Here is a 144,179-nt window from a genome sequence, read left to right as displayed (position 1 = left end):
TTATTGCCATGTATTCATTAATCGCACAAACATGCAAATAATATTTTTAGTACAATTTCAAATTTATGTTTTTACGAGTGTCAAATGTGATTAGATCATTGATGAAAAATATTTTGAGATGATAAAAACAAATCAGGGAGAATCTTTGAATGGTAGACTTTCTACAAACCTGATGATGTACTTGGTGTGTCGTCATTCTGCCTCTCCAGGACTCCTGATGAGGAGGTTGAAGAAGAGGAACCATCATGTTCTGCTGCTCCTCCTGCAGTCCTCCTCCTTTTTGGCTCCTGTGTCACCTGAAGTCAGAAAGATACAGCAATCAACAGTAATTAACGCAAACACAGATATTTGTGCTGATGTTTCCAAATGTGTGAGGGGAACCTGTTCCAGTTCAGGCCACTACGATTAAATGGAGCGAAGAGGTGAGTTAGTTCTGGAAGACTATTTGAGTCTATAAGTGTTTTGTGGGCTTTTAAAATGCGTACGACTGGGTTTCTCAAAGTGTCCTGTGGGGGTGATGGGAGAAGGTGGGGATGGGATGCAGGAATACAGGGTACCGGACCTACTGCAATGTATGATCTGGTCTTCATATGACCAAAGTAGGAGCTGGGTCTGCATTCTCAGCATCACATCGGACCTGTTTCATTTAATTTAACCGGGTTTGTCCCACTGAGATCGAGATCTCTTTTATAAGGGAGACCTGGACAATTATTTTAAAGTTTTCAATTCACCTAACCTGCATGTCTTTAGATGTGGGAGGAAGCCGGAGCACCCGGAGGAAACCCACGCATACATGGGAAAACATGCAAACTCCACACAGAAAGCCCACAGATGGGAATCGATCCCATGACCGTCTTGCTGTAAGGCAACAGTGTTAACCACTAATCCACTGTGCTGTTCCCTGTTTGTGTTGTACTCCACCAAGACTGCCACTTGTTACCAATCCTGTTCATGATGTTCATGGATGGGATTTCAAGGCTCAGTCAGGGAGCAGAGGGTGACCTATTTGGTGAATTCTGAGTTGCATCTCTACTTTTTGCAGATGATGTGGTTCTCTTGGCGTCAGACCCTGATGACGCCAAGAGAACCACATCATCTGCAAAAAGTAGACTGAGCAACTTTGAGGCAGAGTGTGAAGTGACTGGGATGAGAATCAGTGCTCCAAATGTGAGACCACGGTGATACTAGAAAATGGTGGATTGTTCCCTCTGGGACAGCAGAGAGTTATTGCCTCAAGTGGATGAGTTTAAGTATCTCAGGTCTTGCTCACGAATGGGGATAAGGTGGAGTGTGAGATTGACAGATTGGGGTGATGTCTGATGTTTTATGGATGCTGTATTGGACCATTGTGGTGAAGAAAGAGCTCAGCCAGAAGGTGAGACTCTCGTTGTATCCCTCGGGAGGTCTTTCAGTCACCTCCAACTGGAAGGAGGCCCCTGGGAAGACCCAGGACTCACTGAAGGGATTAGATGTAACCATCTTACTTCCGAATGCCTCGGGATTCCCTGGGAAGAGTTGGAGAACTTGGCTGTTGATAGGGAAGTGTGGACTGAGCTGCTTGGTCTACTGCCAGAGTGACCCAGATCCAGATAAGTGGCAGAACAAGAATGAATGAATGAATCGTGTGATTTTAAATGAATCATTGAAATAATGAACATACAGCAAATTGACTCACATTTGTGTTTTGTTCTTCCATTGGGAGCAGAAACTGAGGTACGTTCACTTGATCAGCGCCGGAGTTGACGGCTACTGGTGCTGCTTTGACAGAACAAATGAGAATTATTAAGAATTACAAAACAGTAAAACCAGCCTTGAATTTTTATAGCAAAAAACAAACAACCAAAACAAAAGCAAAACAAATCAATAAAGGAGTGTCTAAAAAATGCTATCCTTCCTTAATAGCATGAAAAGTGTAAATAACTTTAAGTATGATTTCAGTTTCACACATTCTCTCTTCTTTGTGTCAAATGCAATGGTGGGTACAGTGAACACATAGGTTTGCTTCAATAATCACTAATTCGCTCACTGAAAACTTAAATGTGATACTGTCAAACTTTTTTGAGCCAAAAACAGACCTAAACAGTTGAAAATTTAAAAATCATTCATTTTCCACTTGTGCCAATCAAGATATTTAATGTGATTGCAATATTCTTGATTAGTCAGTAAATTTGCATTGAATTTCCAATAATCTTTAACTTATTAGTTTTATGGCTTTTGGTTAGTTTGAGATTTACTATACAGTGATCACTTAGAGGCCCGATGGAGATAGAGCTTTCTGAAACATGTTTCAGGATTGAATCCAGAACATGCCAATAATCAATTCTAGATTTGGTTTTCCCATTCGGCTTAAACCATGTAAATTGTCTTTTATCCATATTTAACTTTCTCCATCCATCTATCAAGCAAAGTCTTATTTTTATGCTCATCATTATAGCCGTAGATATTTAACAAAATTATGATACTTAAGTGCATTCTGACTTTCTGGCTTTAAAAATTCATGCGGCCTTAAAAATCCTCTAAAAGTCAGAGATTCTGACCTCTTGCTCTGGAAAAATGCATTGAATGTTGTCTTCTGCCAAATGTTCACTCATAAACTCAACTATATTACTAATGTTGAATATGCATCTTTAAAATTTATTTTTAAGACGGCATTACTGCTGTATGTTAAACAGTTACATTCTATAATTTAATTTAGGCAAAAAGGAAGCCGGAATAAAGGGGTAACATCGCCCCCTGTCGACCGCGAGTGTGAAACGACACTGGTGGTTACTTACAGAAAGCAGTTTTCACAGATAATTGCAGAAATTTGTGACAAAAATTATCCACTAGACCCCAGTAGTTACACTGTTTTGCTCCAACTGTTTTGTTTGTTAATTCTGACAGACGTAAAGTTGGTACAAAGCCAACGGCTGTGCTCTTACGTCACTTAGTGCGTCCTAACTCTATTAATGGGTGATTTATGTTGAAACCGGAAGTCTTATTCTGGAGGAGACCGGAAGTAAAGATAGTTTCGACTGTCTCAGTGCGCATGTGCGGAGAGCTCCTAATACGGTTCACAGGTCAAAGCATATATGAGGTATCTTATAAAACTAACCGGCAGTTTTATTAAAAAAAAAAAAACTATATGGATTTGATTGACGTGCAATTACACCAATCATGCTTGAACCCTCGTGCGCATGCGTGAGTTTTTTCACGCGTGTCGGTGACGTCATTTCTCTGTGGGCAGGTCTTGAGTGAGATGTGGTCCCGCCCTCTCGGCTGAATTCCTTTGTTTCACACGCTGCTCGAGACGGCGCACGTTGCTTTATCAAAATTTTTCTGGACCTGTGAGGAATATCCGAGTGGACATTATTCGAGAAATTCAGCTGGTTTTCGGTGAAAAGTTTAATGGCTGATGAGAGATTATGGGGTGTTTCTGTCGCTGTAAGGACTTCCCACAGAGCGGGACGTCCTGCAGCGCTTCCAGGCGCCGTCGTCGGCCTGTTTCGACCTGAAAACATCCTAATTTAAGGCTTAATTCACCCAGGACATCGTGAGAGAACAGAGAAGATTCAGAAGAGGCCGGCATGAGGACTTTATGCGGACATTCCACTGTTTAAGGACATTTTGTAATGAAAGACGTGTGCGCAAATTCGCCGAGTCGTTTCCGTGATGACTTGGTGAACCTGTGTGCGCCGCGACAGGAAAAACACCTCCGTGTTGAAAACCATTTGTAAAATTCAGGCGGCTTTTGATGGCTTTCAACAAGTGAGTAACTGAGAAATTGTTTAACAGCTTGGGCATGTTCCAACTTGCCCGTTAAGATTTCCAACGGAGGTGTTTTTCCTGTGGCGACCCCCCGCGGTCGGGTCCGGCCCGACATGTGACTCTGCTCGCACGTTCTTTCATTACAAAATGTCCATTAACAATGGAATGTCCGAATAAACTCCTCATGCTGACTTCTTCTGAAAGTTCTCTGTTCTCTGACGACTTACTGGATCAACAGAGCCTGAAATGTGGAAGTTTTCAACTTGAAACGGCGAGACGCTGCCGCCTCAAAGGGCAGATCGCTGTCAGGCACCGTGGGCCGTCCTTACGGCGACACGACCAGACCAAAATCTCTCATCAGCCGTTAAAATTTTTACCGAAAACCAGCTGAATTTATCGAATGGTGTCCACTCAGTTGTGCCTTACAGTTTTTGAAATTTTTTTTATCAAACAAAGCAGCAGTCTCTGAGCCATTCATAAACAATGAAAAAACGACGAGAGGGTGGGCGACTCCTCACTCAAAGACTGCCCACAGGCGAATGACGTAACTGACAGGCGTGAAAAAACTCTCGCATGCCCACGAGGGTTCAAGCATGTCTGATGTAATCACACGTGATTCAAATCCATATGGTTTTTGAAAAAATAATAAGGTCGGATACTTTTCTAATAGACCTCGTAAACAGACTTCCGACGCCGTTCATGCTAATAAGAAGACAGTGTTTTAGAAGCAACATAACAGCTTAAAGAGCCGAAAGAAGTCACGGTGTGGACAGAAAACGGTATGTAAACATTTCTAAAGTCAGTAGTTGGGCCACGTTGGCTCCGTTCTGTGACGAGACACTTCCAGTGTTTGGAAACAAAGCAGCAAAATGATCAGGCTGTGAACACTTTACAGTGCAAGACCTGTTTTTGTTGTGAAAGTCTGTAGTTCTCACACCCTCCTTAGAACAACTAAACTGTATAACTGTTGCATATATTCATGTTTAACGTTAATTATGTCATAGTTATTTTTGTCTTTGTATGTATTGGCTTTTCACTTATGCAAACACCAAGTGAAGGTTATCATAAAGGTAGCTTTTTTGTTATTTTAATATATCTAAAAAACAGACAAGATAAATTAAAGTTTTATTGTCAATACATTGAGACACACATTTGTAACATTATGTCATTGAAATAAGAAGCTTCTTTCATCTTCAGACTAGAGGTCAAAACATTTTTACTATCCTGGTGTTTACTGTAGTTACATTGCAAAATGGTGGTTTTTTTGGGGGTGGGCAGGTCGACCACAAATGTAGGATTGATGTAAGAGGGTTAAGAAAAGTCTGATGTGAAGTTCTGATGTGCCGTGCCAAACTGCACATCCCTCCTCCCAGCTTAGGCATTGGTCAACAAACTGCTGCTGATGTTGCAAAGACGAGAAAAATTGCAAATGCCAGGATTCACGTTGAACGGGGTGTTGGGAGGATGAAATGGGCCAGTTCCTCTTGTTCCAGTCCTGGAAGACACTGTGTTATTCTGTGCAGCACTCTGCAATTTGCTGCCCCCACTTGTGTGCTGATAGTTTACACACTATAATAATTAACAAATGACAACATGTTACCAAAAAATATAGACATGTTTCTCATAAGACCGGGAGTGACATGTTTAGCCGCATGTTCTCCTTGAATTGCTGGCTGTCTGAGTGGTGTCCAAAAAATGAGGTGAGCTTCATAGATAATTGGCAAAGCTTCTGGGGAAAACCTGGTCTTGTTAGGAGAGACGGCATCCATCCCACTTTGGATGGAGCAGCTCTCATTTCTAGAAATCTGGCCAATTTTCTTAAATCCTCCAAACCGTGACTATCCAGGGTTGGGACCAGGAAGCAGAGTTGTAGTCTTACACACCTCTCTGCAGCTTCTCTCCCCCTGCCATCCCCTCATTACCCCATCCCCGTAGAGACGGTGCCTGCTCCCAGACTACCAATAACCAGCAAAAATCTATTTAAGCATAAAAATTCAAAAAGAAAAAATAATATAGCACCTTCAACTGCACCACAGACTAAAACAGTTAAATGTGGTCTATTAAACATTAGGTCTCTCTCTTCTAAGTCCCTGTTGGTAAATGATATAATAATTGATCAACATATTGATTTATTCTGCCTTACAGAAACCTGGTTACAGCAGGATGAATATGTTAGTTTAAATGAGTCAACACCCCCGAGTCACACTAACTGTCAGAATGCTCGTAGCATGGGCCGGGGCGGTGGATTAGCAGCAATCTTCCATTCCAGCTTATTAATTAATCAAAAACCCAGACAGAGCTTTAATTCATTTGAAAGCTTGACTCTTAGTCTTGTCCATCCAAATTGGAAGTCCCAAAAACCAGTTTTATTTGTTATTATCTATCGTCCACCTCGTCGTTACTGTGAGTTTCTCTGTGAATTTTCAGACCTTTTGTCTGACTTAGTGCTTAGCTCAGATAAGATAATTATAGTGGGCGATTTTAACATCCACACAGATGCTGAGAATGACAGCCTCAACACTGCATTTAATCTATTATTAGACTCTATTGGCTTTGCTCAAAAAGTAAATGAGTCCACCCACCACTTTAATCATATCTTAGATCTTGTTCTGACTTATGGTATGGAAAAAGAAGACTTAACAGTATTCTCTGAAAACTCCCTTCTGTCTGATCATTTCTTAATAACATTTACATTTACTCTGATGGACTACCCAGCAGTGGGGAATAAGTTTCATTACACTAGAAGTCTTTCAGAAAGCACTGTAACTAGGTTTAAGGATATGATTCCTTCTTTATGTTCTCTAATGCCATATACCAACACAGGGCAGAGTAGCTACCTAAACTCTGTAAGTGAGATAGAGTATCTCGTCAATAGTTTTACATCCTCATTGAAGACAACTTTGGATGCTGTAGCTCCTCTGAAAAAGAGAGCTTTAAATCAGAAGTGCCTGACTCCGTGGTATAACTCACAAACTCGTAGCTTAAAGCAGATAACCCGTAAGATGGAGAGGAAATGGCGTCTCACTAATTTAGAAGATCTTCACTTAGCCTGGAAAAAGAGTCTGTTGCTCTATAAAAAAAGCCCTCCGTAAAGCTAGGACATCTTTCTACTCATCACTAATTGAAGAAAATAAGAACAACCCCAAGTTTCTTTTCAGCACTGTAGCCAGGCTGACAAAGAGTCAGAGCTCTATTGAGCTGAGTATTCCATTAACTTTAACTAGTAATGACTTCATGACTTTCTTTGCTAACAAAATTTTAACTATTAGAGAAAAAATTACTCATAACCATCCCAAAGACGTATCGTTATCTTTGGCTGCTTTCAGTGATGCAGGTATTTGGTTAGACTCTTTCTCTCCGATTGTTCTGTCTGAGTTATTTTCATTAGTTACTTCATCCAAACCATCAACATGTTTATTAGACCCCATTCCTACCAGGCTGCTCAAGGAAGCCCTACCATTATTTAATGCTTCGATCTTAAATATGATCAATCTATCTTTGTTAGTTGGCTATGTACCACAGGCTTTTAAGGTGGCAGTAATTAAACCATTACTTAAAAAGCCATCACTTGACCCAGCTATCTTAGCTAATTATAGGCCAATCTCCAACCTTCCTTTTCTCTCAAAAATTCTTGAAAGGGTAGTTGTAAAACAGCTAACTGATCATCTGCAGAGGAATGGTCTATTTGAAGAGTTTCAGTCAGGTTTTAGAATTCATCATAGTACAGAAACAGCATTAGTGAAGGTTACAAATGATCTTCTTATGGCCTCGGACAGTGGACTCATCTCCGTGCTTGTTCTGTTAGACCTCAGTGCTGCTTTTGATACTGTTGACCATAAAATTTTATTACAGAGATTAGAGCATGCCATAGGTATTAAAGGCACTGCGCTGCGGTGGTTTGAATCATATTTGTCTAATAGATTACAATTTGTTCATGTAAATGGGGAATCTTCTTCACAGACTAAAGTTAATTATGGAGTTCCACAAGGTTCTGTGCTAGGACCAATTTTATTCACTTATACATGCTTCCCTTAGGCAGTATTATTAGACGGTATTGCTTAAATTTTCATTGTTACGCAGATGATACCCAGCTTTATCTTTCCATGAAGCCAGAGGACACACACCAATTAGCTAAACTGCAGGATTGTCTTACAGACATAAAGACATGGATGACCTCTAATTTCCTGCTTTTAAACTCAGATAAAACTGAAGTTATTGTACTTGGCCCCACAAATCTTAGAAACATGGTGTCTAACCAGATCCTTACTCTGGATGGCATTACCCTGACCTCTAGTAATACTGTGAGAAATCTTGGAGTCATTTTTGATCAGGATATGTCATTCAAAGCGCATATTAAACAAATATGTAGGACTGCTTTTTTGCATTTACGCAAAATCAGAAAGGTCTTGTCTCAGAGTGATGCTGAAAAACTAATTCATGCATTTATTTCCTCTAGGCTGGACTATTGTAATTCATTATTATCAGGTTGTCCTAAAAGTTCCCTAAAAAGCCTTCAGTTAATTCAAAATGCTGCAGCTAGAGTACTGACGGGGACTAGAAGGAGAGAGCATATCTCACCCATATTGGCCTCTCTTCATTGGCTTCCTGTTAATTCTAGAATAGAATTTAAAATTCTTCTTCTTACTTATAAGGTTTTGAATAATCAGGTCCCATCTTATCTTAGGGACCTCGTAGTACCATATCACCCCAATAGAGCGCTTCGCTCTCAGACTGCAGGCTTACTTGTAGTTCCTAGGGTTTGTAAGAGTAGAATGGGAGGCAGAGCCTTCAGCTTTCAGGCTCCTCTCCTGTGGAACCAGCTCCCAATTCAGATCAGGGAGACAGACACCCTCTCTACTTTTAAGATTAGGCTTAAAAGTTTCCTTTTTGCTAAAGCTTATAGTTAGGGCTGGATCAGGTGACCCTGAACCATCCCTTAGTTATGCTGCTATAGACATAGACTGCTGGGGGGTTCCCATGATGCACTGTTTCTTTCTCTTTTTGCTCTGTATGCACCACTCTGCATTTAATCATTAGTGATTGATCTCTGCTCCCCTCCACAGCATGTCTTTTTCCTGGTTCTCTCCCTCAGCCCCAACCAGTCCCAGCAGAAGACTGCCCCTCCCTGAGCCTGGTTCTGTTGGAGGTTTCTTCCTGTTAAAAGGGAGTTTTTCCTTTCCACTGTAGCCAAGTGCTTGCTCACAGGGGGTCGTTTTGACCGTTGGGGTTTTACATAATTATTGTATGGCCTTGCCTTACAATATAAAGCGCCTTGGGGCAACTGTTTGTTGTGATTTGGCGCTATATAAAAAAATTGATTGATTGATTGATTGATTGATTGATAAGAATAGTACAGGATGAGCAATGTTAATTTAAAAGACATTCAGCCTTGCAATTTTGAAATGGCCATGTTTTACTACATGGGTATTGGCCAGTTTACAGTAATGGAACAGAACATTTATTGTTGACTAAATGTGACTACAAGATACATTCATTAAAATGGTCTTATCCCACAAAGTTTTGCCTTTTTGATATATTTCATACTTACTTGGCACACTGAATGTGATAGGTAGTGGTTTCCAGTCCAAGAGATATTTTGGGGCCCCTTTTCAATGCAACTCTTGAGTTAGTACTTTCTTAATAGCACTGTACACAAAGTCAGAAACATTTTATTTTCAGAAGTTTGTTTTATTATTATTTATATGGAGGTTGGGGGGAGAGATCTGCATGAAGATTGAGCAGATGAGACCTTGGTCATCCAAACACCGTCATTGTAATGTGTAATGTTCATATTATTGGAATTCAATATTAAAGTTGTACATGAGCATCTTATCATACAGTTCTTAATCATTTGACTTTGAAATCAAGTGCAGCAGCCACTGACAGCCTTCTCTGTCTTCTTTATGAGACACACCCAAACTTTGTGTGGAAGCTTGTGTGTGTTCACAGAAGCGGTGCAGTCTGCTTTTAAAAAGCAAGAGATGGATGGTAATACACGTCCTTCAACCACTTTGAATCAAAGTATGAGTTGGCTTTTCCTTCTCTGTAGTCTGTAAGGAGTCTGTCTGCAGGTCCCTCTCCTCTCCACTGATGAGATGTTCTGATATGTCGCAGGACATACACAGTGGCCAGTGATGGATTCCTTTCTCCTCTCCTGAATAAAATAAAAGTATATACTATAAAAAAGACATGATTTGACTTTCATTCATTACATGTCAGACAGAAAGCGTGGCCAAATGTACGTAATGTGTAAATACATATGGAAATAGGAATAATGGGTAAAAACATAATTTATAATCAAATCAAATGTTATATAATATAATCAAAATATTGAGACAGATGAACATAAAGTTTATGCACTGCTGAGAACACTCATCACTTCTACATTTTTTAAGCATTGCACCAGCCAGCAAACTTTAACTTAAACTTGACTTGAACTGGTTTAACAGTGCCGCCTGTTTAGAGTTAAACTTCTCTTAATCACTTTGAATTAACTTCAACTGGAATGACGACTGTTCTAAGTGTGTCATAAACTTTAGTCATGATAATATTTTGATTTTTGCTGGCAAGTTGACGAGCTTCCTACTGGTGCGTACTTTTCTGGGTGAAACATGTGCAGAAGGAAAATAAAAAAAATATTAGAAGTGCCAGCCTGTGATAAGATTCATCTACATATATCTTATAAATGCACTAAGTTACTGAGCGAACCATTCGGGAGGTCATTGAGTGGACCAAGAAAGACAACGCCATCAACTGTCAGTAAACTGATCTGCTCAGAGCTGGTTCTCCTCTTTCTCTGTGGGTTTTACCGGCACACTGAAGCTCGAAGCTCCCTCACTCTCCCCATTGCTGAAAAACCCCTTGCACGAAGAAACTGCTGTAATTGTTCCCATTTTTACACATAGACTTGAGCGTACTTCGCCGCCATGATCCTGGGAATGCGCAATGTTTATATGCATTGACCAGGGGTGGAAAGTAACGAATTACATTTACTCACATTACTGTAATTGAGTACTTTTTATGAGTAATTTGTAATTTTCTGAGTAGTTTTTGAAATATGTAATTTTTACTTTTACTCGAGTACATTTTGACCCAAGTATTTAACTTCGCCACATTTGAACCCCCTCACATTACTGAGTACAATATTGATAGTGAAAAAATTTAATTTTGGTGGAAAACCCCTGTGTCCCGGAACTGAAAGTCAGTTGCGTGGCCTTGCCTTGCGCGCACCCATTGTCTCATAATCTGGATCTACGCGTTGGAAGATGGCTCTTGCTGACCAAGATATGGAGATCATGGAGGAGGAAGGGCCCAAAGAAGATACAAATTCTGGAGAGGAAAGTCACAAAAACCCTTGGCCAAACTTAGAAGACTTATTCGCGTTCAAACACACAAAAGGCAACAACGTTATAATGCAGTGCAAAATGTGCCTGCCCGGCAGAACAGAGCTTTCGGCATGTAAAACATCAACATCCAATTTATGAAAGCATGTGGTGGTAAGTTAGCGCATGTGTTTTTGTCTCTTACATGCCAAACGGTTTATTTATTGTTTGGTTTAAAAATCCCAGATAAAAACCTTCCCATGTAAGCACAATGTGCCTTCATGATATTATTTTCCACCCTGATCAAGCAAAGTAGACGAGGGAATAGTGATTCGCCTCACATTTTAAAAATCGGCTTTAGTGATCAGTCCAAAATTATAAGGATGCAGAACTTTAGTTTTCAAGTGGCCTCTTAATAAATCAGCTTGTATGTTTGCTATAAGCAAGCTCTTGGGTTGTTAGCTGTTGCCTAGAATTGGCTAGTCTGGAGTGGATAGCGATAGTTCATCAAAAGTATGGGTGAGCTGGGAATGCAAGCGTTGCTGGCATTGATGTTTGCTAAATGTGACGATAAATGAAATGGGGTGTTATGATGGTTTTGAATATGAGGAGTGAGGCAAAATAACTAGACTACATGTTGTGTGTTGGGGGGGTTTGGCTAGGCATTTTGGGTGTTCTTTTCTTTACTTTGCTCTCCAGGTGGTATGCAAACTCATTTATTGTCTGAGGTTCGATCAACAGATAAATTCTGTTGTCAAAGCTAGTTTTTTCCAACTTCGCCTCTTGGCTAAAATAAAGCACTTTCTCAGTAGACGTGATCTTGAGACGGCAATTCATGCTTTCATCAGCTCCAGACTTGATTATTATAATGCACTTTATGCGGGCATTAATCAGTCGTCTCTTGCGCGTCTCCAGTTGGTGCAGAATGCTGCTGCTCGTCTTTTGACAAACACTTCTAGACGTGAGCATATTGCGCCCATCCTATACTCACTCCACTGGCTTCCAGTTCGTTTTAGAATTGATTTTAAAATTTTAATGTTTGTTTTTAAAGCTATTTATGGCCTTGCACCTCCCTACTTGTCTGAAATTTTAACTTTGCGCACCTACAGTAGGACGTTAAGGGCGTCTGGCCAGCTTTACTTAGATGTTCCAAGGTCAAGATATAAACGCTGGGGTGATCATGCTTTCGCGGTAGCTGGCCCCAGACTGTGGAATGAGCTACCTCTTGAGTTACGTACTATTCCTGACCTAGCACTTTTTAAATCTAAGTTAAAGACTTATTTATTTAAACTGGCTTTTAACACTTAGTGGGGAGGTGACATGTTCTGTTATTTTTATGTTCTTTTTTTATGTGTTGTTTTAAAATTTTATTTTATATGTGTTTTATTTTGTAAATTTGTGTTTTTAATGTTAAGCACTTTGGACACCAGTCGGTGCTGTAAAGCGCTTTATAAATAAATGTTGATTGATTGATTGATTGAGAAGGTGCTGGCAGAAGAGTCCTTCACCCTCATCAACGTGATGTGCAGCACCTGTGGATGGTGCTCACGTGCAACCTTAAAGACTTTCAGCTGAAGCGGATAATGAGATGGCGTTCTGCATTTATGCCATGTGTGATTCAAGCAGAATTGCCGGGAACTCGACCTTGTGATGTTCATTTGTGAGACGCTGAGGACCGCGCCTGGGTTTGACACATCGTGCCTGTGAAGGAGGAGGGGTGAGGGACACATGATTGATTGATAGATTGTCTGAATAATTGTTAACAGTAACTTGGTATTTTGTTACGCAGTATATTTGAACATTGATGAGAATTGTGCAGCTCGCTTCTCACTGCCGTGGCGTGCGGACTGATGATCCTCCACCTGTTGTGAGAAGCTGCTCATTTACATAAAGCTTAAATTCAGACCTGAATGTGTTGCTGATAGTGTGTGCCTTTGAAGGATATTAGTTGTAGCTGCTGACTTACCTCACCTTTTCTATCCTTCGCAGAGTCGGTTTGTCGTGTCCACCTGGGGGGTGTTTGGAGGTAAACGTGGGTCCAGAAGCGCCGGGCTTCGATCCTTTTGGGCGCTGGAGAGCGTGCCGTCCTTCACTCCGCCAGACTGATGCAGTTTACGTTTGTACACTTTGTATTGCACAGAAGGGGGAAAAATAAAATTGTTTTGTTATTGGAACCGCTTTCTGGTTGTTTTAGCGCTGGGTTCCGTCAGACGCAGGTCCGCTCCTCAACCCGCGTCGACACATAACACTACATCACATCAAGTAATTTGATTTGTAGAGAATTCACAAGTTTTTTCGCTGTCCTGGCAGCCGAGCGATCACCACAGAGTAACACATTACTTTGCTTAGTTATTCTATACTCGTTTCCATTAGCTCACAGAACGTTAGCTCCCTCTAGAGGAATGAAATGGTAGCCCTGTCACATTCAGTTTACAGGAGTTTATCTTTTTACCCTGAGACTGCATTTATGTGCAGCAATACCCTTCTGAAACAGTGCAGTTTTGCTGTAGTTTTTTTTTAACTTTAACTTCTTTAACATCCACACAGATGCTGAGAATGACAGCCTCAACACTGCATTTAATCTATTATTAGACTCTATTGGCTTTGCTCAAAAAGTAAATGAGTCCACCCACCACTTTAATCATATCTTAGATCTTGTTCTGACTTATGGTATGGAAATAGAAGACTTAACAGTATTCCCTGAAAACTCCCTTCTGTCTGATCATTTCTTAATAACATTTACATTTACTCTGATGGACTACCCAGCAGTGGGGAATAAGTTTCATTACACTAGAAGTCTTTCAGAAAGCGCTGTAACTAGGTTTAAGGACATGATTCCTTCTTTATGTTCTCTAATGCCATATACCAACACAGTGCAGAGTAGCTACCTAAACTCTGTAAGTGAGATAGAGTATCTCGTCAATAGTTTTACATCCTCATTGAAGACAACTTTGGATGCTGTAGCTCCTCTAAAAAAGAGAGCTTTAAATCAGAAGTGCCTGACTCCGTGGTATAACTCACAAACTCGTAGCTTAAAGCAGATAACCCGTAAGTTGGAGAGGAAATGGCGTCTCACTAATTTAGAAGATCTTCACTTAGCCTGGAAAAAGAGTCTGTTGCTCTATAAAAAAGCCCTCCGTAAAGCTAGGACATCTTTCTACTCATCACTAATTGAAGAAAATAAGAACAACCCCAGGTTTCTTTTCAGCACTGTAGCCAGGCTGACAAAGAGTCAGAGCTCGATTGAGCTGAGCATTCCATTAACTTTAACTAGTAATGACTTCATGACTTTCTTTGCTAACAAAATTTTAACTATTAGAGAAAAAATTACTCATAACCATCCCAAAGATGTATCGTTATCTTTGGCTGCTTTCAGTGATGCCGGTATTTGGTTAGACTCTTTCTCTCCGATTGTTCTGTCTGAGTTATTTTCATTAGTTACTTCATCCAAACCATCAACATGTTTATTAGACCCCATTCCTACCAGGCTGCTCAAGGAAGCCCTACCATTATTTAATGCTTCGATCTTAAATATGATCAATCTATCTTTGTTAGTTGGCTATGTACCACAGGCTTTTAAGGTGGCAGTAATTAAACCATTACTTAAAAAGCCATCACTTGACCCAGCTATCTTAGCTAATTATAGGCCAATCTCCAACCTTCCTTTTCTCTCAAAAATTCTTGAAAGGGTAGTTGTAAAACAGCTAACTGATCATCTGCAGAGGAATGGTCTATTTGAAGAGTTTCAGTCAGGTTTTAGAATTCATCATAGTACAGAAACAGCATTAGTGAAGGTTACAAATGATCTTCTTATGGCCTCAGACAGTGGACTCATCTCTGTGCTTGTTCTGTTAGACCTCAGTGCTGCTTTTGATACTGTTGACCATAAAATTTTATTACAGAGATTAGAGCATGCCATAGGTATTAAAGGCACTGCGCTGCGATGGTTTGAATCATATTTGTCTAATAGATTACAATTTGTTCATGTAAATGGGGAATCTTCTTCACAGACTAAAGTTAATTATGGAGTTCCACAAGGTTCTGTGCTAGGACCAATTTTATTCACTTTATACATGCTTCCCTTAGGCAGTATTATTAGACAGTATTGCTTAAATTTTCATTGTTACGCAGATGATACCCAGCTTTATCTATCCATGAAGCCAGAGGACACACACCAATTAGCTAAACTGCAGGGTTGTCTTACAGACATAAAGACATGGATGACCTCTAATTTCCTGCTTTTAAACTCAGATAAAACTGAAGTTATTGTACTTGGCCCCACAAATCTTAGAAACATGGTGTCTAACCACATCCTTACTCTGGATGGCATTACCCTGACCTCTAGTAATACTGTGAGAAATCTTGGAGTCATTTTTGATCAGGATATGTCATTCAAAGCGCATATTAAACAAATATGTAGGACTGCTTTTTTGCATTTACGCAATATCTCTAAAATCAGAAAGGTCTTGTCTCAGAGTGATGCTGAAAAACTAATTCATGCATTTATTTCCTCTAGGCTGGACTATTGTAATTCATTATTATCAGGTTGTCCTAAAAGTTCCCTAAAAAGCCTTCAGTTAATTCAAAATGCTGCAGCTAGAGTACTGACGGGGACTAGAAGGAGAGAGCATATCTCACCCATATTGGCCTCTCTTCATTGGCTTCCTGTTAATTCTAGAATAGAATTTAAAATTCTTCTTCTTACTTATAAGGTTTTGAATAATCAGGTCCCATCTTATCTTAGGGACCTCGTAGTACCATATCACCCCAATAGAGCGCTTCGCTCTCAGACTGCAGGCTTACTTGTAGTTCCTAGGGTTTGTAAGAGTAGAATGGGAGGCAGAGCCTTCAGCTTTCAGGCTCCTCTCCTGTGGAACCAGCTCCCAATTCAGATCAGAGAGACAGACACCCTCTCTACTTTTAAGATTAGGCTTAAAACTTTCCTTTTTGCTAAAGCTTATAGTTAGGGCTGGATCAGGTGACCCTGAACCATCCCTTAGTTATGCTGCTATAGACGTAGACTGCTGGGCGGTTCCCATGATGCACTGTTTCTTTCTCTTTTTGCTCTATATGCACCACTCTGCATTTAATCATTAGTGATCGATCTCTGCTCCCCTCCACAGCATGTCTTTTTCCTGGTTCTCTCCCTCAGCCCCAACCAGTCCCAGCAGAAGACTGCCCCTCCCTGAGCCTGGTTCTGCTGGAGGTTTCTTCCTGTTAAAAGGGAGTTTTTCCTTCCCACTGTAGCCAAGTGCTTGCTCACAGGGGGTCGTTTTGACTGTTGGGGTTTTACATAATTATTGTATGGCCTTGCCTTACAATATAAAGCGCCTTGGGGCAACTGTTTGTTGTGATTTGGCGCTATATAAAAAAATTGATTGATTGATTGATTGATTAAGTAGAATTGCTGTATTTAATTTAATGATTGAATAATTTAATGAATTTAATGCCTAGCTAACTGCAGCAATCCGACAGTAGGCCTATTACAATCTGCATTTTTTAATATAACAGTGACAGTACAGCACATTTTTTTCATAAGGATGAGATTGTTCTAGCTTAAAAAAAAAACGTTCTAGCTCTTAAATAGTATTTTCTAAATATGAGTGTGCCTACAAATACATAATTATTCTGTACCCTCTTGTATTGTGTGTATTCACAGAGAAAGCATCCATCAAAGCTTGCTGTTTTTAGTGCATCTTCACGGACATCACCACAGGAACAAGGAGGCAAACGTAAGCAGAGCAAGCTCCCAGACAACCAGGCCAAACTTGCGGTGGGTGGTGCCATCTGTGTGTCTCAAGGGACAGTTGACCGGTTCCTCATCAGGCTCATTTGTGAAGGTCACCACCGCTTCTCTTTGGTGGAACAGCCAGCATTTAAAGAGTTTGCTGCTGCACTCAATCCTCAATACAAAATGCTCTCCAGACCCACAGTTAAGAGCAGAATTGCTGAAGATGCTGCTGAAATGAAGACAAAGTTGATATCACATGTTAGTAACATCAATCATGTCACTGCTACCACAGATCGTTGGTCTGCACACCAAAAAAGCTACATAGGTGTCACATGCCATTGGATTGATGGGGAGACTTTTGAGAGAAGATCTGTCATGTTGGCATGCAAGAGGTTAAAAGGGTCACACAACTTTGATGTGCTTGCAGGTGTCCTGGATGATATCCACTGCCAGTACAGAATAAGAGGGAAAGTGGTTAGAACCACCACAGATAGTGGCTCAAATTTTGTGAAGGCCTTCTCTATTTTTGGTGAGCAGAGCCAGATGGAGGATGAGGATGGTGGGTCAGACACAGACCAAGAAGGTTCAGAATTGGATGATGACGTTGAGTTCCAAGACACATTCAGCATCCTAGAGCAAGAGAACGGCCTGGAGTACCAACTCCCCAGACACCAGAGATGTGCATGCCACCTACTGAACTTAGATGCCATGACAGATGGTGACCTTGCTGAAAAGAGGCTTTCACATGCCACCTTTGGCAAATGCCAAGCTCTGTGGAATAAGTCAGGTCGCTCGCACACTGCAGCAGAAGCTGTGGAAGACAAATGTAGTCTTCAGCTCATTCGACCCAAAAAGACACGGTGGAATTCAACATCCATGGCTGTGGAGAGAATCCTACGCATCATAAAAGAAACAAGGGGAGGAAGCCATCAGGCGTGTCTGCGAAGAACTGAAACTGAAAATGTGAGTTTTTGTTTTTACATTTTAAAATATTTAATTAGCATATATTACTTAACATTTGTTGTAATTCATGATGAATAAACAGTGCTGATTCAAGAGTATAAAATACACAATATATAATATAATACAATATTATATGATGTAAATGTTATTTTGTTGTTTATGGTTACAAAGTCCAAATCCTTCTGTGTTAATAAACAAAACTTATTGTTTTTTTTGTTTTTTTTCCATTTATTTATCTTGTGCAGGTTGAGTCAGGCAGAAATTGCTTTTCTGGATGAGTTCTGTTGTGTGATGAGACCAGTGGTAAGGGCTTGAATATTCTTCAGTCAGAGAGCAGCACACACCTTGAGTGGCTGCTCCCAGTGATCTCTGAATTACAGTCCAAACTGACAAGGCAGGAAGTGTTGGTCAAGATGTGCCTCCCGCTCATCTCGGCACTACAGCAAGGGGTCCAAAGATGCTTCAGAGTCATGATGGAGGACCGAGAGCTTATCTCAGCAGCAGTCCTCCTATCCAAATGTAAGACAGGCTGGACTGACAAAGTTGAAGTCATTGAAGCAGATATAACTCCATTGTTCAATATCACAGCGATTAGTATTTATTTTAGTCTTGTTCATTTGTTTTCTATCAACAAATACATACAGTATTAACAACATTTCAATACAGAATACAAGGAGTTTTATTTGCCACATGCATAGAAATACTAAAAAGCATACATGAGGTGAAATTACAGTTAACCATCTGTACTGTGCAGGCGTGTTTGTTAGTGGGAGGTGGGGTATTAAAGTGTAATAGTGTCAAAGTGCACACTGCAATATGTTATCTGATTTAGCTATCCATAGTACTCTTTAAGAACAAATAACTCAGTACTTAATTTCCCTATGCTGTCTGTCATTAAACAGGACTACTGTATCTGAGGCATCACCTTAACCAGATGGCTGAGGCTGAGGTGGAGCAGGGTGCACTCAGGGAGGGTTCTGGGGAATTGGAGGGGTACCTTGCCTGTGTGTCAGAGAGCATGGACCTGCTGAACTCCTTCCCAAACATTAAGAAACTGTCTCTGAAACTCAACACAGGCCTTCCAGCCTCAGCCGCCTGTGAGAGACTTTTTAGTTCTGCCGGGTTGCTCTTCACAGCAAAGAGAGCAAGACTTACAGCAAAAAACATAGAAAATCAGCTGCTGCTGAAATTGAACAAGAGCTTTTCCGGTCTAAAGTTGTAGATTGTGGGCAGATTTGTGGGATCCTGTGGCATTTTATTGTGGTTTATTGTGACTAGTGGGATTCTGTTGGCATTTTAGTTTGAACTGTGAGATCCTGTGACGAAACACTGACTTTGGACTTTTTTTTTTTGTAAGAATTCATGCTGCCTTAAAAATTCTCTAAAGGTTGGAAATTCCGATCTCTTGTTCTGGAAAAAATGACTTGAACTATGTTACTGATGTTGAAAATGTGTCTTTAAAATGAATTTTTAAGATGGTATTACTGCTATATGTCATGCAGTCACATTCTATGTACAATTAGTTGTTTTCAGCACTACACATCAACAAACATGTCGATGATGTGTCGTTAAACTGCAGGATTGTCTTACAGACATAAAGACATGGATGACCTCTAATTTCCTGCTTTTAAACTCAGATAAAACTGAAGTTATTGTACTTGGCCCCACAAATCTTAGAAACATGGTGTCTAACCAGATCCTTACTCTGGATGGCATTACCCTGACCTCTAGTAATACTGTGAGAAATCTTGGAGTCATTTTTGATCAGGATATGTCATTCAATGCACATATTAAACAAATATGTAGAACTGCTTTTTTGCATTTACGCAATATCTCTAAAATTAGAAAGGTCTTGTCTGAAAAACTAATTCATGCATTTATTTCCTCTAGGCTGGACTATTGTAATTCATTATTATCAGGTTGTCCTAAAAGTTCCCTGAAAAGCCTTCAGTTAATTCAAAATGCTGCAGCTAGAGTACTGACGGGGACTAGAAGGAGAGAGCATATCTCACCCATATTGGCCTCTCTTCATTGGCTTCCTGTTAATTCTAGAATAGAATTTAAAATTCTTCTTCTTACTTATAAGGTTTTGAATAATCAGGTCCCATCTTATCTTAGGGACCTCGTAGTACCATATCACCCCAATAGAGCGCTTCGCCCTCAGACTGCAGGCTTACTTGTAGTTCCTAGGGTTTGTAAGAGTAGAATGGGAGGCAGAGCCTTCAGCTTTCAGGCTCCTCTCCTGTGGAACCAGCTCCCAATTCAGATCAGGGAGACAGACACCCTCTCTACTTTTAAGATTAGGCTTAAAACTTTCCTTTTTGCTAAAGCTTATAGTTAGGGCTGGATCAGGTGACCCTGAACCATCCCTTAGTTATGCTGCTATAGACTTAGACTGCTGGGGGGTTCCCATGATGCACTGAGTGTTTCTTTCTCTTTTTGCTCTGTATGCACCACTCTGCATTTAATCATTAGTGATTGATCTCTGCTCCCCTCCACAGCATGTCTTTTTCCTGGTTCTCTCCCTCAGCCCCAACCAGTCCCAGCAGAAGACTGCCCCTCCCTGAGCCTGGTTCTGCTGGAGGTTTCTTCCTGTTAAAAGTGAGTTTTTCCTTCCCACTGTCGTCAAGTGCTTGCTCACAGGGGGTCGTTTTGACCGTTGGGGTTTTTCTGTAATTATTGTATGGCTTTTGCCTTACAATATGAAGCGCCTTGGGGCAACTGTTTTTGTGATTTGGCGCTATATAAATAAAATTGATTTGATTTGATGATGCCCTGCGACAGACTGGCGTCCTGTCCTGGGTGTACCCCGCCTCACGCCCTATGACTGCTGGGATAGGCTCCGGCCCCCCGCGACCCTTAATTGGACAAAGCGCTAGAAGATGAATGAATGATTTGATGATTTAATTTAGCCTAAAAGGTAACGTTAGCCTAGCACTCCTGTGATACGGTAAATAGCTAATCTATATAACATTTTATCTCATGAATGCACTTTTTCTGTTTGAAGGGTGCTTTTTTATTTTATGTCTGCTTTTTCTGAATGCAGCAGCATCATTTACAAGGTGAGCCAATAAAATGTTACCACTTTTTTAATTTGTACAATTTCCAAAATAACAAAGATTTCTTTGTCATTTTCAGGAATATCATTTCCTGAAAATGAAAAAGAAATTTGGAGAATCCCTCTTGAGATGTGTGGCAATGTCATCACAAACGTCAATGTGCATGTTGCAGCTGTAATCCAAAGAAGAGGAGCGTGGATTGAACATGTCGGAAAACAAAAGGCAAAGTGAGAAACCTTTGGTGTCAAATGTTAATTTGATGTCTGTAAATAAAATTTTTTGAATAATTTATTTTATTTACATAGTGCCAAATCACAACAAAGCTGCCTCAGGCACAACACATAGGTAAGGTATAACCTTACCAACCCCTAGAGCAAGCACACAGGCAACAGTGGTAAGGAAAAACTTCCACTGATGATTTGAGGAAGAAACCTCAAGCAGACCAGACTCAAAGGGGTGACCCTGTGCTTCAGCCATGGTACCAAAAGACCACAAACAAGGAATCATTTGCCAGCATTAAGAACAGGAAAAACAAAAGAAATACTAAGATGAAACAGAGATGTAATCGCTCATTTAGGAAACGCCAGAGAAAAGAAATACATTTTTAAAGAGGCTTTAAAAGTCTCTAGGGACAGGGATGATCTAATATTAAAGGGGAGATTATTCAAGAGCCTGGGGGCCACCGCTGCAAAGGCTCTGTCATCTTTAATCTGGTTTTAGGCACCTCCAGCAACAGTTGGTCAGAAGACCTTAAGGCTCTGGATGAGGTGTAAGGAAAAAGAAGCTCCGAAAGATACACTGGAGCCAGGTCACTGAGGGCTTTAAAAACAATTAAAAGAAGTTTAAAATCAACCTGGTAATGGACTGGAAGCCAGTGAAGAGTAGCTGAGACCGGTGTAATGTGGTTGGACTTTTTCTTTCCTGAAAGAAGACGAGCAACGTTCTGAATAAGCTGGAGGTGGTTTAGAGAGGACGAGGTGCCACAGATTCATCATGAGCCTGAAGTCCTTCTACGCTTTAAAAGATGACCAAAATTCTGCACAGACAATGCATGTCTCTCTCTCTCTCACACACACACACACACGCGCGCACAGAGCAAGATGAGTGAGTTCTGAATTTTGTACTGAATGACTTGAGTGCGGAGCATGGACTGGGCCGCCGGGCCACCCGCCCTCGACCGCCACCCAATCCTCTCTGCACCCGACCCCCATGGCCCCCTCTGCAGGTGGTAAACCCACTCGGGAGGAGCTTGGAGTCGAGCCGCTGCTCCTCCACGTCGAAAGAAGTCAGTTGAGGTGGCTCGGGCATCTTTTCTGGATGCCCCCTGGACACCTCGCTGGAGAGGTGTTCCGGGCACGTCCCATTGGGAGGAGGCCCCGGGGAAGACCCAGGACACGCTGGAAGGACTACATCTCTGGGCTGGCTTGGGAACGCCTTGGGGTTCCCCCGGAGGAGCTGGAGGAGGTGTGTGTGGATCGGGAGGTCTGGGCGGCTTTGCTTGAGCTGCTGCCCCCGCGACCCGACTCCGGATAAAGCGGAAGAAAATGGATGGATGACTTGAGTGTCACTCATTAATACAGTTGTGTTCAAAATAATAGCATGTTTAAAAATGTGAGTAAAGCTCAAAACCTTGTAATAGCTTTTATTTCCATACATGCAAATGCATTGGGAAGACATTCTATTCCAAATCAAAACATGAAGAAGAATTTGTTAAATTTATTGTTACTACTTTACAGAAAGTGAAGAAAAAGAATATTAGGATATTCAAAAAAAAATAGCAGTGTCAGTATTTTTCTTTCTGTGACCGTTATTAAACCCTTGTAGGTGGCCCTTATTTAAAGACAAACACAAAGAACATAAAGTACAAAAACATAAGTCGCAGTAAATAACATTTACACAAGCACCTATAAAGTTGTATGTTGTTGGTATAAACTAACAACTACCATCAATATGACACTCAGAACTAGGAAATAGCAACATAAATTTGTAAACAGACAACAACATACAGATGAAGCTGTATTTGTGGACTTTAAGGCATGGATTGGACTGGGATGCTCACTCTATGAGCTCGTGGAGAAAAAAGGTTCGTAAACCAGCTGGTTCTGGCAGATAAAAGATTCAGGCATGAATCTGCAGGATTTTGAGAGTGGTATCACGTGCAGGAAGCGAGGACATTCATAATTTATTTATTTTGCTGTTCTGAATTAATTTTGCTAATTCTACTGCTTTCTACATCCATTGTGTACAAGGTGTGAGTGAAATAAAAGAGCGCACAATACAACGACACACTAGAGTCATTTAATAATACTAGTTGGCATTTTTTTTAAATCTAAAGCAACATAAAATCACTTTCGCAAACTAATACCTGTAGCCTTCATCATATTAGTATTACTGCTTTTATATTTGAGCATGAAACCCAGTCCTTTTGAACAACTGGGTTTTAGTGGATAAAGTTTGTCATAAATTTCTGTGAGTGTCTGTGGAAATTCCTTTCTGTAAGTAACCACCACTGTGATTTCACACTCCCGGTTGACAGAAGTCGATGATACACCTTTAGTCCATCTTCTCAGAGTGATATCTCCCATGTGCAAAAAGTTGAAGGGGGTCGTAGCGGGTGGGGGTCTGAAGGTTTTTAGCCATGCTAATGCTCTCCAGAAGCATTTACTGAATGTAAAGTGTGAAGGACCTAAATGAGATGGTGAGGACTTTCCAGGCATGTGAGATACAAATAAAGAAAAATGCTTAAAATGGCGGGGGGGTTAAGGGGGCCATAGTTGGGGGCAGGGGCACCGCCAGGGATTTTGGACCCCATGAAAATAAATCTTTGTGGGCCACCCTCCCCCACCCATATTATTTTGTCAGTATTACAGTTGTATTTGGGGCCTCTCTGGGCCCCTGTCAATCATGTGCTCAGAGAATCCTTCTTATTCTCCCCTTTTTGGCACCCCTGGTTGGGGGGTCTGGGGGCTGAATGGTTTTAGCCATGCTAATGCTCCCGAGAAGTATTTACTGAAAAAAGTCTGAAGGACCTAAATAACATGGTGAGATCCTGAAGAGCTTCGCTCATTCATTCACTTATACACATTAATAATAATAGTTTATTGCAGTTGTGCCCAAATTTGGTCCTTGAGCTCTACCTTCCTGACACTTGTTAGTTGTCTCCCTGCTCCAAACACACCTGAATCCAATGAAAGACTCGTCTGCAGGCTTTTAATGAGCCTCTCATTGGATTCAGGTGTGTTGGAGCAGAGAGACAACTAAGAGTGTCAGGGAGGTACCTCTCAAGGACCAAATTTGGGCACCTCTGGTTGCATAGAAACATAACTATAAAACACACCAAGGGGGTTAAGATGAAACATAAATGCTCCCCCTACCAATAATATTATTAATTGCATTGAGCTTTATTTTTAAAGTCTTTATATTTCTTGAATTGAATGTCATGTCTTAAGTTGTTTCCAAAAATATACAAGTCTGTTTATCCAGTAAAACTTACTTTTATCTGTTGTACTATAGAATGTAAATAAATGCCTATTATGACCTCTTAACCTATTTACAAATCTATATTAGTCATGTACATCAACAAACGTTAGACTTTTTATTAGTTCATAAAAGAATATCAGATCTGAACAAATTCTTCTACTTTCCAGTTTTAATTTTAAGAAAATCTAATGTATCTACGTATGACATATTTGGGCAAATTCGCCTGGTGAAATATTGCTGAACACTTTCTATTCTGTCAATATTTTTCTTTATGTTCAGTGTGACCAGACTTGACTTGCATATTCTAATATGAGTTGAACATAACTTGTATACAATTTGAGATAAAATGCAGAATCATGAGTTTTAAATGAAGTAAATATAGTACAGATTTTATAGTATGCATTCTTAACAACATTTGAACAGTGCATAGTAAATTTCAAGTTTGACTGGATAATCAGCAACATCTTTTATATAATTAACCTTTTCTATTTTAGTACCTTTCAAAATATAATCAACAGTTTTGTTGCCTATAGTTATCTCTTTTGTTTTTTCTGAGTTTAGATGCATTTATCATAAATCAAAATCAAATCAATTTCATTTATATAGCGCCAAATCACAACAAACAGTTGCCCCAAGGCGCTTCATATTACAAGGCAAAGCCATACAATAATTACAGAAAAACCCCAACAATCAAAACGACCCCCTGTGAGCAAGCACTTGGTGACAGTGGGAAGGACTCTGCCCATTTAGAAATGCAATCACAAACCTTTTTTACTGACTTGTAAACTTTAGTATCATGACTTTAGTAGTAACTGTATAAAATCCTACATGACAGTGCAATGAACATCTCAGTGTACAAATATAAGAGTATGTATGTATGTATGTATGTATGTATGTATGTATGTATAGATAGATAGATAGATAGATAGATAGATAGATAGATAGATAGATAGATAGATAGATAGATAGATAGATAGATAGATAGATAGATAGATAGATAGATAGATAGATAGATAGATAGATAGATAGATAGATAGATAGATAGATAGATAGATAGATAGATAGATAGATAGATAGATAGATAGATAGATAGATAGATTGATTGATTGATTGATTGATTGATTCATTCCTCTGTACCAGGCTAAAAAACGTTAGTCGGGTAACATGAAACCTTTAGTGGACTAAGCATGTTGTGCAACGACTAACGTCAAAAAAATAGTCAACTAAGTGAGTTTATTTGACTAAACAAGATTAGACTGCTTTATGAAACTGTGCCCAGGAGACCTCGACCGGCTCATTGTGCATTCAGACCAGGGCTGTGAAAACTTTGTGGATCTGTGAAATTCTGCGGATTTCATCATGGGAAGGAGGGGGAGGTGTTAGTATTTTACTCTGTAATCATGATCATCACTGAGTTTTTAAAATGTCTATTGCAAAGTGTTCTTTTTTTAATGACGTGCAAGTTTTATAAGTCCGCGGACACTGATCTGTGTGTTACAGATACAAATCAGTGTCCTCGGATCCACGGAGTTTCGAGGAGAAAAAGCCTGGCTGTTGTAAAGACAGTTGTAAAGCGGGGCTGGTTGGTTGCTGGAGCGACACTGTGTGTCTCCTGCGCAACGCTTAAGCTAAATGTAGCATGTGGACATTGCAAACCTTTAGAGCTCTAAAGGTTTTAAAAGACTTGTGCACTTGTGAATTGTCGCTGACTTCATCAACACACCTGAAAGATAAAAGAAAAGGAAAAGTGAACTGTGCCATCAGGAAACATGGTAAGAATTTCTCTCTGGAAAATAAACGTGCTGTTCAAACAGGATTTTAAACAAGATTATGTGACTTTTTTCAATAATCTAGACTTTCTTTCATTGGACAAAAAGACTGTGGCTTTGACTGGATTTACATGAATTTACACAAGAATATGTGGCTTTTTTACCATAAGGTATGTTATTGATATTTTACCCTGATTTTCTAAATATTCTCCAAGCTTCCGCTGTGGTTTTTGAAATGCTGTAACAGTCTTTTCAGTCTTCATGAATTTCATGTAGTTTAATTGTTCTGAGTTAATGCATAATTTGGTTTACAGTTAAAAGGAAAATCATTCCAGGTCCTATTTACATGTCATATTCTGTTATTTCAACGTGATCATTGACAGTTCAAATGAGAGGTTGAATACAGGGTCATTTAAATATGCATTCATTTTGAGACTTTTTGTTCCAGATGCTAAAAATGTATCATTAGATGAAAAATTAATTTGGTTTCTGGGATCCCACGGGGCCCCCTGCAAATTTTCCTCGGATTTCACAATTTTCATTTCACAGCCCTGGTTCAGACTGACCGTTACATGACTACTAGTGCCCTCATTTTGTCTCACCAGCTGAAAGAATGCCAACAGCGCAGGTTTGCTGAGCAGAATATTTCTCAGAGTGCTGTCAACATGAAGGCCATAAACTGGGAGAAGCGACCCCAGAAGTACACACCTCAGGGCCGTGACACGCTGCTTAAAGCAGCTGGTGTGGAGCACATCGACATGGAGGAGGAGACGCAGCTGCAGACCCCGAGGATCTTCAGGCAGAACTGTGGCTGTGACTGCAAGGGCATCTGCAATCCTGCAACCTGCAGATGCAGCCTGGCCGGCATCAAATGTCACGTAAGAAGAGGTTCTGCTCTGTTGGATTTAGTGATTCAGTACAAGCACCACCTGTTTTACATGTATTTGAGTAGTAATGTAAGTACTTCCTCACAGGTAAAACATTGATACAACCCCTGGCAAAAATTATGGAATCACCGGCCTCAGAGGATGTTCATTCAGATGTTTAATTTTGTAGAAAAAAAGCAGATCACAGACATGACACAAAACTAAAGTAATTTCAAATGGCAACTTTCTGGCTTTAAGAAACACTATAAGAAATCAGGAAAAAAATTGTGGCAGTCAGTAACGGTTACTTTTTTAGACCAAGCAGAGGGAAAAAAATATGGACTCACTCAATTCTGAGGAATAAATTATGGAATCACCCTGTAAATTTTCATCCCCAAAACTAACACCTGCATCAAATCAGATCTGCTCGTTAGTCTGCATCTAAAAAGGAGTGATCACACCTTGGAGAGCTGTTGCACCAAGTGGACTGACATGAATCATGGCTCCAACATGAGACATGTCAATTGAAACAAAGGAGAGGATTATCAAACTCTTAAAAGAGGGTAAATCATCACGCAGTGTTGCAAAAGATGTTGGTTGTTCACAGTCAGCTGTCTAAACTCTGGACCAAATACAAACAACATGGGAAAGTTGTTAAAGGCAAACATACTGGTAGACCAAGGAAGACATCAAAGCGTCAAGACAGAAAACTTAAAGCAATATGTCTCAAAAATCAAAAATGCACAACAAAACAAATGAGGAACGAATGGGAGGAAACTGGAGTCAACGTCTGTGACCGAACTGTAAGAAACCGCCTAAAGGAAATGGGATTTACATACAGAAAAGCTAAACGAAAGCCATCATTAACACCTAAACAGAAAAAAACAAGGTTACAATGGGCTAAGGAAAAGCAATCGTGGACTGTAGATGACTGGATGAAAGTCATATTCAGTGATGAATCTCGAATCTGCATTGGGCAAAGTGATGATGCTGGAACTTTTGTTTGGTGCCGTTCCAATGAGATTTATAAAGATGACTGCCTGAAGAGAACATGTAAATTTCCACAGTCATTGATGATATGGGGCTGCATGTCAGGTAAAGGCACTGGGGAGATGGCTGTCATTACATCATCAATAAATGCACAAGTTTACGTTGATATTTTGGACACTTTTCTTATCCCATCAATTGAAAGGATGTTTGGGGATGATGAAATCATTTTTCAAGATGATAATGCATCTTGCCATAGAGCAAAAACTGTGAAAACATTCCTTGCAAAAAGACACTTAGGGTCAATGTCATGGCTTGCAAATAGTCCGGATCTTAATCCAATTGAAAATCTTTGGTGGAAGTTGAAGAAAATGGTCCATGACAAGGCTCCAACCTGCAAACTGATCTGGCCACAGCAATCAGAGAAAGTTGGAGCCAGATTGATGAAGAGTACTGTTTGTCACTCATTAAGTCCATGCCTCAGAGACTGCAAGCTGTTATAAAAGCCAGAGGTGGTGCAACAAAATACTAGTGATGTGTTGGAGCGTTCTTTTGTTTTTCATGATTCCATAATTTTTTCCTCAGAATTGAGTGATTCCATATTTTTTTCCCTCTGCTTGGTCTAAAAAAGTAACCGTTACTGACTGCCACAATTTTTTTTCCTGATTTCTTATAGTGTTTCTTAAAGCCAGAAAGTTGCCATTTGAAATGACTTTAGTTTTGTGTCATGTCTGTGATCTGCTTTTTTTCTACAAAATTAATCATCTGAATGAACATCCTCCGAGGCCGGTGATTCCATAATTATTGCCAGGGGTTGTATGTGGCTGCACCGAAGACAGCTGCAGAAACTCCCAAGATCGCATCCAGTCCAATCCCAAGAGGGTGCTCGCCCATCGCTGGAGAACCCTGCTGAGACTGGAGTCTGAGAAAGAGCATCAGACAGAGGAAGAGGAGCAGCAGAGACTTTATTTTATTTTTTTTAATTATTTTTCAAATTCAAACATGTTAAAATCAGAACAAGAATAATAATCAGTGTCATTGTAAATATCAATCAACTTTTTTATACATCTTGTATAAGTCTAAATCTTATGGAGTCCCACCCCTTTAAAAAAAATCTATATACATAAAGGGCTACGTCTCTGTCTGTCCAGGATAAACTCCCAAACTTGTAGTCCTAAAAACTATATATATTCTGAATCCTCGTGACATGGGGAACAAACTGGTACCATTTTTTTAAAGTTGAACTGAAAATTACCCCCAAAACAGCCATTTATGTAAGACCATACAGACCATACAACAAATAAGAACTCAGGCAAAACAAAAGCATTTTGATCATAATTTCAGAATCTTCACTGTGTTGTGTTTCTTCGGCATCTTTTTGAATTAATTTCTTGAGGTGGACGTTTTCTGGTTCCTATTTTAATTATTCCATGAACCGATGCCTTTGACTGTCATGCTGTGTTTTGCTGGACATCATGGATGTGAGTCTCGCTTCACAGTCCACAGACCTGGAATTCTTCCATGGATTTCCATGTGTGGGCCCAAACTCACTCAAGGTGTCCTAACACATGGACAACTGCTTTCAGGTTCAGCTGCTGAGCCCAGCATCCCATCAGATGGTGTCCTCCTGTTAAAAGGGAGTTTTTCCCTGTTAAAAGGGAGTTTTTCCTTCCCACTGTAGCCAAGTGCTTGCTCACAGGGGGTCGTTTTGACCGTTGGGGTTTTACATAATTATTGTATGGCCTTGCCTTACAATATAAAGCGCCTTGGGGCAACTGTTTGTTGTGATTTGGCGCTATATAAAAAAAATTGATTGATTGATTGATTGATGTGCTTCTTGGAGTTGTTAATTCTCACTTTCAGAATCCGTCCCAGAACCTCCTGCTGCTTTTACAGACAGTCGGTTGTTGGAAGAAGCCATGAAATTGTCTTTGATGGAATCAATGGAATGTTTGACAAAATGTCTGACAAAAAAAAATGGTTCAAAGTGGGACGGAGGTGGACTGCATGTGCATGTAAGATATCAAGGTCCACATATTGGATTTGGAGGAAGCTGTGATTATTTTTTTTTTCCCAGGTTTGCAGGGGATTTATTTCTTTTCTATACTGGCTCACTCTGATCCAGGGTCACAGGGAGGCTGGAGCTCATCCCTGTAGTTACAGGGCCTGAGGTCTGGGACGTCCTGGACCCGTCTACTGCAAGGACACATACAGACATAAACATATTCACCCACCTGTGGTCAGTTTAGAGTAACCAGTCTAACTACTGATGAATCAAACTATTTTATTAAGAAAGCTAAATTAATCATTTTCAATCTGGGGCAATGTTGTAAAGAAATGTATAGTTATGAAGTCTCATTCCAAAAGCAGGTTGTCTTATGGTTAGATATTTTAGCAAAATGTCACCAAAACTAAGAGTGCAATAATCAAATTTTGGGTAGCACCTTATAATAACTACACCATATTTAGCCTTAATTAAACATGAATAAATACATAATTAGTAACAATTAATAATGACTCATACAGAAGTAATTAACATCCTGTCATAAGCTTTCTCTGAATCCACAAACACACAATGCAACTCCTTCTGGCCTTCTCATTGGTATTCTTAGAGCAAACATCTGTAGTGCTCTTTCTCTGCATGAAACCATATTGCCGTTCACAGGTCTTTGACTACTCTTTCCCACAACTTCATGCTGTTACTGATCAATGTTATGCCTCTGTAGTTACTGCAGCTCTGCACATCACCTTGACGATTCAGCCAGCATATGCTGACCACATTAAAAACGTTGGCATATGCCAGCGTACATCTGTGCCTTGCCACGAACCATGTCATGTCATACATGCTGGGGGGCCCCATCCTGTCAGCCGAGGAGGAGGAGACGATGTCCACCTGAATTTGGTACTTTTAACTACTACTGGCATATTTGTTGCACAGTTGGGAGCGTCGGAGACTGCTACTGCTGATTTGCAAATCCTCTTCAACCTATATTCAATTGTATACACCACAAAGACATATTTAATGTTCAAACTGAAAAGCTGGGACAGTGGTATGTTTACCACTGTGTTACATCACCTTTCCTTCTAACAACACTCAATAAGCGTTTGGGAACTGAGGACACTAATTGTTGAAGCTTTGTAGGTGGAATTCTTTCCCATTCTTGCTTGATGTACGACTTCAGTTGTTCAACAGTCCGAGGTCTCCGTTGTCATATTTTGTGCTTCATAATGTACCACACATTTTCAATGGGCAACAGGTCTGGATGACAGGCAGGCCAGTCTAGTACCCGCACTCTTTTACTACGAAGCCACGCTGTTATAACACGTGCAGAATGTGGCTTGGCATTGTCTCACTGAAATAAGCAGGGACGTCCCTGAAAAAGACGTTCCTTGGATGGCAGCATGTGTTGCTCCAAAACCTGGATGTACCTTTCAGCATTGATGGTGCCATCACAGATGTGTAAGTTGCCCATGCCATGGGCACTAACACACCCCCATACCATCACAGATGCTGGCTTTTGAACTTTGCGCTGGTAACAATCTGGATGTTTTTTTTTCTCTTTTGTCCGGAGGACACGACATCCATGATTTCTGGATGTTGTTGTTGCATGGCTTTTGCTTTGCATGGTAGTTTTAACTTGCACTTGTAGATGTAGCGACAAACTGTGTTAACGGACAATGGTTTTCTGAAGTGTTCCTGAGCCCACGTGGTAAGATCCTTTACACAATAATGTCGGTTAATGTAGTGCCGCCTGAGGGACCGAAGGTCACGGGCATTCAATGTTGGTTTTTGGCCTTGTCGCTTACGTGTAGAAAGTTCTCCAGATTCTCTGAATCTTCTGATTATATTATGGACTGTAGATGATGGAATCCCAAAATTCCTTGCAATTGAACGTTGAGAAACATTGTTCTTAAACTGTTGGACTATTTTTTTCACGCAGTTGCTCACAAAGTGGTGATCCTCGCCCCATCTTTGCTCGTGAAAGGCTGAGCCTTTTAGGGATGCTCCTTTTATACCCAATCATGACACTCGCCTATTTCCAATTAACCTGTTCACCTGTGGAATGTTGCAAACAGGTGTTCTTTGAGCATTCATCAGCTTTCTCAGTCTTTTGTTGCCACTGTCCCAGCTTTTGTGTTGCAGGCACATTGTTGTGATTTGGCAGCACCAAATCACAATAAAGTTGCCTCGAGGTGCTTCACACAAGTAAGGTCTAACCTTACTAACCGCCAGAGCAAGCACACAGGCGACAGTGGTAAGGAAAAAGTCCCTGTGCTGCTTTGTGGAAGAAACCTCAAGCAGACCAGACTCTAAGGGGTGACCCTCTGCTTGGGCCATGCTACTGACACAAATGACAAAACGAATATACAGGGAATTTGTTGAGCTCTCTCTTCTTCTCTAAATTCATCCTATTCACCACTATGCTATACTGTCTAATTACACTCCCTCCTGCCACCACCGTACAAGTTCCAATTTCTTTTCGCTTGCATCTCCTACAAAGAATGTAGTCCATCTGTGTGCACCTTCCTCCACTCTTATATGTTACCCTGTGCTCCTCCCTTTTCTTAAAGTGGGTATTCACCACAGCCATTTCCATCATTTTTGCTAAATCAACAACTATGTGCCCTGGCACATTCCTGTCCTTGATCCATATCTACCCATTACTTCATTACCTCTGTTCCCTTCGCCAACATGCCCATTGAAGTCTGCTCCTATCACCACTTTTTCATGCTTGGGTTCACTCTCCACCACCTCATGGAACACACTCCAAAAATCTTCTTTGTCCTTCATCTCAAATCCTGCCTGTGGGGCATATGCACTGATGATATTCATCATCACCCCTTCGATTTCCAAATTCACACTCATCACCCTGTCAGACACTCGCTTAACCTCCAACACACTCTTAACATACACTTCCTTTAAAATGATCCCAACACCATTTCTCTTTCTATTCTCATCATGATACAACTTAAACCCATCACCTATGCTCCTGCTCTTACTTCCCTTCCACTTGGTCTCTTGCACACGCAATATGTCGATCTTTCTCCTCTCCATCATATCAGTTAGCTCTCTCCCTTTACCCGTGATACGGCCAACATTCAAAGTGTTAGGTTCTTTTATCATGGTGAGACCTCCATTAAGAATTGGACAGGAAACGGACTTCAAAGTTTAAATGTTGTATTGAAAAGAGTTGTTGCACTGGTACAGTTATCTCAGCGCTGGGATCTTGACCTGGCCGCATGCAAACACCAGAAACAAAGAACCCAGACTTTCTTTGTTCTCTAACTTTTAGAACCAGCCTAAGCCACCCCCATGTGGGTGGTCCTGAACCTGGCTTGAATCAGTATCTATGTGAGCTGGCTGCAGGGTGGTGAAAGTGGGCGGTGTCTTCATGGTTATGTAAAAATCTTATAGTGTGTGTTTACGTATGTAGTGTAGTTTCACGCAATAAAAACAGAGTGTTCCATCATGCAGATTCTTTTTCCAAATAGACATGAATGCTTTATCAATTAAACATATATAAAAAGATCAAATTGTTACAAGGACATTTTTGGATGTGTGTCAGCCATTTTGTGTTATGCATCTTGGAACACTTACAAAGGCCACTTTCATCCTTTTAGTTTTCCTCTTTTCCCGCTGTCTGTGGACATCTCTTTTTCTTCGCCCAGTAGTCGCCCAATTTACACCGGCACCCTGTTGGGCAATGGCACCAGTGGTGTTCGTTCTCAATCCGATCCGCCATGCCTCCTCTGTGCATGCATCATTTGGGACCACAGCAGCACGTCTGAAAAGGAGCCTCGTCACCCAACATGATCAAATGGATTAATTGGATTATTAACCATCAGATGACAAGGTAAAACCGCATAAATCATTCTAAAGTCAGTTTTAAGCAGAAAAAAAGGCAAAATTCTGTGACGCTTTGAAATGACGGACAGTTAGTGAATGCAACAGCTAACAGCTCGTGCAGCTGGCACTCTGATCGCTTCCTCCGCCTTTTCTGATGAAATAATGCTGAATTTATGTGGAAATGATTGTTGTAAAAAAGCTTCATCTATCTGTCGCTGAGTCAGATGATGACTGGAGTGCAGTGTTAAGCAGAAACAAGGTGATAATCAGTAAACCGTGGTTGACGCATGTGCAGTGAAGGCAGGGCGGACCAATTTTTAGGGGGACCATTCGGTCTGTGACATCGGGCCTCAACCGTTCTGGTATGGAAATTTAATTTTTAGTCTGCATGGTTGTGTTGCCTTGTTTTACGCCGGATGCCCTGGCTTCCTGACGCAACGTTTCTTTATCCGGCCTTGGGACCGGCACTCATTGTGTTCCCCACGTGGCTGAGATTTGACAAAATTTAATGCCCTGCCTCGTTTGACTCTTAGTGGATTTTTATTTTATTTTAGCACTGTTGTCGTGCGTTACCTGTGCTGCTCCACAGCCTGTCCAGTGGATTTTTATTTTATTTTTAGCACTGTTGTCGTGCGTTACCTGTGCTGCTCTACAGCCTGTTCAGTGGATTTTTATTTTATTTTTTGCCACTGTTGTCGTGTGTTATCTGTGCTGCTCTACAGCCTGTTCAGTGGATTTTTATTTTATTTTTTGCCACTGTTGTCGTGTGTTACCTGTGCTGCTCTACAGCCTGTTCAGTGGATTTTTATTTTATTTTTTACCACTGTTGTCGTGTGTTACCTGTGCTGCTCTACAGCCTGTTCAGTGGATTTTTATTTTATTTTTTGCCACTGTTGTCGTGTGTTACCTGTGCTGCTCTACAGCCTGTTCAGTGGATTTTTATTTTATTTTTTACCACTGTTGTCGTGCGTTACCTGTGCTGCTCTACAGCCTGTTCAGTGGATTTTTATTTTATTTTTTACCACTGTTGTCGTGTGTTACCTGTGCTGCTCTACAGCCTGTTCAGTGGATTTTTATTTTATTTTTTGCCACTGTTGTCGTGTGTTACCTGTGCTGCTCTACAGCCTGTTCAGTGGATTTTTATTTTATTTTTTACCACTGTTGTCGTGTGTTACCTGTGCTGCTCTACAGCCTGTTCAGTGGATTTTTATTTTATTTTTTACCACTGTTGTCGTGCGTTACCTGTGCTGCTCTACAGCCTGTTCAGTGGATTTTTATTTTATTTTTTACCACTGTTGTCGTGTGTTACCTGTGCTGCTCTACAGCCTGTTCAGTGGATTTTTATTTTATTTTTTACCACTGTTGTCGTGCGTTACCTGTGCTGCTCTACAGCCTGTTCAGTGGATTTTTATTTTATTTTTTACCACTGTTGTCGTGCGTTACCTGTGCTGCTCTACAGCCTGTTCAGTGGATTTTTATTTTATTTTTTACCACTGTTGTCGTGCGTTACCTGTGCTGCTCTACAGCCTGTTCAGTGGATTTTTATTTTATTTTTTACCACTGTTGTCGTGCGTTACCTGTGCTGCTCCACAGCCTGTTCAGTGGATTTTTATTTTATTTTTTACCACTGTTGTCGTGCGTTACCTGTGCTGCTCTACAGCCTGTTCAGTGGATTTTTATTTTATTTTTTACCACTGTTGTCGTGTGTTACCTGTGCTGCTCCACAGCCTGTTCAGTGGATTTTTATTTTATTTTTTACCACTGTTGTCGTGTGTTACCTGTGCTGCTCCACAGCCTGTACAGTGGATTTTTATTTTATTTTTTACCACTGTTGTCGTGTGTTACCTGTGCTGCTCCGCAGCCTGTCCAGTGGATTTTTATTTTTATTTTTTTTTTTTAATTTATTTATTTATTTTTTTTTAGCACTGTTGTCGTGTGTTACCTGTGCTGCTCTACAGCCTGTTCAGTGGATTTTTATTTTATTTTTTACCACTGTTGTCGTGTGTTACCTGTGCTGCTCCACAGCCTGTCCAGTGGATTTTTATTTTATTTTTTACCACTGTTGTCGTGTGTTACCTGTGCTGCTCCACAGCCTGTCCAGTGGATTTTGATTTTGATTTTATTTTTTTGGGCGCTGTTGTCGTGCGTTACCTGTGCTGCTCCACAGCCTGTCCAGTGGATTTTTATTTAGCGCTGTTGTCGTGCGTTACCTGTGCTGCTCCACAGCCTGTCTAGTGGATTTTTATTTTGTTTTAGCACTGTTGTCGTGCGTTGCCTGTGCTGCTCCACAGCCTGTCCAGTGGATTTTTATTTTTATTTTATTTTTTAGCACTGTTGTTGTGCGTTACCTGTGCTGCTCCACAGCCTGTCTAGTGGATTTTTATTTTGTTTTAGCACTGTTGTCGTGCGTTACCTGTGCTGCTCCACAGCCTGTCTAGTGGATTTTTATTTTGTTTTAGCACTGTTGTCGTGCGTTACCTGTGCTGCTCCACAGCCTGTCTAGTGGATTTTTATTTTTATTTTATTTTTTAGCACTGTTGTTGTGCGTTACCTGTGCTGCTCCACAGCCTGTCCAGTGGATTTTTATTTTTATTTTATTTTTTAGCACTGTTGTTGTGCGTTACCTGTGCTGCTCCACAGCCTGTCTAGTGGATTTTTATTTTATTTTAGCACTGTTGTCGTGCGTTACCTGTGCTGCTCCACAGCCTGTCTAGTTGATTTTTATTTTATTTTAGCACTGTTGTTGTGCGTTACCTGTGCTGCTCCACAGCCTGTCTAGTGGATTTTTATTTTATTTTAGCACTGTTGTCGTGCGTTACCTGTGCTGCTCCACAGCCTGTCTAGTGGATTTTTATTTTGTTTTAGCACTGTTGTCGTGCGTTACCTGTGCTGCTCCACAGCCTGTCTAGTGTCGGATTCCCTGTTTGGGAATCCGCTAGCTTAGCATAGCTACTAGCTCTTAGCCGTTTTAGCATGGCGGCTTCTCCTGTCTCTCCTGCACTTTTCTGCTCTGGGTGTGAAATGTTTAGTTATTCCTCGGCCTCTTTTAGCAGTAACGGTACTTGTAATAAGTGCAGCTTATTCGTAGCTTTGGAGGCCAGGCTGGGCGAATTGGAGGCTCGGCTCCGCACCGTGGAAAATTCTACAGCTAACCAGGCCCCTGTAGTCGGTGCGGACCAAGGTAGCTTAGCCGCCGTTAGTTCCCCCCTGGCAGACCCCGTGCAGTCGGGAAGGCAGGCTGACTGGGTGACTGTGAGGAGGAAGCGTAGCCCTAAACAGAAGCCCCGTGTACACCGTCAACCCGTTCACATCTCTAACCGTTTTTCCCCACTCGACGATACACTCGCCGAGGATCAAACTCTGGTTATTGGCGACTCTGTTTTGAGAAATGTGAAGTTAGCGACACCAGCAACCATTGTCAATTGTCTTCCGGGGGCCAGAGCAGGCGACATCGAAGGACATTTGAAATTGCTGGCTAAGGCTAAGCGTAAATTTGGTAAAATTGTAATTCACGTCGGCAGTAATGACACTCGGTTACGCCAATCGGAGGTCACTAAAATTAACATTGAATCGGTGTGTAACTTTGCAAAGACAATGTCGGACTCTGTAGTTTTCTCTGGGCCCCTCCCCAATCAGACCGGGAGTGACATGTTTAGCCGCATGTTCTCCTTGAATTGCTGGCTGTCTGAGTGGTGTCCAAAAAATGAGGTGGGCTTCATTGATAATTGGCAAAGCTTCTGGGGAAAACCTGGTCTTGTTAGGAGAGACGGCATCCATCCCACTTTAGAGGGAGCAGCTCTCATTTCTAGAAATCTGGCCAATTTTTTGGGATCCTCCAAACTGTGACTGTCTAGCGTTGGGACCAGGAGGCAGAGCTGTGGTCTTATACACCTCTCTGCAGCTTCTCTCCCCCTGCCATCCCCTCGTTGCCCCATCCCCATAGAGACGGTGCCTGCTCCCAGACCACCAATAACTAGCAAAAATCTATTTAAGCATAAAAATTCAAAAAGAAAAAATAATATAGCACCTTCAATTGCACCACAGACTAAAACAGTTAAATGTGGTCTATTAAACATTAGGTCTCTTTCTTCTAAGTCCCTGTTGGTAAATGATATAATAATTGATCAACGTATTGATTTATTCTGCCTAACAGAAACTTGGTTACAGCAGGATGAATATGTTAGTTTAAATGAGTCAACACCCCCGAGTCACACTAACTGTCAGAATGCTCGTAGCACGGGCCGGGGCGGAGGATTAGCAGCAATCTTCCATTCCAGCTTATTAATTAATCAAAAACCTAGACAGAGCTTTAATTCATTTGAAAGCTTGTATCTTAGTCTTGTCCATCCAAATTGGAAGTCCCAAAAACCAGTTTTATTTGTTATTATCTATCGTCCACCTGGTCGTTACTGTGAGTTTCTCTGTGAATTTTCAGACCTTTTGTCTGACTTAGTGCTTAGCTCAGATAAGATAATTATAGTGGGCGACTTTAACATCCACACAGATGCTGAGAATGACAGCCTCAACACTGCATTTAATCTATTATTAGACTCTATTGGCTTTGCTCAAAAAGTAAATGAGTCCACCCACCACTTTAATCATATCTTAGATCTTGTTCTGACTTATGGTATGGAAATAGAAGACTTAACAGTATTCCCTGAAAACTCCCTTTTGTCTGATCATTTTTTAATAACATTTACATTTACCCTGATGGACTACCCTGCAGTGGGGAATAAGTTTCATTACACTAGAAGTCTTTCAGAAAGCGCTGTAACTAGGTTTAAGGATATGATTCCTTCTTTATGTTCTCTAATGTCATATACCAACACAGAGCAGAGTAGCTACCTAAACTCTGTAAGGGAGTTAGAGTATCTTGTCAATAGTTTTACATCCTCATTGAAGACAACTTTGGATGCTGTAGCTCCTCTGAAAAAGAGAGCTTTAAATCAGAAGTGTCTGACTCCGTGGTATAACTCACAAACTCGTAGCTTAAAGCAGATAACCCGTAAGTTGGAGAGGAAATGGCGTCTCACTAATTTAGAAGATCTTCACTTAGCCTGGAAAAAGAGTTTGTTGCTCTATAAGAAAGCCCTTCGTGAAGCTAGGACATCTTTCTACTCATCACTAATTGAAGAAAATAAGAACAACCCCAGGTTTCTTTTCAGCACTGTAGCCAGGCTGACAAAGAGTCAGAGCTCTATTGAGCTGAGTATTCCATTAACTTTAACTAGTAATGACTTCATGACTTTCTTTGCTAACAAAATTTTGACTATTAGAGAAAAAATTACTCATAACCATCCCAAAGATGTATCGTTATCTTTGGCTGCTTTCAGTGATGCCGGTATTTGGTTAGACTCTTTCTCTCCGATTGTTCTGTCTGAGTTATTTTCATTAGTTACTTCATCCAAACCATCAACATGCTTATTAGACCCCATTCCTGCCAGGCTACTCAAGGAAGTCCTACCATTATTTAATGCTTCAATCTTAAATATGATCAATCTATCTTTGTTAGTTGGTTATGTACCACAGGCCTTTAAGGTGGCAGTAATTAAACCATTACTTAAAAAGCCATCACTTGACCCAGCTATCTTAGCTAATTATAGGCCAATCTCCAACCTTCCTTTTCTCTCAAAGATTCTTGAGAGGGTAGTTGTAAAACAGCTAACTGATCACCTGCAGAGGAATGGTCTATTTGAAGAGTTTCAGTCAGGTTTTAGAATTCATCATAGTACAGAAACAGCATTAGTGAAGGTTACAAATGATCTTCTTATGGCTTCGGACAGTGGACTTATCTCTGTGCTTGTTCTGTTGGACCTCAGTGCTGCTTTTGATACTGTTGACCATAAAATTTTATTACAGAGATTAGAGCATGTCATAGGTATTAAAGGCATTGCGCTGCGGTGGTTTGAATCATATTTGTCTAATAGATTACAGTTTGTTCATGTAAATGGGGAATCTTCTTCACAGACTAAAGTTAATTATGGAGTTCCACAAGGTTCTGTGCTAGGACCAATTTTATTCACTTTATACATGCTTCCCTTGGGCAGTATTATTAGACGGTATTGCTTAAATTTTCATTGTTACGCAGATGATACCCAGCTTTATCTATCCATGAAGCCAGAGGATACTCACCAACTAGCTAAACTGCAGGATTGTCTTACAGACATAAAGACATGGATGACCTCTAATTTCCTGCTTTTAAACTCAGATAAAACTGAAGTTATTGTACTTGGCCCCACAAATCTTAGAAGCATGGTGTCTAACCAGATCGTTACTCTGGATGGCATTTCCCTGATCTCTGGTAATACTGTGAGAAATCTTGGAGTTATTTTTGATCAGGATATGTCATTCAAAGCGCATATTAAACAAATATGTAGGACTGCCTTTTTGCATTTACGCAATATCTCTAAAATCAGAAAGGTCTTGTCTCAGAGTGATGCTGAAAAACTAATTCATGCATTTGTTTCCTCTAGGCTGGACTATTGTAATTCATTATTATCAGGTTGTCCTAAAAGTTCCCTAAAAAGCCTTCAGTTGGTTCAGAATGCTGCAGCTAGAGTACTGACGGGGACTAGCAGGAGAGAGCATATCTCACCCGTGTTGGCCTCCCTTCATTGGCTTCCTGTTAATGCTAGAATAGAATTTAAAATTCTTCTTCTTACTTATAAGGTTTTGAATAATCAGGTCCCATCTTATCTTAGGGACCTCATAGTACCATATTACCCCATTAGAGCGCTTCGCTCTCAGACTGCGGGCTTACTTGTAGTTCCTAGGGTTTGTAAGAGTAGAATGGGAGGCAGAGCCTTCAGCTTTCAGGCTCCTCTCCTGTGGAACCAGCTCCCAATTCAGATCAGGGAGACAGATACCCTCTCTACTTTTAAGATTAGGCTTAAAACTTTCCTTTTCGCTAAGGCTTATAGTTAGGGCTGGATCGGGTGACCCTGGACCATCCCTTGGTTATGTTGCTTTAGACGTAGACTGTGTTTCATAATTATTGTATGGCCTTGCCTTGCAATGTGGAGCGCCTTGGGGCAACTGTTTGTTGTGATTTGGCGCTATACAAGAAAAAAGTTGATTGATTGATTGATTTATCCAGGTCCCCGAGTGTACTGGCTGCACATCACGTGGCTGAGTTACAGCCATAATTAACACAATCGAAAAATTATTAAATAGTCATATCAAACCAAATAAAACTGTTCAGACTTTTCTTTAAATCCAAACAGGTCAAGTGACGTTTCATTTGTACAGATTTTTTTTCAGCATGTGTAAAACAAAACAAAGAGCAGTGGTAAAATAAAGTTCGCGCAACCAACAAAATGATCGTTTTCATTACTAAGCCAGCAGGAGGCGCAATTACAGTGTCACATTACTGAAATGTAGAAAACCATTTTCTTTCAAGTCACAATATGATTTTATGCCTAAACTAAAAGTGCAAACAGACCTACAGCAAAAAAGTGCTGATTTGTGCAGAAATTTAAGTTGGCGAAGAACATAATTTTTAAAATGTTATCTGACGAGTACTAAAAAAAAAAAACCCAACATATTTTCAGTACGTTTTTTAAATTAAATAATTCTTTGTTTTATTTAAATAAAATAATAAAACACTGAAAAAATTACTTAAACCATAAATTTTTACCCTTTATACAAACAACTGTTTTATCAGGAAACTCACACCAAAGTTTTAACCTTTGACCCAAATATTCCCAGAACCGTGGTCCATAATCAGACAAACCAAACCAAAAACTGGGAATAATAAGAGAAATTCCAACATTTTAGTTCTAACAAATTAACATTTTTTTTAAGTTCATTAAAACCAGAGCTGATCAGTTTGAGGGAGTTGGATCAATAATTCACAAACAGCAGCACATAATTTCATCTGATGATTCAAACACAGTTTGTTACATAGATGGATTTTATTTTCCCACAAACCTGCATCAGCTTCTTCGTATCTTTAAACACATCTTAGCATTAAAAAATAGAATTCTCCTCGTTAATAACTTACACAGGGAAATACAAAATAATGAAAGCTGTTAACAGATTAAATTATTCATCAACTTCTTCTTTCTGTATTTACTGGAAGTATTTTATTCCATGTTAAATAAGATTCAACTATAAAACACGTAAACATGGCATTTCCTTGAACGACAAATCTCTTCTCTCGGGTTTGTGGTTTGGCAGCTGAAGACACCGAAGAAACTTATAAAATTGTTCTGTGACTCAACGCTTTCCCACTAAAAACACAGTTCTGGTTCCCAGGGGCACCACCAGGGATTTTGGACCCCTTACAAAGAAATCTTACTGCACCCCCCCCTGGCCCATAGCCGGCTGCAAGGCCGGTGGAAATTTTTTTGAGTTTTACATATGCATTTTAATGGTATTTTTGACAAATGTTTCCAAAACGAACTTAGTGTTACCAATACATTTAAAATATATGTGTGATTGCACCCTGAGAATCCTTCTCCTTATTCTCCCCTTTGGTGCCCCTGCTGGTTCCAAGCTGCTTCATCTTCAAGCAGGAACTCAGAATTTATAATCTACAGTAGGTAGCAGTACTGTAATGAAGTTTATTGGCAGTACTGCAAATAAACTCATAAAGAAGACCTCAAAAAATAAATAAACAAATAAATTAGCCATTTCACTGGCAACCATAGAGATCAGAACAGTTCCTCAGGTCAACACTGTGGAAACCAACCACGGCGTCCGTAGTGAGGCTTACGATAACACGATGTTGGCGACAAAAACCAAATAGAAATATTTTGGTATCGGGGTCTTGCACTGAAGACAGTGACAGGGGTTGCAACCTGGTCAAACGTTGTCTTTTTAGACATATAATCAGATTTTTTTGGCTGTTTTGTCACTGCTGTTCATACGTCTGTCCAGTTGATGGCAGTAATGCAGTTAAGATTTGCCAAAAGCCAATATTGAAGAAGAGCCTTTCCGCTGGTAAATCCTACATCAGACCTACATCCAAATACTCAGCGCTTACTACATCACACACACAATGCCGTGCAAAAGTTTTAGGCTTCCCGGAGTTATAATAAAGGTAGTCTTTGCTGCCCCTCCCTCACAAAATTAGTCCCAATAAAAGTGAATTTGTGACCTGTAATTTATTTTTTTTTTTTTCAGTTATGTCTCTCAAGAGTACTGGCAAATAGAATACCACACAAACACAGCTGCAAATGACCATGCAATATTAAAATGATTGTAAAACAATTACTCATACTTTAAACTGCATTTTCCTTATAATAGTTTGTGGTCTGCAACTTAATACACTAGTGCAAATTAAAAACTGAAAAATCACAAGTACACAGAACCCAATTTTCATATAACTATCATTAAAGCTTAAATTTATCACATATTTCATTTGTTATTAATAATCAGGTTTTCATATAGTTATGCTTTTCTAAAGCATTAAATGTGCCCGAAATATGTGTGTTTTATATATATATATATATATATATATATATATATATATGTATATATATATATAAATAACAGGTTGCACTACTATGGTATCCCATGGTGCAGCTGGAGACTGGTAACCAAAGAGCTTCGCAGGAAAACTCAAAATTAGCATGAAAACAGTACCAGCGTCCGATTGATGTGGCGTTATACAGATACACATACAAATACAAACTCAGCCCCAGGTTTGAACTGGGCCTACCCTTATCCCTATCCTGAACCCAACCCACCCTAACCTGAGGGCAGAGTTCTCTACCCGTACGACATCCCAGTTGTGTCCGTACTGCTCACTCATTTACTTCTTCTATGTACTACAGTAACAGTTGGGCAGTAGGTTCCTAACCAACGTTAAGGATATACTGAGTATTTGGATGCAGCACTGGACACGTGCACTTTATTCAGAAGGGTGTGAAATTACTTTCAGTATGGCTGTTCGGCAGTGACAATAATAGCACCTTCATTTTTCAACAAACATTCTACGCCATGTTGCGTAAAGGAGATTATTTACAAAGTCTGTTAATGGTATGACCTGGAAATAAATGTACGTAGTCATTTTAAGGCAGTTAAAACATCAGCAAGGTTAACGTCATAAATATGGCTAACAGTGCCTAGCCTAGTTGACTACTTAGTAAACTAGGATGTTGCTATAAGGTTGACAGGTGGAAGCAATATTCTCAAGGTCAGCGCCATGTCACTTCCGGTGAAGTGGCGTATCTAAAGGCGAGAATTCATACTTGCGCAAATGACCGCTCAGTGAAAGCAAGCTCGGACTGTATGTTTGTCTATTAAAATCAGCTGGTTTGGTTTTTGTCTCTAGCTTGCTATCATTGCCTGGAACGATGAGATTTATACACCAAGCTGACTTGAAATGAACCATTACTTTGACTTTATTGACGAGTCTGATCCTTTAGAAAGTGACCAAATTAGTGGTACCAACTTTGGTGTTCTCAGCAACCAAAAACAGCCACCAGAGGACGCTGGGGTATGCCCAACCTCGACAATAGCTAACAACATCTAGCCGAGGTAACTAAGAGGCTACCAGTGAGTCGTCAGAACAACTGTTCACCGTCAGCTGCAGCTAAAAGGAGCTAAAGTAACCAGTTTGTTGGCTAACACGTTTGTTGCTACAATTATTAACAATTCAATAGTCAAATGTTTTTACACTGACTCAGTTTAAGAACACATAAACACTGTGTGTAATATTTAAGTCCACGAGTTCATTGAGGCAACAATAATAAATAATTCCCAATTCCCAGGTGAAATAAATGCAGCATAGTACACGCCCACCAATGACATCATAGCAGGTCCTACTTCACATCCTGCTGTTTTCTGCCCATTCCGTACAGGAACCAGATTTATGTTTTCAGAACTTGTACACTTTGGTTGAAATACTCTGACTGGTTCTGACCAAAACAAAACCTGTTAAAGAAAATGCCAGCAGCTTCGCCCTGTGATAAGCTGTAGAAAAGTGGTAACCAATTTTTTTTTTGGGGGGGGGGGGTACTGAAGACATTCCATCAGGAAATTACAATATGAGCCACCAGGAAGTAGTCTGAGTCAATCATAACTCATCAGCACCAGACAAGATACAGCTGTGTTCAAAATAATAGCAGTGTGTTTTAAAAGCGCAAGTAAAGCTCAAAATCCTTAAAACGGGTTTTATTTCTGTACAGGAAAATGCATTGGGAACACTGCACATTCTATTCCGGTTAACACAGCTTGGTCATTTTAATGATGTATAGGATAAAACTAATTAGGATTTAGAAACACAGACACTGCGCAAAAGAATTATGTTCGTGGTATGTTAAAATATAGTGAAAGGCATTCAAAGAAGTCAACCCAGAGTTTCACTTCTGATTGGAGGACATTTCAATCAGAGGGAGCACAAAAACTAAAAGCTTTCTTTCTGGTTTCAGTGCAGACACGAGGGACACGGAAGCACAGCATGTCATTTGCATGCAAAGCACATCAGCTTTCAGATCTCCGAAGTAAACTGAATAAATATATTGGAACCAGCCCAATAAGTAAATCAGCGTCATCCACTGTATCGACTTACAAAGAGGGCATGCCAGCATTGGCGTACAAGTCACAGAGGTGTGTGAGGCAGCTACAACCAGTGATGAATCTCAAGACACAGCAGAGTCAAGGACTGTAGAAGCACACATATACACGACATTGTCGTAGTCCACTAAAGTCAAGAAAGTAGCAGTTATCAGGAGCTTCCTAGCTCTTAAGGAAAAACATGGCTTATTTCTATAAAGGAAGCCTAGCTTCACCCTCAAGTGTTTAAGATGAACTTTAAAAGAAAACTGTGTCAATAGTTAATTCCAAATACTTGTAACTGCTGACGAGCTTGAGAATTTTACCTCGAGCAGTTTTAATTGATGGTATATTCTCCAAGGAAACAGGTGACTTTGAGAAACATTATTTTGGATTTTTCTGCATTCAAGAGCAGTCTGAATTTCTCCACAGGGCACTGCACTACGTCAAAAGCAGACTGCAAAAATTCAAATGCCTGTGTCACAGAGTTTGAACAATAGATTACAATGTGATGTGCATAAAGATGACAGAAGCCATTTGATAGGTTTGCACAAAGATCAGTAGTATAACTTGTTAACAAAATAGGTCCTAAAACTGAACCTTGAGAAACACCTTTTGATATTATGATATGAGGATGTTTCTCATACTATGGTGTCAGGTCAATTTATCATATACCAGCCATCACGGATCAGTTTGAATACATTATGCTGAAGAAGAAATGTCCTTGAAATGGGTGTTTCAACAAGACAGTGACCCCAAACACACCAGCAAGTGAGCAACATCTTGGTTCAAGACCAACATGATTACTGTTATGGAGGGGCCAGCCCAATCCCAGGACCTTAAACCAATAGAAAACGCGTGATTTGACATCAAACATGCCACTTCTGAGGGGGGGGGAAACAAACAAACAAACAAACAAACAAAAAATAAGAAATGCAGAGAAACTGTGGAATGTAGTCCAATGGTCCTGGGCTGGAATACCTGCCCACAGGTGCCAGAAAATGGTGGACTCCATGAAACACAGATGTGAAGCAGTTGACAGAAACTGTTTATACAACTAAAAATTAGTTGAGTGATTCACAGAAAAGTTAATTATCAAGCATTTCTCAATTTATGCAGTAAATGTTTGCGTTTGTAAAGAAAAATGCAGACACTGCTATTTTTGAACAGTCTATTATTCATTTTTTCACACAAATCTTTCTTCATGTTTTGATTTGGAATTGAATGTAGTGTTCCCAATGCATTTGTGTGTATTGTAAGGATTTTGAGCTTCACTCACTTTTTTAAACACACTGCTATTATTTTGAACACAAATGTATTAGCAATGGTAACAGTAGGGCTTCAGGTCCGAAAAGTGTGATTTCAGAAATAATACTTTAAAATGACATAATTTATAAAGCACGGCCGGTATCAGTTATCAAATCTTTTTGGAGAAATTTCACAGTAAATTTTCTTTTTTATGCATCAGATTATATTTTATTACGTCACATTTTTTAAAAAATCTAGAAGTTGAGTCAAAAAAAGTGGAATTCTTATTTTGATGTAAACATTTCCCCATTAAAATGGTTTCATTGAACAAACTAGTTTGGGAATCCAAATTCCTTAAAAGGGGAAGTTTAACATTTTTTCAACCTGTGCTCAATTTTTTTTTAAGGAGTTTTCACTCAGAGACAAAAATGTATGTATTCTGCACAACACTGATTAAAACACAAACGCCATCACATGGTCACCAGCTAATTAACGTAAGGGTGGAGTAAGTGAAAAAAAAAACTAGCCCATTCTTGGTGCCACTGCTCAGGTGAAAATGTCTTTAGAAGTGTCCATGAGCATGGAGATGATCCTTATGGAGGTAAACATGCACACTTAACCTATGAAATACAAACAAAACTTTTTTTAAATGACACATTACATAGTTAGCCGCTTGTCGTAGCCTCCTAGCCATCTGACGGTGCTGTTGTCCACTAAATGATTTCAAGTTGGTTGCTAATGGGGAGTTCATTCTGACAGACATCTAAAAACAGATACCAGGATGAAAAAATGTCAACTGTCCCCTTTAAGTTAAGGCCCTGTCACACCTCGATGATTTATCCAGCGTATGCTGACCATATTAAAAAAAAAAAAAACACTGGTATACGTCTAATATGTTATGGCTAAGTTTTGTGTAAGTTAAGAGCATGTTGAAGCATGCTGATATACATTATAATACGCCGAGCACTTTGAAAAATTTTGGGCATGCTGAAAATTTTCACCGCATGCCAGCGCACGACTCATATGTTCCACACATGCAGAACTTAAGTTGTAGATAAGTTATGCAATTGTTGACACACATTTCTTGTAATTTACTTACAAGTCAAAATACATCCATTAACGCTGTCCATTGATTGCCTGAAACCTGCAGTCCTCATGCGAAGTGTTTCATTCACACACGGAGTAAATCTAAAGTCTGTTTGTTCCAGTCTGATTCATCATCACAGTCTTGATGAACATGTAGCCACATAAAGCCTCCTATTTTTGGAAAATGCTTTAATTCCTTGTCATGGTTGGAAACCCAGCAATTCCATCAGTGATTTTTCTGCTTCAGGTGCGTTTCTCAGAGGATGCCGTTTTCGCGGTCTGATCGGTTCCTCCCGTCTGATCTGATCAGTCAGATGGGAGGAACTGGCGCTGCACTGGTCGCGGTCTTGGTGCTTGAAAAGTATTGAGTCACAGCGATTCACTTAGTCACAGCAGCATTTGCCGCAGCCATCAGTCAACTCATCAGCATTCTGCTTGTGATGAAAATTATCTACATAGATAAAAATAAAATAAGATAAAATAAAATAATGTTAAATTACTTTGTTTCTGACCTGCACCACACCGTGCAGTACTGACTCAAACCACTCGGTGGGAATGGGGCTGTCGTCCACAGCTGGCTAATTGCCAAGGTGTGACAGCTGCATTCATTTATTAGACGTATGTCAGCGTTTTTAACACGGTCAGCATACGCAGGCTAAATCATTAAGGCTGTTTAAGGTTTGGAGCCATTTATGGGCTTTGATCTTCTTGGTAAGAACTCACAACATCATAAAAATCTCAGAAAGATGATATCTGTGATCCCCTTCTCAGGTGCTTTCGTGTGTACATCGTTGTACTCAAGGAAGCATTTGACTCAACTTCTAGAGCTGTTCTACAATCTGCAGCAACAGTTAACTTCAGGAAATCCTCTGAACCACAGAGCCCTTCAAATCTCCTCCTTCCAAACGAGTCGCCATGAAAAAAACAAATTCATGCTGACAAAATGTTGGCTGTGCCGAGTCTGCGGGCGAGTGGGTCTTAACGTGTGTCAGTGTTTGAAGGCACTGAATCCACATTGACGTGCTGGTCGTGTCACATGACGTCGGCTCGTTTGTCCCGGACTTTGTTCCGTTGTTTTGTCCGGGCTTTGAAGGCAGCAGCGTTGAAGAGATGCTGTTGAAGATAAAGAGATCAGAGTTATCGTGCCAGACAACTTCTGAATCAGATCATGAGCAAAACATCACCTTTAAAAGGACCACAATTCACTCACTCTGTCATTCACTCTGACAACTTAACTCCGAATGTAGACTTTTTGCACTCTGAACGGACAAAAATGAAACAATATGCTTATGTCACTGACATAAATGGGCAAAGCTCTTCACCATCTCACCATGTCATTTAGGTCCTTCGGACTTTTCAGTAAAATAGTTCTGGGGAGCATTAGCATGGCTAAATCACTTCAGCTCCAGACCCCCCCACCCCCCAACTACAGCCCTCTTAACCACCCGCCATTTTAAGAAATTTTTCTTTATGTGCTCTCACATGCCTGGAAAGTCCTCCACATCTCATTTAGGTCCTTCAGACTTTGTTTTTCAGTAAATGCTCTGGGGAGCATTAGCATGGCTAAAAACAATTGTTCCACTGTTTACAATACGAGTGTGTACAACATGACCGACTTCGTGGTTTGTGATGGCATATAAAAACAGGTTATATAATTTACATATGATGTTACATTAGAAAGACTGGTGTCCTGTACAGGGTGTACCCTGTCTCACGCCCTATGACTGCTGGGATGGGCTCGAGCCCCCATGACCTGATCTTGGATAAGCGGTTAAAGATGAATGGGTGATGGGGTTAGATTACAGTGCAGCAGAAAACATTATTTACAGAGGACATTTACACCACTTTCAAATGGTGAAACAAGCACCAAATTTGGCATAAATACTCCTTAGACATTACTCTTTTGAAGAAAAAAAAAGAATTTTTAGTAGGCAGCCAGGTAGAGGTCAAGTGAAGAATTACATTGGGGTCAAAATTAAGTCATCAATCAAATTGAAAACTATACCAAATTATTTGCCTGATCATAAATATTCCAAAAAGGTATAATTTGGACTACTTATGACTGAATTTTATGGCGTTATGGGGTAAAAACAGCAAGAATGGTGACAAAGGTCAATTTCAGTTTGTACAGGGGTCAAAAGTTAAAGTTGCTCCAATTTTGGTAAAAGGGGGTGCTAATTATTGACTGAAGACACTTTGTTGATTTGACGCTGCCTCAGAATTATGACCACAGACTCAGTGGTCTGGTTTCTCTGGTGGGTAGAAGTAGAAGAATCACTGTTACCTTCTCAAACCGTGAGATCTTGTTGCCTCTTACAGCAGCGCCCAGGATCAGCGGAGGGCCCAATTGAAATATGTCCCTCAACAGTGGATTGTACTGCACAAAAACAGACACCAGCATTAAAGTGCATCACAAAAACAGACATTTTTCTGTTATTTTTGTTAAATGTCCGCTTCACGTGTGGAACAAATTTAGTTTGAGCTAAAGAATGTGAGCGCGATTTTAACACCCGACCGATACGGAAACATTAAGAAGCACCATGTTCATCTTCACACCACTGATGAGCGCCGCTCCGTTTGTCCTTAAAGGAATCAACTTTTCAGCAACTTAGTGTCAGTAATTTTTTTTTTAAACATGAATTCTGCAGTAGGGAAGTCTGCATTGGTAAGATTTTATAGATATCGATTCTGCTTATCGATCTGATTCTTTATCGTTTCTAGAGTAGCGGCAGCAGCAGATCCTGCGTGCACTTATTTTTTTTATTAAATATAACAATATGAGTGTAGGAATGACAATCCAGCCCTCATGTTCATGTGGCAACAGGTAGATAATTCAAATGATTATATTAAGAGCTGCTCTGGAAGGCAGAATTCATGTTGTGGATCAGCTGCAGCTGGTGGAAATAACCGCAAATGAGTCAAAGCGCGTTCACACGGACTGATCAATTTACTGCTCTGATATATTCAATCATCTTTACACTTATATTTATTCCCCCTTTTGACAGTTTTCTGTTATAAATGAATATATATAGCTTAGTAACGTAGTACAGTGACACAGCAGTGGCCATGGCACACCAGAGTTTTTTTTAAATTGGAGCAAGACGGAGCGCGCAGCGTGTCGTCAGACAGTGTGGATTCTGATGATGATGGAGATGATCCCTCTTTTGGTCTGGATGAGGAACCAGAGAAGGTGGGTCCACCGACATGTGCACAGATCTCCACAGCTTCTGTTTGCAGTTTCTTCAGGACTCTGCGCTATGAGCTCCGTCCCAGCGCCGAGTCCTGGAACTCAGAGATGCAGACACACACTGCTCCAGCTGTGGCTCCAGGTGTGTTTCGTTTAAAGCGTTGAGATCGTTATCTTTGGTTTTGTTTAGTTCCTTAGATAATCAGAAGAGACACGCACATTCAAGATGTGTAAAAAAGACGTGCTGGATCAAAAATCAATCAATCAATCAATTTTATTTATATAGCGCCAAATCACAACAAACAGTTGCCCCAAGGCGCTTTATATTGTAAGGCAAGGCCATACAATAATTACGTAAAAACCCCAATGGTCAAAACGACCCCTTTTGAGCAAACACTTGGCGACAGTGGGAAGGAAAAACTCCCTTTTAACAGGAAGAAACCTCCAGCAGAACCAGGGAGGAGCCTGAAAGCTGAAGGCTCTGCCTCCCATTCTACTCTTATAAACCCTAGGAACTACAAGTAAGCCTGCAGTCTGAGAGCGAAGCGCTCTATTGGGGTGATATGGTACTATGAGGTCCCTAAGATAAGATGGGACCTGATTATTCAAAACCTTATAAGTAAGAAGAAGAATTTTAAATTCTATTCTAGAATTAACAGGAAGCCAATGAAGAGAGGCCAATATGGGTGAGATATGCTCTCTCCTTCTAGTCCCCGTTAGTACTCTAGCTGCAGCATTTTGAATTAACTGAAGGCTTTTCAGGGAACTTTTAGGAAAACCTGAAAATAATGAATTACAATAGTCCAGCCTAGAGGAAATAAATGCATGAATTAGTTTTTCAGCATAACTCTGAGACAAGACCTTTCTAATTTTAGAGATATTGCGTAAATGCAAAAAAGAAGTCCTACATATTTGTTTAATATGCGCTTTGAATGACATATCCTGATCAAAAATGACTCCAAGATTTCTCACAGTATTACTAGAGGTCAGGGTAATGCCATCCAGAGTAAGGATGTGGTTAGACACCATGTTTCTAAGATTTGTGGGGCCAAGTACAATAACTTCAGTTTTATCTGAGTTTAAAAGCAGGAAATTAGAGGTCATCCATGTCCTTATGTCTGTAAGACAATCCTGCAGTTTAGCTAATTGGTGTGTTTCCTCTGGCTTCATGGATAGATAAAGCTGGGTATCATCTGCGTAACAATGAAAATTTAAGCAATGCCGTCTAATAATACTGCCTAAGGGAAGCATGTATAAAGTGAATAAAATTGGTCCTAGCACAGAACCTTGTGGAACTCCATAATTAACCTTAGTCTGTGAAGAAGACTCCCCATTGACATGAACAAATTGTAATCTGTTAGATAAATATGATTCAAACCACCGCAGCGCAGTGCCTTTAATACCTATGGCATGCTCTAATCTCTGTAATAAAATTTTATGGTCAACAGTATCAAAAGCAGCACTGAGGTCTAACAGAACAAGCACAGAGGTGAGTCCACTGTCTGAGGCCATAAGAAGATCATTTGTAACCTTCACTAATGCTGTTTCTGTACTATGATGAATTCTAAAACCTGACTGAAACTCTTCAAATAGACCATTCCTCTGCAGATGATCAGTTAGCTGTTTTACAACTACCCTTTCAAGAATTTTTGAGAGAAAAGGAAGGTTGGAGATTGGCCTATAATTAGCTAAGATAGCTGGGTCAAGTGATGGCTTTTTAAGTAATGGTTTAATTACTGCCACCTTAAAAGCCTGTGGTACATAGCCAACTAACAAAGATAGATTGATCATATTTAAGATCGAAGCATTAAATAATGGTAGGGCTTCCTTGAGCAGCCTGGTAGGAATGGGGTCTAATAAACATGTTGATGGTTTGGATGAAGTAACTAATGAAAATAACTCAGACAGAACAATCTGAGAGAAAGAGTCTAACCAAATACCGGCATCACTGAAAGCAGCCAAAGATAACGATACGTCTTTGGGATGGTTATGAGTAATTTTTTCTCTAATAGTTAAAATTTTATTAACAAAGAAAGTCATGAAGTCATTACTAGTTAAAGTTAAAGGAATACTCGGCTCTGACTCTTTGTCAGCCTGGCTACAGTGCTGAAAAGAAACCTGGGGTTGTTCTTATTTTCTTCAATTAGTGATGAGTAGTAAGATGTCCTAGCTTTACGGAGGGCTTTTTTTATAGAGCAACAGACTCTTTTTCCAGGATAAGTGAAGATCTTCTAAATTAGTGAGACGTCATTTCCTCTCCAACTTACGGGTTATCTGCTTTAAGCTGCGAGTTTGTGAGTTATTCCACGGAGTCAGGCACTTCTGATTTAAAGCTCTCTTTTTCAGAGGAGCTACAGCATCCAAAGTTGTCTTCAATGAGGATGTAAAACTACTGACGAGATACTCTATCTCACTTACAGAGTTTAGGTAGCTACTCTGCACTGTGTTGGTATATGGCATTAGAGAACATAAAGAAGGAATCATATCCTTAAACCTAGTTACAGCACTTTCTGAAAGACTTCTAGTGTAATGAAACTTATTCCCCACTGCTGGGTAGTCCATCAGAGTAAATGTAAATGTTATTAAGAAATGATCAGACAGAAGGGAGTTTTCAGGGAATACTGTTAAGTCTTCAATTTCCATACCATAAGTCAGAACAAGATCTAAGATATGATTAAAGTGGTGGGTGGACTCATTTACATTTTGAGCAAAGCCAACTGAGTCTAATAATAGATTAAATGCAGTGTTGAGGCTGTCATTCTCAGCATCTGTGTGGATGTTAAAATCGCCCACTATAATTATCTTATCTGAGCTAAGCACTAAGTCAGACAAAAGTTCTGAAAATTCACAGAGAAACTCACAGTAACGAAAAGGAGAACGATAGATAACAACAAATAAAACTGGTTTCTGGGACTTCCAATTTGGATGGACAAGACTAAGAGTCAAGCTTTCAAATGAATTAAAGCTCTGTCTGGGTTTTTGGTTAATTAATAAGCTGGAATGGAAGATTGCTGCTAATCCTCCGCCTCGGCCCGTGCTACGAGCGTTCTGGCAGTTAGTGTGACTCGGGGGTGTTGACTTATTTAAACTAACATATTCATCCTGCTGTAACCAGGTTTCTGTAAGGCAGAATAAATCAATATGTTGATCAATTATTATATCATTTACTAACAGGGACTTAGAAGAGAGAGACCTAATGTTTAATAGACCACATTTAACTGTTTTAGTCTGTGGTGCAGTTGAAGGTGCTATATTATTTTTTCTTTTTGAATTTTTATGCTTAAATAGATTTTTGCTGGTTATTGGTGGTCTGGGAGCAGGCACCGTCTCTATGGGGATGGGGTAATGAGGGGATGGCAGGGGGAGAGAAGCTGCAGAGAGGTGTGTAAGACTACAACTCTGCTTCCTGGTCCCAACCCTGGATAGTCACGGTTTGGAGGATTTAAGAAAATTGGCCAGATTTCTAGAAATGAGAGCTGCTCCATCCAAAGTGGGATGGATGCCGTCTCTCCTAACAAGACCAGGTTTTCCCCAGAAGCTTTGCCAATTATCTATGAAGCCTACCTCATTTTTTGGACACCACTCAGACAGCCAGCAATTCAAGGAGAACATGCGGCTAAACATGTCACTCCCAGTCCGATTGGGGAGGGGCCCAGAGAAAACTACAGAGTCTGACATTGTTTTTGCAAAGTTACACACCGATTCAATGTTAATTTTACTGACCTCCGATTGGCGTAACCGGGTGTCATTACTGCCGACATGAATTACAATCTTACCAAATTTACGCTTAGCCTTAGCCAGCAGTTTCAAATTCCCTTCAATGTCGCCTGCTCTGGCCCCCGGAAGACAATTGACCATGGTTGCTGGTGTCGCTAACTTCACATTTCTCAAAACAGAGTCGCCAATAACCAGAGTTTGATCCTCGGCGGGTGTGTCGCGAGTGAGGAAAAACGGTTAGAAATGTGAACGGGTTGGCGGTGTACACGGGGCTTCTGTTTAGGACTACGCTTCCTCCTCACAGTCACCCAGTCGGCCTGCTTTCCCGGCTGCTCGGGATCTGCCAGAGGGAAACTAACGGCAGCTAAGCTACCTTGGTCCGCACCGACTACAGGGGCCTGGCTAGCTGTAGAATTTTCCACGGTGCGGAGCCGAGTCTCCAATTCGCCCAGCCTGGCCTCCAAAGCTACGAATAAGCTACACTTATTACAAGTACCATTACTGCTAAAGGAGGCCGAGGAATAACTAAACATTTCACACCCAGAGCAGAAAAGTGCGGGAGAGACAGGAGAAGCCGCCATGCTAAACCGGCTAAGAGCTAGTAGCTGCGCTAAGCTTGCGGATTCCTAAAAACACACAAAGTGAATAATGTGTAAATAATTTAGAGGTGATTCAGCAGAGGGAGTGCTTTAGTTAAGGCACGTGAAGATAACACTGGGAAACAAATCGTTATCTAGGTAACTAGATCAATCTAACTGCGCAGATTAAACAGCTAACAGATACAGCAAAACACCGCTGTGCTCCGGAACAGGAAGTGATACAATACCGCAGTGAGAGCCAACCACCAGTAGAGGCAAGCAAGAGAAAAAGAGACAAATATCAAAGCAAAAATCCGCACAACTTGAGCGCTCCCATGCAAAAGCTTTATTTGGACACAAACAGCAAAATAGCTGCGCCAGAATCTTGACATTTTGCTGAAATGGCGATGGGATGTGGTTTCTGTTTTGTTTTTTCCTTAACTTGTAAAATTTAACCTTTTTTTTTTTTTTTAGGTTGGTGGGTTGGGTCCCTGCGTTATTTTTTTTAATCCCTCTTTCTCTGCAATTGAGCAGATGCATTTCTGCTGGAGGTTGAACATGCAAGCCTCGCAGTCAGTTTTTATTTTTAAATTATTATTATTTTATTTAAGTTACAGTGTTTGTGAAGCGTTGTGTGTTGCCCAAAAAAGCAAAAATTGAAAAGCGAAATACTTGGTGCGAGTCTGTGCAAAACACAGAAGAAAGAGTGGACTTTTGCTGAGAGGATCTTTCAGAAACTGTTTGTCAGTGTGGCTGAGAACAGAGCTGTGACTCACCCGGGGTGAGAGGAGTGCTGATCCCCTCACGTCAGGCAGAGAGAGAGACAGCAGCCGGCCACCGGGTCAAATCACTGCCCACATAGAGCGGACCATGTGTTTTTTAATAATAGACAAACACACAGCTTCGCTTTAAATGCACAGTCAGTCTATTTCAGATGAGCGGCGTGGACCCTTTCTCATAAAAAGGCTGAATTTTACTTTGTGTGTCACACTGGAAAGCAGTAGCTTTAGGCGCCAATTTGATTAGTGCTTACATGGTTTATGGGCATGCTCTAGTCTTCTTCTGTTTTTTTCTGGGGATGTTACCGCGCCACATACAGGCCTGGCATATGTACTACAATGTTAAACGAAGCTTCGCGCCACAGAATTTGCCTTGAACATTTTTTGTAATCGAATCATTCAAGTTACTCGGCTAATCGTTTCAGCCCTAATTGTTTCCCTTATCAATACCTCTTCTGAATGTTCTGTGTACTAAAAGTAGACTTTACAAGTTTTCTGTGTCAACAACATTTTATTAAGCCTTAAAGTAAATAAATATGAAAGTGGTCACTGGATCCTTGATCTCTGGACATAAATAAAATAAAATCTGTAGTTTTTGTCAAAAAGGATTTCCTTTCAGAAATTAATGAGAGAAATTTAACTCCATAGCCTCTGAGCTGAGCTCAGCTGGTGTCGCAGACCCAATGGTCTGCCCCTAAAAATCAGTCCACCTTTTGCATCTGCGCATGCGTCATTTCGGACCACAGCAGGACGTCTGAGATCGCATTTCTTCACCAAAAGCAATCAAATGGATTAATGGGATTATTAACCATCAGATGATAAAGGTAAAACCCCTTAAATCATTCTAAAGTCAGTTTTAAGGAGAAACTAGGCCATTTTAAGCAGAAACTCTGAATGCATCAGCTAGCAGCTCGCTTAGCAGTGGCACTCTGATCACTTCCACCATCTTTGAAATAATGCTGAATTTGTGTGGAAATGACTGTTGTACATTGTTGACCCTGACTGGGGATGTTGTCGGGCGGTGGAAGGAATACTTTGAGGATCTCCTCAATCCCATCGTCACATCTTCCGAAGAGGAAGCAGAGACTGGGGACTCAGAGGCGGACTCATCCATCACCTGGGCCAAAGTCACCGAGGTGGTCAGAAAGCTCCTCAGTGGCAAGGCTCCTGGGGTGGATGAAATCCGTCCTGAGTACCTTAAGTCTCTGGATGTTGTGGGCCTGTCTTGGTTGACATGCCCCTGCAACATCGCCTGGTGGTCGGGGACAGTGCCTCTGGATTGCCAGACTGGGGTGGTGGTCCCTCTGTTTAAGAAGGGGGACCGGAGGGTGTGCTCCAACTACAGGGGGATCACCCTCCTCAGCCTCCCCGGTAAGGTCTATTCCAGAGTACTGGAGAGGAGAATTCGACTGATAGTTGAACCTCGGATTCAGGAGGAGCAGTGTCGTTTTCGTCCTGGTCGCGGCACACTGGACCAGCTATACACCCTTCATCGAGTGCTCAAGGGTTCATGAGAGTTCGCCCAACCAGTCCACATGTGTTTTGTAGATCTGGAGAAGGCGTTCAACTGTGTCCCTCGGGGTGCCCTGTGGGGGGTGCTCCGGGAGTACGGGGTCCTTTGCTAAGGGCTATCCGGTCCCTGTACGACCGCAGCAGGAGCTTGGTTCACATTGCCGGTAGTAAGTCAAACCTGTTTCCAGTGCACGTTGGCCTCCGCCAGGGCTGCCCTTTGTCACCAGTTCTGTTCATTACCTTTATGGACAGAATTTCTAGGTGCAGCCAAGGTGTAGAGGGGGTCCGGTTTGAGAACCACAGAATCTCATCTCTGCTGTTTGTGGACGATGTGGTTCGGCTGGCTTCATCAAATCAGGACCTTCAGCATGCACTGGGGCGGTTTACAGCCGAGTGTGAAGCGTCCGGGATGAAAATCAGCACCTCCAAAGCCGAGGCCATGGTTCTCGACCGGAAAAAGGTGCCTTGCCCTCTTCAGGTCGGTGGAGTGCCCTTGCCTCAAGTGGAGGAGTTTAAGTATCTCGGGGTCTTGTTCACAAGCGAGGGATGGATGGAGCGTGAGATGGAAAGACGGATCGGTGCAGCATCTGCAATGATGCGATCGCTGTATCGGACCGTCGTGGTGAAGAGAGAGCTGAGCAGGGGGGCAAAGCTCTCGATTTACTGATCGATCTACGTTCCGACCCTCACCTATGATCATGAGATTTGGCTCATGACCGAAAGAACAAGATCGCGAGTACCAACAGCCGAGATGAGTTTCCTCCGCAGGGTGGCTGGATGCTCCCTTAGAGAAAGGGTGAGGAGCTCGGTCACTCTGGAGGGGCTCGGAGTCGAGCTGCTGCTGCTCCACGTCGAAAGGAGCCAGCTGAGGTGGCTCAGGCATCTTTTCCGGATGCCCCCTGGACGCCTCGCTGGAAAGTTTGTCCGGGCACGTCCCATCGGGAGGAGGCCCCGGGGAAGACCCAGGACAAGCTGGAGGGACTACATCTCTCAGCTGGCTTGGGAACACCTCGGGGTTCCCCTGGAGGAGCTGGGGGAGGTGTGTGCGGATCAGGAGGTCTGGGTGGCTTTGCGTGAGCTGCTCCCCCCGCGACCCAACTTCGGATGAAGCGGAAGAAAATGGATGGATGGACTGTTGTACAAAAGCTTCAGATATCTGTCGCTGAGATAGATGATGACTGGAGTGCAGTTTGAAGCAGAAAAGAGGTGATAATCCATGCACCACGCCATGAACCATGTCATCGGGGGGACCAATTTTTAGGGGGACCGTTTGGTCGGCAACACCGGCTGCGAAGCATGTCAGGATCAATGTAATTCATAAAGAACAGAGGACATCTTATTTTGGGAGGAAAAAAAATGTTTTGCTCTGTTGCAATTTATTGTTTGTATTATAATCAATCAATCAATTTTTTTTATATAGCGCCAAATCACAACAAACAGTTGCCCCAAGGCGCTTTATATTGTAAGGCAAGGCCATACAATAATTATGTAAAACCCCAACGGTCAAAACGACCCCCTGTGAGCAAGCACTTGGCTACAGTGGGAAGGAAAAACTCCCTTTTAACAGGAAGAAACCTCCAGCAGAACCAGGCTCAGGGAGGGGCAGTCGTCTGCTGGGACTGGTTGGGGCTGAGGGAGAGAACCAGGAAAAAGACATGCTGTGGAGGGGAGCAGAGATCGATCACTAATGATTAAATGCAGAGTGGTGCATACAGAGCAAAAACAGAAAGAAACAGTGCATCATGGGAACCCCCCAGCAGTCTACATCTATAGCAGCATAACTAAGGGATGGTTCAGGGTCACCTGATCCAGCCCTAACTATAAGCTTTAGCAAAAAGGAAAGTTTTAAGCCTAATCTTAAAAGTAGAGAGGGTGTCTGTCTCTCTGATCTGAATTGGGAGCTGGTTCCACAGGAGAGGAGCCTGAAAGCTGAAGGCTCTGCCTCCCATTCTACTCTTACAAACCCTAGGAACTACAAGTAAGCCTGCAGTCTGAGAGCGAAGCGCTCTATTGGGGTGATATGGTACTACGAGATCCCTAAGATAAGATGGGACCTGATTATTCAAAACCTTATAAGTAAGAAGAAGAATTTTAAATTCTATTCTAGAATTAACAGGAAGCCAATGAAGAGAGGCCAATATGGGTGAGATATGCTCTCTCCTTCTAGTCCCCGTCAGTACTCTAGCTGCAGCATTTTGAACTAACTGAAGGCTTTTCAGGGAACTTTTAGGACAACCTGATAATAATGAATTACAATAGTCCAGCCTAGAGGAAATAAATGCATGAATTAGTTTTTCAGCATCACTCTGAGACAAGACCTTTCTGATTTTAGAGATATTGCGTAAATGCAAAAAAGCAGTCCTACATATTTGTTTAATATGCGCTTTGAATGACATATCCTGATCAAAAATTACTCCAAGATTTCTCACAGTATTACTAGAGGTCAGGGTAATGCCATCCAGAGTAAGGATCTGGTTAGACACCATGTTTCTAAGATTTGTGGGGCCAAGTACAATAACTTCAGTTTTATCTGAGTTTAAAAGCAGGAAATTAGAGGTCATCCATGTCTTTATGTCTGTAAGACAAACCTGCAGTTTAGCTAATTGGTGTGTGTCCTCTGGCTTCATGGATAGATAAAGCTGGGTATCATCTGCGTAACAATGAAAATTTAAGCAATACCGTCTAATAATACTGCCTAAGGGAAGCATGTATAAAGTGAATAAAATTGGTCCTAGCACAGAACCTTGTGGAACTCCATAATTAACTTTAGTCTGTGAAGAAGATTCCCCATTTACTTGAACAAATTGTAATCTATTAGACAAATATGATTCAAACCACCGCAGGGCAGTGCCTTTAATACCTATGGCATGCTCTAATCTCTGTAATAAAATTTTATGGTCAACAGTATCAAAAGCAGCACTGAGGTCTAACAGAACAAGCACAGAGATGAGTCCACTGTCCGAGGCCATAAGAAGAACATTTGTAACCTTCACTAATGCTGTTTCTGTACTATGATGAATTCTAAAACCTGACTGAAACTCTTCAAATAGACCATTCCTCTGCAGATGATCAGTTAGCTGTTTTACAACTACCCTTTCAAGAATTTTTGAGAGAAAAGGAAGGTTGGAGATTGGCCTATAATTAGCTAAGATAGCTGGGTCAAGTGATGGCTTTTTAAGTAATGGTTTAATTACTGCCACCTTAAAAGCCTGTGGTACATAGCCAACTAACAAAGATAGATTGATCATATTTAAGATCGAAGCATTAAATAATGGTAGGGCTTCCTTGAGCAGCCAGGTAGGAATGGGGTCTAATAAACATGTTGATGGTTTGGATGAAGTAACTAATGAAAATAACTCAGACAGAACAATCGGAGAGAAAGAGTCTAACCAAATACCGGCATCACTGAAAGCAGCCAAAGATAACGATACGTCTTTGGGATGGTTATGAGTAATTTTTTCTCTAATAGTTAAAATTTTGTTAGCAAAGAAAGTCATGAAGTCATTACTAGTTAAAGTTAATGGAATACTCAGCTCAATAGAGCTCTGACTCTTTGTCAGCCTGGCTACAGTGCTGAAAAGAAACCTGGGGTTGTTCTTATTTTCTTCAATTAGTGATGAGTAGAAAGATGTCCTAGCTTTACGGAGGGCTTTTTTATAGAGCAACAGACTCTTTTTCCAGGCTAAGTGAAGATCTTCTAAATTAGTGAGACGCCATTTCCTCTCCAACTTACGGGTTATCTGCTTTAAGCTACGAGTTTGTGAGTTATACCACGGAGTCAGACACTTCTGATTTAAAGCTCTCTTTTTCAGAGGAGCTACAGCATCCAAAGTTGTCTTCAATGAGGATGTAAAACTATTGACGAGATACTCTATCTCCCTTACAGAGTTTAGGTAGCTACTCTGCACTGTGTTGGTATATGGCATTAGAGAACATAAAGAAGGAATCATATTCTTAAACCTAGTTACAGCGCTTTCTGAAAGACTTCTAGTGTAATGAAACTTATTCCCCACTGCTGGGTAGTCCATCAGAGTAAATGTAAATGTTATTAAGAAATGATCAGACAGAAGGGAGTTTTCAGGGAATACTGTTAAGTCTTCTATTTCCATACCATAAGTCAGAACAAGATCTAAGATATGATTAAAGTGGTGGGTGGACTCATTTACTTTTTGAGCAAAGCCAATTGAGTCTAATAATAGATTAAATGCAGTGTTGAGGCTGTCATTCTCAGCATCTGTGTGGATGTTAAAATCGCCCACTATAATTATCTTATCTGAGCTAAGCACTAAGTCAGACAAAAGGTCTGAAAATTCACAGAGAAACTCACAGTAACGACCAGGTGGACGATAGATAATAACAAATAAAACTGTTTTTTGGGACTTCCAATTTGGATGGACAAGACTAAGAGACAAGCTTTCAAATGAATTAAAGCTCTGTCTGGGTTTTTGATTAATTAATAAGCTGGAATGGAAGATTGCTGCTAATCCTCCGCCCCGGCCCGTGCTACGAGCATTCTGACAGTTAGTGTGACTCGGGGGTGACTCATTTAAACTAACATATTCATCCTGCTGTAACCAGGTTTCTGTTAGGCAGAATAAATCAATATGTTGATCAATTATTATATCATTTACCAACAGGGACTTAGAAGAGAGAGACCTAATGTTTAATAGACCACATTTAACTGTTTTAGTCTGTGGTGCAGTTGAAGGTGCTATATTATTTTTTCTTTTTGAATTTTTATGCTTAAATAGATTTTTGCTGGTTATTGGTAGTCTGGGAGCAGGCACCGTCTCTACGGGGATGGGGTAATGAGGGGATGGCAGGGGGAGAGAAGCTGCAGAGAGGTGTGTAAGACTACAACTCTGCTTCCTGGTCCCAACCCTGGATAGTCACGGTTTGGAGGATTTAAGAAAATTGGCCAGATTTCTAGAAATGAGAGCTGCTCCATCCAAAGTGGGATGGGTGCCATCTCTCCTAACAAGACCAGGATTTCCCCAGAAGCTTTGCCAATTATCTATGAAGCCCACCTCATTTTTTGGACACCACTCAGACAGCCAGCAATTCAAGGAGAACATGCGGCTAAACATGTCACTCCCGGTCTGATTGGGGAGGGGCCCAGAGAAAACTACAGAGTCCGACATTGTTTTTGCAAAGTTACACACCGATTTAATGTTAATTTTAGTGACCTCCGATTGGCGTAACCGGGTGTCATTACTGCCGACGTGAATTACAATCTTACCAAATTTACGCTTAGCCTTAGCCAGCAGTTTCAAATTTCCTTCAATGTCGCCTGCTCTGGCCCCCGGAAGACAATTGACTATGGTTGCTGGTGTCGCTAACTTCACATTTCTCAAAACAGAGTCACCAATAACCAGAGTTTGATCCTCGGCGGGTGTGTCGTCGAGTGGGGAAAAACGGTTAGAGATGTGAACGGGTTGGCGGTGTACACGGGGCTTCTGTTTAGGGCTACGCTTCCTCCTCACAGTCACCCAGTCGGCCTGCTTTCCCCGCTGCTCGGGATCTGCCAGGGGGTAACTAACGGCGGCTAAGCTACCTTGGTCCGCACCGACTACAGGGGCCTGGCTAGCTGTAGAATTTTCCACGGTGCGGAGCCGAGTCTCCAATTCGCCCAGCCTGGCCTCCAAAGCTACGAATAAGCTACACTTATTACAAGTACCATTACTGCTAAAGGAGGCCGAGGAATAACTAAACATTTCACACCCAGAGCAGAAAAGTGCGGGAGAGACAGGAGAAGCCGCCATGCTAAATTGGCTAAGAGCTAGTAGCTACGCTAAGCTAGCGGATTCCTAAAAACACGCAAAGTGAATAATGTGTAAATAATTTAGAGGTGATTCAGCAGAAGGAGTGCTTTAGTTAAGGCACGTAAAGATTACACTGGGAAACAAATCGTAATCTAGATAACTAGATCAATCTAACTGCGCAGATTAAACAGCTAACAGATACAGAAAAACACCGCTGTGCTCCGGAACAGGAAGTGATACAATACCGCAGTGACAGCCAACCACCAAATGCCAATAATGTTTGCAAAGAGGTGTCATTTGATTTAAAACAGCGATTCGCTTTGAAGTTACTAATTCCGACTGGACTCTATCTTTCTAACTTGACTCGGCAGAGAGCGGTGCAGCGTTTGGAGCTGTGTGAACGGAACGGAGGACGACTCTTGTTTCTTGCCCGCAACAAGAGTCCCAGTTAGTGACTTTAATCTGCACAAAAGTGACACACGATTGACATTTTTAAATAGCTTTCAGAGGGATTAAGAAACGGACTTGCTGCTTCTGAAAAACAGCGAAACAGAGAACTAAAGAAGCAGGGGGTCAGAGCACTACTTCGTTGCTTCAAGCAGAACCGTTGCAGAAGCAGTTGATTGCAGACCGGCTGCAAGGTCTGGTTTTCTGAAGAGGTCTCCCATCCAAGTAGATCAAACGGTCTGGAACACTGATAACCACTCAGACAGGAAAAAACATCCCTCCTTTTCCCTTTTGGCAGTGCTTCACCCAAATCGCCCCAATGAACAAGCTGCGCATGTCTCAGAGATATTGATTTGCCCACTCAATTATCCAGGGCTGTGAAATGAAAATTGTGAAATCCGAGGAAAATTTGCTTTGGGGGTGTACAGCTCCCCAGGAGCCAGGGTCTAGGGCCCTGTGGGGGCCCAGAATTAAATTTTTATCTAATGATACTTTTTCAGCACCTCCTGGAAGAACAAATCTCAAAATTAGTGGATATTTAAATGATCCTATATTCAACCTTTTATTTGACCTGATGATGTTGAAATAACATAAATAATAATATAATAAATTATGCATTAACTCAGAACAATTAAACTACATGAAAACTATGAAGACTGAAAAGACTGTTACAGCATTTCAAAAGCCACAGCTAAAGCTTGTAGAATATTTGGAAAATCATGATAAAATATCAATAACATACCTTATTGTAAAAAGTCACTTATATTCTTGTGTAAATTCATGCAGCCTAAATCCATTCAAAGCCACAATGTCTTTTTTACAATGAAAGAAAGTCTAGATTAGTGGAAAACGTCACAAAATCTCGTCTAAAATGCTGTTTGAACAGCAGAATGTTTATTTTCCAGGGAGAGAAAAATTCTTACCATGTTTCCTGAGAGAGCACAGTTCACTTTTCCCATTTCTTTTATCTTTCAGATGTGTTGATGAAGCCAGCGACGATTCCACGGATTCTTGTCCTAGTCCTTGTCTAGTCCTTTTTCAAACAGTCTTTCTTGCCATCTTCTCTCTGTGCGACGTCGCTCTGTGACACAGACATGCTGCACAAATCTTCTTTTAAAACTTGGAAGCTCTAAAAGTTTTGGATGTCCACATGCTAAGTTTAGCTTAAGCGTCGCACAGGAGCCACACCGTCACCGCAGCAACCAACCAGTCCTGCTTTATGACAACTGCCGTAACAGCTACGCTTTGAGTGGCATTTTTCCTCCGCGAAACTCCGTGGATCCAAGGAAACTGATTTTTAACTGTAACACACAGATCAGTGTCTGCGGACTTATAAAACTTACATGATGTCGTAAAAAAAGAGAACGCTTTGCCATAAGCATTTTAAAAACTCAGTGATGTTCACGATTAAAGAGTACATCCATAACACCCCACCCCCTCTCCCCATGATGAAATCCGCGGAATCCCGCTGATCCGGAGTTTTCACAGCCCTGATTATCCCTTTTCTTAGCTTTCTAACACCATCATGGTGAATTATTGTCATGACATCGGCTGCTACAATACGTCAGACAGAAAGATGGTCCTGCATTACTATAGATTGCCAAAGGTGATTAGGAATCAGGGTGCATCTTGTGAAAAACTCAGCAAAGAAAGGAGACGTCTACGGCTCGCACAATGGCAACAAAATTTCGATGGACAACACTTGGACAGCATCTGTGTGTGTGCTCTGTATAGGTCATATAAGGTAAGATTAACATGTGAAAGGAAATAAGTTTCTGATTCTGTTGCTGGGAGACAATTGATCGATTTGATATAAATAAAATTATTAAGTCCATTATTTGCTTTTCAACTAATGTCAAAAATGAGCAGTAAATGAAGAAAAAAGACAAAAGTACATGTGATTAGAGTCGTCTACATGTATTGTACGTGTGTACAAACTAAGGCCAGCCTACTGTAGCTTCCGTCAGACATTTGACCCAGCGGTCCGTGACATTTTCCTCAGACCCAGCCACAAACAAACTGCAGGGTTTGTGTTAGAATGTTTGGCCACTGAGCCCTGGGACACACTAGGTATTGAAAATGTGAGTCCCAAGACCCAGCACCTCGAGCCGCCTCACGCAAACATCAAATTCAGTAAGCAGAGCTGCTAATTTCAAACGAGCTTGTGATGCAGTGTGCCAAGAAAGGTGGCAAATTTGCCTGTTGAAACTGAAGCCTTTAAAGCCAAAAGTAGCACTCGTCTTCACTGTGGTTATTTTACCCATGAAACTGTTTCAAACTGAGAGTTAGGTTTCTTTTCCCCTCAACAAAAGACTAAGATATTTAGTCACCTGCAGCTGGTATCTGACTCCAGACTCCATCATCTCTTTGAAGGCATCGTAAATTCTCCTCCTTGTCCAGCTATCGATGAAAACACTCTCCAGCCCAAACCGAATCTTCTCCTCCGTGAAGTCATCATTCTATGGAAAAAGACAGCAACAACAGAGACAAAAAACAGAATCATTTTATGACACTCGCTTTAAAATGTGAAACATGTTTTGGAGGAGTGATTCTCAGACATGTACCTCGATGTAATGCAGCACCTCTCTGAAGATGGAGCGCTGTTTCCTCCTGTCGTTTTTGGCTCGGTGTTTGTTTCCGTCAGTGGCTAAACTCTTCAAACTCACACACAGACTTTCAGCGTCATCCACCTCAAAATCCTACACACACACACACAAAAATCAGCGTAAAACTCTAAAGCTCTGTAAGAGATATAATTAGGCGAGGTGGCGAGATGTGTTCAGTTAGCTACACTTTGTTATAATAACATTATTTAAACTAAGTACCAGGGCTGGGCAAGTTAACGCATTATTATCACGTGAACGCATTAATTAATTAATGCAGACAATTTTTTTAATCGCACGTTAATGTAGTTTTTTTTTATTATTGTTAGAGCCTGTTGCTCACAGGCTTTTGTTTTGAGTCTGTCGCTGACTGCTGCTGCACTCAGAGGAACCGGTGTGACGAGACCCCGAAAGTGGAAAAGAAAAGAATTGGCGGATAAACCAACCAACATGGAGGTGGGCATGGAACTTTTATATGGCCATTTTTTAGAACCAAAGTCGACAGAACCAAAGTTAATGGCAGCCATTGTAAAACTGAATGTTCTTATCAGCAGAGTACTTGGAGTCTTAAATATCACCTAAATGCAGCACACACAGCTGATACCAGCAAACCATTCAACGAAACAAGCTGCGGCACAAGGCTTTGGCAGACTACGTTAGAAGCAGCGTGTGGGAGAACTACAGATAAAAAAGGCAAGAGAAGCTTGCAAATGCAACAGCGAAATGGATTGCTACAGACTGCAGGCCGATTGGTGTTGTGGAGGACGTCGGTCTGAGAGACATTCTGAGAATCCTAACAAATGACGGCACGTATGAGATTCCTGCACGATGCACCATAAAGGAGAGGACTGCAAATTTACAACATGCACCCACTGTTGCTCTCACTGGGGACTACTGGACATCACTGGGTAACTATAATTTATTTGTATTCAACTGCAACTGCATAAACAAAATGCGCTATACACTATTTTTTAATTCATTTTTGGATTTTGCATATAACATTGCAATTAATCATGGAAATCATGCAATTAAAATTTTTAATCATTGCCCAGCTCTACTAAGTATGTTTAATAACAGAGTTTTAAATCACACAAAAAGGGAATTGTGTCAGAGAGTAAGTTAACCCACCTTTTGTCAAAAACTGATTTATGGCCCTGTCAGCCAATCAGAATCGACTACGTCACTAAGCCCCGCCCCTTATGACGTCACAGCCAATCAGAATTGATGACGTCACTATGTCCCACCCCTAAGGCCCTCCCCTAGTCCCGCCCCAAGCCCCGCCCCGTATGACATCACGGCCAATCAGAATCGATTACGTCACTATGTCCCGCCCCTAACCCCGCCCCCGGCTCCTCCCCTAGTCCCGCCCCTGGCTCCTCCCTTGGCCCCACCCCCCAAGCTCCTCCCCTAACCCCGCCCCAAGCACCGCCTCCAAGCCCTACCTCCCCTCCCACCCGGGTCTAATATTTTAATGTCATTTTATTTCATGAATTAAAGAATGATTAAAAATACCTAGATCTTTTTAATGTATGAAAGAATTAACTAATTCTGAAATAATTAAACATAAATCAGTGTCTATTATTTAATACCCCTTTAATATTTTTAATTCTTAAATTAAAGCGCCTCCTTTTATGGTTTTTTAATGCCTCAATTAAAGAAGGAATAAAAAATACCGTATCTTATGCATAATTATGGGAGGTTTTCTTCAATTTAGTGATTAAACACGAATATTTTAATACGCCTTTAATATGTCTTAATTCTTAAATTATCGTGTTTCCTTTTCTGTTTTTTAATTCGTAAATTAAAGAAGGGAAACAAATAGCCGTCTCTCACGGCTGTAAGTCTTTGCAGCAAGACGGTCAAATACCGACGCATAGAGCTGCTCGCGGAAACATGACCCCACGGCTGTAAAACCTGTTGCAGACGCTAGCTGTGTCTGTGTGTGCGTGCGTGTCAGGCCAGATGGTCTTTTATAACATAGTAGAGAAGCGTTCGTCGCGCTTGTTTGAAGGCTGAAAAAACAAAGCTCCTTCTCACTCACGCCAAATGGTGTTTCTTTTAACATATTAGCCGATCGATCATGGGGCGCGGGACACCCGCTGATCGGAGATGCTGCCCCGAGGTGATGAACCCGAAAAATCAACAAACTTTGGTCTCACTCACGCCAAATGGTGTTTTTAGAGCAAAAGGTGAGGAATTACGCCCCGCGGACGAAGAAGGGTTAAAAATCCCCTTTCCGACGACAGAGTGACATACAGCATTCACCATGGCGAGACGAACTCCGATCCTCCGCTACATCTGTGAGACGCCCGTGAACATCACCATGACGACAGAGGGCTCGCTCGCTCCAAAAAAAGCGAGGATGTACGTCAGCCGCCTGAGCCAGCCGATACCGGAGGAAGATCTGACGTACAGCCTGGAGGGGCACGAACGTTTAACTTACACGTTCGACCCGTATTATGCCCAAGTAAGTTTCTTCACTCTGGCCGAGGGTGAGACTGCCACTCGAGGAACCCCACGGGTGGCGCTTACTTCCGCCGATTGGGGAGTCTTCTCCGCGGCTGCGGGCTCGATGATTCGCGACACGGTCAACCCTGAACCTCCAGGAGATCGGACGCCGGAAAAGAAGAAAACACGCTTCCAACTCACCTGGCTCAGCACCCAGGGGCCGCGCTATAGGGTGATATTTCAGCGGGGACCTCCTGACACTGTCTCTGAGGGTGAAATTAAGTTGGAGCGGCTTAGTGCCAGCGGCCACGTCAGAAGCGTCACAGAGCAGCCTCGAGCTTTTAATAAGACCGTGTTAAAACCCCGCATTAATTCACACGAGCACCTTTTTTCCACCAAAACCTCGTTTGTATGACTCTGTCTTGCAATATGAAGCACCTTGGGGCAACTGTTTTGTTGTGGTTTTGGCGCTATATAAATTTGATTTGTAAAACATTTCACCCTTTTTCAACAATATTATTGGAAAGAATACTGACCGTCTGAGTTTTAGAATGTATGCTTTATTACAATCATTAAAGTCACACACAGAGAAAAAAACAATTGTTCATGTTTATTAAACACAACATGCATGAAGGAAAAAAGTATACGTTCACGTACAAAACTGGAAAACTCTCAGTAATACATCTCCCCCGCATTTACGGTTTATTTCAGTATTCAGCTGTAAAAGTGTAGGAACAATCTCTTCTCTGGAGAGCCCCATCTGTTTCACCCGGCACGCTATCACATCCACAAACAGAGTGTAAAATGTAAGCAGGTGCATCGGATTACACCGTGTAAAATCGTCAGTGGTCAAAACAGAGATTTTCAGTAATACGTTGTACAGAGATTTTTCAGATGAATGGAGAGCCGCGTTGTAGATATGATCTGTCCAGACTCCGGGCCCGGGGCGACGTCTGATAACGTCGAAGACCCTCTCCAAAGCGCATGAAGGCGGGGGGGCGTCTGGGGTCTCCAGCCTGCGAATGACTACCCGCTCCAGCTTATACGAGAGTCCACGTATAATATAAACTTCCCGCAAGCTTTGAAAGAGACTCATCACACAATTACCCATGACTGTAAAACAATATAATGATATTAAAAAAAAAAAAAAAGCAGGTTTTTTTCTTCAGTCGTCTGGGTTATAGACGGCTACCATCCCCTCCAGGTCGAGATCTGCGTCTTCACCGAAACATGTGTACAGTTCGTTGATCTTTGCTTCAAAATTATCAGTGTATTTCAGTTCAGTGAGGATGTTTTCTACCGCCCCCTGGACCCTCGCAGCCGATGGGTTGAGGAAGCGCTGGGTTAGGAGCTTTACCACAGCCGGGATGAAGGTCGGTCTCCAGAGTCTCACCATTAATCTCTCAAAATGTCCGGTAAAGAAATATTCATTTAACGGGTCCAGGCACTCGTGCTGGCGCTGGCTGGGGTGATCGATCTCACACCTGTAACAGAGTTTTTGTCTGTAACTTTTGATCACTGCCAAAAGTAAGTGTGCCACGCCGACTTTCACCGTTTTCAGGAATTCCTCTGACAGGAACCCGTCTGGCCGGTCAGATGCGAAAGATGTGGCGTATTTCTCAGCCCGCTCGAGGTCTTGTACCTCCCGCGGACTCGCGGCCTCCGTGACAGCGGGAAGAGACCCCACGCCTCCCGGGCTGGAAAGCGCGTGAGAAGGATGGATCTCGCCCCAAACCGGCTCGAGCTGAACTCCCCACGGGCTCTCGTACCCGCCGCGGGTCCGTGAAGCTTGCCCCAGGGATGCCAGGTCTCTTCCACACTCGAGCGCGCAGTCACAAGCGATGTCGTCGGCCGCTGCAATGGGAGAGGTTGAGGAGCTCATGCTGGTTCGTCGTCCGATGCTTGAATGAGATGTGGTCCCCTGGTTTTTTATAGAAACCCCCGTGCATGCGGGGAGGAGCTACGTCAGAGTTTTTTTTTTTTTTTGTCTGTTTATTTTATTTTATTTTTTTTAAGTAAAAAGAGGGGCCAAGTTTTTTCGGACTTCGATAACGTCCCTCCAGGCCAGGCACCTTGTAAAGAGGCCCGTAATCCTGTCATTGCAGGTGTTGAACAACTCATGCCAGCTCTCAGCCGCAGCTGTGACGCTTCTGACGTGGCCGCTGGCACTAAGCCGCTCCAACTTAATTTCACCCTCAGAGACAGTGTCAGGAGGTCCCCGCTGAAATATCACCCTATAGCGCGGCCCCTGGGTGCTGAGCCAGGTGAGTTGGAAGCGTGTTTTCTTCTTTTCCGGCGTCCGATCTCCTGGAGGTTCAGGGTTGACCGTGTCGCGAATCATCGAGCCCGCAGCCGCGGAGAAGACTCCCCAATCGGCGGAAGTAAGCGCCACCCGTGGGGTTCCTCGAGTGGCAGTCTCACCCTCGGCCAGAGTGAAGAAACTTACTTGGGCATAATACGGGTCGAACGTGTAAGTTAAACGTTTGTGCCCCTCCAGGCTGTACGTCAGATCTTCCTCCGGTATCGGCTGGCTCAGGCGGCTGACGTACATCCTCGCTTTTTTTGGAGCGAGCGAGCCCTCTGTCGTCATGGTGATGTTCACGGGCGTCTCACAGATGTAGCGGAGGATCGGAGTTCGTCTCGCCATGGTGAATGCTGTATGTCACTCTGTCGTCGGAAAGGGGATTTTTAAACCCTTCTTCGTCCGCGGGGCGTAATTCCTCACCTTTTGCTCTAAAAACACCATTTGGCGTGAGTGAGACCAAAGTTTGTTGATTTTTCGGGTTCATCACCTCGGGGCAGCATCTCCGATCAGCGGGTGTCCCGCGCCCCATGATCGATCGGCTAATATGTTAAAAGAAACACCATTTGGCGTGAGTGAGAAGGAGCTTTGTTTTTTCAGCCTTCAAACAAGCGCGACGAACGCTTCTCTACTATGTTATAAAAGACCATCTGGCCTGACACACACACACGCACGCACACACAGACACAGCTAGCGTCTGCAACAGGTATTACAGCCGTGGGGTCATGTTTCCGCGAGCAGCTCTATGCGTCGGTATTTGACCGTCTTGCTGCAAAGACTTACAGCCGTGAGAGACGGCTATTTGTTTCCCTTCTTTAATTTACGAATTACAAAACAGAAAAGGAAACGTGATAATTTAAGAATTAAGACATATTAAAGGCGTATTAAAATATTCGTGTTTAATCACTAAATTGAAGAAAACCTCCCATAATTATGCATAAGATACGGTATTTTTTATTCCTTCTTTAATTGAGGCATTAAAAAACCATAAAAGGAGGCGCTTTAATTTAAGAATTAAAAATATTAAAGGGGTATTAAATAATAGACACTGATTTATGTTTAATTATTTCAGAATTAGTTAATTCTTTCATACATTAAAAAGATCTAGGTATTTTTAATCATTCTTTAATTCATGAAATAAAATGACATTAAAATATTAGACCCGGGTGGGAGGGGAGGAGTTTGGGGGTGGGGCTAAGGGAGGAGCCAGGGGCGGGACTAGGGGAGGAGCCGGGGCGGGGGGGGGTTAGGGGCGGGACATAGTGACGTAATCGATTCTGGTTGGCCGTGACGTCATAAGGGGCGGGGCTTGCAGGCGGGACTAGGGGAGGGGCTTTGGGGCGGGACATAGTGACATCATCGATTCTGATTGGCTGTGACGTCATAAGGGGCGGGGCTTGGTGACGTAGTCGATTCTGATTGGCTGACAGGGCCATAAATCAGTTTTTGACAAAAGGTGGGTTAACTTACTCTCTTGTGTCTCATTATTAGGGCTGCAGCTACTGATTATTTTAGTAATCAAGTATTCTATTGATTATTCTGGCAATTAATCGAGCAATTAGCTCTCCCTAAATGGCACAATGACGCTGCGCCAGTATTGACATTTTTCTGAAATGGCGATGGGATGTGGTTTCTGTTTTGTTTTTTCCCCAACTTGTAAAATTTAACCATTTTGTTTTTTAGTGTGAACAGTGGACCAGAAAAGAGAACCGGGTCTTCTTTGATGTAAACTCACAATGTGAACAAAACGAGAGAGTTCTTTTTCTGATGGTACACTTTTAGAGGAATCAGTTTGGATCTTTTAAAAGGGACAATGTGTGAAAACACCCCAAGTCTGTTTTTAGGAAAACATGCATTAATATTAGCTTAGCCCTGTTAGCTTGGTAAAATTGAACAGCGATGTGGGTGTTATAGTTTCATATGAAGCACTTTGATTTAACTGAAGATGAATCACATTTAAGAAAATATCAGTTATCAGGATTAGCTGTATATGTTTCACTCACATCTCACAGTGGTAAAGGTAGAATATGAGAACTTCATGAAATCATCAGGCCGGAGGGGGTGGTGGCCAAGTGGTTATTGCATTTGGTTTCAGTGCTGAAGGTTTCTGGTTCAAACCCCACTCCTGCCACATTTCTCCATGAAATGTGGAGTTGCGTCAGGAAGGGCATCCGGTGTAGAACTTGTGCCAATTCAACATACAGATCCACCTTGAATTTGCTGTGGCGCCCCCGAGTGAAAACAAGGGGGCAGCTCCTACCTTTGTACCATCAGGCCTGGACAGCACTTGATGAAAACGCTAAACAACAACAACAAAAAAATACAATAATCAAAGCGAAATGGCGATGTGTGTGTGGCTACCTCATCAAGATCTCGTCCCAGCTCCACCAGCAACGCGATGGTCTCTCCCACGGCGATCCTGTAGTTGACGTCGCTGCTCTGCAGACAGGCCTGCAGTTTGGGAAGGTGACTGCAGAGGGAGTGAGAGATCCCTGTTCTGTCACACATGTTAACTTCCTGTGTGTATCATCATCATCATTAATGTCACAATAATCACTCACATGTCGAGCAGTTCAGACAATCTGGATGCAGGACACAGGGTGACCAGCAGTGACCAGGCCTGCAGGGCGGCGCAGTGGAGGCCTGAAGTGCCAGATTTGAGTGTGGGCAGTGTTCCATCTCTGCTGGGATAGGATGACATGAACACGCTCTCCAGAAGGGCCAAAGACTTCACCAAATCCTGCAAGGGTTCAAAGGCCCACCCTGATCAGTAACATCTGATCAGCTTTATTTGTCCCTTTAATGTTTCTAACGATGTTTCAGCAGCTTCATCTGCTTATTTATCAGCAGTTGGACTGATCCAGAGGTTGGTGGTTTAATTCCATGTATCACCCCTTGATGTCACAGTCTTAAAACCTTATTTAATTTAATTAATTAATTTATAATAATATATTAATTTAATTAATTTAATTATTATAATGCGCCAAATCACAGCAAAAGCCATCTCAAGGCGCCTTACATGAAACAATTATATATAAAATTTAAATAAATTAAAAATGAAAAAAAAAAAAAAACTATTCATAAGAAAGAGAACAAAAATAGGTTTTCAGTCTTGACTTAAAAATGTCCACGGACTCCGACTGCCTCACGGTCGCAGGAAGACTGTTCCACAGGGTGAATGCACGATGCAAAAAGGCTCTTTGACCTGCTGACTTCTTCTTTACCCTGGGAACACAGAGAAGTCCTGCCCGGGCCGGCACGTAAAGTTTTTGTATTTGTATCATCTCTATCCTGTGATAAACTTGTGTCCCATGCAGGACACGGACCCTCATCCACTTCACTTTACAGGTAATAAGCTCCACCCCCTACAGGCGGGTTGGCTCGGAAAGAATTAACATTTTCCAGAGTACAAGTCCCACCTTTTTCCTGTGTATGGAACTCACTTTGTAACACACAGGTTCCCCTGAGGCAGCGTAGCACATGTACACACCACAGCCTGTGCTGTTACTTCATATAAGGTCTTTGGTGTTTTGAATGCTGTGAAAGTGCAATGTAAATTGTTCTTATTAATAAGGAGCGTGTGATTTTCAGTATATAAGCTGCAGGATTTCCCAAAGTAGTTAGAGAGGGAAAAACGACTTCTACTACTCAAGAAAACACAGTACTGCTACCAATATTCAATTTTGAATCAAGAGTGGACACAGTCAAAATGACCATTTTACCCAGGATGTTGTATTTATTTCAATCACTCCCAATTCCAATTAGTGATGAGCAGTTCAATAAATGGGATAAATTAATCTCCACGTTTATTTGGCAGGGGAAAAGGCCAAGACTGAGATTGAAGACCCTTCAATTGGTTAAAGGGTTTGAAGGTCTTGCTTTGCCATGTTTTAAGGATTATTATATGTCAGCCCAATTTAGAACATTGGTGTGTTGGTGCAACACAGATTATGAAGCCAGGTGGAAGCAAATAGAAACTAAAATTTCAGAGAATTGCCCAATTCAAGCCATACTGGGAGATAAAAGACTTGTCAAACAACAAATTCAACAAAATAATCAGTGGATTAATTTACCACTGAAATTATGGTTGCATTTCATTAAAAAATATAATTTTTATGAACAAGTCAGAATATTACTGTGGGCTCCCAATGATCTAGACTTTGCACCAAATACAATGGATAAGACGTATGAAGCCTGGGCAAGGCGGGGCCTAACTTCATTTTGTACATACTTCTTGAAAGAAACTATGGGGGACTTTCAATCATTACAAAGACAATTCGAATTGATGAACAAAGATTTCTTTCGATTTTTACAAATTCGTCACCATATCACAGGCTTTTTACCAAAAGACAGCAATGTATTTGAAATACCAATTTTAAGGATATTTATCAAACCATATCAAGGTGATTCTGGCCTTAAATTGATATCAATAATTTACAAGGATTTTCAGGACATCAAAAACTTAAACACAGAATACATTAAACAAAAATGGGAAATGGAGTCCAATTCAATCATGTCTAGTGAAAGCTGGTTAAAATATACTGCTTTCCAGTGGAAGATCACAAATTCAAATTCCTGGAGAAGTTTTGGCTGGAAATGTCTTAGCAGATATTTTATTACACCTGCTCAAAGTTCTCATTATTCAGGTCAGTCCAATTGCTGGAGGAACTGTGGGACTCAAACAGCAAACCACTTTCATTTGTTTTGGTCCTGCCCCTTGATACAAAATTTTTTGGATTAATGTTCAGTCTGAACTGAGTACAATGTTAAACTTACCATCAAACTTAAACTGGGATGAGTTATTGTTTGGCTTTTTGAACTCTGTGGACACCAATGCTAACATGAAACGCCTATTTGGAATTTTAAGTTTAGCAGCACGTAAATCTATCACCAAAAAGTGGCTAAAGCCTGATTCCACAACAATTGATGATTGGCACAACCTGGTCTATTCAATTTTTATAATGGAAAGAATTACAATGTCTAACAGACTTGAGGGAGATAAATATGAAAAAATATGGGCTAAATGGAAGGTTTATAGTGTGCTACGAAGGCCCGAGTTTGTTTGATTATGTAACCTGTAATATTTGTATATGGAACATACTTAAGGACAATACTGTACACCTTGTAGATGTTCTGTGTTAATGTATTTTTTTGTGTAAAATTATTTGAAAATTTCTGAAAAATAAAATTATAAAAAAAAAAAAAAAAAGAAAACACAGTACTAAGCTGCTTTTATCCTGACTGCCCGAAAGCTTACTTCAACCAGCTCACGACAACCACGACACCGAGCTAGAGGAAATGAAAGATGATGTGAAACCTCAGATCTTTTCTTATTCATCCATCATAAAGATCGTACTCTACGTGTGTCGACTAAATGCCTTTTTAACCCATCTGACTTTATCTAAGTCACATGCTACAACAGCCTGAAACGCTGCCCAGGTCTTCTTTGGGGCCCACGGACCCCACTGTAGATTCACAAGTGACTGACATGATTAAAAACGTTGCACTCACCTCACCATCTTCAGCAGTAGAAACATAACAGCACATTCCCAGAGCTCTGGCACACTGATGGAGACAGACAGCAGAAGAAATTCAAAAAATACAAATGCACATCAGGTGGAAAAAATAAGTTTGTGTTTTCATTCTGGAAAAATGGTTTGTCTGAGAATTTAAGACGATAATCAGTTTGTACAAATCTCAAAAATATGCAACCAACAAAAGCAAAACATACACAGTGACGGTCGAAGAAATAATAATATATCAACCACATAAGAGACAAAAGCATAACAATGTAGTAGAATGTTAATTTTTCAAAATATTCATATTGAAATTATTCTGTTAACATCTTTCTGGCGAGGGACTCCACCGTTGTGACCGGTGCATCGTTTGACACTGTAAAACTCCAGTTTCCTGCGTGAAGACGCGGGTGCTAAGGTGATGACTTACACGCTGGCGCGCGGCAAGGTTGGCTCCGCTGTCAATCAGGATGGTGGTGAAGATGGGGCGGAGCATTTTGAAGCCTTCTTCTGACTCGGCTCCACCCCCAAGCTGGATACAGAGCAGAGCAAAGACCGTGGCTGCTGCCGCCTGCTCGTCACTGCTGCCTGAACACACAGACAGAAAAAAGTGATTATCGCTGTTTGTCAATAAATGATGTTTACTGAGATTCTGCTTCAGATGGAGACTGACAAGGCTTCCTGTACTACATCCAAACTAAATCATCTACAATAAGCAACAAGTTGGTCGTCTTCATGCCCCAAAGTTCTTGAAATGGAGCAATACCTCCACCTGGAGGACATTTACCATTAATGCAGGGACAATATAATTTTGCCAAAGAGCACAAGTAACAGCATTTTTGAAAGAACTTTCTGTTTTCTACACCTGATAATCTTGTCAAAGGACAGTTTGCATTAGATTTGTAGACCTGATTCAGGTTTGCACCTTTTTTAAGGCTTCTTTCCAAGCAGTCACTGATGGTGAGGCGTCTCTCCGTCAAGAAATCGTACAGTACTCTGGATGAGAAGGCCAGCCGCAATGACTCGAGGGCCGCCAGACGAGTCTTGGCACTGATGGAGAACAGGGTGAAAGAGAATCAATCTGGTCTTGGTGAGAACATATTTGGTATGGATTGGCTAGCTGACTTGACCCACACAGTTGTGTTGAAATAGGCTTTGTTCGTAAAACCACTAACTGCTAATGGCCAAATTTTAGCTGCTGAACAAATACTTTATTTTCCCATAAATGCAGCAAGTGATCCGGGGGAACCTTTGTAACATTTTCTGCTGCACATTTTCTATTGGGTGACTTAGTCCTCTACTGAGGATTGTTCAAATTATGCTGATTGGCTGAACTCTAAATAGGCCAACCAATAAAAATGCATCTTATCCAACACCAGAAGATGCTACACGGGTCTGCCATATTAACTTTTCAGGCAACAAATCAGATGGAGCAAAATGTGTCACTTGATGAGGATGAAGCTTGTCGACTTGTCACACAAAATCGATCACAGGAGACACCATCTGTGATAGAAGACTGGACAGATGCATGGCTCCTACTGAGAGTGAATGTTTTTTAATCGCTATACAATTATAAGCTAGTCAATAGTTTATTGTTGGCATGGAAACCTCAGAAAGACACCCCCCCCCCCCTTAAAAAAAAAGCATTGAGAGGAGACACTGGAATGAAGCATTTCTGGGCGCCTTCTCAGTGTTTTCCTGTCCCTTTCCTGACCCCACACACCCTTAATCCTAAACTTGAGGTGACGCTGCAGTTCTGTTTATTACTGATGTATGACAGAAGGAAGAAAAATCTCTCACCTCTTATCCGTCAGGTTGTCAATACACTGTTTGAGTTTGTCTTCAGTTTCCTCCTGTGCAGTCTGCTCGTCTACCGATTCCCCTCCTGTGACTGGACGTTCAACACAGAAAACTGATGTACAGTTACAACATAAGATCTATGTTGTTCATTCAGATATGTCATTTTTGCTTTGCATGCACACCTGTTCCTTCCTCCAGGACCGACGTGCTTTCACTGGCACTGCTGTAGTGACTCAGGACATCAGACATCAGGTCGTCGTCGCTGGCTCCCGACTCTGCTTTCACCCCATTTTTAATGCCTGGAGGAAAAAAAGAAATATCAGGAGCTCAGATCAAATTAAAGAGGGAAGGAGGGTTAAAGGTTATAATTTGGCTCAGGAGAAAACTAAAAATATTCCCACATTATCGTAAAAAGGAAATTCATTTAAACACACAATTCCACAACAATGTAAAGCCAAAACTTTTTGCAGATGCCGTTTTTGTGCTTGAACAATTAAAATGGCCCAGGCATTTGACCGGCGGCTGTGAGGGAAGCTTTTGTTTTGTTTTGTATCCACCAGGAGAGCTCATCTCACTCACACTCACACACACACACACACACACACACAAGAGCCAAGACAAACCTTTTTGCAAACCTCAACATGAATTATTCTTCTCTAATAAAGAACCTCACGCATACATGTGCTACCAAACACGCAATGTTACGTGCACAGTTGCGGTCAGAAATTTACATACACTCGTCTTGGACATCACCGTCACAGCATTAAAGGGATTTTGACAGTTTAAAAAGAATAATTTGTGCACAAGGTTTCACTGATTTCTAAAATCAAGACAGGGTTTAAAATATACACACATCACAGCTAACGTCTGGCTGAGTGTCACTTTGCATGTTCTGATGGGACACTTCAATCTTATGGAAGAGTTGTAGTTGGATATTTCTGTTCGCTGTTCTTGGCAGAATTGGTGGAGTTCAGTTAGAGTTGTTGCGGTCCAGGTGGGTGAAGGCCCGGGAGTCTTAGAACAGGAAATAAGCACCATTCTGATAAGACTTAGTTTGTTTCCTGACATGAACCTGAGTTTGAAGTATGGTCCAGATATTTTCAGTTTTGTTCAAGGTTGTGACTTTGAGAAGTCCACCCTAAAAGCTGAACCTCAGTGTGATTTATCTGCGCCGCAACCAGCTTTTGTGTTTATGGTCATTGTCTTACTGTGTCCAAGTTGCAACTGTCTTGCTGATGATTTGTGTTTTAGCTGAAGAATTCTGAGGTAGTCCATTATTCCATCCACTTCATACAATGAACTGGTTTCACTGGCGGCAAAATAGCTGAAGAGCAAGATGTTCACTTCCCACCACCATGCTGAACCGCTGGCACACTGTTCTAGGGATGGAACCCCTCACACTTAAGGGTCTTTCACACTGCACACTTTAAGGGCGTTAAACACGTCGTTCACCACTCTAAAACCCATTTTCAATGAGAAGTGCAGAGTTTTAACACACCGCAGTGCATCAAACGTGTCCAATGCATTCAACGCAAGGGGAGGCGTCAAAATGATCAAATGACACATTCAGTGTGAAACGCAATAAATACTCCCCCAAAAATACCTCTGGTCATTGTGGCCAAGCAACTCTCTCTCTGAGTTTGCTAACTGTGTCTGTTGGTTCTTGATAGGCTAAGCACACTAGAAGGCGCTAATCAGTTTTCATCAGAGCAGGAAGCGATGGAAAAATGTGCAGGTAGGTGTGTCCCTGAAGACCAGGGTTGGGAACCAGTGGCCTAGGTTGGACCAAAAAAAAGATTTCCTCACTTGGCACTGATAATGAGCATGGTAACATTTTCAAGCAGCCTGATTGCTGAAGTACCCAGTGTTGGCCAGTTTGTTGGACAATCTGGACAGGTTATAGGGAAAACTAAGATCCGCCGACTCTCAGGCTCCTGCTGGCTCAGGACTTTCTACTGTCAGTGGGATTACTGCAGACCAGAGCAGCCACCCATTCAGTTGGTCAGTGTGTGCAAATCCAGAATGGTCACACTGTGCATCAATGTATAATGTCAGGTCAACCAGGTCAGCCATTGTAACCCCGGGGTCAACATTATTGTTGCACTGCTGCAACATGGGTAACATAGAGGAAACATGCATTTAAGATTTTCCTTTAAAAAAAGTTGCAGCCTAACTAACTGTTCTACTGCAGAATAAAATGTAGTAAAACGGCACACAAATAAGTATTTAATTAGACTTTGTGTGTACAGTGGTCCCTCGCTATAATGTGGTTCACCTTTCACGGCCTCGCAGTTTCGCAGATTTTGTTTAGTGCAATTTTGCATGTTTTTTTTTTTTTTTAACAGCACATTGTGTTCTGCGTCCTTATCAGGCGGGCCGGTCGCGGCACCGGTCAGCATCACCGCGATTGCTCTCACTGCCTCCGATGCGCTTACGGAGTCTGCGGGCTCGGTAAACGCAGCAGCGGGCCACTCACACCACCCTCCTGTCTGCTGTGCGGAGCTGCGCCAAATCTGGCAACAGGTTCAGAGACTACGCTCGCTGTTTTGATGCGGATGTTGACCGCAGCCGCAGAGCTCCGTGGCCACCGAGAGAGGACTTGGATTCTTTGCGGGTCCCGCATCCGTACCTCCGGAGGCAGTGAGCGAAGGGAGAGTTCTGCGTGTCTGTTTATAATCTTCTCGCCAAGAAGAAAAAACAGTGTTTACACAGGAGAGAAAAGTGAGAAAATGTTAATGCCTGTTTGAGAAAAGTGTATAAAGTGTGTAGTGAGGGGTTTTACAGCCTTAAAACACCTATAACAATTGCAAAAAATAGCAAGAATTTAATTTGATGCATTGAGGAGCCTAGAAAAGTTATTCATCATGACAGGAAAACCTGAACGCAGCCTCAGATCCTTCTATAATCTTTATGCAGTGATCTGCCTGCAGGTGCTGGCAAACCCACAGTGAAACTTTATCTGGGCGTGCAAAGCTTCTTCTTCACCCCCCACAGTGTTCAAACACACGTTCCCACACAGACCTACCCACACACAGTCATCAAGTGTGGGCTCCCTATCACAACTCATATCTCCATTTTGGCCTTTTACACAGCAATCGCCTGTACGGCTTAAATCGCCAGACACGTCCTAATAAAAAAAAGTTGTTTTTTTTTACTTTGTCTTGCAGAAAAAACTAGAAGTACTTGTCCTATACCAGCTTTTAAAATAATGGATGTGAATGAGGATGAAATTTTATTTAATCAAATTCTCAGATAATATGGAAAACTAGCAGTCTATCAATCTATTCAATAATGACAATAATGTCCATAGAATTTGTACTATGTGGCCTCCAGCTTGACCTCCAGTGCCACTGTCAAAGGTTAATCCTGGACCACCGCGCTCATAGAGCGCAAACCTCCTCCAACACTAGTTTTCCATTCCACAAATTTTTACCTTGGAAAAATTTTTCATGGTCAAATTCCTGTTAGAAGTGGCTTTCCATGAGCTAAAATATAATACAAAATATAGATCAAAAGGGCTTTTTAATGTTAAAATCAAATATCTGCTAAATCCACAATACAGATCAAAGTTAGTCTATTCAGTGAAAGTGCCAAACAAGTCTTCTCTATGGTTTCTTGGTAATACTCTGCCATCTAGTGGCAGAGTATTACCATGCGGCAGTAGTTTTAATTTTCACTTTCATTTATGCAAAAAGAGCTCATTACCAATGCTGCTACGCAGTCTCATCACATGTCCTGTGGAAGGAATATTTACCGTTTATTGAAGCTACAGAAGGCCATATATGTAAGTTTCATGACATTTGTTTGGTTCTTACAAGAGATTCCGTTGTTTTATGTAGGCTATACTTAAGCATTTCTTTAGCACTTTAATGGCATATTTGTTCATGTGTATTGTGCGAGGACGATTGTGTACATGGCAAATACTTAGCTTGTATAAAAATTTGGTTGTAAATTTATGTTGCAAAGTAAACAGTAAAACCTGCATATAATGGATTCAGGTGGACCAGCGAATTTTGTCCATTATAATCAAAATCAGTTATATGCATAAAACAGACAAAATCAGTTACATGTGTAAAAAACAGAAAATCCGTTGTATGTAACAGATTTGGGGATGCACGATACACATTTTTTTCACTTCCAATCCGATCCCGATACATGATTTTGGGTATCTGCCGATATCGATATTATTCCGATAATCGAGCTTGGTTTGCTTTAATATTATTGTCATCATTGTTGTTGATTTTATATGAGGATATTTTGCATCCCAAGCGACACAGCTTCATAATGAAGTGGTATAGAGGATTTTCTTAAAAAGAAGACCTGAAAGTTCAGCTACAACTTGCCAGAGGGCACATCTAAGATGTAAACCTAGATTTGATGTTTTGGTGAACAGAATTAAGTGCATTTATTTATTTATTGTTGGGTCAGTGGCTGAAGTTTCATGTCTTGAACACTAGATGGCATACCCGTTCCAACTACATGAAGCATTTTCAGGATGATCACAGACTGCTTTTCCTCATTTGTAAAATGCAAAAAAAAAAAAAAAATATATATATATATATATATATATATATATATTTTTTTTTTTTTTTTTCATATCAATAACTGACTTTGTTAAATATTTGTCATATTCAAGGTTGGCTAGGATTACTTTGAAATGTAATCCAAAAGTAATCAGATTACAAGTAATCCAAATGTATGTACATACATACATGTAATCCACATGTATTCCATGTAATCCTACCCAACCCTGGTCATATTTTCCTCCACATGAATATTTCACGCCCATGTAACATAAGAAACCATAAAATGCAGATTTAGCATGCTGACATATCACGTTTGCATGGAGACAGTTTGAAGTAAATTCATCCCAAAGACAGATTTGTGTGAAATTACTTGAATAATGTCAACTGACAAGACTTACCGGGAATGTTAATGTTTCTGTATAAATGATGATTAATAAAAGTCTGGTCAGCGTTTTGGTCCTTTTGGTCAAACCAGCCCCATTTGAATTTATTCATCATGAACTTTAGTCTCCCGCAGTAGAAAACATTTCATCCATCTCCTTTGTCATTTCAACACGAAGCGGCGTTCACGGTAAAACCTGTAACGGCGTCTCTCATTCACTGCTGTGAGGTTGAGCGGCGCCGTGTTACATCCTTCAGTCTCGGATCAGGACGTGAAAATGTGAGACTTCATATCTACTGTGACGTCTCAGACGTTTCCAAACAATTTTACAAATACAAACATCGTGAAAGACAGACCACAGACTAAATCCGACGCAGGCCAGGAAAACAAAAATAACCCTTCGCCGCCTTCTTTCGACTTTATTGCCGGTTTGCAAACCAACACGGTGCATTTCTGCCACCTACTGTTTGGGCATGGAGCATTAATGGATTCTGACATATGCTATCATAAATAACCTGGAAATGCTCACTACTACTTATTTTTCTTTTGGCTGTTCCCGTTAGGGGTCACCACAGCAGATCAATCGTTTCCATCTCGCCCTGTCCTCTGTATCTTCCTCTGTCACACCAACCACCTGTCCACCCTTCTAGTTTTCCTCTTCTCCCACTGTTTGTGGAAATGTTCTCCTCCTCTTCTTCGTCTTTGCCCAGCAGTAGCCCAATTTCCACCTGCACCCTGTTGGGCAACAGCACCGGTGGCGGACATTGTTAACCAGGGCCTCGAACGATCCGGTATGGAAATTCGATTCTTACTCTGCATAGTTGGGTTGGCTTGTTTTACGCCGGATGCCCTTCCTGATGCAACCTTCCTCATTTATCCGGGCTTGGGACCGGCACTCAGAATGTACTGGCTGCACACTCCATGTGGCTGAGTTGTGGCTGGAAATGCTCACCATGTAAGTAAAAACATGGATTTCCATGAATTTCCGGCACACTTTCATCACTGTATTGCACACCTTAAGATCTCTTTGCAGGAAGACTGAAACATCTGAAACACTTCATCTTTTGGTATCATCAATGCCAAAAGGCACACACCACTTAACAGAACAGTTCAAGCACAGACAAGAACTTGAAGATTTGTTATGTCAAAGTGACTGATTTCTCCTGAAACCCATTAAAGTTAAATTAGACCGACTGTTCTCATCCCATCATGCACTGTGCAGACAAACAGTGCTGAGAAGGTCAGAACTGACATTAAACTGGAAACACATGCTCAAGCCAGCCTTGGAAAAAAAAAAAAAAAACAGTTACAGGTAACAATAACTGTCTGAAACCAAACACGTTAGCGTGGTAACATGTAAGAATCAGAAGCTCAAGGATGGATGGATTGATGGATGGATAGATGGATGCCAAACTGAAGGCATATGGCAGCATGCTCAGATTCAGGACAAAGTCTACGCTAGCAGCCAACAGTGATAGCGGACGAATAACAGTTGTGGAGAAAATGGCTCCAGTCTGTGATGTTCGGCTTTTGAATGACGATTAACATGAAGGTAAAGGTGGAGCGTTAAGCTTAATCTGCACAAGGTCAAAAAAACAAGCACCACAAATGTACAAATTGCTCTGTGCATCAGGTGGGTGGGTGAGTGGAGGGGGGCGTGCAGAGCGGCGGGTTTACTGCATGCACGGCGGGATCACCAACTTCTGGGCCATTGTACTGGCACTGTACCTGTGTCAGGGTTCAAAGGTCAAAGAGGTTACCTTTTAATAAGGGAGAGGCTTTAGCTGAAAGCTGAAGAACCTCCTGGCGTAGGGACCCTGAAAATGTGTAAATGGAAGGAGTCATAGAGGGGTTGATGGGAAGAAGATGCGTTTACAGCAAAAGGAAAAAAAAATAATAAGAATACATGGAAGGAAGAGATGAGGAAAAAACAGAGAGAGAATAAAATGATCAGAAATGAACTTTTCTTTTTCCAATTGATAGCAAAGCAGGCAGCTCAGTAGAAAAGGAGTTGAATGACCAATATGTAGACCTGGAGTCAAGTCTCAGTCATGCCATTTGCTACCTGCCTGTGACACTTCATCTGAATCGTCCCAGTCCAGCCAGTACCAGCTGGCAGGAGAAGCAACCTGTGCCAGACTGGCGTCTCTACCACAGGGAGCTGCAGACTCTCATTTGCTTCATGCGATGATATCCAGGGGTAAGGACCAGATTATACTGTTAATACCACGCACTGGGTTATTTTTTTATTATTATTTAGTATGAGATGTGTGCTGCTGCAAATCCTTGTGTCCTCTTCATGTTACATGAAAATAAACAAGAACTATTAAGTGGCTCATGCATGTGCTTCAAAAGCAGATGGTTCTTTCTTCCAGACCACCCGTGTCCAGTATCCATGAAAGGTGGAGTTGTGTCAGGAAGGGCATCCAGTATAAAACGTGCCAAATCAACATGCAAATCCATATCAGAATTACTGAGGTGACCTCAAGTGAAAAATAGAAAATGTACATGCTGAAAGGACTTACTAAAAGTGTATTATTCCTAATTAATTAAATTATTACAGAACTAATACTGTTAAAAATACTGTCATATGAATTGTCATTTTAAAAACAAAGGACACTGAATTTGGTATTCCAGCTGTGGATGATGACACACTTTATGTCACAATCCACTGAAATAAGAACACGTGTACATACCTCAGACTCACCCACAGCAGCTTAAACACACAAAGAACCTATGAACTGTTTCAGCTTCCAGCCACAAAGTTCTACACCTCTCATCTAGTTTACACAGGCTGATCCTCCTTGGTGCAGGTGGTCCAGTTTAGAAGACCAGACCCTAATATTAGAGATCTCACTTTATAACATCAATGAAGTCCAGGACAATGGAAACCTGCACATGTACGCCACCTTATTCTGTTAGATCATTAACTGTTCTATTAAGTCAAAAGTGTGAGAATCCTTCTTAGAATTATGAGACACTACCTGCATTACCAGTTCTACACACGGGCAATGGAGAAGAATTTTAGCCATGTCATTGTATATTTCATGTTACTTTAGTTCAGGTGTAGTAAGTTGCATTGCATTGTGTGTATGTTGTCGTCATTAATTTTCATTGAACAATTTGTGACATTCTTGAGACTCAAGTGAATGATAAAAGGTGACAGCATGTCATATCACTGCAATGCTCTGGCAGCTGTACACAACAGGTACATTTTAATAAAAAAAAAAAAAAACCACACACCTTAACTTGCATGCAGTGCACGCTGGCCTGTTCAGATTGTAATTAAAGTGCACCCTCGCCAGCCGCTACTACGTAGTAAAGTGTGATGCTTGCTACCTGACCTGAGTACCACTTGAACTTAAGGGTTGCAGTGAGCGGGTCATGATTTAATATATACTCAACACTTTTGGTTTTGCTCCCATTTTGTATGAGATGAACTCAAAGATCTAAAACTTTTTCCACATACACAATATCACCATTTCCCTCAAATATTGTTCACAAACCAGTCGAAATCTGTGATAGTGAGCACTTCTCCTTTGCTGAGATAATCCATCCCACCTCACAGGTGTGCCATATCAAGATGCTGATTAGACACCATGATTAGTGCACAGGTGTGCCTTAGACTGTCCACAATAAAAGGCCACTCTGAAAGGTGCAGTTTTGTTTTATTGGGGGGGGGATACCAGTCAGTATCTGGTGTGACCACCATTTGCCTCATGCAGTGCAACACATCTCCTTCGCATCATCCGTGAAGAGAACACCTCTCCAACGTGCCAAACGCCAGCGAATGTGAGCATTTGCCCACTCAAGTCAGTTACGACGACGAACTGGAGTCAGGTCGAGACCCCGATGAGGACGACGAGCATGCAGATGAGCTTCCCTGAGATGGTTTCTGACAATTTGTGCAGAAATTCTTTGGTTATGCAAACCGATTGTTTCAGCAGCTGTCCGAGTGGCTGGTCTCAGACGATCTTGGAGGTGAACATGCTGGATCTGGAGGTCCTGGGCTGGTGTGGTTACACGTGGTCTGCGGTTGTGAGGCTGGTTGGATGTACTGCCAAATTCTCTGAAACGCCTTTGGAGAAGGCTTATGGTAGAGAAATGAACATTCAATACATGAGCAACAGCTCTGGTTGACATTCCTGCTGTCAGCATGCCAATTGCACGCTCCCTCAAATCTTGCAACATCTGTGGCATTGTGCTGTGTGATAAAACTGCACCTTTCAGAGTGGCCTTTTACTGTGGGCAGTCTAAGGCACACCTGTGCACTAATCATGGTGTCTAATCAGCATCTTGGTATGGCACACCTGTGAGGTGGGATGGATTATCTCAGCAAAGGACAAGTGCTCACTATCACAGATTTCGACTGGTTTGTGAACAATATTTGAGGGAAATGGTGATATTGTGTATGTGGAAAAAGTTTTAGATCTTTGAGTTCATCTCATACAAAATGGGAGCAAAACCAAAAGTGTTGCATTTATATTTTTGTTGAGTGTATAAGACTAACTTTGTGTCTGTGTGTGTGTGTGCACCCAGTGTTAAAATTGTGCCAAATCAACAAATGTATTTCTTGTGACAAAGACATAAGAAACAAAAGGAAAGTTTATCTTTCAATTATTACTTAACAAGACGTAAGTATGACTTGACATCTCATAACATTTTGTACTTATTAGTTAGCAGCAATTATTACTTAGAATTTTGTAATCATGGCTTTTTGAGAGGGCCAACAGAAATAAGCATTTTTTAATCTTTAAGGAAAAAAAAAAAAAAAATTAGCTTATCATCCCTGCCAGCAAACCGAAATTGGCCCGCATCAATTTTTTATTTTGGCAAATTTCCTTGACAGCGATACTGGTGCAAGAACCGGCACGTCCACTAAATGGCTAAATGGCTTTTCCATCTGCATCAGGTGCTCAAAGCGCTTTATAAATAATGCCTCACATATACCCTGATGTGAGGGTGCTGCCATGCAAGGTACTCACTACACACCAGGAGCAACTAGGGTATTAAGGACCTTGCCCAAGGGTCCTTAGTGATTTTCCAGTCAGGCTGGGATTTGAACCAAGGATCCTCTGGTCTCAAGCCCAACGCTTTAACAACTAGACTGTCACCTTCCCATACTTGCTTCTAGGTAGCAAGTATGCTTTAGCTGAAGACGGTCGAAGTTTACCGAGCCGAACCCAGAACTTCTTGTTGTCACTGACAACCACACACGAGGATGATTGCCGATAAGGCCAAGAAGCTAAAGCCATGGTATGGGGTGAGTGTTCCCCTCGAGGTGACCATGAAGGAATTTACATCCAGTATGCATGTGGTACGCTGTACAATGGAGGTAGCTTGGACACCAAGTACGACGGCTGCAAGGTGAGTTTTTCCTCAGGGAGTTGTAGGTCTGTGCTGAGACATTCTATTCCATGTGCCTTCTGGCAAACTGTAAATGAAATTTCACTTCTTTTAAAGAAAAACCTTCTCTGTTGTTATATCAGACAAAAATAAATAAATAAATCCACCCTCCATCATGACTTTTTTCTGATGTTATGAATGATAAACTAATGTTTTTTTTTTTGTTTTTTTAAATGGGGCCTTAGTAATACACTCACTCATCCTCAACTGCTTAGTCCAATTAAGGGTCACAGGGGGGTGAAGTCTATCCCAGCAGTCATAGAGCGCAAGGTGGGGTACACCCAGGACAGGATGCCAGTCTGTCACAGGGCCGCATATGGACAAACAAACACAGTCACACCCACTCGCACACCTACGGACAATTTAAAGATTCCAATCCACCTAACCCGCATGTCTTTGGATGTGGGAGGAAACCAGAGCACCCGGAGGAAACCCACACAAACTGAGGGAGAACATGCAAACTCCACACAGAAAGGCCACAGGCAGGAATTGAACCCATAACCTTCTTGCTGTGAGACAACAGTGCTAACCACTAAGCCACCGTGCTGCCCCCTTAGTAATACATTTTATCTATATTTTAAATGTAATTTTTCAGAGTGGAAGGACACATTACGTATTGCAATCATCATATCATGGGGCCTGTATCGAATGGTGTTTTTTTAACGAATAGTGATGATGAAATTTCATCTACTAAAACAAATAAATAATCTCTTACAGAAGAATCATAAGTGAATTGTAAAATATACAAACAGGAAACATAACATCAAAGATTACAATTTATAATCTGGAATAATTTGTTTCTTCAAAGTTAAATACTCACCGGATACGGCAAACACGCACCTAGCGATATTTGACCGGATCTCCTCGCTGATTGGCTAGTTCAAATGACATCATAAAGGGTTTTCAACACGGCAGCATCCTCGGCACTGAGTGTTGCGGCACCCTCGACATTGAGCGTTGGTGCTAATTTTTCATATTTAAATGCCGTTTTGGGTGCCATAAAGTCGTTTGAATCGGAAGAGAAAATCACCTACTGCCGGAGGGATTCTCAGACGCTAAAAGCAGCTCAAAAACATGGCATAGCATTATTTCCACTGTGCCCGAAATTATTTCCACTGTGTGGAAAAAATTATTTCCACCGACACTTTTTGCCATGCAGTGGAAATAATTTCGGGCACAGTGGAAATAATTTTCGCAGTCTTGGTCATTTTCTGTGTAGGGCGGGGATGACAAACAAAATCCGCAAATTCAAGACAGAATAAAATGAAAATACAGAAATCCACGTCGGCACATGTGTTTATCCTGTTTTTTCCTCTGTCAGTGTCATGTCTGCAAAACCTTTGATCAGTCCACCCCTGAAAATAGTGAATGTAATATATGCCAATTTTCAATAATGAAAATCACCAATATCGAGTTGCTATCATGAATGTGAAATAAGGAGATCTTAAACTCCAATCGCCTTTAAGTTCCCGCCCGACCGCGGCCGTTCCGTTCCGTCGTGAATAAATTTAGACGGCCGGCAAAACAGCACAACCCGCCATTTTGCTGGTGCTGCATACTGCAAAATATCGTCCAGATCAAGTTTACTGAGGGCGCCGCCATGTTGAAATAAACTCTATGATGATGTCATTTGAACTAGCCAATCAGCAAGGAGATCCAGTCAAATATTGCTAGGTGCATGTTTGCTGTAGCCGGCAAAATATAACCTGCCTTAATAATTTTATTGCCAAAACAAAAGTCAAGTAAAGTTGCTTTGTATCTCATAATTATGACTCTGACCAAAAGCTTTGCATTAAAATATTTCATACAAAAGTTATAACTTTGTAATTAACATCTAGTAAGTGTGAACCTTAATTGAGATTTAAAGTTTTAGTTATTTTTACATCACTTATTTTTACGCTGTTTTCAGTTGATTATGTCTGATGTTGTGCAGCACTTTATTAAACTGTTATGAATAAAATTATTTTACAGCTTTGATGTACAACTAAAATACTCATGATTTAACTCACTGATAACATAATAAAAACTTATGACAAGGAAACTATAGTATTCACCAATAAAAATAAATTATTTTTCCAGTTTTTTTTTTTTTTAAAGCAACAATTTGTGTTATTGATACCTAAACGGGGCACAGATAGTTAACAAAAAAATTACTCAACGATAATTTTCAGCAACTAGTTACAGGTGTTTGACGTCCGGTTAATCTGTTAACTTACCCGGTTTAGTGAAGCCGCGCTTCCCTTTTTTACTCCGAGGCATGTTGAGCTAGTTAGCTGAGGTTAGCTCGCTAACTAGCTGGTCCCACTCAGCTTGTTAACTGTGACAGTCGGAGTAAAGTCAGCGGCGGAACTCGGCTGGTCGGTCTCCGTAGTTCTGCTCCACCGAAATCTCCAGAAAATAATAAATAAATTAGAAATCTTTTAGTCCACGTTTCGGCTCAAACGTCCTTTTAAGGACCTAAACTCTCCTTCTGTTTAACCCAATTACTTAAATAAAGGTCTCGTTCCTAAACGGGGTTTTCGGTTTATTATCTGTGGTTGTCTCCGGGTAATCTATATCTAAGTCCAGGTTGACAGAGTGAATATTTTTGCAGACGGAGTTTCGAGCACGTTGCTACCTTCGAGTCCACCATCTTCTCCTAACTAACCACCGGCAGGTTGCCAGGTTGGTTAACACAGGCGCATCCCCCTTTTACAGTCCGCACTGTAAGGCAGCTCACGAGTTAAATATCTAACAGAATTCAGATAGTTGAGTCGCGACACTATAAAATAAAATATGTTGTACTAAAAAAACGACAGAAATTGAAAGTAAAAGTAACTAATCTGAATAATGTGAAAAAAAATGTACTTGTGTGCCGGTGACATGCACAGCGGTGCCCTCTAGGGGGTGATAGTGAGTCCTGTTGATTACATCACTTCCTGTCTCTGCGCCGTCCATTTTTATTTTTATCGGATCTTCAGGTAGAAACTTTCAGAATAAAACATCAGTTAAAAAAAACAAATCAAACACAAAAAAGACACATCGCACAAACCAAATTACAATTCCTTAAATCTACAATACCTTTCAATCTAAACTTAAAAAAATTGTCGTTTTCTATACGTAGTGATGTGAAATCCAGGTTGAAAGTAAAATATATGAGTTTCAGTAAACATTTTAAATGTTTTAAATTTGAAACATATTAAATGTTGCTTAGATACAAAAAAGTGCAAAAAGAAAAGTAGATTTTTGTGCACAGTGATACTTGTGAATGTGACTAATATAACTAACTGTAAATTCTGAGGATTGTGAACCTGCAGATGGCGCTGCAGAGGTTTCCTCTGTGCTGGTAACAGCAAAGAAATGTAGATTGAGTGCCTGAGTCCATTAAAGCTTCGTATTATAACCAAGCAGTAAACTTTGATGTGTTAGATGACGCCTTACCAGAAGTCAAAAATAATGCAGTACCTTGACTGGCCACTTGAGGGTGACTCCAAAACAGAGCACATTCCCATAGGAGTCCATGTTCAAATGTCCAACTTTAGAGCAGAAGTAAACATCTTTACAGCCAGGTACAAAAAATGGTTTTGGTCTCTACAGACAGTTTTTCTTCTCCATGACAACCGTACAGGGGTGAATATTTTTTCTAACTGTTTAGTTTAAGATGTCCATAAAGTTCTGTATAATTGTGGGCGTGGATGCTATGAGTGACAGCAGCTGAGCCCAGTAATGCCGCCTCTCATAACCTCTGACTAGAGGTGTGCGATACTGGGAATTTTGGTATTGATCCAATACCAAGTAAATACAGGCCCAGTATCGCCGATATCGATACCAATACTTTTTCATATTTAAGCTTCATAGATGCAAAAGATCCAAAAGACCTAGGATAGAAATTCGCCAAACATTGCACGTGACAACAAAATGCTTTATTATCACAATCAACATTTTTGTTTTAAAAAAATATCACTCAACACAACTTAAAACAAAATCTCCTGAGGTAGAGGGCTGACAAACCACAATACAAGGGTGCGCTACTCTGTGTTGTGTGACACAGAGCAGCGTTACTCTTACAGACAGAGAGTAGACTTTGATGAATCTGGGTGCGCAGCAATCAGTGCGTGCAGGAGAGAAAAAAGCTTGAGTATCGATCTTTTTACACGAGGATCGTTCAATATCAATACCAGCGTTGGTATCGATATTATTGATATTAGGATCGATCTGCCCACCTCTACCTCTGACCAAAACTGAAGAGTCTGCTTGATATGTCTGTTAGCTGTTGTAGAGGCTGTGTCTGTATTTTATTGCAAACACCTGGAATTATACAGCTTGTTGTGTGGTGAAATGTCCTAACGGATCACCTAAAGCATCCCTGCTGCTATAGGGCAGTGCAGTCTCGTTTGAACCCTGCCCGATATATCACATTTGACCACTTATGGGGACAGCTACTCCCGTTGCGCAATACATAGTATAACTTCACACAGGAAAATGGTGCACTGTTTTGTTTTCAGTTGCAATCACCGAAGCAGTCGTGAAAAGTGTAGTTTTCGCAGTTCCCAGTGGAGAAGGGAAGACAAGGCAAATGTGCAAGGTTGTGTCGGTAAGTGTTAGCTTACACAGCTAGCGAGAATAGCCGCGCTCTCTCGCCTGCACGACTGCCTCGACACATTTGTGCTCCTGGTCATAAAACAAACTGCAACACATGTCCACTTTCCACCACATCATCACGGTTTCTTTACATTTTCACTTTGTCTGCGTGTAATTTGCCCAAATACTCAGAGAAAGTGCTGTGTTTCTGTCTCTGGAAGTACAGAAATTATGTCATATGAGTCATATTTTACCCCTTTACCGCCCGCCCTCAAATGAGACTGCGCTGCCCAATTGTCACGTCGGGTGACACGTTAGCACTTTTAGCCGCTATTGGTAGCCTGATCTGTTCAGCCCTGTTAATGCATGATTATTTAGAAAATAAGCAGCTCATAACTTTTAATGTGCACACAAAAGTAATTACTTAGGAGAACCACCACACAGTCCCCCAAAATATGATTTAATAAGCATCCAAACCAAGTTTAGCCTTCTAGCTTATGTGGTTTGGACCCGAAGAGATGGGTGTGTTCAGGCTAGAGGTGGGCGGATCGATCCTAATATCGATAATATCGATACCAACGCTGGTATTGATATTGAATGATCCTTGTGTAAAAAGATCGATACTCAAGCTTTTTTCTCTCCCGCATGCACTGACTGCTGCGCACGCAGATTCATCAGTCTACTCTCTGTCTGTAAGAGCAGCGCTGCGCTGTGTCACATAACACAGAGCAGCTCACCCTTGTATTGTGGTTTGTCAGCCCTCTACCTCAGGAGATTTTGTTTTAAGTTGTGTTAAGTGATTTTTTTTTAAACAAAAATGTTGATTGTGATAATAAAGTATTTTGTTATCATGTGCAATGTTTGGCGAAATTCTATTCTAGGTCTTTTGGATTCTTTGGATCTATGAAGCTTAAATATGAAAAAGTATCAGTATCGGCGATACTGGGCCTGTATTTACTTGGTATCGGATCAATACCAAAATTCCCAGTATCGCCCACCTCTAGTTCAGGCTTCTTTCATCACACATGGAACCACCCACACTCCATGCATTCATGAGTTTGCCACCGCTGCTCGCCAACATGGCAACGCCCGTCCAGTCTATATACAGTCTATGGTTATAACTCAAAAACAAAAAATGCTATTATCCTGTAACTCTCCGACTTAAAACAGCATATAATGAGGAAAAAGTGATTAGACGTGGTTAACATCAATGCATGATTGACTCTGCATAACATCCGTAAGATGTCATGGAAATCAATTCAGAGGCATTATATGGTTATAAAAACAGAATTTTTAGATTTAGAAATGTTTCTTTCTTACTAAGTTTCACAAAATGTATGAGGAAACTATTAAATATATTAGATTTATTAATTAATAAAATGTTTCAGAGCATTTTCTGCCATATTGGATTATTGTGTTGGAGTGAGTAGCCAGCTGATGTCACTGTGAGTTTCTCTACTCTGGTTGGCTGTTGCCATGTGCTTCCCGCATCCCCCACCCAAGACAGGGGAAGACCCCAATTTATCTATGACTTCGCTATGGTCGCTACCATAGACTGTCTGGGTCGCTGCCGAATATAGTTCAAGACTGTGTGTTCATTTGAATTTTTTCCCTTCAGGGGAAATAATTACAGTTGTATGTAAAAGTTTGGGCACCCCTGATTATTTCCATGATTTTCCTGTATAAATCATTGGTTGTTTGGATCAGCAATTTCAGTTAAATATATCATATAGCAGACAAACACAGTGATATTTGAGAAGTGAAATGAAGTTTATAGGATTTACAGAAAGTGTGCAATAATTCTTTAAACAAAATTATGCAGGTGCATAAATTTGGGCACCCCAACAGAAAAAAAATAGATCAATATTTAGTGGATTCTCCTTTTGCCAAAATAACAGCATCTAAACACTTCCTATAGCTTCCAATGAGAGTCTGGATTCTGGTTGAAGTTATTTTGGACTATTCTTCTTTACAAAACATCTCAGGTTTGTTGGTTTCTGAGCATGGACAGCCCGCTTAAAATCATACCACAGATTTACAACAATAATATTCAGGTCTGGGGACTGAGATGGCCATTCCAGAACGTTGTACTTGTTCCTCTGCATGAATGCCTTAGTAGAGTTTGAGCAGTATTTCAGTGTTTGTTGAAAGATCCAGCCCCGGCGCAAGTTCAACTTTGTCACTGATTCATGACCATTGTTCTCAAGAATCTGCTGATATTGACTCCATGTGACCCTCAACTTAAACAAGATTCCCAGTACCTGCACTGGCCACACAGCCACACAGAATGATGGAACCACCTCCAAATTTTATTGTAGGTAGCAAGTGTTTTTCTTGGAATGCTGTGTTCTTTTTCAGCCATGGATACCGCCCCGTTATGTCCAAATAACTCAATTTTAGTTTCATCAGTTCACAGCACCTTATTCCAAAATGAAGCTGGCTTGTCCAAATGTGCTTTAGCATACCTCAAGCAACTCTGTTTGTGGCATGTACGCAGAAAATTTGTGATCCAAACAACCAATTTTTTTAATAAAGGAAAATCCTGAAAATTATCAAGGGTGCCCAAACTTTTAAATACAACTGTATAAATCTTTTCCAGAAAGTGTCAATTTTGATCATATTGGCAATGTCATATTATGAATCCCTTATTGAAATGCTAATAAATAAAATTATAATGGCGCCAAACAAAATTCTACTGACTGAAAACTTAAAAAAAAAAAACAAAGGCTGTGTGCACTTTTAATCGAAGCAGTTTGGACCAAAACCTGCTGACAACTGAACATGTTGCATGCTCATCAGTGAGCTCCGCCCATTGGCACCTGCCTTCATGTCATTTAATAAATTAAGCTGGTAACCACCAGGAGAAACACGATGCCCACTTTGTGGGCAAATACGAGATCAAATATAGAGCAGAACAGGAAGATGACAATTAAATAATGAATGTATGTGACTGGAGATGATACAAAAACTTTTGTTCGTATTGCAAGTTACTGACGCAAACTCAAAACACCGTTTGCAACCTCTGAAAACCTCTGCAACACCTGTGTTTCAGAGCATTAGTCGTGAATCCATATGAAAAGTCCAAAATTCAGTGCTGTACTAAGATGGAGCCTCAGTATATCGCATTTGAAATTAGACATGATTTGTGCCCTCTGATGAACTTTACAAAGAATGGCTGCCGTAAGCAACATCATTTGTACAGCTGTGCTAAAAATTAAAAATACTGGTTTGCAATATTAATGGGGCATTTAATTAACAGTACTTTTTTAAAACAAACAACATGAAATGATGTTTGTAGGAGCAAAGTTGTTTGTTGCATCTGGTGGTATTTCTGTAATAATTATAGTTTAAAGTTATGTTTTAGGTTTTCTTGTGTGAAAAACTTTCTCTGTTCCACCCTGAAGCTGTTTAAGTGATCATGCAACAGACAAAAGTCACACTATGCAGTTTTGTCCCATCATAGCCAAAAAAGCCTTTGACTCCTTCAGTCATCTGGCTGTCTTGATGGCTTCCCTCACAAGTCTCTTTGCACAGTCACGCAGACAGATTCAGCATACACGATCATGCTGTTTTTATTCTTAGTGTTTGATGGAAATGAAGTAGGAGAAAATATTCGTGTCTTCATCCCAACTTGTCTAAAGAAAACTGCCTATAAAAGTGACTGTCAACAAGTTGCATCAATAACTGTTACACATACGTTTGATGTCTGTATTTTTATTAAACTATATAAAAGCATTTTTGTTGTTATTGTTGTTCAGTAGATATTTTATAAAATATTCCACTCTACTACTATATGCAACAGGTTGGTCCTCATTGTTGTGTCCCATGGTCCTTGAAATGGAGCAATATCCCCACCTAGTGGACATTTACTTTTAATGCAAGTACAACAGAATAAATGCAGGCACAGACAATTTTTTTTTCCAAGAGCTCTAGTTATTTAGAATTGCTTAATTTGCATTTATTTCTGAACATATTTTAAAGCCTGCACTTAGAATTGAGGGGTGCCAATAATCCTGTAAATGTACGCACATGTTTCCTGCAACAGAAAATACCTTCAGTGATGATCTACAGCACTGAGGTGTTTGTAAAACATCAGCACAAACATCAAGATTTTGTGGGGATTTTTTTGTTGTTATTTTTGTCCACTCAAAGGCTCATTATTGCATTTCTGGATGTAAGCAGAAGGGGGCAGCACTGCTGATGGACGCTCCACTGTGAGTTATCCGGTGTAATAGCTGGTGGGAACAAAAGGCATTTTGCAGACAGTGGCGGGCACGGCCTTCTTCCTGACCTCCACCTGGATGGCAGTGCCATTCTTAGCAAATGCCGCGTCCACGTAACCCATGGCAACATTCTTCTTGAGACAGGGAGATGGGCAGCCACTGGTCACTTCTCCTAAACACACAAATAAAAAGAACTGATTAGGAGTCTGCTTTCTAATTTTCTCTTTGTGCTTTTGCGTTACAGCATTAACAAGCCGTGTGCCTACTGACCTATGACCTGGCCGTCAGGGCCCAGGATGGGCGTGTGCTGTCTCACAGGGGGGCCGGTGGACACCAGACCGACTCGCTTCCTCGCCGTCTTAGCTTTGATCTGAGGCACAATGATGTCAGCACCAGAGAAGTCTTTCATCTGACGCCTGCGTTTTCCTGCAGGTCAGAAGGAAAAAAAAAAGTTATTACAGACAAAAGATTGGCCTCAATATTCAACACTAATTTATCCAAAGAATCTCTTAATCATCAAAACCATGTCTGTCGCATTTACACCCAAAAGCAAAAGGCAGAAAAGATAAAGTTTCAGCTCTTATTTTTAGAATCAGTTTTGGCCAAAACTTCCCCCCCCATTTACACTGAAATAAAACACAGAAAAGCATCAGAAAAGCAAAGTTGGAACCTGAAAGTATTTGGAATTTTGACATGTGTATAAAAATCTATTAAAATAATCAACTGTTATAAAATTGTTTTAGTCCACTGGCTACCAGTCTACGATCCCAAAATGTGGGCTGCAGCCACCTATCGTGATGTAATGGTATTGCAGGTGGGTCATTTGAAGTCATTTAAAAGACAAATATAAATTTGTCTGGATTATCAATTTTGAAATGAATTTTAAAATTACAAAAAAATAAATAAACAAATAAAAAAATCATTACTCTTTCTCACACACACACACACACACACACACACACACACACACACACACACACACACACTAGGGCTCTTGGTGAAATTCTATAGTACTTGCATTAAATGTCCACAAGGTGGAGATAGCGCTCCATTTCAAGAGCACACACACACACACACATATATATATATATATATATATATATATATATATATATATATATATATATATATCTCCGTACCATTACAGGGTGTAGCACAGCTGGAGGTTGCATAGTCTTCATGTCTATTTGTCATTCCAGAATATGGGTATGATTCCTGAACTAATAATCACACATAACATTAAGCATAATCAGGGTAGTGCTCTGAGGTTACCCAATGAACAGATATTAATATATAAAGAATACCATTACGAGCATAATCTAATCAGGTAATGTAAGTATTACATTATTTTCTCACCAACAAGGTCAATAAGTCTATCTTCAAGTCAGCTACATGCTAACTAAGCATGCTAGCTAGAGTGGCAATCCATGCTAGCATATAGCAGCCTCAAAAACAAACTTGTTGAGATCACTAGCATGCAAATTTTGCAGTCTTATCACAGCTGCTGGCTGGATTAGCTAGCCTGATGTTGTTACCTAACATTAGCAAACAAGTGTAGCCAATGAGGCCGAGCGCCGCACGCTGCCTCCTTGTGACCAATATTAGGGACACAAATCAATCCCGACAGCTCAAGTCATGAAAGTCCACTTTTGCTAACACAGACTTCACCTATGGTCCAGACCAGGTTGGCCTCCACAGGTGTGGTGGTCTCATCAATATCATTGCCATAGAGACAAAGCCCCGCCTCCAGCCTCAGACTGTCCCGCGCTCCCAGACCAGCCAGTTTGACCTCGCTGTTAGCCAGCAGCTTTTCTGTCAGCTCGACCACTCTGGACTGAGGGACAGAAATCTGGAACACAGATAAGCTGCAGGTGATTGGAGTCCACTTTCAAAAAAAGTTCCAAAGCAAACTGAAGTGCATGCTGTGCTTTGAACATCTGTTAGACTGCCATCTAGTGGGTGAAAATAAAACAGCAAATGCTTCATGAGGCCTCACTTGGCCACCACTAACTCCTAAATTAAATCACACATGTAATAAGAATATTTCCTGCAACAATTCCCTTCATGTCCTGCAGGTGGCAGTCAGGTCTATGGTATGTTACTAAGGGCCCGGCCACACGGCACACAGAGTTAGCTGAATGAAGAAATAAAGTCCCAAAGTCCCAAATCGTCGAGAAAAAGTGGACGAATGAGCCTCAACGTCTCCCATCACCGAAAAGCCTGCAAGTGCAGAGTACATAAAAAGACCGAAACAAAACCGAAACTAACAAAAGAAAAACGAAGTGAACAGCAACCTTGACGCTTAAACAAAATCAAAATGATGCAGCAGCGTGTGATCATTTCTGCAGTGAGTCTGTGCTGTCCACAGACTCACTGCAGAGATATTGTTGGGAGGCTGGAGAGAGAGAGAGAGAGAGAGAGAGAGAGAGAGAGAGAGAGAGAGAGAGAGAGAGGGTGGAGGTTGGATGAAGTTGGGCCAAACGGAACGCTGGCGCTCCGGGAACAACGCAAACGATGAGGAACCCTCAAGATAGAAAGCAAAACGGAATACGGATACATTGAGCTTGTCGTCAGGATTTGTTCACATTTTTCAAAATTTTGAAAATTCTGACAAAGTGCCAGCTACAGAAACGAAGCTGGACGATGGTTAAACGATGTCTCCAAAAGTCAACGTAAGTCCAGATTTCTTGTTTCGTTTTGTCCTTCGTTAGTGCCGTGTGACTGGGACTTAAGCAAAACAAAGTTGGTGTTGGTTTGATTTGGTGCACAAACGTTAAGTGCCGTCTAAGCAGTTCACTGTCATTGTTACCTGCTTTAACTTGGTGACTTAGAGGATTACAGCATTTACTGTTTTTGAGTTAAACAGGAGAGGACGCACTCCTTCGGTCACTACATGCCTAGGCCATCCAAAGCCTAGACAAGCAGAGCGCAGCGCTCACCTCCACGCCGTCTTCGCCTGTGTATCCGCAGCGGGTGACTCTGCAGTCAGGAACACCGAACACGGTGGTGAGGGTAGACGTCATGAAGTTCAGTTTACTGAGGTCTTCCTTCAGCCCGTCCTGCAGAACCCGGGACATGGACGGACCTTAAAAAAACAAAGTGGTTCATTAGTCACCAATACGAAAGATTTCACAGCACTGCATGCAAGTGGACCACTGACACTTCGAAGCAGTTCAGCAACATTTGGAAATAACTTTGAAGCTATCTTGATGTGAAAACACAGCCTACTGTTAGTTCTGAGTACTGCAGCTCTTACGATAAAATGAAAGGTGAATGTGTGTCAACATGTTTCAGAAAAACAGCTGAAAGCTGAAAAGTGGTTTGTGTAATTATTCACTTCAAACTGACACAGTCAATGAAATGAAACGTGCTTCAAATGAATGAATCACCCACCAGGCGATTCATTTGTTTTGGCTCGTTTCATCCTGATTAACGATGGAACAGCTTTTTGTTTTCAGGCGCAGACCTCTAAAACAGACGGAATGAAGGAAAACAGATTGGACAGAGAAAGGATGTGTAACATGGTTCTAAGAATAAACAACTTAGGAAGGAAGGAGGCAAAGAAGGAAGGAAGGAAGGAGTGTCAGCAGCAGACAGCGACAGCAGAGAACGTTTTACCTTGCACAGCGATCAGAGCTTCGTCCAGGAACTCCAGATCCACATCCAAACCTGCTGTTTTGAACTCTGCCAGTCTGGCCTATGTGAATAACAACACACGTTTCAGACTCTGTATCAGTCGAGCGACTCCTGTTTCACACACACACACACACACACACACACACACACACACACACACACACACACACACACACACACACACACACACACACTCTCTCACCTTCATATGAGCCGAATCTTTGTCGGCACAGCCGGCGTTTGAGACGACGTAGAGGTAACCCTGGTCTGTCTTTGTGACAATGAGGTCATCGATAATTCCTCCGTTTTCATTGGTGAAGAGAGATAACGTACCCTTGGGGTGGGGGGGCATAAAGTCATTCATTTGTCCCAAGAACACTGATGTTGCACATGATTACGTGACCTTACATCAAAATAAACCTTTGAACTCTCAAATTTGTTAAGAACGCTTTCAAAACTCCTTCCACTGCATTTGTGAAAGCAAAACCTTTAGCCAGCAGGTGGCGCATCATAAAATGCAGACTTTATCGTTAACCTTCCTCATGTTATTGTTCATACCAGCGTGTTTGTTGTTGTGATTACTGAAAAGCAAGCCAACTGATTTACATAGGAATTGTTGGGGGGGGTTATGTCTAAGTGAGAATCAATTTTTTAGAGAAGATCTGTAAAAAAGGGCAGAGTAATAATCCCCCCCCCCCCCCCCCCCAAAAAATAAATAAATAAACAATTGTAACTTATGAGACAGAATGTTATTAGAACAACATGAAAAACAAACTGACTCGAAAGGTTGTGTCTTTCAAGAATTACCATAGATCCAAGGGTGGATCTTGATAAAGGGGCGGAGCCTGCAAACTTCACATATTTCATTTGTTCTCCTCTTAATAAATTCTGTGGCCGCTGAAGCAGCAGACAATCAATCAATGTGAGCAAAATCTCTCCAATCAAAGTTACAATAAATCAAGTGAACACTTACACACACCATTAAGTTATGACTTTACTGAGATTTGTTTTCACTTTGAGATGAAAAAAAAAAAATTTTAATAGAAAGAAGTCAGATTTTGTTATGCCATAAATTATTAAAATATGCAAACAAAAAAAATGGTATTTTTATTATATGAGATTATAAAAGTACTAAAGGTGCCTCTAAAACAGTGTTTGTTTGTTTCTGTGTAGGCTCTCAGTTGTCCAGGTGGTTTCCATAGTAGAGAAGCTTGAATCTTCGACTGGACTGGGTTGCTTGACACGAGGACGTTTCGCTTCAAATCGCAGACGCTTCCTCAGCTAAAATTCTTGCTCTGGAAGTCTGACTTCTGTCTGACTCTTGTAGAGAAGAATAAAACAGAAGCCAACAAAAGCTGGAGTTTTAAACCTAACCAGACCCCTCCTACTGAGAGGCAGATTGCTATAGGCTAGTGACTAAACAATAGCTCTAATTCGCAACTATTGTGCTCTAGTTATCACCCTCCTAATGACAGGGCAGCTGTCCCTCTAATGATGGGATGGATGCCTTTCTGTTTTTCTGTTTTGTTTGTGTGTTTATACTTTTCTTTAATCTGATTCACTCCAATGCTCACCTGACACTGATTTGCCTTTTTCCCAGCAGTTTAATTTTTTTAAAATAAAACATTAAATTTGTTGGAACAAAAGTATGGATTTCTTGTAAAGTTTTCTTTTTCCCACCTGGTTGTCATTCAGTTCGCTGATATCTGCAACCACCAGAGACTCCATGAACTTCACTCGATCTCTGCCGTGGATTTTACTCTGAAACAAAAAAAATTAACTCAACAGAGGAACATTATTATAATATGGGATTGTATTTTATTTTATTTTAAAAATTTTTAAATGGTCATCCTGGAGTTAAAAAAAAGAGACAATTTTCTCATGTTGGCTAAATGCGGACGACTTTGGTGTGTAAAATAATCATTCTAATATTTTACTAAAACAGGGTAAGCACAAACCACTCCTTGATTTCATGTAGCTATAATATCGAAACTTATTAAAATATGTTTATAAATATGGGGACCACAGATACATTAACTCTAAAAGTGTCTTTTCTCACCCGCAGAATTTCTGTGCACCCTTCGATCACGCTGGATGTGCTGCAAAGATTCTGCACCGAGCGAGGTTATTTCATTAGTGTTTGTCGAGTAACGGGCAGGGCGTGCGTTCTTACACAGTGGTGGCTACGGTTGCACCATCTCATAAAGATTCATGTGGTATCGGTCGGTATCACGGACACTCAATATACAGTGTGTCCAGAAAGTATTCACGGCGTTTCACTTTTTCCACATTTTGTTAAATTACAGCCTTATTCCAAAACAGATTAAATTCTCTTTTTTCCCCCTCAAAATTCTACACACAATACCCCATAAGGACAATGTAAAAAAGTTTGTTTTTTTTTAGATTTTTGCAAAATTTTTCAAATAAAAAATAAGAAATCACACACACACACACACACACACACACACACACACACACACACACACACACACACACACACACACACACACACACACACACAGTTTTTCAAGGTCAGTGTTCATTTATTGTCATTTCAAACATGTGGTACATGAAAGAAACAAAAATGCAGTACTCAAGGCCCAGTGAAGGCATGCAAGTAAAAAGTTAAATGATATGCAAAAGAAAACTAAGATAATACCCCTATTCCACAGAGCGCCATTCTTTCCCATTTCATCCCGAATAGCAAATTGTAGTATGTCTGAAGCATCACAGTTAACTTCTTGATCCATCTTTTGTCAACAGTGTTGCCACAGTTACTTTGAAAAAGTAATCCAATTACTGATTACTCCTTGAAAAAGTAACTTAGTAACTTTACTGATTACTCAACTGTAAAAGTAACTAAGTTAGATTACTAGTTACTTTTTTAGTAACTTTCCCCAGCTGCCGACAACAACCCTCTGCCACCTCAACATGACAATGATACCTGTTTTGCCAAAACTTACTTTCTAGTCACCCTTTCTTAACTTCAATGAAAATAAATACTTGTTTTATAAAAAGTAAAATAAAGACGTCTTTCTTGACCTCATATTTAACTGTTGACAGCACTGTAACAGTAAAACTTGCAATTTCGAACCTACATTGTTTATAAATGTTATTATTAAATTCATTCTAGCATTTTTCTAACATTTAAATTCTCTCTAAATATTTTACTTGTCGAAATTAATATTATTTTAAGTAGTATTAGTAGTTGTAGTAAAAAAAGGCTTCAAAACTGGACCTTTAATCTAGGGGTGTTGTGAGGGGGGCACATCCCTCCCCCACGCCCCCATTCCATCTGGATTCGCCCCTGCTTTGGCGTTTGAGCACAAAGAATGGATAACATTTATTTATTCAGAAAACATGACCAGATTTACAGGTAAGAAAGTTTTATTGCGTTTTCACATCATGTGGTCCTCAGAAAGAGAGTTTAGGTGCATTTGAGTGGAAAATAGTGTTAGTTGTTGACGCGTCGCGGAGGATCAGCTGTTTTTAACGAGACGATACAGAGCGGCTCAGCTCAGAATTCTAAATAAAGGAGGGAAAAAAGTATAAAAATGTCTTTGTAAAGCTCAGTGCAGGTGTGCTGATCACCGCACTTTAAGAGGAGACGACGAGTCGAGCAGCTGCAAAAAACCACGGATGAAAAGCTCACAGCTCGCTTAAAGTGGGCAGTTCAGTTGAACCCCGACCTCCTGCCCACAGACCAAGTTTAATGCTGCTATCGACCCACAATGAAAAATAATAGTAACGCACAGTGACATGGAGAAGTAACTTTAATCTGATTACTGATTTGGAAAGATTAACGCGTTAGATTACTCGTTACTAAAAAAAGTGGTCAGATTAGAGTAACGCGTTACTGGCATCACTGTTTGTCAATCATGAACAAACTTGGTATACACAGTAGTTACAGCCATCATCTGCACCAGTTTTGAAATTGTGGTGAAATTTTCAAGCAGTTCAAAAATTTCATGCCAATTCACCGAATTGGCATCATTACACAGCCGCATCTGGGTGTTTCTCGTCTTAACAGCTACAATCAGGTAGGCCAAGGGAGCACAGCTTGAAACTTGTAAGACTGTGCTTCACTGGGGTAAAAATTTGAAGAAAAAGCAGCGCTTGTTGCGGTTCTGGCTCAGAACACAGCCGAGTGCGGCTTTACTTCAGTTTTCGAGCGAGTTTTGAGCATTTCAACCCATTTTTGCACTTTTTCTGGATTGTGGGAGGTCGTAATAGATCTGTGCCCTGTGGAATAGGTGTGTTAGACACACAGTAAGTTAAACATAACTAAAATAAGTTTACCCTCAAATAAGTTAAACAGAACAGCCTAAAAACTACAGAGTCTAACGAACTGCAAAAAGTTTATTGTGACCATATGAACTCAAGAGTTTTTGATTGAGAATTTAAAAAAAATATGGTGTTTACCTGTCAGAATGTGCAGTCAGACACTTTTTAATATATATATATATATATATATATATATATATATATATATATATATATATATATATATATATATATATATATATATATATATATATATATATATATATTGCAAACTCTAACACACATTTCTGGCTGAACTATGCACTCTGCTTAGTGTTCATTTACTTATTATTCTGCTCAGTCAAAATGCTTTATCCAGGAAAAATAACACTAAACAAACCTAAATTCAAAACCATTAAAAGTTTCACTTACTCCAAAAGCAGAAAAGTTCCAGATTCGTCAGCTCCCTAAGTTAGACCTTTAGACTATTATTAATCATACAGTATCCTGCAGCATTAAACATGTGCATCATTTGTCATGTTTTTAGCAGGGTTTTGGGTATGTGGGTGTGGTTCATGGGTTTTTGTATGTGCACGCTGACCTGCAGCATGTGGCTGACGTCGAAGATGGAGCAGTGCTCTCTGGTGTGCATGTGCGAGGCAATGTGGCTGTCTCTGTACTGTACCGGCATACTCCAGCCTGCAAACTCCACCATCTTCCCTCCCTGCTGCTTGTGGAAGTCAAACAGAGGTGTCTTCTTCAAAACCGCCTGAGGAAAAAGTCAACACAAAGACTGAGGGCTTAAAACAGGAGCGGCAGAGCAGGTTGGCCTCAAATGCAAAGGTCGCAGGATCTGACCCTGTTTACAACAGAGTTGTAAGTGTCCTTTAGCAGAACAGTGAACCCTTCACATGCTCAACTGCGAGGCCCATGACCACATTTGACTCCACTCAAATGTGGGAAAAAGCTGCAAAGATGAAAATGAGTGCACAAAATAACAACAGAACTGAACAGGAAGCAACAGGAAGACAAAGGTCAGGAATGAGAGGAACAGTAGTAGCCAGTAAACCAGTATTGATCAGTATGTCTGGTATTTATATTGTGTATTGTATAAACTGTTTTTCTTTTTTACTTTCACTTTTGATACTCCGTGTGCTTCTTACCCTGTGTGCTGCTATACAATACTACTAGAACCTCAATTTCCCTGAAGGAGTCTTCCCAAGGGATTAATAAAGTCTGATCTAATCTCTAATCTAATCTGTGTTTCACATATTTAACAGGCCAACAAGGCACCAATGTTTTGGAAGTTAAAGAAACTGACAAACAAGCTCCTTTCAGGCTGCATGTAGCTTAAACAACACCTGCTCCGAATTAGCACCACGCACGTGTTAACAATATTCCTTGCAAGAAATCTCAGACCTGTTCAACAGGTGGCAGACAGGCACATACCACACCAAAAAAATACTGTCAACATCTTGTGGAAGTGTCTTCAGTCATTTTGCATAAACATGTTGTACTAGGGTTGCCAACTCTCTGAAAAATAAATAAGGGACACCTCGCCAGGGCCGACTGACCATTGCCTTCACCCTTCCCAGCGTCTGTGTGAAACGATTTTTAACCATTTGACTGTTGACTTGACCCTGAATTTAAGTAGATGCATACATGCATTTGTTCTAATATGAACACGTGGAAAACAAATTATTTAGCAATTTATTTTTAGTGCAAAATAAATTTTCACTCAATTTCAATATGAGCATTCTGTCCTGCTTCAAAGTATAAAATAAAAACAAATTCTTTAATAATAAATCTCTCTGTAGTGCTTAACTTAAAATTGTATAAATTAACAAAAAAACAATTGAAAATTTGCATCATCCAAAAAAATGTAACAGTGCAAAACAATGTAACAGTGCACATTTACACATTTAGTGTAATAAAAAGTGCAAAAAATAAAGTCTGAAAAGTAAACAATACTTACAATACTTATAGCTGTTGTCGCGCATCTTTTCCACCCAGCCATTTTCCTTTTCTCATTCGCCCTTGTATTTTTGCATTCTTTTTTGTTTGTTTGTTTTTTGTTTGTTTTTTTTAGGAGGAGTAGTAACGTCGTTACAGACATTGCTGTCTGTAGGCATATCTGCAGTGCCAGTGTCGGTGTCTGTATCGATATCAGCAATGCTGCTTTGTTATTGTCGTCCAGCGACCGTCGTCGGCTCATGACGTCGGTATCTTCTTGCGAGCAGATGTCCCTCGACCAATGAGATAAGAGTGATTCTGTATCGTCAACTCGTGTCTGTCAGCTCATTGGTGAAAAGCAGGAGAGAGGCTGGGATCAAATTTACCGTAAGTTTCCATATAAAGCGCCAGTCAATTCCATTGACATTTTACAGACTTTTTGATTCTCACAGAAATATGGGACAAACTGCGTTCCGTTTCAGGTCAATACGGAACGCACACTTTTATTTCCAAATAAGGGACGATTCCGTTTTTCAAGGGACGGTTGGCAACCCTATGTTGTACTCACTGTTGTAACTGTAAAAAAAAAAAAAAAGAAGTAATGTTTACTTACTCTGGTAAAACAATTACCTTCAGGATTACTAAAGTTCTTCTTATTCTGATAAGCAAATGCAAAACCAGCTTTTTGGATTGATCTGCCACACCAAAGTTTATTATTGTTCATCTTCATTATTATTTATAGATTAGATTTACAAAGTGATAGCATGATAGCAAATTTCAACAACAGGAAGATTTGAGGAGGAGTGGCCAAGGACGGAATCTTTGGCGATGATATTTTCCAGCATAGGTCACATTTTTTTGTTTATGCTTTTTTAATAATTTGGGAGATACTCCGACTTATACCCTGAAGCAACTTATATATGAAAAAAGTACTGCATTATGACCTATGACCACAGTATGGCACAGTCTACAAGAGTAACAAGTTCCTCCTGTAGAGTAAATGAGGTACTGTGAAAATACGGGAAAGACCGTGCTCTGGAGTAAAAACACGGAGTGTAACTTTTATATTGCTCGGCACAACGCTGGTTTGGACTGTGCGCGACAACAACGGGGGGCAACAACTGTTCAGCTAACTAAATCTATGACCTTTAAAAAATGCTTTACAAAAGACTTTTCAAATGATCAGTGTTGGACACAGTTCCGCTAATTTGCTAACCGATAATTATCAAAGCTAATGTTTTCATTATTGGATTAGCTTATCAGATAACTCTGAAAACCATCAGCGGACTGATTATCTTCCCATAAATTTTAGACCGCTAACTTGTTTTTGCAGGCATGGTGAACAAAGCTTAACAGTTACAAACATTTATGAAGTCCAAAAACAAAGATTTGAGTACCTACCTGTTAAATGTTTTATAGTAGATACACAGCTCTATCCTCTGAAAACAGAGGAGAGCTGGTTCCAGGAGAAACTGCTCTATCCTCTGCAGACAAAGGAGAACTGGTCACAGAAAAGAAAAGCTAATTTCTTTTGACCCCATACTGATACACTGACAATATCACCCTTGTCATCCAGAGGCATATGGTTTTAACTTATGGTGAAAATTTTAACCAAACTAATTTCAGACAAGTTTAAATTAACGCCACATCTGAAGTTTTATAAAGTGAAAATATCAGATATACAGTATGTTTTAGTTTTAAAGTAATGCACTAATTTTGAAGGTTTTAGTGTGGGCATTGTGCATTATGGGTAACCTCAGCACATTCACGACAGAAGAAATGAATTTGTGACACTCTGATCAGGCTCCACACAGACAACAGCATTAAACCCTTCGTATATTGTGCCTAAAACTCTTGTGAATATATTCTCTGGGTTTATAGATGTTGTTATTGTGTTTGTTTTATGTAAAAATGCCAGAAGAAGCTCAGGTTGCTTCGCCATTATTTTCAATTGGAATCAGTGTGAGCTGCAACGCTTCATGTTCTTTAACATCTTGCTTTTGTCAAACACTGACTGTCCTCTTTGTTCCAGAGTAATATATATATATAAGATGTCTGAAATTTGGTTTGCATTTATTAAATTCCACGCATCTTAAACACAGCAGACATGGACGGATTATTTATAAATGATCCATATGAAAACTGCAAGTTTTCAGGGTCTCTACTGCCATCTACTGGCCAGTAGTGTTCATGGCAGTATTCACCCTAATTACTAGCATCTGGGCACCAGTGTTCTATTTATTTTGACCCCGGTTATATCAGACGGTTTGTCAAATCAACTTCTTGGCTTAGAAAATGGCTTTTTTTTTACAAATATAAAAAATGGCATATTTTACAAAAGCACATTTATATGTAAACACCAACACACACACATTAACATGTTGGATTTTACATAGAATGAATGAGTCAACCAATTAGTGTTAGCAGAGGTTCATTTTTACCCATAATCCCTTTGGCATCTGTCTGTGTTTGTTACAAAACTTCAGAATTAGTGCATTATTTAAAATTAAAAGATATATGTTATATTTTAACTTTGTACAAATGACAGAATTGACATTAATGGAGTTATTCTATCTGTATTAATTTTATTTACACTTCAAAACCATAAGTCAGCACTGCTTTATTTTCCAAGACCTCCGCCTCACGGCGACACTGCTATTGGGTAGAGAATTAAGCTTTGCAGCTCCTCTCAGCTGCTTCACTGCTACAAGCTATGTAGTAAACAGGAGCTTCCAGCAGTGGGCAGGGTGAACAAAGACATAAGTGCTGACTTTTTGGTTTTCTGTGCCCACCACTGCAAATGATTACCTAGTGTCTGTTCAAAAGCCACATTTACTCATGTTTATATGTATGTATACAGCGCATCCAGAAAGTATTCACAGAGCTTCACTTTTTCCACTTTTTTTTATGCTACAGCCTTATTCCAAAATGGATTATATCCCCCCCCCCCCCCCAAAAAAAAAAATTCTACACACAATACCCCATAATGGCAATGTGAAAAAAGTTTTTTGTTTTGTTTTTCACATTTTTGCAAATGTATTACAAATGATTAAAAAAAAAAAACCTAAGAAATCACATGTACATAAGTATTCACAGTCTTTGCCATGAAGCTCAAAATTGAGCTCAGGTGCATCCTGTTTCAACTGATCATCCTTGAGATGTTTCTACAGCTTAATTGGAGTCCACCTGGGGTAAATTCAGTTGATTGGACATGATTTGGAAAGACACACACCTGTCTATATATAAGGTCCTACAGTTGACAGTCAGAGCACAAACCAAGCATGAAGTCAAAGGAATTGTCTGTAGACCTCTGAGACAGGATGGTCTTGAGGCACAAATCTGGGGAAGGGTACAGAATCATTTCTGCTGCTTTGAAAGTCCCAATGAGCACAGTGGCCTCCATCATCTGTAAATGGAAGAAGTTCAGATCCACCAGGACTCTTCCTAGAGCTGGTGATTGGGTGAGAAGGGCCTTAGTCAGGGAGGTGACCAACAACATGATGGTCACTCTGTCAGAGCTCCAGCATTCCTCTGTGGAGAGAGGAGAACCTTCCAGAAGGGCAACCATCTCTGCAGCAATCCATCAATCAGGCCTGTATGGTAGAGTGGCCAGACGGAAGCCACTCCTTAGTAAAAGGCACATGGGCAGCCCACTTGGAGTTTGCCAAAAGACACCTGAAGGACTCACAGACCATGAGAAACAAAATTCTCTGGTCTGATGAGACAAAGATTGAACTTTTCGGCGTGAGTGCCAGGCATCATGTTTGGAGGAAACCAAACACCATCCCTACAGTGAAGCATGGTGGTGGCAGCATCATGCTGTAGGGGTGTTTTTCAGCAGCAGGAACTGGGAGACTAGTCAGGATTGAGGGAAAGATGAATGCAGCAATGTACAGAGACATCCTGGATGAAAACCTGCTCCAGAGCACTCTTGACCTCAGTCTGGGGCGACGGTTCATCTCTCAGCAGGACAATGAGCCTAAACACACAGCCAAGATATCAAAGGAGTGGCTTCAGGACAACTCTGTGAATGTCCTTGAGTGGCCCAGCCAGAGCCCAGACCTGAATCCGATTGAACATCTGTGGAGAGATCTGAAAATGTCTGTGCACTGATGCTCCCCATCCAACCTGATGGAGTTTGAAAGGTGCTGCAAAGAGGAATGGACAAAACTGCCCAAAGATAGGTGCACCAAGCTTGTGGCATCAGATTCAAGAAGACTTGAGGCTGTAATTGCTGCCAAAGGTGCATCAATGAAGTATTGAGCAAAGGGTGTGAATACTTACGTACGCGTGATGGCTTAGTTTTTTATTATTATTCTTAATAAATTTTCCACAAAAAAAAAAAAAAAATCAAAAATTCTGAGGGGAAAAATGAATTTACTCCATTTTGGAATAAGACTGTAACATAAAATGTTGATGCATTGTACATGAATTAGGGCCCCTTCACACATAACACGATTGAAGCCGACTAGCGCACGAAGGAATTGCATACCATTTGTGAAAAATCGAAGCTGCTTCCAACGCCTCGTACACCCGTCGCTACAACTATTCACGCACACCAGCGGCTGAAAGACAGAGTGTGCCTGTGAGAGCCCATTCAATCCCTCTCATGGCAGGTGTCAGCCAAATTGCAGGCGAAATACACGAACATCCAACACCGCTTGCTGGGCACTTAGAAAATGTGGTGCCATTCGCGCTGTCAGCATGAAACTAGTGAGCAGATGACCACTTTCGAGCCAGAGGTGAAATTTGTCTAAGTGCCCCCACAAGTGTGGCGATGCAACGCATCATACATTTGGTGTGCGATGTGTATCACACTTGCATGACATGCTGATATGTATGTACAGACATGATCACATCGGGGCCGGACAGCCACGTGTGCTGCAGCGGCTGCACACAGCAGACCTCGGCAGGCTGCGCCATGCGAAACGGACCGTCAGCTCATGTGAACATGCAGCAGGCGATCTGAATGTCACGTGTGTCCGGTCGGGCCACACAACAAAACTCCAGTAACAGTGGCCTTGGTAATGGAAATTGGCTTTATGAGCTAATTATTGTCATTTGAAAGTAAATCTTCGCAGCCCCTGAGTACACGCTCAAGTGGGACTGCACCATTTGCAAGGTCCTCTAACAACATTAACGCAGCCACTGTCTGCGCCATTTTACTCATCACTTTGCACATGGTTTTATATCCACCCATATAATTGCAAACACGTGAGTGTGTCTTTGATGTGCACATCACTGTGTTGACTTCTTGTTTTCACATTATTAACGGCTTCCAGCGTCACCTCTAGTACGTGTCAGCAGTGGAACAATAGCTGTAGAAACGTGCGTACACCAGCCAGGATTTTTGTGTGATGCACAGCACATTTCCACAGTGATTTCACATTTGATACATCTGAACGTTAGCGTGGAGATGGATGTGCACAACCTTTGTACATCAGGCCCCTGCTCTGCACATTTTCCTGAGTTTTCCTCAGTGGGCTTCAGAATAAAAGCATTTTAACATCAGCTTTATTGTGATAGGCTGTTAGGCTAAAGTCAGCGAGATAACAGCTTGAAGCTAAAGTCAAGACAAAGTTTTCAACATTATTCAGTGTTTTGTTCGAACCCACACTGCAAGGCGATGCTGCGCCACGGCACAGACAGGCAGAATTGATGAAAAGGTTTTGCTTTTGGTTTGTCTCAATCGATGGACACGGATTCACATTTTCTAAATTAGTTCTAAGCTCTTTCTTGAAACGTGAGGACAGTAAGACTGACAAAGCGCAGCGGACTGTTGTAAGTATAATGTTAATAACTTTAATTCAGCGACTTTCTGCTCAAGTACTAAAGAGAAACGGATCAACACCAAAATCCCAATTCTTCCAGAACTTTTGCCAAAGTCAACATGACACTGCATTGAGTAATAGCAAAACACAGAATTAACAAGTTTTAGCTGTAAATTGCTTAAAATTAAAAATAAAATAAACACTTCAAACATCTCAAACTGCCTGTCACATGACCCCTGGTGGTTTCTGCAGACAGCAATAATAATTTGATGAAACATACATCTGAAATAACACCTTTCATTAAAAGTCTCTCAGTGCTTCACAATCTAATCTTAATTGAAATCTTTCATATTAAAACATCTTAATTTCCTGAAGATTCTCATTAGTTTATTTTTAATATCTGCTGTCTGTTTTAGTTGCACCTCAACTATTCTCATGGATATAGGTTTTATTTTTTTTTTCATTATTGTTGTCTTTTATTATGTTAAGCACTTAGTACATTTTCTACTTAAAGCGCCATGTAAATAAACAATTTTTATTGCACTGTTCTTTCAATGAACTCCAACTTATTAAAACAAAAAATAAGCAAAAGAAAAAAGAAACAAATCCTGAGATGCAGATTGTGGCTACATTGTTGCCTTTGAATAACATTTTTGTAGCATTCAGTAAAAGCTTATTTTTATTACTTATCTGGTAGCGGATTAGTCTGAAATTGTGAAGAAAAAATTGTATATGTGTCTATGTGAAACTGTTAGATAACAGCAACAGTAAGAAGAATATACGGTGTATCAAAGTTACTTCAATAAAAGTGGAACAAAAAATACCAGAATTAAGAAGCTCAAACAGTCACTTTGTATGATAAGAGTTGTTTGTTTGTTTGTTTTTATAATCCAGTGTTAAATCTGATGTGGTCATTACGGCTTCATGTTTATCTAATCTTACTGCTTTGGACTCTGTGTTTTATTGCACACAGCTTTTAATTACTGATTATTTATTGTCCCTTTTATCATGTCAAAGGTTCCTTTAACCTGCTTCCAGTTACTTACACCTGATTCACACTTTGCACATTGGACTTTCATCTTGTTTTAACTTGTTTAAAATAAATTTCTATTCTGCATCACAAAAACTAAACAAAACAAAAAATTCTTTAACATTTGTAGGTTCCAGCCTCTTAAACGGGACAACCTGCTGGTTTTGCGTTTGTTTTATTTTCCTTGTTTTAATCACTGTAAACTGAAGATCTTTGTGTTCTGGGCTGACGTTTAGACGAAAACAATGAATGTCAAAATATGTTTTTAAAATTTGATTACCAATGTAATGATTAATTACAAACATCATTAAAAAAAATGTCATAGGCGACTGTGGACAAGATATCTCAAAAAGCAATGGATTTATCTGTGGAGTTTAATCCCAAACACACACAAATTCTTGGGTCAGGAAGGAGTACCTGTACCAACATTTTAATTATATTTATTTAATAATTCTCACAGTCTGGTGTAAGTCACATCGAAAATTAGGCAAGAATTAGTACTTCCGCACACGTGTGACTGGCCACTCGGTGAAACCAGCCTCGGGCTGTTTGCTTTTCAATTGAAATCAGTTTTGTCTGCCAGCGGAAAGTCTAGAACTGTCTGGAATGATGAGATTTATTCACCAAGTCGGGGTTGGAGTCATCAGTAAAGTCAATTTAATGGACAATGGTTTATTTCCCGGCTTTGAAGAGTGACCAAGTTGTGTGTATTGTAACAGAGTTTGGCAATGTTTTGACCGAGTGAAATACGACTACTAGGGGGCGCTGTTGGATGAAGGACTTTGAGAATGTGAGATATGAGTTTTCCCAATAAGCCTCTTTATGGCGTCACAAAACTCAGTGGATACCTGAACTTGTCTTGATGATATGTTGACGTCGGGTCTTGACGGAGGTTTGCGCTCTGTGATTCTGTTCTAGGTCAGAAGTTGCCACCACATAATGTGCCAAATTTAAGAGGGCCACTTTGTGTGTGTGTGTGTGTATGTATATATATATATATATATATATATATATATAATCGATTACCAAAGTAACAGCTGTGCAGTGAAGCATGAATTGCTGCCTTTCTTCGTGCAAAAGCACTTTTAAAGACTTTTTTCTTGTCTTTTGTTTGTTATTTTGTTGTTGTTTTTTTTTTTACCTCTGTGCTCGCAGCCCGTCGGTGCGGTTTCCGCCCCGCACATTCGCCTCCACACACCCGCAGCAAATCGCATCTGGGAGCCCGCAGTCCGAGACGCGCAGCGTCGACCCCAGCCAGCAGCCAAGTCCACATCGTGCGTCCCGACGTCCCGCTGCACTCTCACGCACGTTCGCTTCTGCCACGAAACGCTGGACAGGACAAAATTCCTGCTTTTCCTGTAAAACCACCGCAAGGGATGGTGGGAATTGGAGTTCATTTGTTTGACACGCCGATTTACCCTTTGTCTGTTAAATGATTTATTTTATATTAAAACGACAATTACATCCCCGTCAATTCAGTGTTTTAGATTACTCTACAAAGAGTTTTTTATTGCCATATTAGGGACATAGTTCCTCAATACCTCCACAATATGGCGTCGCTATTGACGTAGTGATGAAATCTGTACCTTCATCGGAAAATTATAGCAACTACATTTAAATTTAGAGGTTTTCATGACATTAATTGCAACGAAGTCACATTTTAATTTTTTTTGTCTCATAAATGTAAATTTTTTTTTTATTGTACAGGTGCTGGTCATTTAATGAGAATATCATGAAAAAGTTGATTTATTTCAGTAATTCCATTCAAAAAGTGAAACTCGTATATTATATTAATTCATTGCACATAGACTGATATATTTCAAATGTTTATTTCTTTTAATTTTCATGATTATAACTGACAACTAATGAAAATCCCAAATTCAGTATCTCAGAAAATTATAATATTACTTGAAACCAATACAAAAAAAAAAGGATTTTTAGAAATGTTGGCTTACTTAAAAGTATGAGCATGTACAGCACTCAGTATGTAGTTGGGACTCTTTTTGCCTGAATTACTGCAGCAATGCGGCGTGGCATGGAGCCGATCAGTCTGTGGCACTGCTCAGGTGGTATGACAGCCCAGGTTGCTCTGATAGTGGCCTTCAGCTCTTCTACATTGTTGGGTCTGGTGTGTCGCATCTTCCTCTTCACAATAGCCCATATTTTGATTGACTAACAGACAGACAGACAGACAGACGAGGTGATTTCAATATGCCCCCCCCCCCCCCCCAAAAAATTGTTGTTTGTCGGCATATTCATGTTTAGTGGCACTTGGTGATCAATCTTATGCCACCAGAAGACAGAAAAAGTTTAGGCCTGGAGATGATGGCGACACCAGCGTCAGGGGCCTGGCATGTTTAGGTCCCAGGTGAGCAGCAAAAACGTTTGCATTTCAGTATCTCATCTAGTTCCTGAGATTCAGTCATTAACGTATTTAAGATGATTTTCTCTCTGATTTGAACTTTGACCTTGACATGACCTGCAAGGGCTGATTGAAAAGTTTTCACCTTGACCCAGAAAAAGTGGATTAGGTTAGATATAACTTTATGAATCCCTTGGGAAGGCTCCCTCAGGGAACCTGAGGAGGTGTAGCAGGGCGTGGTTCTCCATCTGTTGCATTTTGATTAACCAACATTTCTGTTGAGAATGTGTGAAATGTTGACAGTGTTGCAGACACTATTTCAGTGAAGTGAATGGAGCTGTGTCAGACTGGCAAGAATGGACAAAGCTGGTGGGCGTGCTGTGATTCAGTATCTCACGAAAAAGGGAATGTCTCCACAGGAGGACCATGAGGACATGGTAATGGCATTAGGGGATGATGCCCCCTTTATGCCACAGATAAAAGCTGGTGTGGAGGCAAAAGAGGATTAAGTGAATAAGTGTGTGCAAAGCAGCTTTTGTTAAGTGCTCTTTTTGTACATTCAGAGAAAGGCGGGGCAGCAGAGCAAGCAGTCACATAGACATTTACCAGTAAATGAAACTATTCGAGTTTCCCATGAAAACTCTCGCAGAACAATGAATATTGTCACAGTTTCTGCTAGAGAGGAAAAAGGGAGGACACTGGGCAGAGACTATGTTTTTCCAGCTGCAAGGCTACATGGAGGCATTTTTAAGACGGGGTTAGAGAGTTTACATGCAAAGTTTTAGGCAGGCTATCTGTAAGGCAAAAATGAATAATTTTGACATGACACAACACTGGTCAGTCTAATTTAAGACGGACGGAACAAGTGTTGACGATGGAGCAAGATCAGGGAGACCCAGAACTGCCAGCTGGAACTATATGATCCAGAAGATCCATGATGTGGTCCTCGCTGACAGAGGAGTAAGTGAGTGTCACATAAGCAGTACTGTAGGCATTTCCCAGGAGAGAGTTCATGTGATTCTGACGGAAGAACTGGGAATGATGAAACTTTCAGCACGATGGGCTCCAAGGGATCTCACAGCCAATCAGAAACAGATGAGGTTCCAGATGTCCAGGTAGAATCTTCAGCTTTTTGAGGCAGCTCTTGATCAATTAATCAATCAATCAACTTTTTTCTTATATAGCGCCAAATCACAACAAACAGTTGCCCCAAGGCGCTCCACACTGCAAGGCAAGGCCATACAATAATTATGAAAAACCCCAACGGTCAAAACGACCCCCTATGAGCAAGCACTTGGCCACAGTGGGAAGGAAAAACTCCCTTTCAACAGGAAGAAACCTCCAGCAGAACCAGGCTCAGGGAGGGGCAGTCCTCTGCTGAGACTGGTTGGGGCTGAGGGAAAGAACCAGGAAAAAGACATGCTGTGGAGGGGGGCAGAGATCGATCACTAATGATTAAATGCAGAGTGATGCATACGGAGCAAAAAGAGAAAGAAACAGTGCATCATGGGAACCCCCCCACAGTCCACGTCTAAAGCAGCACAACCAAGGGATGGTCCAGGGTCACCCGATCCAGCCCTAACTATAAGCCTTAGCGAAAAGGAAAGTTTTAAGCCTAATCTTAAAAGTAGAGAGGGTGTCTGTCTCCCTGATCTGAATTGGGAGCTGGTTCCACAGGAGAGGAGCCTGAAAGCTGAAGGCTCTGCCTCCCATTCTACTCTTACAAACCCTAGGAACTACAAGTAAGCCCGCAGTCTGAGAGCGAAGCGCTCTAATGGGGTAATATGGTACTACGAGGTCCCTAAGATAAGATGGGACCTGATTATTCAAAACCTTATAAGTAAGAAGAAGAATTTTAAATTCTATTCTAGAATTAACAGGAAGCCAATGAAGAGAGGCCAACACGGGTGAGATATGCTCTCTCCTGCTAGTCCCCGTCAGTACTCTAGCTGCAGCATTCTGAACCAACAGAAGGCTTTTTAGGGAACTTTTAGGACAACCTGATAATAATGAATTACAATAGTCCAGCCTAGAGGAAATAAATGCATGAATTAGTTTTTCAGCATCACTCTGAGACAAGACCTTTCTGATTTTAGAGATATTGCGTAAATGCAAAAAGGCAGTCCTACATATTTGTTTATTTTTGTTTAATATGCGCTTTGAATGACATATCCTGATCAAAAATGACTCCAAGATTTCTCACAGTATTACTAGAGATCAGGGAAATGCCATCCAGAGTAACGATCTGGTTAGACACCATGCTTCTAAGATTTGTGGGGCCAAGTACAATAACTTCAGTTTTATCTGAGTTTAAAAGCAGGAAATTAGAGGTCATCCATGTCTTTATGTCTGTAAGACAATCCTGCAGTTTAGCTAATTGGTGTGTATCCTCTGGCTTCATGGATAGATAAAGCTGGGTATCATCTGCGTAACAATGAAAATTTAAGCAATACCGTCTAATAATACTGCCCAAGGGAAGCATGTATAAAGTGAATAAAATTGGTCCTAGCACAGAACCTTGTGGAACTCCATAATTAACTTTAGTCTGTGAAGAAGATTCCCCATTTACATGAACAAACTGTAATCTATTAGACAAATATGATTCAAACCACCGCAGCGCAGTGCCTTTAATACCTATGACATGCTCTAATCTCTGTAATAAAATTTTATGGTCAACAGTATCAAAAGCAGCACTGAGGTCCAACATTGCATGAAGTTGATAACTTCATGCAATGATTTGTGACTGTGGAAGAGACCTGGGTCCATCACTTCCAGAGTCCAAACAACAGTCAAAGCAATGGAAATGTGGGAAAGTTTAAGCAGTTTAATCTGCTGGAAAGGTCATGGCCTCTTTCTTAATTTAACATTTATTTAACCAGGTTAGTCCCACTGAGGTCGAGACCTCTTTCGCAAGGGAGACCTGGACAATTATAAAGTTTCCAATTCACCTAACCTTTAAATGTCTTTAAATGTGGGAGGAAAGCAGAGCACCCGGAGGAAACCCACGCAAACACAGGGAGAACATGCAAACTCCACACAGAAAGGCCACAGAAGCAGAGATAAACAACGCATTGTGTTCTGCATCCTTATCAGGCGGGCCGGTCGTCGGCATCACCGCGATTGCTCTCACTGCCTCCGATGCGTTTACTGTGTCTGAGGGCTCTGTAAATGCCGCAGCGGGCCACTCACACCGCCTGCTGTGTGAGTGTTTGGCACTGCACCAAATCTGGCAACAGGTCCAGAGACTACGCTCGCTGTTTTGATGCGGAGGCAGCCTGCAGGAGAGAAAAGTGAGAAAAATGTTAATGCCTGTTTGAGAAAAGTGTGTAGTGAGGGGTTTTACAGGAAGCAGGATTATGCGAAGCAGGATTTGCACGAATCCCAGACCAAATCAAGCACCGGTGGAAGACGTGCGTCGCTGTTTAGATGCGGATATTACAAATGATATCAATGACCATGTATACAGGAGTAACTCTGTCTGCTTAAGCATGTAAACGGGTTATTCCTAATTATTCAGAAACTGGAATATTGACCTTAACCTGAATATTAACGGCATGTAAACGTAGTCACTGATATCTGCAGTGTCATATCTGCAGTGGATAACTTCCTTGAACTCCAGGATAAGATCTTCTGTGAGAACAGTATTAAGGTGCTGCAGCTACGCTGGAAAAGGTCTGTGGACTTACATGAGGATGAGGGTAAAAATAAAGAATTATATTAATTCAGTTGTGGTTTCTTCTTGATCAGGTTCAAAACTTTTCAATCACCCCTCGTATGTTGCCAGAGTACGTCCACTGAGTTCATCCACCAAGTTTGACTGAAACTGCTCTTTGCATTTTGAAGATATCACTGCAGACCCTAAGGGATGACCTCTGATGTGACCTTGACCTTTCACCTATCCAACATAAAGTTAATGATCACTCAGCCCTGGCGAAAGCATGCCCTCTCCACGTGTTCCTGTCTGTTTGGGAATGTTTTTTATTCCCTGGTTATACTCTCCATCCGGATCAGTGAGTCATCCTCAGAACTAATAATACCCACAAGTCTGTGGTGCTATTTTAGTCGCAGAGGGCCTGTGAGAGTTTGGCTGAGGGGAACTTTCCGGCTCTCGCCGTCTGTCTGTGCAGCCACGACAGTCTAAATGGGAACACGGACACATACACACAGATTTAGCAGCATTCATACGGAGCTGGGTCAAAACCAGGAGCTTCCCCTTCATTTCAGCGCATCAAATCCTTCAGATCCAGGAGTTCATTACTGAGGTCTAGATAACTTGCATGGATACATCTGTCTGGGACAACAACAAGAGAGCACAAGGTAAGTTAAACGTGAGCTCAAACAAATAAGCCTGGTTCAGGGCCCCATCACATTTAGTAGGAATGAGTACGAGCCATCAGGTGGGATGTGAAAAGAGAAAAAACTAATCACTGCTGCTGCTGCGCTCTGATCGCTCCCCCGTCTTTGATTAAGAAATAATGCTAAATTTATGTGGAAATTGTGATTGTTGTACAAAAGCTTCAGATATCTGTCACTGAGATCGATGATGACGAGTGCAGTTTGAAGCAGAAACAAGGCGATAATCAGTGAAGCACGGTTCATGCTTAGAAATGACGCAAGCGCAGTGAAGGCAGGGTGGACTGATTTTTTTTTTGGGGGGGCGTTTGGTCAGCAACACCGGCAGTAAGGATCCAAAGAGTCATATCCAAAAGTTCAGATTCATCAGGGATCTTCTACACAGAACCGTCAGTCGTTCCAAAGGTGATGACTTGCTTCATTTACATTGTAGTGCCTTGATAAACGGTTTCATCGTCAGTCCTTCTAACGGTTTAGAACAGCGGTTTTCAAAGTGTGGGAGAGTGTGAGCCCTCAGAGAACAAATGAATAGCTGCGCCCCCCCCCCCCCACCCCCCACAGACACACAATTTCAATATCTGTGTATTTCTTTTTATTCTTTTACACAGCTTAAACACATTTTAAAAGTATTTGAGTATTTTTATGCATTTACACATTTTACAGCCTTTTCAAACATTTTAAACATGTTTTTAAAGAACTTTCTATTCTTATATTTTTTTTTATCTTTTGTCATATTTTAAACATCGTTTTTTAAAAACATTTAAACATCTCTGTGTGTTTTTAAATGTCTTTGGCATAACTAATACATTTTAACATAAATAAGGGATGGGTATTGATAAGATTTTATCGATATCGATGCCATTATCGATTCCACTTATCGAGTCGATTCCCTTGTTAATATCTCCTGTGAATTTTCTGTGTACTAAAAGTAGGTTTTACGGATTTTCTATGTCAACAACATTTAATTGAGTCTTAAAGTAAATAAATATGAAATTGGTCACTGGATCCTTAAACTCTGGACATAAATAAAAATAAACAAAATCTATAAGAATTTTGAGAAAATCTTTCTCAAAAGCATTTCCTGTCATCTGTCCGTCTGGATTCATATCTCCTTCCATGCTCTGATCTTCAGTGTTTTTATTCTTTTTATTATTTATGGACAAAGATCATTCTTCTACATCTATACTAAGGTGTGGAATGATATCCCTCTGGGCACTAGAACTATCAGCTCAGAGATACTATTTAAAAAACTTACAGAGATGATTTATTGAATAGTTATTCGTGTAACCACTGATCTACCTGTCTCACTTGTCTGATCTTTTTATCTTTTTATTTATGTATTTATGATTTTATGAATGTGTGTTGTACATGTTAGGTTTATTGTCCACATGATTGAATGAAATGATTGTTTGTGTGTAGGTTTACGTGTAAAACAGGAACCTGCTGTAAAACAGTTTTAACTGAGTCAGGCCTGGGGTAATGTGCAATTGTGCTTTTAACCTTTTTCCTGTATAATAAATGAAATGAATGAATGAATGAATGAATTCGTGTCTTGTCAGGTCACCGCGGTCATGCTCATGTTAGCAGTGGTTTTGTTTCTGTTCATTCTTTTATTTGTGGCCTTCTGCGTAGTTTTGTCTTATTAGCTGTTTTGCCATATTGTTTTCATTTATTGTGTTGCCTTTTATTTGTTCACTCTTGGTCTCTTAAGTCACTTCAGTCTTAGTTTGAGTCTGTTTATTTCACTTCTTGTATCATGCCTTTGTCACTGGTTTGGTTTTCTGTTGTTCATCTTGTAGTCTCTGGTTTCACTTTATTTACTTTCTGTGTTTAGTAATCTGGTGATGTTACTTTAGTTATTTATTGCATTCTAGGTTTATCATTTATTTTGTGTTTACATCATCTGTATTCTTTGGTCACTGGTTTTGCTTTCTGTCATTTATCTTCTGTTTAGCTGGTAGTCTGCTTTTCCATCTTATTTGTTTAAATGTTATCACTAACATTTATACTTAAGTCAGTATCAGTTCTGTTTTGGATTATAGTCTTTATTTGTTTGCCCTTCTTTTTAGGCTGGTCACGTTATTTCCTTGGTAGCTCCCTTTGTGTTGTTCACATCTATTATTGTTTGTCTTGAGCACATCACGTTTGTCACCGTTGGATTTTCCTATCACTTATCTTGCCCCAGTCTGCTTTGCTTTTTGTCTCACTCCATCCTCTTGCACCTGCTCTTCTCTTTCTTGGTCATGCCCCTTCTAGAACGTTCAGTCCCCCCCCCGCGGGGTGCGCCTCACAGTTTGAAAACCACTGGTTTAGAAGATGTATTGGTCATGATATGTTTATTACAGTTGTGACAGGCCGTGATAATATACAACTCCTGGCAAAAATTATGGAATCACCGGCCTCTGAGGATGTTCATTCAGTTGTTTAATTTTGTAGAAAAAAAGCAGATCACAGACATGACACAAAACTAAAGTCATTTCAAATGGCAGCTTTCTGGCTTTAAGAAACACTATAAGAAATCAGAAAAAAAAATTGTGGCAGTCAGTAACGGTTACTTTTTTAGACCAAGCAGAGGGAAAAAATATGGAATCACTCAATTCTGAGGAAAAAATTATGGAATCATGAAAAACAAAAGAATGCTCCAACACATCACTAGTATTTTGTTGCACCACCTCTGGCTTTTATAACAGCTTGCAGTCTCTGAGGCATGGACTTAATGAGTGACAAACAGTACTCTTCATCAATCTGGCTCCAACTTTCTCTGATTGCTGTTGCCAGATCAGCTTTGCAGGTTGGAGCCTTGTCATGGACCATTTTCTTCAACTTCCACCAAAGATTTTCAATTGGATTAAGATCCGGACTATTTGCAGGCCATGACATTGACCCTATGTGTCTTTTTGCAAGGAATGTTTTCACAGTTTTTGCTCTATGGCAAGATACATTATCATCTTGAGAAATGATTTCATCATCCCCAAACATCCTTCCAATTGATGGGATAAGAAAAGTGTCCAAAATATCAACATAAACTTGTGCATTTATTGATGATGTAATGACAGCCATCTCCCCAGTGCCTTTACCTGACATGCAGCCCCATATCATCAATGACTGTGGAAATTGACATGTTCTCTTCAGGCAGTCATCTTTATAAATCTCATTGGAACGGCACCAAACAAAAGTTCCAGCATCATCACTTTGCCCAATGCAGATTCGAGATTCATCACTGAATATGACTTTCATCCAGTCATCCACAGTCCACGATTGCTTTTCCTTAGCCCACTGTAACCTTATTTTTTTCTGTTTAGGTGTTAATGATGGCTTTCGTTTAGCTTTTCTGTATGTAAATCCCATTTCCTTTAGGTGGTTTCTTACAGGTCGGTCACAAACGTTGACTCCAGTTTCCTCCCATTCGTTCCTCATTTGTTTTGTTGTGCATTTTCGATTTTTGAGACATATTGCTTTAAGTTTTCTGTCTTGACGCTTTGATGTCTTCCTTGGTCTACCAGTATATTTGCCTTTAACAACGTTCCCATGTTGTTTGTATTTGGTCCAGAGTTTAGACACAGCTGACTGTGAACAACCAACATCTTTTGCAACATTGCGTGATGATTTACCCTCTTTTAAGAGTCTGATAATCCTCTCCTTTGTTTCAATTGTCATCTCTCGTGTTGGAGCCATGATTCATGTCAGTCCACTTGGTGCAACAGCTCTCCAAGGTGTGATCACTCCTTTTTAGATGCAGACTAAGGAGCAGATCTGATTTGATGCAGGTGTTAGTTTTGGGGATGAAAATTTACAGGGTGATTCTATAATTTATTCCTCAGAATTGAGTGAGTCCATATTTTTTTCCCTCTGCTTGGTCTAAAAATGTAACCGTTACTGACTGCCACAATTTTTTTTCTTGATTTCTTATAGTGTTTCTTGAAGCCAGAAAGTTGCCATTTGAAATTACTTTAGTTTTGTGTCATGTCTGTGATCTGCTTTTTTTCTACAAAATTAAACAACTGAATGAACATCCTCTGAGGCCGGTGATTCCATAATTTTTGCCAGGGGTTGTATTATTACAAACAGAATTGTCATGTCATGAGATGGACTGATGATATATCTGTGATATGATGCGTATTACAGCTGTGGCAGGCCGTTCAGCTGCATGTACTGATCCACCTGTTCCTCATTCCAGACCGATTAGCCTGCCATTACATAAGCCCTCACAGTCTCAGTCCCCTGCCAGATTGTTGAATGTTATTCACTCTCCAGCCCCCACACCTTGCCTTGCTTTGCCTTGTATTCGGCCTCTCGGTATTTGACCTTGTTTTGTCCTCGACCACGTTTTTGTCTCTGCCTCTGATTCCCACCACGCTGTGTTTTTTGACCTCTTTCTGTTTGTTGGACCAAGCCTCAGCCTTACGCCTGTCTGTACCTTTGCTTCGCTGCTGGACCACCTGTGTACTGAATCTCTGATTGATTTATTATATTAAACCTTTTTCTTACCCCAGTTTGCAAGTGAGAGTCTTTGCATTTGTGTCCACCTGGTTTGTGCCATGCCTGATATTTCCTTTCAGAAGACAATGGCATGAATGTCACTCCATACCTCTGAGCTGAGCTTTTGCAGCCGGCTGCATGTCAGCATCAATGTAATTCATAAAGAATGCAGGACGTCTCAATTTGGGAGAAACAAAAATCGTTTTAGTCTGTTGTCTGCGTTACAAAGTTTGGAAAGAGGTGTCATTTGATTTAAACAGTGATTCACATTGAAGTCAATTCCGGTCAGACTCTAACTTGACTAGAACGGAGGACAATTCTCGTTTCTTGTCGTCAGTGTTATCAGTTTTATAATGACTTCCAGGAAGAAGCCTTTTCATGTTTGGAAACAGACAGAAATCCAAAGGAGCCAAATCAGGGGAACAAGGTGGGTGCCAAACAAGTTTGAAACCACATTCATGCATAGGAGCCATTGTGATGATCAACATGTGGACCGGAGCATTGTCCTAGTGAAACAAAACAAGGCAAGAGTCCCAGTTAGTGACTTTAATCAGCACAAAATGACTCATGATTGACATCTTTAAATGACTTTGAGAAGGGTTAAGAAGCGGACTTCATTGTTTCAGCACTGCTTCATTGTTTCAAGCTTCAAAGTGGAGTCATTACAGAAGCGGGTGATCAACGTAAAGAAATGATCATTTTCCGGATAAAACACCCTCAAAAATAACAGCCACTTTGAAGGACCGATAAGGGAATCGTTAAGCAAAAAGGCTATTGATGTTGGTGGATCGACTCATTTCTTAATGAATCTTGAAAAGAACCGGTTCATGATATCTATCCCTCGCAAGAACTCTGGCACCCTCTGGTTTAGAAGATGTGTCGGTCATGATATGTTTATTACAGTTGTGAGAGGCCGTGATAACATAATATTACAAATAGAACTTCTAAATCATGAGATGAACTGATGATGTATCTGTCACATGATGTGTATTACAGCTGTGACAAACTGTTCAGCTGCACGCTCTGGTCAGAGATGCGCTGACGCAGTGTGCAGGCTTCTGACCTGGACATTACGAATAGGGATGAGCGAGTACACCACTATCTGTATCTGTTCAACCATCTAAATTATCTGTAGCCATATCTGTACTCATAGTGGGCGGGGCCTAAACCGGAAATGGGCGTGGTTTAACACAAAATGACTGGGGCTTTTATCAGTACATTAAGTCTGAAATTGATATGGATTGATCAGAAGTTGCTATATTTATTGTTTATTTGAAAACTATTTACAGAACAGCCTCAAAATTGAGATTCAAATCAATGTCTGATCACAAAAGTAAGAGAGCTATTTACAGAACAAGTTTTTTTATGAACTCAGAACATGAATATTCTTAAGTGTATGAATGAATATTTACAGAACAGCCTCAGAATTGAGATTCAATGTTTTTGATCACAATAGTAAAGGAACTATTTTACAGAACAAGTTTTTTATAAACTCAGAACATGAATATTCTTAACTGTATGAATGAATAACAGATCAGCCTCAGAATTTACATTCAATGTAGTAGGAAAGTATGAACTACTAAGTATGTATGAACAAGAGTCGTCATACTTTTTTATTTTATGATCAAACTGTGATTTTTTCAATCATTTATTTATTTTTACTACCTAATGTTCTTGGGATTTTTAATCCACACAAAGTTAAACAATATTGATTAAGGTGTGTGTGTGTGACTGTATGAGTGGGAGAGAGGTTGTTCGACTGACCAATTTATTTTTATGAACTGCAGTGAGAAAGTGTCAGATATTGCATACAGCCATATATAATAAAAATATTAATATAGGCTACTTTTTGTGTTGAGCTACATGTGTGTCTGTGTGTAAGTGGTCTGTAAGACTGTTTATTTTTTAATGATCTGTGTGAACTTGGTGATTAATGCAAACATCCAGTGATGGCAAACGGAAATAATATCAGCCTTGTTCACTGTGTTCTACTCAAAACCACCGCGTTCAGTACGAGCAAAGTTTTCCAACTGACTTCATATCACCATTAAAATGAAGAGCAAACAAACGGTTAAAAAACTGACAAATAAATAAAAACCCTGACCGGAGTGGAGGCAGTGACTGACGCCACACGAGCCGTTTTCAGCTCTGTCTTGTCAAATGCACTGCGTACAATACAAAACAAGTTCACCAAGTAACTTTAAATACCATACAAACTGATAAAGAGGCAAGCTGAAGAAAAGTTAGAGTACTGAGAGAGCAACGGGAGGTAGAATCAAACCACAGAGGGAGATCAGTTCCTGTGTGTGTGTGTGTGTGTGTGTGTGAGAGAGAGAAGCTGCAGACAGACGTGTCTGTGTAAGGAGGGGCGGGCGCTGTGTGTGACTGGCCAATCACAGAGCGTGAAGACAGTCAGTTAGCCATTGAGAATTTTCCTTCAGCATGAGCACAGATTTTGACGAGTTTTACTTGTATGTATTTACTTGTATATTCGTGCTCGTCAAAAATGCTTTATCCGTAAAGGATACTCATCTGAAACAAGTATCCGGCTCAACCCTAGTTACAGTTATAACATAATATTACAGATAGAACTTCTAAATCATGATATGGACTGATATCTGTCATGTGATGTGTATTACAGCTGAGAGACCGTTCAGCTGTGTGTGTTGGTCAGAGAGGCCCTGACACAGCACACAGCCATCTGACCAGGATGTTACAGCCATGATAACATAATATTACAGATAGAACCTCCAAATCACGAGATGGACTGACAATATAGCTGTCATATGATGTGTATTACAGCTGTGACAGGCCGTTCAGCTGCATGTGCTGCTCCATCTCTCAGAGATGCACTGACACAGTACACAGCCATCTGACCGGTCTGTTACAGCCATGATAACATAATAATACAGACAGAACTTCTAAATCATGAAATGGACATAATATATCTGTTAAGAGTTAATGTGTTTAGTCTTCATTTATCAATAATGTTCATGTTACTTACTGGAGTAATAAGTATTAACTAACAGCAGTTAATGTCTTTAGTAATCATTTATCAATAGTGTTTCAAACACAGATGAACCCTTGATTAATTATTTTTAATAATTTTATTCCATCATTTTTAATCTTGTGACTCTGATTCGTAATTGTTAAAGTTCTTTTCTGTGTTTCAGATATTTCAGGAGGAGTTGAGATGTCGAGGCCTCCTTCCTCTCAGACGACCCCTCAGTTCTCCAGGGTCAGTGACAGAGACCTGACTGAGATTGAGCTCCACTCGGTGGACTCCATCAATGACCTCCACCGCTCTCATCCAGAACATGGCCACAAAGGTAACTACCGATAACCGTACTTATCTGACACGTGCACAACTCGATGAGTCGACATCTTTATGTAACCGCTCAAAAACCTGAAGCAGCGCCTGCAGCGGACTGACGAGGAACATGTTTCTGTGGGTTTCTGATTTCAGGGCTGAAGCCCCCTCGGCCCGCGTACACACCCTCCCCAAACGGGAACCTCTACTCCTGTGACATGACAGCTGTCAATCAAAGGGGCCATGGTGTCAGCAGCAAATGGCAGAGTCGTCTGCAGGACTTGCTGACGCCCAGTTCATCGCGTGCCTACGCCATGGGCTACGCCATCATCACGCTGCTTCTACTCACCGTGTTACTCATCTTCTACTTTTAGGTGAGTCTTTATGCACGTGCACCACAAACCTCTGCCATGTCTCCAAAGTCCACTTTAACACCCAATTATTTAAAAAAAAAAAATACAACCCATCGTCCACTGAGCAAAGCTGCAACACTGTGGATCTGCGCCCAACAACAGATCGTTATTACTGAGCTTTGATTCTGATTACTTTTGCTGTTGTTTTACTACCTGATCTTTGATCCTGCACACCAATTTTGAACATCATTACAAATCTTTGATTTTGATCAACTTTAATCCTGATCTTTGATAACTAGAACTGACTTTCGATTGTTATTACAAATCTTTGCTTTTAATTAACTTCAACCTGTATCTTTGATCTTGACCTTTGCTGAGGGCTGATTTTTGATAGCGATTACAAGTCTTTGATTTTGATTAACATCAACCCTGATTATTTATCCTGACCTTAGATAATGAGGAATCATTTTGACCATGATTATTGATCTTGATTTACTTCATTGATTAAATTCAATCCTGATCCTTGGTCTTGACCTTTAATGATGAGGGCTAACTGATAGTGATTATAAGTCTTTGATTATGATTAACATAAATCTTGATTTTTGATCCTGACCTTTGATATTGAGGAATCATTTTGATCATGATTATTTATCTTTGATCTTGATTTACTTCATTGATTAACTTAAATCCTGATCCTTGGTCTTGACCTTTGATGATGAGGGCTAACTTTGTAATAGTGATTTCAAGTCTTTGATTATGATTAACATCAATCTTGATTTTTGATCCTGACCTTTGATAATGAGGGATACCTTCACTCCTTACCTTCTGATAGTGATGACCGATCTTTAATCTTGATTGCTGGACTGTGATCCAGTAGCTAAACATTGATTACCCTGACCTTTGACCTTGATTACAATCTTTAATGTGGATTACCAATCTTTATTCCCGAATGCCTACATCCCATTGATGCAAATGCTGACTGACAGCGATTTTAAAGTCTATGATTTCTAATCACATAACTTTGATCCTGATTGCTTTGATCCTGCAGTGAAGATTAAAGGTCAGGATCAGGATCCAAAGTTTCATGGGTTGTCTTGACCTGTGCCACCTGTCCCCAGGGTTTCATTAAAACTGGTTACTAGTACTGCATAAGCTTGCTAACAAACAGACGTGGTGATCACGTTGTGGATGATGTCAGCGCCAAAGGTTGGAGGACATTGATAGCACCAATTTGTCTGTTCTGCCTTCAGTCCAGCAGGGCGGCACCCTCCGGATGTTGACAGAGGCAATGCGGGAGAAACAGGCTGCCGCCTCAGAGCTTTCACTGCTGATCCAGGAGCTGCAGGTGCTGAGACACAACCTGACGGCCGCAAGAGGAGGAACATGAGGAGGACACACACAGGAACCCTAATATACTGTGGAGAACAAAAAAAAAAAAGGGCACATTCAATCAATCAATCAATCAATCAATTTTATTTATATAGCGCCAAATCACAACAAACAGTTGCCCCAATGTTGTGTGTTGGGGGGTGTGGCTGGATATGTTGGTGTTCTTTTCTTTTCTTTGCTCTCCAGGTGGCATGAGAACTGATTTGTCTGTGGAGAAGGTGCTGGCTGAAGAATCCTTCACCCTCATCAACATCATGTGAAGCACCTGTGAATGGTGCTCACATGCAACCTTAAAGACTTTCAGCTGAAGCAGATAATTGGATGGCGTTCTGCATTTAAGTCATGTGTGATTCAAGCAGAACTGCCGGGAACTCGACCTTGTGATGTTCATTTGTGAGACGCTGAGGACCGCGCCTGGGTTTGACACATCGAGCCCGTGAAGCAAGGAAGGGTGAGGGACACATGCTGTCAGCACACATCAGAGGTGATTAAGTGTTTGACTAATTGTTAATAGTAACTTGGTATTTTGTTACGCAGTATACTTGAATTGTGATGAGAATTGTGCAGCTTGCTTCTCACTGCTGTGGCGTGCGGACAAGTGATCCTCCACCTGTTGTGAGAAGCTGCTCATTTGCATAAAGCTTAAAATACAGACCTGAATGTGTTGCTGATAGTGTGTGTCTTTTGAAGGATATTAGTTGTAACTGCTGACTTACCTCACCTCTTCTATGCTTCGCAGAGAGTCGGTTTGTCGTGTCCACCTGGGGGGTGTTTGGCGGTGGTAGTGAGTCCAGGAGCGCCGGGCTTCGATCCTTTTGGGCGCTGGAGAGCGTGCCAGCCTTCACTCCACCAGAAGGACGCTATTTTGGTTTTTTTTACACTTTGTTGTGCACCAGCGGGTGAAATAAATACATTTTTTTGGAACCGCTTTCTGGTTATTTTTAGCGCTGGGTTCCGTCTGACGCAGGTCCGCTCCTCAACCCGCGTCGACACATAACACCCAAGGCGCTTTATATTGTAAGGCAAGGCCATACAATAATTACGTAAAAACCCCAATGGTCAAAACGACACCCTGTGAGCAAGCACTTGGCGACAGGGGGAAGGAAAAACTCCCTTTTAACAGGAAGAAACCTCCAGCAGAACCAGGCTCAGGGAGGGGCAGTCTTCTGCTGGGACTGGTTGGGGCTGAGGGAGAGAACCAGGAAAAAGACATGCTGTGGAGGGGAGCAGAGATCAATCACTAATGATTAAATGCAGAGTGGTGCATACAGAGCAAAAAGAGAAAGAAACACTCAGTGCATCATGGGAACCCCCCCACAGTCTAAGTCTATAGCAGCATAACTAAGGGATGGTTCAGGGTCACCCGATCCAGCCCTAACTATAAGCTTTAGCAAAAAGGAAAGTTTTAAGCCTAATCTTAAAAGTAGAGAGGGTGTCTGTCTCCCTGATCCGAATTGGGAGCTGGTTCCACAGGAGAGGAGCCAGCTGAAAGCTGAAGGCTCTGCCTCCCATTCTACTCTTACAAACCCTAGGAACTACAAGTAAGCCTGCAGTCTGAGAGCGAAGCGCTCTATTGGGGTGATATGGTACTATGAGGTCCCTAAGATAAGATGGGACCTGATTATTCAAAACCTTATAAGTAAGAAGAAGAATTTTAAATTCTATTCTAGAATTAGGAAGCCAATGAAGAGAGGCCAATATGGGTGAGATATGCTCTCTCCTTCTAGTCCCCGTCAGTACTCTAGCTGCAGCATTTTGAATTAACTGAAGGCTTTTCAGGGAACTTTTAGGACAACCTGATAATAATGAATTACAATAGTCCAGCCTAGAGGAAATAAATGCATGAATTAGTTTTTCAGCATCACTCTGAGACAAGACCTTTCTAATTTTAGAGATATTGCGTAAATGCAAAAAAGCAGTCTTACATATTTGTTTAATATGCGCTTTGAATGACATATCCTGATCAAAAATGACTCCAAGATTTCTCACAGTATTACTAGAGGTCAGGGTAATGCCATCCAGAGTAAGGATCTGGTTAGACACCATGTTTTTAAGATTTGTGGGGCCAAGTACAATAACTTCAGTTTTATCTGAGTTTAAAAGCAGGAAATTAGAGGTCATCCATGTCCTAATGTCTGTAAGACAATCCTGCAGTTTAGCTAATTGGTGTGTGTCCTCTGGCTTCATGGATAGATAAAGCTGGGTATCATCTGCGTAACAATGAAAATTTAAGCAATGCCTAAGGGAAGCATGTATAAAGTGAATAAAATTGGTCCTAGCACAGAACCTTGTGGAACTCCATAATTAAGCTTAGTCTGTGAAGAAGATTCCCCATTTACATGAACAAATTGTAATCTATTAGATAAATATGATTCAAACCACGCTCTAATCTCTGTAATACAATTTTATGGTCAACAGTATCAAAAGCAGCACTGAGGTCTAACAGAACAAGCACAGAGATGAGTCCACTGTCTGAGGCCATAAGAAGATCATTTGTAACCTTCACCAATGCTGTTTCTGTACTATGATGAATTCTAAAACCTGACAAACTATTCAAATAGACCATTCCTCTGCAGATGATCAGTTAGCTGTTTTACAACTACCCTTTCAAGAATTTTTGAGAGAAAAGGAAGGTTGGAGATTGGCCTATAATTAGCTAAGATAGCTGGGTCAAGTGATGGCTTTTTAAGTAATGGTTTAATTACTGCCACCTTAAAAGCCTGTGGTACATAGCCAACTAATAAAGATAGATTGATCATATTTAAGATCGAAGCATTAAATAATGGTAGGGCTTCCTTGAGCAGCCTGGTAGGAATGGGGTCTAATAGACATGTTGATGGTTTGGATGAAGTAACTAATGAAAATAACTCAGACAGAACAATCGGAGAGAAAGAGTCTAACCAAATACCGGCATCACTGAAAGCAGCCAAAGATAACGATACGTCTTTGGGATGGTTATGAGTAATTTTTTCTCTAATAGTTAAAATTTTATTAGCAAAGAAAGTCATGAAGTCATTACTAGTTAAAGTTAAAGGAATACTCGGCTCAATAGAGCTCTGACTCTGTCAGCCTGGCTACAGTGCTGAAAAGAAACCTGGGGTTGTTCTTATTTTCTTCAATTAGTGATGAGTAGTAGATGTCCTAGCTTTACGGAGGGCTTTTTTATAGAGCAACAGACTCTTTTTCCAGGCTAAGTGAAGATCTTCTAAATTAGTGAGACGCCATTTCCTCTCCAACTTACGGTTATCTGCTTTAAGCTGCGAGTTTGAGAGTTATACCACGGAGTCAGGCACTTCTGATTTAAAGCTCTCTTTTTCAGAGGAGCTACAGCATCCAAAGTTGTCTTCAATGAGGATGTAAACTATTGACGAGATACTCTATCTCACTTACAGAGTTTAGGGTAGCTACTCTGCACTGTGTTGGTATATGGCATTAGAGAACATAAAGAAGGAATCATATCCTTAAACCTAGTTACAGCGCTTTCTGAAAGACTTCTAGTGTAATGAAACTTATTGCCCACTGCTGGGTAGTCCATCAGAGTAAATGTAAATGTTATTAAGAAATGATCAGACAGAAGGGAGTTTTCAGGGAATACTGTTAAGTCTTCAATTTCCATACTATAAGTCAGAACAAGATCTAAGATATGATTAAAGTGGTGGGTGGACTCATTTACATTTGAGCAAAGCCAATTGAGTCTAATAATAGATTAAATGCAGTGTTGAGGCTGTCATTCTCAGCATCTGTGTGGATGTTAAAATCGCCCACTATAATTATCTTATCTGAGCTAAGCACTAAGTCAGACAAAAGTTCTGAAAATTCACAGAGAAACTCACAGTAACGACCAGGAGGACGATAGATAACAACAAATAAAACTGTTTTTTGGGACTTCCAATTTGGATGGACAAGACTAAGAGTCAAGCTTTCAAATGAATTAAAGCTCTGTCTGGGTTTTTGATTAATTAATAAGCTGGAATGGAAGATTGCTGCTAATCCTCCGCCTCGGCCCGTGCTACGAGCGTTCTCGCAGTTAGTGTGACTCGGGGGTGTTGACTCATTCAAATTAACATATTCATCCTGCTGTAACCAGGTTTCTGTAAGGCAGAATAAATCAATATGTTGATCAATTATTATATCATTTACTAACAGGGACTTAGAAGAGAGAGACCTAATGTTTAATAGACCACATTTAACTGTTTTAGTCTGTGGTGCAGTTGAAGGTGCTATATTATTTTTTTCTTTTTGAATTTTTATGCTTAAATAGATTTTTGCTGGTTATTGGTGGTCTGGGAGCAGGCACCGTCTCTACGGGGATGGGGTAATGAGGGGATGGCAGGGGGAGAGAAGCTGCAGAGAGGTGTGTAAGACTACAACTCTGCTTCCTGGTCCCAACCCTGGATAGTCACGGTTTGGAGGATTTAAGAAAATTGGCCAGATTTCTAGAAATGACAGCTGCTCCATCCAAAGTGGGATGGATGCCATCTCTCCTAACAAGACCAGGTTTTCCCCAGAAGCTTTGCCAATTATCTATGAAGCCCACCTCATTTTTTGGACACCACTCAGACAGCCAGCAATTCAAGGAGAACATGCGGCTAAACATGTCACTCCCGGTCCGATTGGGGAGGGGCCCAGAGAAAACTACAGAGGCCGACATTGTTTTTGCAAAGTTACACACCGATTCAATGTTAATTTTAGTGACCTCCGATTGGCGTAACCGGGTGTCATTACTGCCGACGTGAATTACAATCTTACCAAATTTACGCTTAGCCTTAACCAGCAGTTTCAAATTTCCTTCAATGTCGCCTGCTCTGGCCCCCGGAAGACAATTGACTATGGTTGCTGGTGTCGCTAACTTCACATTTCTCAAAACAGAGTCGCCAATAACCAGAGTTTGATCCTCGGCGGGTGTGTCGTCGAGTGAGGAAAAACGGTTAGAAATGTGAACGGGTTGGCGTGTTCACGGGGTTTCTGTTTAGGGCTACGCTTCCTCCTCACAGTCACCCAGTCGGCCTGCTTTCCCGGCTGCTCGGGATCTGCCAGAGGGAAACTAACGGCGGCTAAGCTACCTTGGTCCGCACCGACTACAGGGGCCTGGCTAGCTGTAGAATTCCACGGTGCGGAGCCGAGTCTCCAATTCGCCCAGCCTGGCCTCCAAAGCTACGAATAAGATACACTTATTAAAAGTACCATTACTGCTAAAGGAGGCCGAGGAATAACTAAACATTTCACACCCAGAGCAGAAAAGTGCGGGAGAGACAGGAGAAGCCGCCATGCTAAACCGGCTAAGAGCTAATAGCTGCGCTAAGCTAGCGGATTCCTAAAAACACACAAAGTGAATAATGTGTAAATAATTTAGAGGTAATTCAGCAGAGGGAGTGCTTTAGTTAAGGCACGTGAAGATTACACTGTGAAACAAATCATTATCTAGTTAACTAGATCAATCTAACTACACAGATTAAACAGCTAACAGATACAGCAAAACACCGCTGTGCTCCGGAACAGGAAGTGATACAATACCGCAGTGAGAGCCAACCACCAGTAGAGGTAAATCAACAATTTCCTTGCCTGGAGAGGGGAAAAATTCACAGGACAGAATGAGAGAGAGACTCCTGCTGCTAAGAGCTGCATGATTTAAATCCAACTGTGAAAAAAGAGAACGATTCAGCACCATCAAGCTGCTGGACGCAGCACAGCTCCACGTCTCGATGAGACAAGAGAATATTACAGATCAACAAGACCAATCAGAGATTTCTGACGTCCGCCAATCCGGATCCGGATCACCTCTAAAATTTAATGGAGTCTTCCATGGCCTAATAGTATCCGTGGTGAAAATTTAATTGTGCAGGGTTTTTTTTATGTAATCCTGTTAACAGACAGACAAATAAATAAATGCCGATGATTTTATTACGTCTTTGGTGGATGTTAATAACTTCAGGGCTGATTATCAGCAGCAATAAAAAATAACTCACAGCTGTAACTTCTGATTAAATACTATTCATTTCATTGAAACATGATGTGTTGCACATGTGTAACATTTGATTCAAAAATTAACAAATATTCAATTTAACAAGAGCTCAGTGCTGTGGAAGTTTAGAACGGCTCCTTTAAAGTTAAAGATCACCGCAGACTGGATTTGGCCTGTTTACACCAATTCCCTTTTTTGTTCTTTGCAGGCGTCAGACACGAGCTGCAGCACTTTAAACACAGAATTTTAAATAAATAATTAATTTACTTCACTGAACCAAATGAATTTAATTTACTAAACTAAATTAATTTAGTTCAGTGCTCGGTTTGGGACACAAAACCCAAAGCACCAATTCTCAGGCTGAAGTGGCCCAAATCAGGTTTCTTTCGGTTTATTTCATGTCTGAACTGGGATCCTGTTTTGATGCTTATCAAATCACACATCGCTGCACAGTTCAGTTGACGTATGTCAAGAATACACTTCCTGCATTTGCATTTCTCAATAAAAGCCTTATAGTGGTGTAAACTCTCCTCTGCTGCTTTGGTTTGTTGTCCTGGTTCCTGTAAACATTTGCGGGTGTTCCATTTTTGTCAGACGTCTTTGTGCATCCAGAAGACAGGAACGCCTTTGACATCTCTGTAGGGAGTTTCAGTCAGAGTCTGGACTACCTGCTGCTGTGCAAACTGAGGAGCTGGAGGTGCCGGAGGGACGGAGGGAGGAACCGGAGGAGGTGGAGGGACGAAGGGAGGAGCCGGAGGTGGGACAGAGGGAGGAGGAGAACCTACCACACCAGCACCTCCTGAGTCTCCTTGCAGAATCCACTTGCGTGTTCCCGTTTGCTTCGGCATGCTTGCATCTCCATTCGGCATTCTGGAAAACTTCAGAAGGAACTCCATTGGAACAAACGTCGTCATGGCTCCCGCATTCTGCACCGGTGTCGACAGCACGTAGCCGAGATGGGCGTAGAAGTGCTGCTTATCATGAGTGGTGAGGTAAAGGCGCTTGAAGCCGCGGTTTTTGGCATATCGCTCTGTCTTCTCCATCAGTGTCCGACCATGACCTTTCCCTCGCTCTGCTTTGGACACAACCACCGACTCCAGGAAAAGGCTGCTGCTGCGACCCACGACCCGGGACAGCCGAGCATGACCCAGCAGCTGCTCCATCTCTCCGTGCCTCCGGAGGAGAACCAGACAGACAGGGAACTCGGAACAGGACTTCTGGAGGGAATGAACCCTGGCTGCCTGGCTCCTCTGCCATTCTGAGTTGACCAGATCTGCACAAGGAACTAGTAGGTCTGGGCGATGGTGGATTGGGACTACACAGATCCTATCTGGTTGTTCAGATTGAAGCATCGCGTTACCCTTTAAGATCCCGCTGGATTTTACATCTTGTATCTCAGAGTCTGATGGGGGGACGAGGGGCAGAGCAACAGTCAAACAGTCTCCACCCTCCACTTCAGCATGTTTGGATGTTGGGGGTTCAGACCTGTGGTGAACAGGATTTAATTAAAGTCAGTCTTGAGTAAGTTCCTGTGTAATGTTACATCAGGGGGCGGTACCTGCAGAATGAGCAAATATGAGTAATGTGGGTATCTTTCAAAAGACAGAAACTTCTACATGCCACTATTACTTATCAAGATCAGATCGAGTGGAACATAAATGTCCGTCAAAGTACATAAAAATTCTGCTACAAAAAACACAGACGGGGAGTTCAAGGACTTGTTGTCCCTCTCTGGGATGGACATGCACTATCACGCTGCCACCTGTGCTATAAGAGTCATTCGCACTTTGGTTTCACACCCAAACACTCAAGCTTAGCTGTGTGAGTTCTCACTGAGCGCTTCTTTGCAACAATGTTGATTTTTGCAAAGTAGGACATCCTGAGAAACTGCAGGATCCCCAGTATGTTATTGGACATCACAGCCATCCTATAATCAGGGAGCGAGGGTGCTGTGCAGAGCGGGGGTGGAGTCTCTGACTTCAACTCAGTGAATTCTGGTATTCCTCACGGATGCGTTCTAGGTCCTTTGTTCAACGCTGGCAAAGACTAGGTTTTGGGAAAGGTTGTGTAGTCCAGCAACTTAGGGTGGGGGTGGGTGCTTATCAATTTCTATTTAATACACTAGATGGTGGACGCAGCCCGTCAGCTGTTGGCAGGCAGCCGTCATCTTGCTTAGCATTATTATGCGTCGTCGGGTACTGGATTAAATAGAAAGCGATGATGTGCTGACTTAAACTTGGGTTAAAGTGATCTGAAAATGTCATTTTCTGCAGCGTTCGGGTGCAGCAACAAGCTGACAAAGGATTGTGGAGTGAGCTTTCATAAGTGAGTATTATATGTAATATTAATGATGTGGGGAAATTACTAAAATTTCAGAAAAAAGCTTAGAGAATGATTTATTTTGTGTGAATCTGTATTGTGTAGTGACTTCAATTTTACTGCCTGAATGCTTTGTTGTGAAAAATATATCACCATTCGTTTAGTGATTCAATTAGACGTCTCACTTTTATAAGTCTCAATTCATCCCTTTTTAATTAGGCTTGTTTTTGTTTTTTTCCCCCACATCAGGTTTTCCGTCCTGAGATATTCTGTAACAGCAAATTTGTTGGGTGACATGACAGTTGCCAACCATCTTTGACATTGTATATTTTGCTACTAACATAAGAATATACATGACAGATTATTTTTTTCTATGATATGCTCCATAATCCAATGTAGTGCTTTCAGATTTCTTTGAACTTGGTCCAGTAATTATTGAGTAATTATAAAGGGTGAAAAGTAAGCCGGAACGCATGGTACCCTGTACCGGGAAGAGATATTGGGTCCTCTACAAAAGGTATGCAGGGGTACGCCTCTGCAGCGCCGTGTTTGACTGTGACATAAACATGTTTAAAAGACAAAAAAAAAAAAAAAAAAAAAAAAGAGAAAAAGATGACAGGCTGAATCTGTACCCTGCTGAGGAAGAGGAGACTGGAGGGTGAAAAGGGGGCCATCTGTGCTCTGGACTCCAAACACGCAAACGCTGACACACACATACACATGGATCGGCTCCCACTGGAGTGCAGCGTAGACAATCTGCGTTAACACACAGTTAAGTACTGACAAAACTGGCTGGCATGGGCGTTTCGTTTTATTTTTTTTAATTTTCTCCGAGAAGCACTGTGTAAAAGCGGTGCTGCAGATGGATTAAGAGCAGTCTTTAATATTAATATCTTTAATATGATGCATGTGTGCGAAGCTCTTATTTTGACCTCTGATTATTTCCCATTTTTAACTTAACTTCATAATGAAATTAAAGGATCAGACTAGTATCTAGTGTTGTGGGAGACAATGTGTTTAAATATGTTACTGTTTGAAAAACTCATGGTATTATTTTCTATCTTGATAAAGATAATTGACCTTCAGTGGTCGGGACAGTATAACAAAATTTATAACTACCAGATGAACGCTTCACAACATCTGGACTGGAACCAACAACAATCATTCAAGTCTATTACACAAATAGTCTGATCCTCTCCTGTATTTGTTTTGATAAATATTGCTGTACAATTGCGAGTTTGAATAAATGTAACAGCACAGTATATAGCACGGAAAATGCAGATTTATGCTGAAACTCTTGATAGCATTGATCTTGCCCATCAATTTCTATTTATGCCCTGGTTGTTTAGACGACCAGATGGCAACAGCCAGCGAATGAGCGGATCGGCCCAGTGTCTGCGACTTCCTGCATTTTGCATATGTGCATGCGTCATTTTGGAGCACAGCAGCACATCCGAGACGGAGTGTCTTCATCCAAAGTAATCAAACAGATTAATGGGATTATTAACCATCAGATGATGAAGTTAAAACCTCTTAAATCATTCTAAAGTCAGTTTTAAGCAGAAACGAGGCGAAATTCTGTGACACTTTGAATTGTCTGACGTGCACGGAACGCATCAGCTAGCAGAGTAGAGAAGCTTGAATCTTCGACTGTACTGGGTTGCTTGACGCGAGGACGTTACGCTTCAAATCGCAGAAGCTTCCTCAGCTAAAATTCTTGCTCTGGTAGTCTGATTTCTGTCTTGACTCTTGTAGAGAAGAATAATCAAGAAGTCCCAAAAGTTGGAGTTTTAAACCTAACCAGACCCCTCCTACCGAGAGGCAGACTGCTATAGGCTGGTGACTAAACAATAGCTCTAATTAGCACCTATTGTGCTCTAGTTAGCACCCTCCTAATGACAGGGCAGCTGTCCCTCCTAATGATGGGATGGACCCTCTCCTGATGGCTCCCTTGATGACTCTGCTGATGACGTGAATGACTCATTACCATGAACAAAAGACTGAAACTGCTTTGACTTGAGTACCCCATTGTAAACAGGGGATAAAGCGTGTCTCAGACCCCCTCCCCGGTTAAGGCTGGGTTTCAAACGTTTCACAAAGAATGCCCTCCTTGACCCTCTCTCAAACCATTTCTTCTCTTTGGCTAATATTTTACTTCTTTGTCGCAAACGTGTGGTGTAGTTGCTTTAAGGTGGAGATGAAACTGCAGACTGAGGTTCACTGGCGCCCTCTCTGCGGTGCTGGTATAGCCTTTTGTGTAAAGGTTGCTTAGTCTCACCTATGTAGTGTTTCGTTACAGTTTTCCTGATATCTGATAGAATATACTACATGCTCTGTTTGTAACTAGGGATCCTGTCCTTAGGGTGAACTAATTTCTGTCTCAAGGTGTAACCGGTTTAAAGTAAACTGGGATTTTGTGCTGTCTGAAGATCCTCTGTAGTTTTCCCCCTACTCCTGCTAAATAAGGGAGAGACACTCTTCTTCTTGTCTCCGTCTCCTGTCTATCTGATCTCTTGTTCTGGGACTTCTGCACTTGTCCTGGGACCATCGGGGGTACCCACATACTGTGAGGGTTTTCCGCACAAGTTGTTGTTCTTTAGCCCTTCCCTCTGCAGTTGTGGGCACCTGTAGGGCTCTGTGTTGAAGCGTCCTGATCACCCCGAGCTTGTGTTCAAGGGGGTGGTTTGAGCAGAAGAGCAGATATTGGTCAGTGTGAGTTGGTTTTCTGTAAACCCCTGTCTGGAGCTGCCTGTTCTCTCCAACTGTAACATCACAGTCCAAGAAGGCTAAATGGTTGTTTCTGGCATCCTCACATGTGAACTTGATATTGGCGTCCACCGAGTTGATGTGTTCTGTAAAGTCCTCAACTTCCTGTTGCTCGATTTTAACCCGTGTGTCATCAACATATCTGAACCAGTGACTGGGAGAGATTCCCGTAAAAGACGTCAAGGCTGTCTTCTCCACTCGCTCCATGTACAGATTGGCCACAATGGGGGATACCAGAGACCCCATCGCACAACCATGAATCTGCCTGTAGTAATTCCCCCTAAACAGGAAATGCGTGGTGTTAAGACAGATCTCCAAGAGTTGGCAGATGTGGTCTGGTGTGAGTTTGGTCCTTTCAAGTAGAGACACATCCTCCAGCAGTCTCTGCCTCACAGCTGAGACGGCCTCAGCAGTGGGGATGCAGGTGAACAAGGAAGTCACATCAAATGACACGACTGTTTCATCTGCCTCCAGCTGCAGGGCCTTGATCTTGTTCACAAAATCTTGTGTGTTCTCCACATGGTGGTCTGAGTTACCCACTAGAGGAGCCAAAATCCACTTGAGGTACTTGGCCAAATTGTATGTGATGGAATCTGTGCTACATACAATAGGCCTGAGTGGCACGTCCTGTTTGTGGATTTTGGGCAGTCCATAGATGCACGGAGTGGCGTCCCAGGGTACAGTCTGTAGTATGTCTGCCTGTCGATGAGTCCCCCTTTCTCCAGGTTTTGGAGGTAGCTAATGATTTTCTTCTTATAGCCGCTCATGGGGTCTCTCTTCAGACGTTCGTATGTATTGGAGTCACTGAGCAAGTTGTTGATCTTGTCCTTGTAGTCCGATGAGTTCAGGACCACCATGCCTCTGCCTTTATCCGCTGGCAGGATGAGGATGCTTTGGTCCTTCTGCAGTGCTGACAAAGCTTTCCGTTCTCCTGTGATGTTGGACGGCGGAGGCTTAGCACTGTTCAGCACTGCTGTGACTTAGTCGGAGGTCCCCAGCTTCTGACTGACAAACTGTTATGTTTAATGGATGACTCTACTGCAGTGATGTAATCTACTGTCGGTATATGTTTAGGGGTCACTGAGAAATTTAGTCCTTTAGCGAGCACATCCTTTTCTGTCTGTGTAAGAACCCTGTTGGAGATTCTTTACCCAATTTTCCCTGTTGTCACTAATTTGTCTGGGTGTATCTTTAAAAATACTCCCACTGAAAGTATGCCTTTTCTGCACTAAAAGGTTGTGAAACTTCCTGATTTGCCGCTCCTTACTTTTTAAATGCTCAGCCATTTGAATTTTAACTATGAACTTTGTGATCTTATTATGGGCTTCTTCCCCCACTAAGGTTTCTAACATTTTGTGCAGACTATCAAGATTATTTTTTATATTTCCACATATGTAAATAATAATAAAAAAATCTACTTTTATGAACAATTTCGTGAATTGAGAGCTAATAGGAAAATTTTAAAAATTCCTTATTTTTAAAATTTCATGCAGCCACATTTCGTCATTTATTATATCTTGGTATGTGTAAGTTAGTAACAATGCAACATATCAATAATGGTCGTGATAATATAATTTAACGCTTCGTGTGTTTTCACTATTTTTAAATAAAAGTGAGAAGTTTAAATGAATTTTTTTCACCGCATGCTAACCGTTAGCTCACTTTGCTCCTGTTATTAGAAGTTAAATAAATGTTAGTTTGAAGAAAACATTTAGCTGTTGATTAGAGAATAAAACGTGAAATATATCGTTTGTGGAACATTACGTACATGTTTAGAACGACGGGTCGTAGCCGGGGAACCTTCGGTGCTTGTGGTCTCATGAAGCTCAACCAGCTGATCTGAAGTCAGTTCCGCACAACAGCGTTCGACTTCTTTTCAACCAGCTGTCACATGTGATGTTTGCTCTCAGAACAGTTTTAAACCGCCGGACACCGGCAACATCAAGTCGTGTTGATTCTTCTTCACGAGGCTGTTCAGTGTTGTTTGACACCTTGAGGTTGGGAGGTGTTACTACACCAGAACTTTTATAAAAAGATATATATATATATATGTACACACACACACACGGGTGGGTAGGATTACTTTGAAAGAATACATGTGGATTACATGTATGTATGTACATACATTTGGATTACTTGTAATCTACTTTTGGATTACCATTTCAAAGTAATCCTACCCACCTTATATATATATATATATATATATATATATTATATATATATATATATATATATATATATATATATAATGCATCTAAGCTCAAAATTGCTTACAAAGACACGTGATTTCATAAGACAGCAATAATGAAATAAGAATAAATTGTATTACATGGCATTAAAGGAACTGGGGATAAAAGTTTTATATTTTATCTAAATTTCTCATCAGAAAATTCCTCAGGGTAAAGTTGAATGTTTGTTAGAATATGAATCTCAGGGACATCTTTTCTGTTGTGAAGACATTTTAGACATAATTCATAAATGAAGGCCTTTTTTAATGGAAAATATAGCGAGTTATATCTTATGACACGGAGTCTCAAAGTTTTAATCTCCGCACTGATTTCTTTCAGTAATCCAATAAAAATGTTGTAACTAACAGCATGGTCAGTCTGAGCGTCATCTTCACTGTCCAGCAGATATCCAGCAAAAACATGCGTGGTAAAGATGTCCAGCTATTAAGTTCTTCCCACTGGGATTTGTGTTTCCACTCACTCTCTTTTATGAGTTTTTGTTTAGCAATTTTATTCAACCCATCCTGGTTATCGACTCTTTGATGACGCTCACACTGACCAAGTTGTCTGTTTGAGGGTTGCGTCAGTGACATCACCACACACAGGAGCCCGGTCACATAGTATATTATAGTCCATGAGCCAGGCATCA

The 144,179-nt window shown here is 41.0% G+C and overlaps 4 protein-coding genes across 6 annotated transcripts; 1 reads left to right on the top strand and 3 right to left on the bottom strand.

The window, feature by feature from the left end:
- Window positions 1-48,284: 48,284 nt before the first annotated feature.
- On the bottom strand, window positions 48,285-91,286 carry ifrd2 (interferon-related developmental regulator 2). 2 transcript variants are annotated; one of them, XM_034171765.1, is made up of 13 exons: window positions 90,790-91,286; window positions 84,928-84,984; window positions 78,442-78,558; window positions 78,260-78,344; window positions 77,385-77,509; window positions 76,890-77,047; window positions 76,455-76,508; window positions 73,505-73,683; window positions 73,305-73,413; window positions 66,155-66,289; window positions 65,921-66,049; window positions 49,893-49,985; window positions 48,285-48,721 (listed from the first exon to the last, which is right to left on the bottom strand). In XM_034171765.1, the coding sequence occupies exons 1-13, from the start codon at window positions 90,830-90,832 to the stop codon at window positions 48,641-48,643; spliced, it is 1,365 nt and encodes a 454-aa protein (XP_034027656.1). In that variant the 5' UTR covers window positions 90,833-91,286; the 3' UTR covers window positions 48,285-48,640. The 2 variants fall into 2 exon arrangements, with proteins under 2 accessions (XP_034027656.1, XP_034027657.1); XM_034171766.1 differs by lacking the exon at window positions 84,928-84,984 and having other exon boundaries at window positions 90,790-91,285.
- A 5,982-nt stretch (window positions 91,287-97,268) lies between these two features.
- On the bottom strand, window positions 97,269-115,368 carry amt (aminomethyltransferase). Its single transcript, XM_034171764.1, has 9 exons — window positions 115,151-115,368; window positions 105,857-106,024; window positions 102,673-102,753; window positions 101,195-101,326; window positions 100,975-101,053; window positions 100,296-100,441; window positions 99,025-99,205; window positions 97,627-97,782; window positions 97,269-97,528 (listed from the first exon to the last, which is right to left on the bottom strand). The coding sequence occupies exons 1-9, from the start codon at window positions 115,280-115,282 to the stop codon at window positions 97,353-97,355; spliced, it is 1,251 nt and encodes a 416-aa protein (XP_034027655.1). The 5' UTR covers window positions 115,283-115,368; the 3' UTR covers window positions 97,269-97,352.
- A 4,951-nt stretch (window positions 115,369-120,319) lies between these two features.
- Window positions 120,320-130,276, top strand: si:dkey-20d21.12 (uncharacterized protein LOC556245 homolog). Of its 2 annotated transcripts, none has more exons than XM_034171561.1 (4): window positions 120,320-120,688; window positions 128,386-128,532; window positions 128,670-128,887; window positions 130,117-130,276. In XM_034171561.1, the coding sequence occupies exons 1-3, from the start codon at window positions 120,649-120,651 to the stop codon at window positions 128,885-128,887; spliced, it is 405 nt and encodes a 134-aa protein (XP_034027452.1). In that variant the 5' UTR covers window positions 120,320-120,648; the 3' UTR covers window positions 130,117-130,276. The 2 variants fall into 2 exon arrangements, with proteins under 2 accessions (XP_034027452.1, XP_034027451.1); XM_034171560.1 differs by having other exon boundaries at window positions 128,377-128,532.
- A 5,906-nt stretch (window positions 130,277-136,182) lies between these two features.
- LOC117511855 (N-alpha-acetyltransferase 80) lies at window positions 136,183-143,125 on the bottom strand. The gene is made up of 2 exons (XM_034171763.1): window positions 143,071-143,125; window positions 136,183-137,702 (listed from the first exon to the last, which is right to left on the bottom strand). The coding sequence occupies exons 1-2, from the start codon at window positions 143,121-143,123 to the stop codon at window positions 136,808-136,810; spliced, it is 948 nt and encodes a 315-aa protein (XP_034027654.1). The 5' UTR covers window positions 143,124-143,125; the 3' UTR covers window positions 136,183-136,807.
- Window positions 143,126-144,179: the final 1,054 nt, after the last annotated feature.

This window comes from Thalassophryne amazonica, chromosome 6 (assembly GCF_902500255.1).
Source record: "Thalassophryne amazonica chromosome 6, fThaAma1.1, whole genome shotgun sequence".
Classification (NCBI taxonomy): domain Eukaryota; kingdom Metazoa; phylum Chordata; class Actinopteri; order Batrachoidiformes; family Batrachoididae; genus Thalassophryne; species Thalassophryne amazonica.
Note: the sequence above shows the minus strand (reverse complement) of the source record. Positions and strands in the feature narration are given on the sequence as shown.

Bases quoted from the DNA above. Each gene is read 5' to 3' on its own strand.
- LOC117511855 (XM_034171763.1), bottom strand. From the start codon at position 143,123: ATGAGACCACAAGCACCGAAGGTTCCCCGGCTACGACCCGTCGTTCTA. The intron at 137,703-143,070 runs GTACGTAATGTT...TGTTCACCACAG, and splicing joins CGACCCGTCGTTCTAAACAT to GTCTGAACCCCCAACATCCA.
- amt (XM_034171764.1), bottom strand. From the start codon at position 115,282: ATGTGGACTTGGCTGCTGGCTGGGGTCGACGCTGCGCGTCTCGGACTG. The intron at 101,054-101,194 runs GTGAGAGAGTGT...TTATTCACATAG, and splicing joins AAGATTCGGCTCATATGAAG to GCCAGACTGGCAGAGTTCAA. The intron at 100,442-100,974 runs GTAAAACGTTCT...TGTTTTTTTAAG, and splicing joins AGCTCTGATCGCTGTGCAAG to GTCCGTCCATGTCCCGGGTT.
- ifrd2 (XM_034171765.1), bottom strand. From the start codon at position 90,832: ATGCCTCGGAGTAAAAAAGGGAAGCGCGGCTTCACTAAACCGG. The intron at 77,510-78,259 runs GTGAGAGATTTT...GTTCTCCATCAG, and splicing joins GACAACCTGACGGATAAGAG to TGCCAAGACTCGTCTGGCGG. The intron at 73,414-73,504 runs GTGAGTGATTAT...CTCCCTCTGCAG, and splicing joins TTGTCTGAACTGCTCGACAT to TCACCTTCCCAAACTGCAGG.
- si:dkey-20d21.12 (XM_034171560.1), top strand. From the start codon at position 120,649: ATGGATACATCTGTCTGGGACAACAACAAGAGAGCACAAG. The intron at 120,689-128,376 runs GTAAGTTAAACG...TCTGTGTTTCAG, and splicing joins CAACAACAAGAGAGCACAAG to ATATTTCAGGAGGAGTTGAG. The intron at 128,533-128,669 runs GTAACTACCGAT...TTCTGATTTCAG, and splicing joins TCCAGAACATGGCCACAAAG to GGCTGAAGCCCCCTCGGCCC.